At 43.3% G+C, this 121,896-nt stretch overlaps 2 protein-coding genes across 3 annotated transcripts; both read left to right on the forward strand.

Annotated features, from left to right (window-relative positions):
• Positions 1 to 10,575: 10,575 nt before the first annotated feature.
• Positions 10,576 to 100,796, forward strand: nos1 (nitric oxide synthase 1 (neuronal)). 2 transcript variants are annotated; one of them, XM_080208418.1, is made up of 28 exons: positions 10,576 to 10,675; positions 32,446 to 33,358; positions 41,778 to 41,889; positions 45,388 to 45,525; positions 46,458 to 46,603; positions 48,278 to 48,440; positions 49,687 to 49,778; positions 56,349 to 56,490; positions 56,607 to 56,746; positions 57,375 to 57,549; positions 63,969 to 64,070; positions 64,153 to 64,347; positions 68,400 to 68,485; positions 69,829 to 69,973; positions 73,352 to 73,456; positions 73,956 to 74,014; positions 75,581 to 75,697; positions 76,173 to 76,347; positions 78,010 to 78,148; positions 78,236 to 78,314; positions 81,646 to 81,839; positions 84,030 to 84,199; positions 85,215 to 85,425; positions 87,333 to 87,420; positions 88,716 to 88,837; positions 89,699 to 89,847; positions 91,609 to 91,803; positions 93,268 to 93,390. In XM_080208418.1, exons 2-28 carry the CDS (start codon positions 32,634 to 32,636, stop codon positions 93,388 to 93,390), a joined length of 4,287 nt encoding a protein of 1,428 aa, XP_080064544.1. In that variant the 5' UTR covers positions 10,576 to 10,675; positions 32,446 to 32,633. The 2 variants fall into 2 exon arrangements, with proteins under 2 accessions (XP_080064544.1, XP_080064543.1); XM_080208417.1 differs by lacking the exons at positions 10,576 to 10,675; positions 32,446 to 33,358; positions 41,778 to 41,889; positions 45,388 to 45,525; positions 46,458 to 46,603 and adding an exon at positions 95,449 to 100,796 and having other exon boundaries at positions 48,360 to 48,440; positions 93,268 to 93,386.
• Positions 100,797 to 110,012: 9,216 nt separating this feature from the next.
• Positions 110,013 to 120,955, forward strand: pebp1 (phosphatidylethanolamine binding protein 1). Its single transcript, XM_080208419.1, has 4 exons — positions 110,013 to 110,187; positions 111,218 to 111,327; positions 116,240 to 116,340; positions 120,591 to 120,955. Exons 1-4 carry the CDS (start codon positions 110,053 to 110,055, stop codon positions 120,806 to 120,808), a joined length of 564 nt encoding a protein of 187 aa, XP_080064545.1. The 5' UTR covers positions 110,013 to 110,052; the 3' UTR covers positions 120,809 to 120,955.
• The last annotated feature ends 941 nt before the right edge of the window (positions 120,956 to 121,896 follow it).

The following is a 121,896-nucleotide window of genomic DNA, read 5'->3' on the forward strand; positions in this document are numbered from 1 at the left end:
TAGACTAATACTTGGATTCCAAGAGTAAAATTACGAGGTAAGGTTACACAAACTGGGGTTTTATTCTGCAGAATTTAGGTGATTAAGGGGTGATTTGATAAAAGTTTTTAAGATACTAAGGGGAATTGTTAGGGCAATTAGAAAGGAGTTATTTTTGTTGGTTGGGGAGTCCAGACTAGGAGATAAAGCCTACAGCCAGAATGTTACCACCATTCATACTGGTGGGATTTTCCCATTCCGCTGCAATGAACGGAGATTTGGCTGGGCGCCAAATTCTCTGACTTGGCTGTAGGGGAACCATGGCGCCCTAGGCCTTTCAGGAATGATGTGAAGAAACACTTCTACATATAAAGTGAGGTACTAATCCCACAAGCAGCAGCTGATGCAACATCGATTGTTAATTTTAAATCTGAGATTGATAGATCGCTAGATTAACCAGGGGAATCAATGGACAAGAGGCAAAGGCAGGTATCTAGAGTTAGGTCACAGATCAGGCATGATCTCAGCAAACGACGGAACAGGCTCAATGGGCTGAATGCCGTATTCCTGCTGCTATGTCCCTATAAACCTCTGTCTTCCCCACCTTTCCTACTTTAAAATGAAAAAGCAAGTAAATGGGATCTATCAATGGAAAGGTGATAGATTTCCTCCATGTAATTTTCATTTCCTATTCTTAAACAATTCTCACCTTCCAAAATTTGAATGATGCACCAGAGGATGTAAAAACTAAATAAAAGCAAATTATTGCAGATGCTGGAATCTGAAACCAAAGGAGAAAATGCTGGAAAATCTCAGCAGCTCTGGCAGCATCTCTAAGGAGAGAAAAGAGCTGAAGTTTCGAGTCCAGACGACCCTTGGTTAAAGCTCTTCTGAAACCAAAAGAGAAAAGGGAGAAAAACTAAACGAGCTTGTGTGCAATCAGCTCTCTTTAATTGCTCAGTGAAGTTTATCTTGTACTAATCATATTTGTAGAGTAGGGAGGTGACAGTCACATCACAGTCCCTGTCCAGCTTTGTGCAGCTGGTGAACTTTTCTATACTGTTCCACCCAAAGTCCTAACATCCAGATTTCCAGAGATTGTATGGAACAGCAACATGAGAAGGGATAGTGTGATACAAGGGAACTTGTAAAGCACCCTTGACATTACGTAGATTTCCTAATTCCATCTCATATCTTTCACCTACCGTCGTCTGCAGCCCATCCAGAACTTTTCTCCCATTTGTCTCAAGCCGTAGAATCCCTACAGTGCAGAAGGAGGCCATTTGGTCCATCGAGTCTGCACTAGCCACAACCCCACCCAGCCCCTATCCCCGTAGCCCCGTGTATTTACCCTGCTAGTTCCCCTGACACTAAGGGCAATTTAGCAAGGCCAGCCCACCTAACCCGCATATCTTTGGACTGTGGGAGGAAACCAGAGCAACCTGAGAAAACCCACGCAGACATGGGGAGAATGTGCAAACTCCACACAGACAGTGACCCAAGGCCAAGAATCAAACCCAGGTCCCTGGTGTTGTTTCAGCAGTGCTAACCACTGTGCCATCGTGCCACTAGTTGCCCACCACCTGTCCACACTAGCCTACACTGGCTCCCAGTTGTACACTGTCTATGTGAATATAGCTTTGTGTTTATTTTATAAAAATAAAATGGTCATGATATCCTTGCTGCTTTCATCATTTCAGGAGGATTCTGATGTGCTCTTGCTACAGGCAAGTTATGACTTAACAAACCTTTTACAATGACTCAAGCTATTCCAACATTTCAAATTTAATTTGTTGTAACATGTTTTTATGCTGTTTAATTCTGATCGCATTGTTATTATTTGATTTTATAAATAGCTTACCGTGACTCAACATTGCAATATTTTGCATCTTGTTGCAAAACCAACCAAAAACTTTTGTTCTTCCTTGCTAAGGATACATGGAGTGGCGTGGAGAAACAAAAGAAAGTTGATCATAGAATCCCTGCAGTGTAGAGGAGGCCATTTGGCCCATTGAGCCTGCACTAACAACATTCCCATCCAGGCCCTATCCTCATGAACCCACGTATTTACCCTGTTAGTCCCCTAACACTAAGGGCAATTTAGCAGGTCCAATCAACCTAGCCAGCACATCATTGGACTTTGGGAGAAAGCGGAGCATCCACCTTCGCAGATACGGAGGGAACGTGCAAACTTCACACAGACAGTGACCCAAGTCCAGAATTCAACCTGGTTCCCTGGCATTGTGAGGCAGCAGTGCTAACCACTGTGCCACCATGTCACTTGCCACTACCTTATTTCATTCTGCATTTGATAACCCAAATGGTATATCTTTGCACTTACCTTCATACTATGGCACAGTAAGAAGTCTCACAACACCAAGTCAAAATCCAACAGGTTTATTTGGAATCACGAGTTTTCGGAGCACTGCTCCTTTATCAGGTGAGTGGAGGTAGGTTCACAAACACGGCATATTTGGCAAAAACACAATTGCAAGATAATTACAGATTGGAATGTGAAGAATGGTTGGAATACGAGTAATCAGGTGATCAAATCTTTACATCTTTACAGTGTGCATGGAGAGAGAGATAATCACAGATGAAAAAAGTGTAAGTTGTCTCAAGGCAGGACCGTTAGTAGGATTTTGCAAACCCAGGCAGTATGTTGGGGGTTACAAGTAATGTGACATGAGCCCAAGATCCCAGTTGAGGCCATCCTCATGCGGAACTTGGCTATCAGTTTCTGCTCAACAGTTCTGCGTTTTTGTGTGTCTTGAAGACCATCTTGGAGAACGCTTATCCAAAGATCGGAGGCTGAATGCCCGTGACCGCTGAAATGTTCCCCAACTGGAAGGGAACACTCATTGTTGGTTCATCTGTTGTCATAGCGTCTGCATGGTTTTGCCAATGTACCACGCCTCCTTTCCTGCAGCATATGAAGTAGACAATGTTGGCTGAGTCACATGAGTATGTGAGTACGTGCCATGATGGTGATATCCATGTTGATAATCCAAGATGTCTTGCAGAGGTTGCTGCCGCGGTATTGTGGTCACTGTTCTGAAGGCTGGACAGTTTGCTGGAAACAGTGGTCTGTTTGAGGGTGGCCAGTTTTTGAGGAGCCCTATGCACTGCTCCATTATTGAATGGGTGGCAACATGGGCCTCATTATATCAGGTCTCCGCATCAGTCTCGGGTCTCCGCATCAGTCTCAGGCCTCCGCTCAGGCATGAGCAGCCAAGTCTGAAGCCATGTCCCCCATGAGCCATCCCTGCACCCTGGGTTCTTCCTCAAAGACCTCCGGGATATCAGAACTCCTCGATATGAAGTCTCCCTGCACGCTGCCGGGGTGTCAGGCACAGACGTGCTTGCTGTCCAGCTCATGGTCACACACCAACTGCACGTCTATTGAGTGGAAGCCCTTTCTGTTCATGAATCTCCCTGGATTCCTCACCGGGGGGCCTCGAGGGCAACATGGGTGCCCCCTGCACATCTGGTATTCCTGCGATGGCCCAAATCCTGCAGCCCGGGCTTCCTGCTGGGCGGAGTCCAGGTCAAATTTAATATACTGGCCAGCCTGGGCATACGGGAACTTTGACACAATTGTAGATGGATGGCTGGGAATTTGCATAAAGGTCTCCACTGGCGGTCTGGAAAGACCCAGTGGCGTAAAAGATTAAGACGGCCGTCATTTTCACAGCCATAGGAGTGGGTGTCCCCCACCCACCTCCCCCCTCCCCCGCCACCACCCTGAGGTGCCAGGTCCTACAATAAATGGCACAGGTGTCCTTTCGGAGCCAGAGCCAATGTCTGTCAATTGCTCGAAGGACACCCATGTGCGGAACTGACGAGGTCTCCTTCGCCCCCTCCATTTCAGCCATAAAGATTGATCAGAGAAGTTTGGGCTGTTTTCATTGGTGAAGAAACGGTAGTGAGGATATCCGATCAAGATATTCAAAATCACGAGGGGGCTGGGCAGAGTGGACAGGAGAAACTGTTTCCATTGGTGGAGGAATGGAGAACCAGGAGGCACAGGGTTAAGGTCATTGGCAAAATAGTGACTTGAGTGATTAGAATCTGGGAGGCGCTGCCTGAGAGTGTGCTGGAGGTTCATTCAAAGTGGTCAAGAGGAAATTTGAATATTATCTGAAAAGAAAGAATGTGCAGTGGCGCAGGGGGGTGGGGGGAGGGGGGGTGGAGTGGCATTAGTTGAGTTGCCCCTTTGGAGAGCCAGTGCAGACAAGATGGGCCACATGGCCACTTCCTGTGCTGGAACAATTCTGAGATCTTGTGATTCTCCAATTCCACAGTGATTCTGGCAGGTAAATTTCAATATAGTATAAATCTATAAATGTAATTGTCTCTCATGCACAGACTGTTTAAATAAGACCAGAGTATCTGCATTGGGGAAACTCTTCACATGGCGCTGTTAGTCATCAACAATCCCACCACACTACATACCACAACAGTATCAGAACAAGAGTTACAGAGCTCCTCTCCAACTCTGATCAGAATCCCCTTCCAGTTTCATTCACTGCCAATTATCCCTTCCAACAACAATAAGAAACTTCACAAAACTCTTTGGCAAAGATTTTTAAATTCAGTCTCCAAACTCTATCCCAAATAATGGTGTCCTGGTCTAGGCAGCACACACTGGTTTCTGTGCTCCAACCGGACACTCCTGAGGGTCTTTAAAAATTCATTCCCCAGGCATTGCTGGCTGGCCAGAATTTATTGCCCATCCCTAGCTATCCTTGTTCAGAGGGCAGCTGAGACTTAACCGTATTGCTGTGGCTCAGGAGTCACAAGTTGGCCAGACCAGGAAAGAATGGCAGATTTCCTTCCCCAAAAGGATATTAGTTATCTTTCTCTTGTGGGACAGGCTCTGTATTGATAGAGGTGTATACACCTACCTGATGGAGGTGTATAAGATGTTGAAAGGTATTGATCAAATGGATTCTCAGAGGCTTTTTCCCAGGGCTGAAATGGTCACCACAAGAGGACACAGGTTTAAGGTGCTGGGGAGTAGCTACAGAGGAAATGTCAGGGGTAAGTTTTTCACCCAGAGGGTGGTGGGTGCGTGGAATCGGCTGCCAGCAGTGGTGGTGGAGGCGGATTCGATAGGATCTTTTAAGAGACTTTTGGATAAGTGCATGGAACTTAGTAAGATAGAGGGTTATAGGTAAGCCTCGTAGGTAGGGACATGTCAGCACAACTTGTGGGTCGAAGGGCCTGTTTGTGCTGTAGTTTTTCTATGGTTTCTATGTATTTAAGATCTGAAACATGAGGTAAATATATATTTCAGATATATATTTTTTTTTTCTTTACTTACTATCACAAGCAGGATTATAGTAACATCGCAATGAAGTTACTGTAAAAATCCACCAGTCGCCACACTCCGGTGCCTGTTCAGGTACACTGAGGGAGAATTTAGCATGGCTGTTGCACCTAACCAGCATGTCTTTCAGACTGTGGGAGGAAACTAGAGTACCCGGAGGAAACCCACACAGACATGGAGAGACCGTGCAGACTCCGTACAGTGATCCAATCCAGGAATTGAACCTGGATCCCTGGCACTGTGAGGTAGCAGTGCTAACTATTGTGCCACCACACCACCCTATATTTCTATCTATTTCTATAGCACCAGGCATAAGCACACACTAAGTTAGCAACACCTCCACCCAAGCCATTTGGTGAGTGGGACCTGGTGGATGTTCAATGATCAGCTCAGAAGAGTAAAGATTCACAGCTTCAAGCGGTGTTTACAAACATAGAACCCTGCAGTGCAGTAAAGGAAGTTTACTATGGCGAATCCTCCCCAAGTATATTGCAAGTTTTCTGGAAGCAAAAGGAATGACTGGGGTGGGGGAAATTGACAAGTGAACCCTATGCAGCTGCCAGCAGTACTAGGGAGTCCATTGCAAAAAGAAAAAGGGGACAGTACTTTAACCCTTGCTACATTCCTCCCTCTCTTTAGCTCTGGAGAAGAGAGTCATACAGACTGGAAACATTATCTATTGTCTCTCTCCACAGATGTTGCCAGACCTGCTGGGTTTATCCAGCATTTTTCTGTTTTTGTTTCAGATTCACAGAACCATTTTGTTTTTAGTTTAATCCTTTGTTTACTGGCTTCCTCTCAATGTTATCCTCTTGTTAGGTGTGGGAAGAGGTCCCCTCTTCCCATACCTTCTTGTAACCCAGTCATGATGCAGAAGTTAATACCCGTGGTAATGTATTGATTGCTAATAGCCACCACACACACACCTTCGCAACTTGACACTGGAACTGTGAAATCATTCTCCCGCCTCCCTGTGCCCCTTGAAACTCACCCTCCAGCAGGTTCCCATTCCAATCCACCCCATTTCTGCATTTATTTGTACACGGCTTCACTTAGACATCAGGCTTTGAGAGTCAGGATATAACCCTGAGATCGGGGGTTCATGCTCTCTGGAACCTGGCTGCCTGGTCTCTGTGGGTGTCATCCCATACTGTTGGACCAGTCCCAACTATGTTTAAATCATGTTTATTTGTCCCTGCTCCTTTAGCTGCTGTTATTGCAATCTGTTGGGGCGGGTGGGAGAGGAGGTGGGATGGGGGGGATGCAGTCAATGGTGTAAATTGGATCTTCTCAGATAGACTTCATAATGAGGTGGAGATGCTGGTGTTAGACTGGGGTGGGCAAAGTAAGAAGTTTGACAATACCAGATTTATTTGGGATCACGAGCTTTTGGAATGCTGCCCCTTCATCAGGTGAGTGGAGAGGTAGGGTCACAAACACAGCATATATAGGCAAAGCCACAACTGCAAGATAATACAGATTGGAATGTGAAGAATGGTTGAAATGTGAGTCTTTACAGGTAATCAAGCCTTCATGGGTACAAACAGTGTGTAAGGAGAGGGGTGATAACCACAGACTTCAGAATAATTTGGATTATTCTCTAAAAGGGAAAGATCTTGGGCATGTAGTGAGTTCATTGTAACTGAGGAGATTCCAAAGATGTGCAGATTAAATTGATTGGCCATGCTAAATTGCCCCTTAGTGTGTTTGGGGGGCTGAGGGGGATTATCAGGGTAAATATGTCTGGGGGATCGGGCCTGGGTGGGATTGCTGTGGGTGCTTAGGCTTGATGGGCGAATGGCCTCCTTCTGCACTGTAGGGGATTCTATGATTCATTCCAGGAAATTCTGATACTTGGGACCAGTTCTGGTTCAGGTTGCCCACTGGACTTTGGTAAGCGGGTTATTCTCCATGATTCGAACTGGACATCAACCCTAGGGGCAGGAGCATTGTGGCACCTTCCCCTGCAACCTGGGCTAGTTATCTTATTCTGATGTTCCCTCCCCACACACCTGGACCGTGCCACAATGAGAGAGTTCTCTCTCTCTCTGGCCAGCTGGGTGATATTTATTCTCAGAACTCAAACGTAACTCGAACCCACTCATGAAAACATGAAATTCCAACGCTTGCTGACTCTGTCAAGACAAATCATAAACCGAGTGGAAACGAGACCAAATTTACCGGCTTCCAAAGGGAAAAAAGAACAAAAATTTGAGTCCGGTAAAATAATATTTATAAAACAGCGATGGACCCACTCAATTGATTCTCTAACAATGGAGGTGGAGTCTACCTGCAATAATGGGACACCTCAGTCCCGGGGATAAAACCCAAGCTGGATTTGCCAGGGCAACCGCTGGGCTTGGCTGTTCATTGGTGAATCATTTCACACAGCGAAGCTGCGTGTGCATTAACCAGATTGCCCTGTTCTAATCCAACATGTTGTCTTCTCTCTCACTCTCTCTTAGTGTGTCCCCGTTATATCTTTCCACCGCCTCCCTGACACCCCATTTACTGCCCAGGTTCGCTCCGCTCTGCTCAGTTGGAGTGACTCCCCATCACTCTTGCACTGGGGTGTTCAGCATCAAGTTTCCTGGAAATGCCCAAGGTAACTGCACCTCTCCAAAACTGACCTTCCCTGTCAATCCCACAACTTCCCCCTTGTGCCCAGGCCTCTCTCTCTCTCCCTCTCTCAATACAACAAAAACAGAAGATGCATTTTCCTGTCTCTATAATCTCTGGCCTGAGTATACTCACTACAGAGCACCCACAACCCTCCCATGTAGGGAAATCCTAAAACACTCAGAATACATTCTCTCTTTTTGTTTCAGATTGCATCATCCACAGTGTTTTGCATTTACCCTGCCCTCTGCAACTGGGACCCAACGCTGCTTTCTGGGAATTGGCAGATTTTGAGTCTATATGGTGCCCTGTGTGGTTAAATGTAACATGATGATGTTAGCAATTACCAATAATTAAACCAATGAAGGCAGAGTGATTTTTTTGTTTCACTTCATAAAAAGGGACTGGAGAAGCTACAGCTCCCCTTAACCCTGCTCCATCTGCCAGATTTCCATAATCCCTGATTCCCTTTAGATTCCGGCCTGAATATAGTCACCTCTCAGCAGCCACAACATTCACGTGTGGAGGATCCCCAAAACATTCATAATCCTGAATGAAGTCATCTCTCCTCACCTCAGTCCTAAATGACCCACCTCTCATCCTGGGCGGCACAGTGGCACAGTGGTTAGCACTGCTGCCTCAGAGTGCCAGGAACCTGGGTCAGTTTCTGGCTTGAGTCACCCTCTGTGTGGAGTTTGCACATTCTCCCCATGTCTGCATGGGTTACGTCCGGTTTCCTCCCACAGTCTGAAAGATGTGCTGGTTAGATGCATTTACCTGAACAGGTGCCAGAGTGTGTGGCGACTAGAGGAATTTCACAGTAACTTCATTGCAGTGTTAATGTAAGCTTTACTTGTGACTGATAAATAAACTTTAACCTTATTTACTTTAAAAGAAAGGAGGTCATTTAACTGTAGCCAAAGAGAAAATGCTGGAAAATCTCAGCATCGGTAAAGAGAGAAAAGAGCTGATGTTTGGAGTCCAGATGACCTTTTGTCAAAGCTAAAAGACATAGAAAATGGGAGATATTTAGACTGCAGGGGGAGGGAATGAAAGGTGAGTCATAGCCAAAGATATAAGGGGAAAGGCTGCTAATAGCAGTCCATAGAGAGAATAAAGTGTGTGAATGGCCAAAGGGCAGAGAAGCTGAAATCAGAGGATAAGGTGTGATAGATGAAGATGTGGGGGAATGGGTGGGAGAGAGATAAAATTCAGAAAAAGGGAGAGAGGGGAAGCAAAGGGGGAGAAAATGCAGGGAAAGTGGGGGGTAAAGTAGGGGTATCAGAGTCCAGCATCTGCAGTAATTTGTTGTTATCATTTAACTGTAGGCTTTGCGAACAGAGGAAACAAACCTCTCGGTATCTCCCTTGTCAAGCCCTTTTAGAATCTGACATGATACAATCAGGCTATTCCGGCAAACTCTTGTAAAGAGAGTATGGACCTTTTCTGCTCAACCCGTCTCCTCATAGAATAACCCGCTCAAGTCAGGCGCCAATGCACAGAGCTCCTTCATTGCACGCTATCTGAAGCCAGTATCATCCTTTCCCAAGCGCAGGACCCCACACTGTACACAATCTTCCAGGTGCAGTCTCACCGAAACCCTCTACAATTAAGTGCAGCAAGATTCCCCTTCACTTGTACTCCAACCCACTTGCAACGGAGGCCAATGTACTATTTGCCTTGATTGCTGGCAGTGCACTGTTTGTGCTTTTGTGTACAGTGGGACCCAGATCCCTCTGAACGTCGGCATTTATTTTAAAATTCTGTTTCTCTATTCTTCCGAGCTGGTCGAATAACTTCACATCCCCACCACCGCAGCACCCCCCAACACCTCCCCCCCCCCACCCCCCATCACCACCTTATACACTCCAAACCTGCAATTTCCCTGGGCTGACTCCTCGTGTATCTCCTCCCCAGTTGCAGAGAATGGCACTGGAGCGAGATTCGCTAAAAATCGAGATCTGCAGAAATTGAGATTTGCTGAAATCGACACACGAGAAACAAAAATGCGCGTTATAGCGGTTTTAAACAAAACTTGAGTTTCAAAGCAGTTGGGCTTCACGCGAGGACTTTCGGTTTCAGACCAGCCTCGCAGTTGCAATAAGAAACAGTTACTTGGACCCACACACACACACAAAAATGACACATTACTGTATCCAACACGTTTGAAGTTGTGCAAACATTATGCTGTGGTTTTGGGAAATTTGAATTGGGGAAAAGGCACCGTTTGCCTCTGCCTCGGGGTTTTGATTTGTGTCCAACACGGAGCATCCTGTTGCAGAGGGGCATTTTCACATTATTTTTCAGCTCAGTGTTTCTTTGCACCGCGGCGTGTTGATGTAATCTTGTGCCATTTATAAACGTCGTCGGGCTGTCAACGATCCACGACTTTCTAACCGCGCCGCTTCCTTAATGAGGATCAGATTGTTTCCAAACCAGCCATAAAAGAAACTGGTTCGACGTCAAACTTTAATTCGTTCAGTGATGACAGGGGGGAGAGAGGCACATTAACTAATGCTTCCTCACGACCCTCGGCAGAGGGAGGAATTGCTGCATATTTATGCTGCTGTCAAGATCTCAGGGTAGTGAGAGAGAGAGAGAGAGGGAGGGAGAGGGAGGGAGGGAGCTTGGTGAGTGTCAACAGAGTTGGATGAGGGTGAAGGGATAGGTAAGTCGCTGCTGACTGGACCCACACATAGGGGGGCTGAGGCGGCTGGACATCAGGCAATATCACGGTGGATGCAGGTAAGTGGCTAATGCATACCTGCATCTGGCTGTTTAAAAGGAGACTTGTGCTGTTGCTTTTATTCCCAGTTTTCAGATTCCCCCTCTGGAGGGTCGAGGCGGATGTGCAGAGAGCCAATACTGAGAGAGGCCAGTATTGTCTCACCACAATAGACAAAAACACATTGACTTGCCGAATTCGGAATCCAATCTTTGGAGTGAAATAGAAAAGGAAGGGGCTAAAGTTGGTGCATTCGTTACCTTTGGTGCTACTTAACTCACCAGGAAGGAACGGATCACACATTATTACACTAGACAGCGAGGTTCTTGTCTTTGCAGCTGAATGCCCCCGAGAACCGAAAGCGGTATTAGATTCTATGTGTTACAGCGCTGGAATGTGGCACAGGGATCTGTCTTTTTTTGAGGGGAGGAATGGGGAGGGGGGGTTGGTGTTATCCATGTGCAAAGTTAAAATTTGAAAGGGTGGAATGCACTCCCCGCGGAAGAGTGGAGAGTCTGTGGAAAGATTCTACCCAAGTTTGCTCGCTCTGTTGTGGACCTTTCTTCCATCTCATGGTTCTCGGAAGAGAACATTGGCCATTAGTCAATGGCAGGTACTTTTTAGAAGGCTGAATTGCATGTTCCTGCTCCTAATTTCTGTGTTTCTACTTTCTGTTTCCATTTCTGCTCCTAATCACAAGCAAGTGCTTGCTGCACACAGAGATCATTTGGACTAACAAGTGTGGCGTTGTGTCTTTAGGTTTAGCCACGGCGCGGCTGAGTTTGTCCTCGCCATGAGAGAATCAGCTAACTTGTCCCTTTAGATGGTCATAGATCGGTGAAGATACATACTTTCACTGCCGGCGAGAGCCGTGGAGGAGGTGGGGGGAGCTGGCGGGGGTGGGGGGGGGAGCGGTGGTGTGGTTGGAGTGGTTCACCTTCCTAAACAAGATCAAGCTCCCTAATGCAAAGAGAATCCTGAAGTTAATTCTGATGTTATTTTTGCCTGGAAGACTTTCTTTCTTCCTGAGCCCCGCTGCTTCAGAAGCACTGACGGTTCGGCAATGATCTACTGGGCTGAATTCGTTCTGTCGTGTTGCAAACTTACTAAAAACTGCCTCAAAGAGGCAGGGTCTGAAACGAGGACCGGGACCTTTATTTATTCAGTCAGGTAACCCCAGAGAAGGCTCACTTTTTACTTGATAACATGTTGCATTGTTGTAGCGCCGTTAGCACGACATCTTCCCTCCCTCCCCCCATCCCCCCACCGCCCAAAGGAGCCTCATGTTATCACCCAGACAGGACATGGACCCCCCCCCCCCCAGAAGTATTAAGGCAGTTGAGCTAAAGTTTGGTCAGAGAGATCGATTTTAAGGAATACCTTAACGTGAGATGAGAGAGGGAGAGGGTGTCAGGAGCTGGTGGGGTGGAAGTTTCTAAAGCTTGGGGTCCAGTGTTGGGGACAGCGGACACCAGAGACCGGAGTGGGAGGGAGGCAAAGTTACAGAGGGGATCTTTAGATGATTGTGGAGCTGCTGGAGAAGACATGGATGGGGTAGGGGGAGGGCAGAGAAGCCATGGGTGTCAGCACTGCTGCCTCACAGCACCAGGGAGCCGGGTTCGATTCCCGGCTTGGGTCACCGTCTGTATGGAGATTGTCAATTCTCCCCGTGTCTGCTTGGGTTTCCTCCGAGTGCTCTGGTTTCCTCCCACAGTCCAAAGGGCTGATTGGTCATACTAAATTGCCCCTTAGTATGGGGGGGGGGTGGAATTTAGCAGGGTAAACGTTTGGAAATAGGGCCTGGGTGGGTACAGACGCGATGGGCCGAATGGCCTATTTCTGCACTGTAGGGATTCTATGATACACGAGGATGAGCATTTTAACTTCAAGGCGTCAAGTGAGAGCAAGATGCTGTCTGGGTTGAGGGGTGAGTGGGGTCTGGCAGGCTGCACTGAGTGATCTTACACCTCCGCAAAGGTATTTTATTTTCCAATTTACCCATTGATGGTCCCGTGTGCAAAGACTATCCTAAGCAGACTGGCTCTTGTCCGGTGATTCCCGGCACCGCAGGAAGGGCCCTGACTGCATGTGTTATTGGTGCGGCCAGATCACCTTCCATTGCCCTGTAAAACCAGTGGACTCAGTTCAGATCCAGCTTCCAAAGTAAAGCTGTAACTGAGTCCGGAGGTACAGCTTCACAACTGAAAAAGGCTGAATGAAGACCGGGGAACCAAGAGTTCGTCAGGCGCTTGTTTAAATGTGTGTGCGGAAAGGAGTCACATTTAATTCTGAAGATTAAAAAGACGGACCAGTTTTTAAGAACAGAAAACGTTCGCTTGCTCTGAACAGCCAACCCAACCATTCCCCAGTTGCATGTTTACCATCATACCTTTTTTTCTTCCCCCCCCCCCAGTACTTATATCACATTTGGTTACATTTGACTTATCTCTGTCTCACCAGGGACACAGTAAGGCAGGAACATCCCGTGCAGCGACAAGTTCAACTCCGCCAGCTGCCATTCAGCATGGTCCTCAGAATTAGGGGACATCATTCATAAAATAAAGTCACACATTGGCACGCACTGCCCTCATCCCTGGAGATTGTCAAGAATGTTCCTTACATTTAGGATTGCTTCTGTGAACGCCAAAGTTTGCGGATAGGAACCCCCTCCACCCCCCCCCCCCCCCCCCAAACCTCCACTCTCTTCCCCACTTCTCTGGTTCAAGGTTAGCGGATAAAATGACTAACGCGAATTCTCTTCATACTGGGTAAACGAATGGGGGAAAAACACAAAGAAATCCCACAACACCAGTTTTAAAGTCCAAAGACAAATGAATGGGGGAACAGTCGGATACGTAGCTCTCATGGTGGACAGAATTGTTTGCCCTCGCAGGGTAGCCGGCAGGTGCCCATTAGCAGCTGGTGACATTGTACACCTGCCCATTGGGATAGTTAGTGGCCAGCTTAGTCGAGTGAAGAGTCTGTGCGAAACTTTCTGGCATTTACTGGTGTGAAAGAGGGAGGTGGGTTCCTTCATGAGCAGACGCGGCTGTATAGTTAGAAGACCAATAAAGGATTGGAATGGCTTCACCTCCCCCCACCCCCCCCACCCCCCACTCACCGCGCTCCCCCCCCCCAAACAAAAAGTTTGTGTATTTATCAATTTTTTGAGAAAAATTTTGTTTTTCAATCAAAATCTACTGGGTGTCGAGTTAAAGATTTGGCACTCTTCACCTCTGACTACATTCCACACTGACATGGAAAGGGCGATTAAAGGGCAGATTGTCTGTTTTCTGAGATTAGGATGATTTAGGAGAAACGGATAATTCAGAAGTGATTTTTATTTCGGTCTTCGGTAAGAGCGCGCTCTTGTGGCGAGTGGAAGATGAGGGTATGGTCTTCACTGGGCACTTTCAGAGCGAGAGGAATGGAGAACTTGCAACAGGATGGAGGGTAAAAGCAAATTACTGCGGATGCTGGAATCTGAAATTAAAAGCAAAAATGCTGGAAAATCTCAGCAGGTTTGGCAGCATCTGTAAGGAGAGAAAAGAAACCTGACGTTTCGAGTCCAGATGACCCTTTGTCAAAGCTTTAGAACATAGAACAGGACAGTGCAGGTCCTTTGGCCCTCGATGTTGACAAAGCTCTCAGACCTCACAAAGCTATGACAAAGGTTCATCTGGACTGTTTGGTAAACAGGGAAATTTTGTTTTTGTTTCAGATGAACGCTTGACAATATTCATATGAGTGACAAAAGCTGTAGCTAATGCTGTTAGGCAGGCTCTGAGGAAAAGTGTTAATTATAAATTGATGCTAATTGTGGTAGTGTACATCCTTAACATTTCGAAAGATGTTTTCCTGACATGCCAGCAAGGTCGTTGACTCTTAAATGCCCAACAACCCATTCAGTTCAAAGGCAGTTAGGGATGGGAATAAATGCTGGCCCAGTGAAGCCCACACCCCAAGGAGAATAAAAATAAGAACGGAAGAAAAACTTGCATTTACATAGAGCACTTTTCATATTTTTAAGATGCCCCAAAAGTGGTTTGTAGTTAATGAAATACTTTAAAGAAGTATTGGGTGAAATTTTACCACTCTTCACATCTACGGCATCTTCTGGGCCAGCCAATGGCGCACCATCACCACAGATTTCCTAGTGGCTGGGGGTGGATTGAATAAGACATCCCATGGACAGTGGTGGGACCAGAGCATCCTGCCACTGACCGATCGCGGGCCGCGGCCCGCCACTGGGAAATACACCTTGAGGGCAGCTGGAGAATCTGACCCGTAGTCACTGTCGTAAGGTAGGAAGTGCAGCAGGCATTTTGTGCATAGCACAGATAGTAATAAGATAATGGTCAGGTAGTCAGTCCGTTTTTCTTCCAAGGTATGTTCATTGAGAGATATTAGCCAGGGCACCAAGAATAGCCACCTGCTTGTCTCCAAATAGCGTTATGTTAGTTTTTATCCCCACTTGAGAGGGCAAATGGAGCCTTAATTTAACATCATAGCTGAAACTGGAGCACTCCCTCAGTACTGCAACAATGTCAAGGCACTGCTTTGTTTCCAATGCTGCTCCCCCCACTCATCTCAGCAGAAGCAATGTTAAGATATTTTGGAGACAGTTATAAGGGACAGTTCATCCACAGCTATATTTGCATTATCTGTCTCTCACTGGCCACTCCTGGTGGTGAATATCCCTCTTAGGCTTGGGCTTTGCTGCTCTGCTTTTTTCTGACAGATAACTTTGACCCTAAGTTGCATTCTCACATGTTCAGATTTGGGTGAGGGAGGTGTGGCTGGGTTACTGTGGAACACCTAGGCTACACTCGTGTAGTGCCACAATAGATGTGAATTCTTGGGTCACAAATGTAATCAACAAATTCTTATTGAACAGTTCATTTTGGGTCTTTGCAACAAACTAACTATTGTAGTATTTACTAACTGATTTGCATGAGTAGGTTATATACTTTTCTGAAAACAGCTGTGAAATGTACTGGAAACTAACACGGAAGAGAAAATGGTTAATCAGTAGTGTAAATTAATTGCATCCCGTAGAGGAGAGGATGGCCTAGTGGTATTATCAATAGTCTATTAGTCCAGAAACTCAGCTAATGTTCTGGCGAACCAGGTTCGACTCCCACCAGAGCAGATAGTGGAATTTGAATCCAATAAAAAATGGAATTAAGAATTGACTGATGACCATGAAACTATTGTCAGTTGTCAGAAAAACCCATCCAGTTCACTAATGTCCTTTAGGGAAGGAAATCTGCTGTCCTTACCTGGTCTGGCCTACATGTGACTCCAGATGGAGTCACTCTCAGGCAACTAGGGATGGGCAATAAATGCTGACAAAGCCAGTGATGCCCATGTCCCACAGAAGAATAGTAAAAAGATTGTTTTGTGAAACATTTCAAAATTATTCCGCTTATAAAAGGGATTCAGGCTATAACCAATATAATAATTTTTAAAAAACTAACCCTGTTCTCAAATGTCATGAATACAGTGGGAGAGGAGAACAACCAGAAACAAGTTAATTGTCCCTGTTCTGACAATGAAGGATCATCGATCTGAAACATTGTTTCTTGCTCCACAGATGGTGCCTGACCTGCTGAGTGTTTCCACCATTGTCTCTTTTTCTTTCAGGTTTCCAGCATCCATGATCTTTTGCTTTTGTTTCATTGTTAGATTGGCAGGCACGTGTGTAACTTACCGCAAAGTCGGATGATGATCTGGGGAGTATGCCATTTGAAGAGATTACCTGAGTGAACCTTGCTAGACAAATACGTGAATGTTGCCATGTCACTAAATTTCAAACACAAAAGACTCAATCAGTTCCTTTGGCATCGAATGATGAGTGTAATGACCAATTAACAAAGTTTTTTTGTTGTTTCGGGAGGACAATTTCCTTCTTGACAGCAAAGTGTCTTTTTAAATCAGGTTGAAAAGGTATATGCAAGTTATCTAAGATGACAGGCTACGTGGAAGAGATGAGTGTGATGATAAAGGTGTGGTAAATAATACATTGTTGTGAGATTTGGATGGTAAAAACAGCCCTGCCAAATTGTGGTTACTTGTTTGACTTTTCTATAGAATGCCTAGGAGGAGGCCATTTGGCCCATTGAGTGTGCACCGATCACAATCCCACCCAGGCCGTATTTTCGTAACCCCACATATTTACCCCACTAATCTCCTGACACTAGGGTCAATTTAGCATAGCCAAACAGCACATTTTTGGATTGTGAGAGGAAACCGGAGCACCCGGAGGAAACCCACGCAGACATAGGGAGAACGTGCAAACTCCGCACAGACAATCACCCGAGGCAGAACTGAACCTGAATCTCCAGCGCTGTGAGGAAGTAGTGCTAACCACTGTGCCACCACGCCGCCCCAATGTTCCAGCACCTTATTTTGTCAGAGCAATACTGCAAGATTAACAGCCACGTAGCGATGTGCAGCAATCTACAGATAGAGCAAATTATAACCAAACCTAACCTTGCTATGGAATGCTTTTGTTTCAGGAGAGCTTTTAGGAGCAGGAACAAAGAGAGGACATCTAAAATGAATGGGTAAACGTCAAAAGGAGAACAGTAGGGATTTAGAGCTAAAGATTTGTCGAAGTACCTTTTTGGGCATGCAGGCTTTTCATTTTGAGGTCATCTTGCACCCTGTTCTGTTGAAGCAACACCACATGGAAACTTGGCACAGCCTCCTCAATTGGCTGACTGTAATACATAAAATGGATAAAACTTTACTTCAGTCTTTATATATATTATATATATATTTCAAAATTACAACCTCTCATAATCTAAAATAATGCACCGTACAAGTACTGAAAAATGGTGCAACTTGCCTTCCTCAGAACAAAGGCTTTTTAAACTGTTACCAAAATCCATTAACTAATTCAGAGGAAAGACTCCACTGCCTCCCTGCCACCGCCTGAAAAATTGTTAAATCCTGAACACGGTTTCTAGTCCAAGACCAACCTGACACAGGATGAATCATAATCTCTGCCAACAACCCAAATTCCAATCTTTACTGCCTTTGGTCAGAATTAATCTGCCTTTGACCCAATGTCTGGGTAGGATTTTCCTTCCTTCCCCCGCTCCCGCTTGTACGCTTTGCATCGGTGACCTGCCATTGGCCGGCGGTGGGATCTTCTTGCCCTGTCGCTGTCAACTGGGTTTCCTGTTGTTCGTGTCATCCACTGCCAGGGAACCCACGGCGAGGGGTTGCCATTGTCAGGACCAGAAGATCTCACCCCATGTTCCTATCACCTGGGAAGATCCCCACACGATGGCCCACACCACAGCTTTACCGACAAACAGAAGTTAAGTGAAGCATAATTAAAAAGGTCTAACAGAAATACAAGAGACCTAAAATCCCTTTAGTGAATCCACCCTTTAGTGGACAATTTTGTTGATGAACATAATGTAACTTCCTAATCTAATCCATTTGCCTTATTCCATTACTGCAGTAATATTTTCATCTGTTATTCTATTCCTATTTTTGTATTGATGATGTAGGTCTGACATCAGATATCCTACAATAAATAATTGTGTAACATCATGTACATCTGACATAATTGGTACATGAGGATGTATTTTGAAGCTAAGACCAATGTCCCATCAATGGCTATTGTCACCAATAGCTGGTATTTTTATCTTTGTTGTTCTTTTGTGGAAAGATATGAAAATGTTTGTCAGAAATGTGAACCTCTGTAACAGCTCTACAAGCTGTTCAGACAGTGGGGCTGAGTCATTCCCAAAATAGGCAACATGTTATGTAGCTTTTCATTCAAATCATTCCTTTTAGTAAAATTTACCTGCCCATGAGCAAGGATATGCAGTTTAACAAGTGAAGCTGAGAGAAAAACACAATGTGTCACCTGGAATGGGACAGTTCAGGTCCAATGTATTGTTATTTCCGCTATATGATTGTTACATAACATTCCCGCTTTCCTTTATATGCCACGTGTTGGGAATTTCTCTCCCTGAGTTACCAAGACCATGCAATTAGATCCTTCCTGATCCCAAGTAAAGCCACTGTACTGTGCTGTACTTTTAGTTACATGATACAGGCAAACAAATTGATCCCCTTTCTGTGCGCACCCAGACAAACCTGGAGCTACCCAAGTAATCCTGTCCACATGTGCCATGTAAGCAGGCTCTTGGTCATAGTGTGACACATGGCAATGAATTTCACCCCATGTGTTCCATTTGTAGTATAGGTTAAGGCTTTTCCCCTTCCTTTAGGATAGGATTATCTAGGACCAACCCTCACACGACCATGTTACTGTTCCCTAGACAGAGGACACTCCTGTTTCACTGGGTATACCTGCAGTTCACAGATTCCAGTTGTAGGTTGGTAAGTGGACATCGCTCATACTCCTCCCTCTTGGGATATCAGAGTGGCGATCGTGACCAGAAGCTGTCATGATCTAATTTACACACTCCTTTTTCTTCTTCCTTGCTGTTGGCGCTTCACAGATGGCACTTGCATCATTTACATTGTCACTACCATTACTATTATCACACCCCCCCCATTGTAGGATTGATAGCAGCTCCTCATGATCCCATACAATTGGCATGATTTGATCCGAATGCCTTAATAAAGTCTGAATGGTGAGGTATTTTGCTTTCGGACATTGCTAACTTCCTGTGGTTAACATGGAACCATTTTAACCACTTAGGCAACAATGCCGCATGTACCATTGGGTTAAACCTGTCTAGTTGGCCTTTAATACAGGGGTTCAAGCACTTGCACCCTTACATCATTTTGCGCTATCACCTTTGCATCATGTTTTACACAAAACAGCTGGCCAAATAGTCTCCTTTTACACTGGAGGGATACTGCTGATGGACTGCTTAAATATCCGTGGAGTCACAGTGCTGAACATTCATCAGCAAACGTCACCACCCCTGACCTTATGATGGAAGGAAGGCCATTGATGGAGCAGGTGAAGATGGTTGGGCCTAGGACATCACCCTGAGGAGCTCCTGCAGTGATGAGATGAATTACCTTAAAGAACCACAACTTTCTCCCTTCATGTTGGGTATGACTCCAATCAGAGTCTTTTCCTGATTCCCACTGACCTCAGTTTTGCCAGGGCTCCTTAATGCCACACCCAGTCAAATGCTATCTTGATGTCAAGGACAATTATTGTCATTTCACATCTGGGGTTCAGTTTGACTGTAATGAGGTCAGGAGCTGAGTGGTGTTGGCAAAACTCAAATTGAGTGTCAGTGACTAAGTTATTGTTAAGCAAATGTGGTTTGATAGGACTGTAGTTTATCTTTTGCAACACTTTACAGATTATTGAGAGTATGCTGATGGGGCTGTAATTGTCTTGTTGGAATTGTCTTGCTTTTTGTGTACAGGACATGCCTGGGCAACTTTCCACATTGCCAGTGTTATAGCTATTCTGGAACAGCTTGGTTAGGGGCATGGCAAGTTCTGTGGCACAAGACTTCAGTACTATTGCTGGAATATTGTAAGGGTCTATGGTCTTTGCAATATCCAGTGCCTTCAGCCGTTTCTTGACAGCATGTGGAGTGAATCAAATTGGCTGAAGATTGACATTTGTGATGCTGATGGCTTCTGGAGGAGGCCAAAATTAATAATAGCACTTCTGTTGCGAATGTTGCAGCCTTGCGTTTGCACTGATGTGCAGGGTACAGATAAAGATGGGAATATTTGTGGAGCCTCCTCCTCCAGTGAGTTGTTTAATTGTCCACCATCATTCACAACTGGATGTGGTCGGACTGCAGAATTTAGATCTGATCCATTGGTTGTGCAGTCTCTAAACGCTCTCTATTACTTGCTGCTTCCACTGTTTAGCACACAAGTAGTCATGTGTTGTAGCGTTACGAGGTTGACACCTCAGTTTCAGATGTGCCTGGTGCTGCTCTTGGCATGGCCCCCCCTGCATTCTTCATTGAAACTTCAAGGAAAACGGACAGCAGCATCTATGGAAGTGATGATGACGCAGAAGAAGAGCCATGAGTTCTTGATGGGACCTTGTTTTTAAATGACTGCTTTAAAAACCCATCATAATGGAAAAGTTATTGAACATGGCTGCTGAACATCAGATGTACATTTTTTTAATTGCCATGCTGATTACTGTAAATTGGAAAAAGACTTCTATAATATGATTAATATTTGCTATCAAATATATATTTGTTGTGGAGGGTTGATCCCTTGGCTAGGTGGTAATGGTAGAGTGGGGGATATGCCATGCCATGGGGCTACAGATTATCCTTAAGTACAATTCTGTTGCTCTTGATGATCCACAATGCTTCATGTTTGCCCATACTTGAGTTACTAGATCTGTTCAACATCTATCCCTTTTAGCACCTTAGTAGTGCCATGCAGCATGATAGAGGATATCCTCAATGTGAAGATGGGACTTTGCCTCCACAAGGGCTATGCATTGCCAATACTGTCATGGACAGATGAATCTGTGGTTATGGTCCAGGTCAGAAGCTCCAAAGTGTTTTATGAAGCCTGCCTGAATCAGAAGTTTTGCATTTTGAATTGGGCTAGGATAAGCATGAGATGCTTCACTTCAGGTATGACTCAAGTGACCCACTGAGGAGCTTTTATCAAATAAAGTTTATTTAAGAATATAGTTAACACGTATAATAAGAAAATTAGCAATAACTTTTATCAATTACAAAGAAGAAACGAACAATAATGTTAATGATAACCTTTAATGAATATGTACGAGCTGCCCCAATCAAAAGCAACCTTCATAGACAAAAGACCCTTTTCACAGGTTTAATACAGCATAGACTAATGCTCACTTGAGACTGTAGGGATTCTATCAATCTATAGAAAAGTTGATCAAGTATTCACAATCTGGCAGGACTGTTTTCATGCAGTTAATGCATGCACAAAAAATCTTCCTATTTAAGAGGGTAACAGAGGGCTGTAACTCTTTTACTTAGAAAACATGGAGGAACAGTGTCACATGACTGCCAATTAGTTTTTTTAACAAGAAAAAAACACTTATTAAACATAAATAGTTTGATAATAATATAATACTCCTCCACTTCCCCCTTGGTTTTACAAATATGTGCAGATTTCAAAGGTAACGCCCCTGTCTGAAATGAAATAGCCAATGCCACTCAATCGATTTTCTGTGGATTTCTCCTCAGATCCCCCAGATGTTTGTCACATGAGTGTTTCCGAGATCCAGGCTCAAAAACACATGTTTTGAAATCTTCTTCCTAAACCACTGCTTCTTCTCAGCTGTTTTCATCAAGAATCCATCTCCAGGATTTCCAACATTCCACCAGACAAATCTTCCTCTCCACTGTTTTAACAAGGATCAGCCATCTCTAGGTTTTCCAACTCTCCTCTCAGGATTCCTTCTTCCTGAAAGCGTTTACACAAACCAGATCCAGCCACAATTATTTCAACTAACATCTTACAAACTGTGGTAAAATATCACAAACCTTAGAACGACTTCCAATATCTTTCTGGCTTCTCACCAGCCAAAGCCTCCTCAATGCTATTGGTGAGTTCGCTGAACAATATCCTATTCTAGTTCTAGACTGTTCTGTTTCTTTAACTTCAGGCTCCCTGGAAACTCCTCTTCATTTCTCTAGTTTCCTTAATGAGCTGCCCTTCAGATTTTTAGCTCTTGCCTTCTTTGATTCTTCCTCCGTTGTATGGTTTTTCTTCTAGCAGCTCTGAGAGATGATCCCTCTCTCTTTGCAAAACTACACCTCTGGCTTCCAGATAAATATTAAACTCAAAAAGTTCTTCTCCCTAAAGGTAGTCCAGATTGTTAAGCAATATCTCTTTCATTCTCCAAGCTCTTATTTACTTTTCACACTGTTAACTCTCTCAGCACAATAGAAATAAGGCTTTAACTGAAGCTAAAACTCCTATACATGGAAATACCTTTGTCTAATGTGCATCTAACTATAGGTTTATCCTTCCTTACACAGCAGTACTAAATAAAGCCCATTTTAATCTATAAGACAAAGGCAAAACATGGCAAAGGCGAGATTCTGAAACAAAAAGAGAAAATGCTAGAAAATCTCAGTAGGTCTGACAGCATCTGACAGCACAAAGGGTCATCCAGACTCAAAACGTTGACTCGATTCTCTCTCTACAGATGATGCCAGACCTGCTGAGATTTTCTAGTATTTTCTATTTTTGTTGCAGATTCCAGCATCCGCAGTATTTTGCCTTTATCTTAGTGTTTAACTCACTGCTGCTTCTCTTCAAGCAACGCCTACACAGTTCAACTACTGCTCTTTCTCCAACAGAATTTCCGTCTCTCTCTCTCTCTTTTACCCTGAACAAGGGTCATCCAGATTCGAAACATTGGCTGTCAGACCTGCCGAGATTTTCCAGCATTTTCTGTTTTTTGTGTCATTTTAATCTATACCTTATTTCTAATAGTTAACAATACAAAAATAGATTTTAAAACTACCTCTGTTTTCCTGATACGCCAGCAAGGTGGTTGACTCTTAAATGCCCAACAACCCATTCAGTTCAAAGGCAATTAAGGACGGGAATAAATACTGGCCCAGTGACACCCACATCCCAAAAAGAAAAAGAGCAGAAGAAAAACTTGAATTTATATAGAGTACTTTTCATGTTTTTAGGATGCCACAAAAGTGGTTTGTAGCTAATGAAGCACTTTATAGAATTATTGGGTGGAATTTTACTACTCTTCACACCTATGGCATCTTCTGGGCCAGCCAACGGCGCACCACCATCATAGATTTCCCAGTGGCTGGGGGTGGATTGAATAAGACATCCCATGGACAGTGGTGGGACCAGAGCATCCCACCACTGACCGATCGCGGGCCACTGCCCGCCACTGGGAAATACACCTTGAGGGCAGCTGGAGAATCTGACCCGTAGTCACTGCCGTAAGGTAGGAGGTGCAGCAGGCGTTTTGTGCATAGCACAGATAGTAATAGGAGAATGATCAGGTAGTCAGTCTGTTTTTCTTCCAAGGGATGTTCATTGAGAGATATTAGCCAGGGCACCAGGAATAGCCACCTGCTTGTCTCCAAATAGTGTTATGTTAGTTTTTATCCCCACTTGAGAGGGCAAATGGAGCTTTAATTTAACATCATAGCTGAAACTGGAGCACTCCCTCAGTACTGCAACAATGTCAAGGCACTGCTTTGTTTCCAATGCTGCTCACCCCACTTATCTCAGCAGAAGCAATGTTAAGATATTTTGGAGACAGTTATAAGGAACAGTTCATCTCACATTTATACGTGCATTATCTGTCTCTCACTGGCCACTTCTGATGGTGAACATCCCTCTAAGCCTTGGCTTTAAGCTTGGGCTTTGCTGCTCTGCTTTTTTCTGACAGATAACTTTGGGACAGTCAACCCGAAGTTGCATTCTCACATGTTCAGATTTGGGTGAGGGAGGTGTGGCTGGGTTACTGTGAAACACCTAGGCTACACTCATGTAGTGCCACAATAGGTGTGAATCCTTAGGTCACAAATGTAATCAACAAATTCTTATTGAAGATAGTCATTTTGGCTCTCTGCAACAAACTAACTATTGTAGTATTTACAAACTGATTTGCATAAGTAGGTTATATACTTTTCTGAAAACAGCTGTGAAATGTACTGGAAACTAACACGGAAGAGAAAATCTTTAATCAGTAGTATAAATTGCATCCCACAGAGGAGAGGATGGCCTAGTAGTATTATCGCTAGTCTATAAGCCCAGAAGCTCAGCTAATGTTCTGGTAATCCAGGTTCAAGTCCTGCCACAGCAGATGGTGGAATTTAAATTCAATAAAAAATGGAATTCAGAATCTATTGATGACCATGAAACTATTGTCAGTTGTCAGAAAAACCCATCCAGTTCACTAATGCCCTTTAGGGAAGGAAATCTGCTGTCCTTACCTGGTCTGGCCTACATGTGACTCCAGATGCACGGCCATATGGTTGACTCTTGTGGTTAACTGCTCTCGGGCAACTAGGGATGGGCAATAAATGCTGACAAAGCCAGTGATGCCCATGTCCCACAGAAGAATAGTAAAAAGATTGTTATGTGAAACATTTCAAAATTATTCCGCTTATAAAAGGGATTCAGGCTATAACCAATATAATAATTTAAAAAAACTAACCCTGTTCTCAAACGTCATGAATACAGTGGAAGAGGAGAACAACAACCAGAAACAAGTTAATTGTCCCTGTTCTGACAATGAAGGATCATCGATCTGAAACATTGCTTCTTGCTCCATAGATGGTGCCTGACCTGCTGAGTGTTTCCACCATTGTCTCTTTTTATTTCAGGTTTCCAGCATCCATGACCTTTTGCTTTTGTTTCATTGTTAGATTGGCAGGCACGTGTGTAACTTACTGCAAAGTCGGATGATGATCTGGGGAGTATGCCATTTGAAGAGATTACCTGAGTGAACCTTGCTAGACAAATACGTGAATGTTGCCATGTCACTAAATTTCAAACACAAAAGACTCAATCAGTTCCTCTGGCATCAAATGATGAGTGTAATGACCATTCATGAGGGATAAGTCCTGCCTCACAAATTTGATTGAATTCTTTGAGGAGGTAACTAAGTGTGTGGACAAAGGTAGAGCAGTTGATGTCGTATACATGGATTTTAGTAAGGCGTTTGATAAGGTTCCCCATGAAGAAGATAAGGATGTGTGGGATAGAAGGAAATTTGGCTGATTGGATAAGTAACTGGCTGTCTTATAGAAGGCAGAGGGTGGTGGTGGAAGGAAAACTTTCAGACTGGAGGCCAGTTACCAGCGGTATTCCACAGGGTCAATGCTGAGTCCTCTGCTATTTGTGATTTTTATCAATGACTTGGAGGAGGGGGCTGAAGGGTGGGTTAGTAAATTTGCTGATGACACCAAGATTGGTGGAGTAGTGGGTGAGGTGGAGGGCTCTTGCAGGCTGCAAAGAGACATTGATAGGATGCAGAGCTCGGCAGAAAAGTGGCCCAGCTCTGGTAAGTGTGAGGTGATTCATTTTGGTAGGACAAACTTGAATGCAGATTCCAGGGTCAACGGCAGGGTTCTAAGGAATGTGGAGGAACAGAGAGGTCTTGGGGTTCATATCCACTGATCTCTGAAGGTTGCCACGCAAGTGGATAGAGCCGTGAAGAAGTCTTATAGTGTGTTACTGTTTATTAACAGGAGGTTTGAGTTTAAGAGCTGTGGGGTTATGCTGCAACAATACCAGACGTTGGTGAGACCACATTTGGAATATTGTGTTCAGTTCTGGTCACCTCACTATAAGAAGGATGTGGAAGCATTGGAGAGAGTGCAGAGGAGATTTACCAGGATGCTGCCTGGTTTGGAGGGTTGGTCTTATGAGGAAAGGATGAGGGAGCTGGGGCTTTTCTCTTTGGAGTGGAGGAGAATGAGAGGGGACTTAATAGAGGTTTATAAGATGATGAGAGGAATTCATAGAGTGGACATGCAGAGACTATTTCCTCAGGTGGATGTAACTGTTACTATGGGGCATAACTATAAGGTTCATGGTGGGAGATATAGGAGGGATGCCCGAGGTAGATTTTTCACTCAGAGAGTGGTTGGGCTGTGGAATAGACTGCCTGCTGTGATAGTGGAGTCGGAAACTTTCGGAACTTTCAAGCAGTTATTGGATAGGCACATGGAGCACACCAGAATTATAGGGAGTGTGATAGCTTGAGCTTGGGATTAGACATAGCTCGGCACAACATTTAGGGCTGAAAGGCCTGTACTGTGCTGTAATGTTCTATGTTATATGTTCAATTAACAAAGCTTTTTTGTTGTTTCGGAAGGACAATTTCCTTCTTGATGGCAAAGCATCTTTTTAAATCAGGTTAAAAAAGTATATGCAACTTATCTAAGATGACAGGCTACGTGGGAGACGAGATGAGTGTGATGATAACAGTGTGGCAAATTATACATTGCTGTGAAATTTGTATGGTAAAAAGGTTCTTTCCAAATATGAAAATTCTTATGTGACTACACATAATGTATCTTGACAATCCTGTTTTTAAAACAATGTTAACTTGTAACTTCAAAAATGCTGATGCCATTCTTTCTACTAGCTGTAACCTGTTCTCTGTATTGGTTCTAAAGTATTATTAATTTTGGCCTCCTCCAGAGGTCATCTTCAGCCAATTTGATTCACTCCACATGCTGTCAGGAAACGGCTGAAGGCACTGGATACTGCAAAGACTATAGACCCTCACAATATTCCAGCAATAGTACTGAAGAACTTGCCATGCCCCTAACCAAGCTGTTCCAGAATAGCTATAACACTGGCAATGTGGAAAGTTGCCCAGGCATGTCCTGTACACAAAAAGCAAGACAATTCCAACAAGACAATTACAGCCCCATTAGCATACTCTCAATAATCAGTAAAGTGTTGGAAAAGGTAAACAACAGTATTATCAAACCACATTCCAGAGTCAATGTTGAGGATGCCAAGGGCATGTCCTTCCCAACTGTATACCACTGTGCCACTACCTCTGCTGGAATCGTGATGACAGTGTCTGGGACATTATCTGTAACATATAATTCCTTGAACATGACAGTGTAGTGTTGTTGCTTGATATGGCAGAAGCTCCCAGATGTTACTGAGGGGATTTTGTAGGATCTACATAACTAAATTTTCAAATTCAAGTTCCACCATCTACTGCAGTGGGATTTGAACCCAGGTCCTCAGAGAATTACCTTAGGTCTTTGGATCACTAGTCCAGTGACAATACTACTATGCCACTGCTTCTCCTCAAAGTCCTCAAAAGAAGCCCATCCAGCAGAACTCATGTGTGACTTTGACCTTCAGCGAGTTAGCTCCTAGGCTCTGTTCCCTGCCCTGGCAGAGGGCTACTCGTAACTGGTATCTCGCCACAGACAAATCATGCATGTAAGCTATCCCTTAAAAGATATAAAGCATCAGTACTTGAATTAATAGCTACCAATGTGAGAGTGCATAGTGGTGGCTGAAATTTTACTATGCTGCCCGCCAACGGGAATCGGAGCAGGCAAGAGGCGGACAGTAGGAAGATCTGTTGATCTTGGGTGGGATTTTATGGTTTTGGGACAAGTGAGGCTATAAAATCCACGCACCCCGCCTCCCCCGGCCTTTCTATATCACCTGCCTCTTCCTTCTTTTCCACCACATGCTCTTCTACCCCTACCCAACCGAGTGGCAGTTCTTGGATATTTGAATGGAGAAAGGCACAAGGATAGGATTGCAGTAAAGGAACGCATGGGATGTGTGCTTACACCATCCATGACTTGTAACTCAGAAGAGTGTGTGATGAGAGAAAGGGAAATATGAGAAGGAGGATTATGTACAAGAATACAATCATCTTCGATGATTTCAACCTTGTCACTGTCCACAGTCTCATCCATGGTATCATCCACTGGGGTAAAGGCCTATAGTGGTGTCTGTACCCCATTGAGACAGGTGACTTGCATGCACCTTGTTCCATGAGAGAAAGAGATGTGTGTCATTGAAGATGGTGCAATGTGTTTGTGTAATGTGGGTTGTTTTAATTGAATTGCGGTCAGAGCGTAAAATTGTGAGATGTGGAGTGAGGATTGCATCACTGCAAGTGTGTGAAGCTATGAACATTATAAATAAGTTATGACTGATTGATATTGGTGGTGAGTTGATGATGGTGTTGTCTATTGAGCCGAGTGTGAGGCCAACGGTGCAGTTGACAAGATATGGTATTTCTTCCTCTTGCAGTCTCTTGGAGTGAGGAAGGCACTAGCCACAAAGTACAGCCAATAGCAAGAACCTGTGAGTCTTTTAACATGGGGAGGATGTTGCTGTGCATCTACTATATGGTTCTGGCTGATCAGGAGACGCATCCACTCTTACCATAGGCATATTGGAAGGATTTACAGGTTGATCATTTTTCTCCAGCCGCAATGCACCTCCCTTTAAGTAGTGCAGACCTCTTGCCCATTTGAGGCCTCTGATCAGGAATGCCACTATTCAGCTGTGCACCAAGCACTGCTACCTATACAGTATTCAAATTGGTAGGTGCCTTCATCAAAACGAACAGATACAGGTAATCCCACAATGTGATCCATCACCTAGTTTGAGGCCCTGTTTGATTTCATGACCTGAATGTCAAGGGAAAGGAATGATTGTGCAATTCTAATGACATTTTCCCCACACTATGTTTGTTGTTTCGGCCTATGATAACATGTTGCCCATTGGTACCCAGAGCAATTATCAGGTCAATCTCAGCCACCACTTTGCCAGTTTTGACCAACAATTGAAATTCCAAATGATCCTATTTCTTCTCTTTGCACAGAGGGATCTGCTAGGAACATCAATCATTTTGTATTTTTATTTCAGATTTACTATGTTTGCAGAGTTTTCCTTTCATCATGAGGAGTCTTCCAGTTATCAGTTTCTCCCATTGAAGGCTTTGGCTGTGAGTTCTATTGTTAATAGGGTTTGAATCTGTAGTTATTTATCTGCATTTATGAAGAGGGACACAAGGGAAAAAAATCTAATGAATATAAATGCTATATGGAAACGTAGATCCCCTGTGTAAAATAGTAATTATTGTGAGGAACAGAGCAAACAAACATCTGGTACAAGTTAATCAGTTTTGTTTTGAAGGAGAAAAATATAATGCTGGACACGTGCCTGGAGTTAGAAGTATCAAAAATATTTAGACAAAGCCTGTATAAAATATAGTTGAATAAACGTATAATCCATGTCCAACAACCTGCTCTGAAAACTCTGACAGCTGTGACAAAGTCTATACAATGGCTACGACAATCCACGATAATCTAAATTGATCAGAAACCATACGTTCACCCCTGACGGATGGTCGTCACAATTGCATACTCATACACACAAGCACACAATAAGAAGAAGGGAAAGAAAAGAGTTTTATAATTAAGAATTAAACTAAAAAAAGGAAACAAAGATAGAGGTGTTAATTTATGTGGAAGTTAGAGTCCATTGAGTGTTCCTTCACATAGGAGTTAAAGTTCAGGTAGTTTAGCTGACTATAGGAATTGCCAAATTCCTTCAATGTAGCAACATGAGGTTAGTATACAGAAACTTGGTCCACTCCACAGACAATGGCAGCAATTTTCATGGGATTTATACTTAAGGTACGCTTTGTTGTCAGGCTGGAGTGCTGCTTTGATGTTGACAGGCTAGATGTTAACAGCAGACTGCTCTGGAAATCCAGAAATGTAACTTTTCCAAGGCCAGAGGAGCTTTGGTTATGTGTCAGTTTCAGGCTAACAAGGTCGCTGATCAAAATCCATTCTTCACCTTAGGAGATAAATGCTGGCTTTTGGTTCTTCCATGGGTTCAATGAGTCATAGGGTTGCAGAGCACAGACAAACTTCAGCTCTCTTTCTTTGTTATAAGTCCAGACAGGCGTGTGGCGACTAGGGGATTTTCACAGTAACTTCATTGTGGCGTTAATGTAAGCCTATTTGTAACACTAATAAATACACTGGGGTGACAGACCATTTGCTGCTGCCCTTGTTCCATTGATTGTTTCATTAAATGGGCAGCATGGTGGCACAATGGTTAGCACTGCTGCCTCACAGCACCAGGGACCCGGGTTCGATTCCGGTCTTGGGTCACTGTCTGTGCAGAGTCGGTACATTCTCCCTGTGTCTGCGTGAGTTTCCTTCGGGTGCTCGGGTTTCCCCTCAGTCCGAAAGATGTGCTGGCTAGGTGTATTGACCATACTAAATTCTCCCTCAGTGTAGCCGAACAGGCGCTGGAGTGTGGCGAGTAAGGGATTTACTCAGTAACTTCATTGCAGTATTAATGTAAGCCTACTTGCGACACTGATAAATAAAAGCTTTAAACTTCTAAAACTTGAATGGGTCCACACAGTGGTAGATGTGAGATTTCACAAGGATGAGGGTTGAGCTTTGTCCTGTAATTCTAGTTGGACGTTTTCAGAACTTAGCCAATTTACAAATTAGGTGATCTATACCAGCCATGTTCCTGATCCAGAAAAAACAAGCAGAGATGGTAATTTACATGACCTGACATGCAAGCGTGAGGAGAAGGAGTGACCAGGCTACGATGCCCTATCCCTCCCACTCTAATCTGCATGAAACAAGCAGTGAAATAGCAGCTCGCTAAAGTCTCAGTCAGAATTGGCAGGAGAATCTACCCAAAGCATCTAGGACACGTAAGAAACATCTCACCTCGAGATTTTTAACCTTCCAAAAGCTCATCGCACTGTTTTCTTTTTCTCCTTATTCCAAATATATTATCGCCTTTTCAGCCATAAATATTGTTTCAATATTTGCTTTAATTGTTAGAATTTCATGTTGTTTGGTCACGCTTTCAATTTTTTGGGATCAATTGCTTAGCAATCTGCCACAAGTGAAAACAGGCTTTACGATTGTTATTTTAAATTTATATGTCTTGAAAAAAAAAACTACTGAAAAATATCTGACACAGTGTCTTCACTGTGTCTCCACAAACTGCTTTTTCAGAGATTTAGCCGAAGTTTATGATTCTCTGCAGATTTTGGACATTCTAATGGGTGGCACAGTGGCTAGCACTGCTGCTTCACAGCTCCAGGGAACTGGATTCAATTCCTGGCTTGGGTCACTGTCTGTGTGGAGTTTGAACATTCTCCTCGTGTCTGTATGAATTTCCTCCGGGTGCTCTGGTTTCCTCCCACAGTCCAAAGATGTGCGGGTTAGTTTGATTGGCGATGCTAAAATTGCCCCTTCGTGTCCTGAGATGCGTAGGTTAGAGTGATTAGCAGGTAAATATGTAGGGGTATGAGGGTAGGGCCTGGGTGGGATTGTGTTTGGTGCAGACTCGATGGGCCAAAAGGCCTCTTTCTGCACTGTAGGGTTCTATGATTCTATGAGATTTGAATTGAAATGAAAATTGTAAATTTACTTTGATCAACTCAAGAGCTCTGAGACAGTAGGGTACTAAATTTTGGGTTACATTCAACACTTTCTTGATCAGAAAAGAATGGACTTTTTAGAAAAAAGACCATTCACTAATTCACTCAATGATAGCAAATGCCATCAGAGAAACACTATTAATCTGGCAGTCAGTGTCTTTTACCAAAGCCACGCTAGATCCTTTTATCTAGCTCTTGTGTAAATTCCATGTGACGACTGCTAACTAACCATTCTATGTTGTTGGTACTGTGAATTTGCTTTGGGGGCTGGTCTGATGTGAATTCCGCACTTTTCCATTTTCACTGCATTCTTTGCCCTGTGAATGCACTGTGGCCAGGGCAGAATTAACAATAAAGAGTTATGGAGAACATAACAAAGTGATTCTTAGTCCCAAATGACTTCAAGGATTTGAACCAATAGTTAATTCACAGATGTGCTTTTCCATGGAGATAACCATTTTAGGTTTGCACAAATGTAATGGGGATGGAAAAATCTGGGCTGTTGAAGCTATTTTATGGATGTGCATTAGCTTATGGGCGGCACAGTGGTGCAGTGGTTAACACTCCTGCCTCACAGTGCCAGGGACCCAAGTTCAATTCCAGCCTCGGGTCACTGTCTGTGTGGAATTTCCACATTCCCCCTATGTCCGAGGGTTTCATCTGGGTGCAGCGGTTTCCTCCCACAATCCAAAGATACATGGGTTAGGTGGATTGGCCAAGTTAAATTGCCCCTTGGTGTCAGGGAATTAGCAGGGTTAAATATGTGGGATTATGGGAATAGCGCCTGGATGGGATTGCGGTCGGTGTAGACTCGATGGGCCGAATGGCCTCCTTCTGCACTGTAGGATTCTATGTTCACTGAACAGCATCTTTAATGAAAACATTCTCTTTTTATTGCAGCGAGGACAATTGCTCTTTGGGCCCCTTAACTAATTTTGTGGAGTGATTCTTTAAGTGACTGAGAAGTTTCATGAAATCTGAAAGAACGCAAGTGTCATCACAGGTTAAGTATGTCGGATGAAAGCTCCAGATACGTGGAGATTCAGTAAAGTCAAACAGTCGCTTAACTCCAGAGAAACGCGCAAGCCATGGAGGAGAACGAGTTCCATGTCCAGCAGTTGCAACCAAACATCATATCTGTCCGACTGTTTAAACGCAAGGTGGGCGGTCTTGGATTTCTAGTGAAACAGAGGGTGTGCAACCCCCCTGTGATCATCTCTGACATAATTCGCGGTGGTATAGCAGAGGAGAGTGGTTTGGTGCAGGTTGGAGATATCATTGTGGCTGCCAATGACAAGCCTCTGGTCAATGTCACTTATGAACATGCTCTGGAGATGCTGAAGAACATAACTCCAGAGACTTTTGTTGTGTTGATTTTAAGGGGTCCTGAAGGATTCTCCACCCACCTGGAGACCACCCTTACTAGCGACGGGACACCCAAAACAGTGCGTGTGACCAAGCCTTTGGTTCCTCATACCAAACCGAATGATTCGCCCATTCAAAGCATCCAAAGCAAAGACCACCTCAAAGCCGAAGATGGAAAGATGAGAGATACCTATAACCCCATGCCGGAGACACAGGGCAATGAAATTGCACAGGAACCCAATTCCCTCATTCAGACCAATCGAATGATGTCTCTAGATAAGGAAAATACGTTCAAGGAATCAGATGCTTGCTTTATCAACACAAACAACACAATGAATGATGGAGCAGCTGAGAATGATGAACTTCTTAAAGAAATTGAACCTGTGCTAAAGCTTCTGACGAACAGTAAAAAGGCAGAGAATTGTGATGCTGAGGTCCAAATGGACAGGTAGGCAAACATTAAAATTTGGCCCAATTATTTTCCCACTTTGTTGTTTATCCTGGAAATGGATATGATCCATGGCCTTTTGGGGGGATGGGGTGGGGATGTGCTGTGTCTGATTTTCATGAGCACCTTTATACAGAACATATTGACGATTTTCCTACAGTTAGCGCACAGAAGGAAGTTTCTCCAATTCAGCCCCAACACACCCATATGTGTTTTCCTACAGAACACAGGAAGGCTATTTAGCACCTCAAACCTGCTGTTCAATTAAAACAAGGCTAATCTGCATTCTAATTCCATCTAACCAATTTGCCTTCATATCTCAAAGTGCCCTTGGCCAGAATGAATATGTCAGCCTCAGATCTGGAAACTGCAACTGAGCCAACACCTATTGTTTGAAGAAATGGTTCTAATGTGTCTCCTGAAGGGAGTTGAGATTTCAACATTATGTGGAAATTCCAGAATGATTAGTTATTTTGTTTAAATCCCCCTCAGATATATGGGTGGTGCCAGAGGAGGGGAGAATTGCAAATGTTACATCCTTGTTCAAAAATAGAATTGGATAATTAACTGAAGAGAGAAGTTTGGAGGGCCCCAGGGAATGGATGTGGCAGAAGGGGTCTCACTATACTGCTCTCGCTGAGAGCGGGCATGGACACTATGGCCTAACCAATCTCTTCCATTTTGCAAGTCTACAATCCCATGTTACCCTGACTCCCTCACCAGGGAAAAAAGGGGATGAATTATTTTCAAAATTCAATAAACTTCAATTAAATCACTGCTTACCGTGGCAAATACAAGTCTAGTTTATGTGATGTCTCCCCATAATTCAACCTCTGGAACCCTGGTAACATTCTGGTGAATCTGCACTGCCCACTTTCCAAAGTCAATATATCCTTTCTAAGATGCGGATCCAGAACTGTACACATTAATCCAGATGCAATCTAACCAATATAGCCGTAGCAAAACTTCCATCGCATTATATTCTAGCTTCCTAATTATAAAGACTAACATTCCTTCTGCCATTTTGAATGTTTTTGTACCTGACTGCCACATTTTAATGATCTTTATAAGTAAACATATAAATCTCTTTGGTCCTCCACTGTTCCTAGCATTTCATCATTTTAAAAAAATCCTTGGATCCATCCTTGTTTTTAGTCCAAAACAGACGAACCTTATACATAGCTGCATTGACTACCACAGTTTTGTTCACTTACTTTATCTAGCAATGTATCTTCATACTGTCAAGTTCTTGATTACACTATTTACCCGAAGATACCCGAATCCAGCAATTTTTGTGTCATTGAATATATGGCTCTCCATTGTGTTACTTAGGCCATTAATAAATATAATGAATTGTTAAGTCTCTAGCACAGATACTTGCGGAATCTCATTAATTACTTCATTGGGCAAGTGGTATGTTGGTCTTCATAGCAAGAGGATTTGAGTACAGATGCAAGGATATCTTACTGCAGTTACACCTGGAATATTGTGCACAGTTTTGGTCTCCTCTCTGAAGAAGGATGTTCTTATTATGAAGGGAGTGCAGCAAAGGTTCACCAGACCAATTCCTGGGATGGCAGGACTGACATTTAAGGAGAGGTTGAGTCACTTAGGATTATTTTTGCTGGAGTCCAGAAGAATGAGGGGGAAATCTTATAGAAACCTATAAAATTCTAAAGGACTAGACAGGGTAGATGCAGGAAGGATGTTCCTGATGGCAGGGGAGTCCAGAACCAGAGGTCACAGTCTGCGGATACAGGATAGACAAAGATGAGAGAAATTTCTTCACCCAGAGAGCGATGAGCCTGTGGAATTCACTGCCACAGAGAGCTGTTGAAGCCAAAATATTGCATGTTTTCAGGGGAGTTAGATATAACTCTTGGAGTGAAAGGGATCAAAGGATATGGGGGAAAAGCGAGAACAAGTTACTGGGTTGGATGATCAGCCATGATTATAATGAATGGTGGTTCAGGCTCAAAGGACCGAATGGCCTAGTCCTACTCCTATTCTCAATGTTTCTATTTCGCTGGATTGCAAACCCATTATCACTGCTGTCTACTCTCTGCCTTCTAACCTACCTTGTAAGCAAGTCCTCCAATTCCATAATTTTAGTTAACAGTCTCTTATACAGAACATGATCTGGAAAATGCACTGTTCTACTTTGGTTGCTTAATACACTTGAACCAAATTCCTTTCCTGTTGTTTTAAGAGGGAGTTAATAACTCCAATAAAATACGGGACAGAGCAATTTAATAGAAGGTATGAAGCTTTGTGGTCAAAATACTGTTCAGGCTGTTTTGATTTTAAACATTGTTAAAAGACTGGCAACTGAAGAGAGCTTATACATTGACAGAAAGCATGGCAGCTATTGATACATGCCATCAGCATGATCAATTATAACTAGCAATACAACGTGAGACAGCAAAAATATAGATAATGTAACATAATTAAGAAATGCCTAATTTAATCTTTGAAAATATCCAAAAAATGCAATAAACATCCACTGTGTTTACATGATTCACAATCATAATATACAGCAGTATGTGTTATTTTCAGAAATGACTAGCTGCGACAAGTTAACGAAACATCTTTCCTATTTATTTAAGTGCTTATCCCATCAAGCACTTGAACACACAAGAGAAGGGGAGAGATACAAAAGTGTCCAGAGAGGCAGTTTTTTCACACAGAGGGTGGTGAGTGTCTGGAACAAGCTGTAGAGGTAGTAGTAGAGACGGGTACAATTTTGTCTTTCAAAAAGCATTTTGATAATTACACGGGTGAAGTGGGTACAGAGGGATATGGGTCAAATGAGGGCAATTGGGACTAGCTTCCGGGTTTAAAGAAAAAGGGCGGCATGGACAATTTGGGCCGAATAGCCTGTTTCCATGCTGTTAAATCTCTATGACTCTATGCTTTCGAATCCAGCTTTGTCTAAAGTCTGTGGTTTTAAATGATAGAACGTGATTTATTGAACTGGACTGTTAGGGTGGGATTTTTGCGGCCGCACTCACCCTCAGGCCGGAAATACCCACCTGAGGTCAACGGGCCTTTTCATGGTCCACCAAATTTTCTGTCCCGCCCACTACGATTCCTGTGGCGGGCAGGACGGGAAAATTTTGTTCTCACTTCTGCAACGTTGGTGCCAGTGCAGAGTGGACTGCTAATAAGAATCTTATATCAAACACATTTGCTATCCTGACACTGCCTCTGGCACAAGTGGGAACTGCCAGTGCCAACTTGTGTGCCGGGGGGGGCGGGGGCAGTGCCAGGTCAGACACTAATGGGAGCCTTATGGAGAGGTCATTTCTGTGTTGGGGGGGGGGGGGGGGAAGTGTCTTTTTTGTCCGTATTTAGCTTTGTTTTGAATACAGATGTCCTGCTTATTTTTTTTAGTGAGGGGAAAGCTTTTCTCATCACTTTTAATGTGGTTTTTATTGTTCAGATCGGGGCGCCCATTAAAAAGGTCGTCCTGCTCTAAGTGCAGCTGGCTTTTCCCGCTCTAAGAGTCTCCCGTGCCAGAGTGACTGTGACGACGCAAACCCCATCCACTCTTTTTCTGACTTTCAAAGTGTGAATATTCCAAGAGAAAAGCAGGCCAGCGAAGCTGGGGAGCTCCACACAGGTTTTCTCACCAGTACTGATGAGTTCTGGTAAGATTTCCCCCACAGTCACTCAGTCTCTCTCCCAGCCCTACACACACACACACACTCTTATTCACTTCATTCTCCTCAAGCCCACCTGGACTTAGGCAGACAAGTGTCTGGGACCTGACAATAGGGAGGTGGATTTGAGACCAGGAAGAGATTGGCCATGATCTGGTTGAATGGCAGAGCAGGCATGAAGAGTTGAATTGCCTACTCCTACTCCCATTTCCTATATTCCCATGACTTCGCTCTCCCCAAGCCCACTGAGGCTGGTCTTGTTCCAGACCACACCACATTTGAGATCAGTGGATGCAGAATTGTTTCTGGGTCCAATATCCCCCACCCTACCTCCCATCTGCCCATCACCCACTCATTCCAGTGCCAACTCCCCCACATTCACACCAGTCTCTCACCTGCTTGAGTCCTCCGTGACCTGCCAACTCCAACCCACCCGCTCCCAGTTAAACTCAACTGTCCACTTTGAGCTCCCCAACCGGAAACCATGATGTCGGAGCAACTGACGATGTGAGCTCATCCAATCGCAGGCTAGTTTCTCCACACATTGGCTGCTGATTGGCTCAGTAGTGCAATGCATGGGGAAACCAGCCTATGATTGGATGAGCAAGTCCAGAGTCTGAGCAAAAAATTCTCTCAGTGAGGCTTTGGAGGTGGGCAGTTGCCTACAAGACAGTGATGGGGTGGGCCATATCCAACCCATGGGCCAGGCCTCAGACAAGCCTGATATGACACATGCCTGGATGAACCTGATGTTATGCCTCTTCCACACATTGAGACTTTGTTTCAAATGTTTATGACTGTCTGACTTTCATCATATTATCAATAATCCTTTCACAGGTCTTGTTCTGTTGTCCCCCTGTCCTGGTATCCTGAAATATTATCATAGAATCCCTACAGTACAGAAAGAGGCCATTTGGCCCATCGAATCTGCACCAACCACAACCCCACCCGGACCCTATTCCCGTAACCCTTATTTACTTTGCTAGTCCCCCTGACACTAAGGGGCAATTTAGTACGGCCGATCCACCTAGCCCACACATCTTTGGGCTCTGGGAGGAAATCGGAGCACCCGGAGGAAACCCATGCAGACACGGGGAGAAAGTGCAAACTCCAGATAGACAATGAATGTGGGTCCCTGGCACTGTGAGGAAGCAGCGCAAACCATTGTGCCACTGTGCCACCCCAATGGAGCAAATGCATCACCGATGAGGGTGGATCTTTTAGAATCATTGAACCTTACTGCAGAGAAACAGATTATTCAGACTGTCATGTTACATTTTGAAAGAGCTGCCCAAATTAACCCCATACCCAATCCTTTTTTTGCTCTGGGCAAAATGGTTCTCTTCAAACACATTTCTAATTGCCTGCGATGGAATCTGACTTCATTGCCCTTTCAGGTAAGTACATTCCATATCTTAATTCTGTGTGAAAAAAAATCTATTAAATTGCCAATTATTTTAAATCTCTGGTAGCCAACTCACTTGCCAGAAGTAACAGGTTTCCCCTACTTGCTTCATCAAAAGCCCTTATAATTTTGAAAAAAGAAAGATTACATTTCCTCTTAACCTATTCTGCTGGATGAAAAACAATCCCTGCTTCTCCAGTCTCACTATATAACTGAAACTGCATATTCCCAATAAATCTCTTCTTTAGCCTCTTAAAGACCTTAATAACGTATATAAAATGTGTTGCCCAACATTGTACACATACACCAGCACCTTGAAATGGACTCTGGATAAACCTCATCTATTTATTATTTTTTATGATAGTTTTGGATCCCATATCTGATGCTTACTTTCAAAATTTCTCACAGTCTTGCCTCATATTCGATCCATTAATACAACACCATTCTTGTGACTATCCATAGAAAGTTCTTGATCATAATTTTGGGAGGCGATGGCCAAGGGGTATTATCATTAGATTATTAATCCAGGAACTCAGCTAATGTTCTGGGGACCTGGGTTCGAATCCTGCCATGGGATGGTGGAATTCGAATTCAATAAATTATCTGGAATTAAGAATCTACTGATGACCATGAAAGCATTGTCAGAAAAACCCATTTCGTTCATTAATGTACTTTAGGGAAGGAAATCTGTCATCTTTACTTGGTCTGGCCTACATGTGACTCTTGTTGTGTGGTTGACTCCCTACTGCCTTTGGGCAACTAGGGATGGGCAATAAATGCTGGCCCACCAATGGCGCCCATGTCCCATGACTGAATAAAAAAAAATTAGGGGTCAGATTCTCTGACCTTGCCCGCAGATGGGATTCTCCAGCATCGCTATAATGAACAGAGTTTTGGCTGAGCACCAAAGTCTCCATTCCTGCTGGCAGCTCTTTACAGTTTTTCCTTGTCAATAAATACCCTCTGTGTCCCTGATGAAGTCTGCAATGTGCATTATTAAATTGGCAACAAGGGTAAAATGGATTATGATGGCACAGCCAACCTGTGGCATCCAGTTATAACTGAAGTCTGAAGAAAATAGATATTCACCCAAAATGCCTGTTTTTGGCAAATAGACCCAGAGAGATGTTGAAATCTTGCCAGACGCTGAGTGATGGAAGCGGAATGGGCCTGGATTAGTCGACCCATCTGGTTCATTAATGTCCTTTAGGGAAGGAAATCTGCCGTCCTTACCTGGTCTGGCCCACATGTGACACCAGAGCCACAACAATGTGGTTGACTCTCAACTGCCCTTGGGCAATTAGGGATGGGCAATAAATGCTGGCCAGACAGTGACGCCCATGTCCCATAAAAAAAGCTGCTGACAGCTAAAAAAAAGTTGACAATCAGAAGCTTAGAAACATATAGAAAAACATGAGGAAAATATAGCTCTCAGAAGCAAAGGCTGTGACTTTCATTATTTTAAAAAATGGAAATTAATTTAAAAAGAAAAGACAAGGAGTTGCCGCAGAGGTTTCTTTTTAAAGAAAGGCGAGCACAGGGAGCAATGTTTAAAGTAAAAAGAAAAGCTGAGCAGGGAACTGCAGTATCTATTCCGGAAGTGTGGGAAAACGAGGAGGGGGAAACAGACAGGCTCCTGATTGCAGCAGTGCCTGCAGGTGATGGGGGGTTGGATTCTGCTTAAAAGAAAAAGTTGATAAGTTTTAAAAATGACTGTCTGGAATAGACAGCACTGGACCTGCGACTGCTTTTAAGGAAAGGAAGGAACGGGCATGTCACAAGAAGAAGAAAAGAAAGGGTCTGTCTCCAAGCAGCTAGAAGAAATAGTTTACAAAGACTGCTGAGAGAGTTTTCAGTCAGTAAAAAGGAGAAGTTTTGGAGGGTTGGAGGAGAAGATTAATGGTTTAAAAAAAGATTCAAAGGAGGACCTTGTGCCAATATGTCAAAAGTGCAGGAAAAACAGAGTGACAGAACAGGCAGCTGTGGCAGGAAAGGCGATGGCCTAGTGATATTATCACTAGAATATTAATCCAGAAACTCAGCTAATGTTCTGGGGACCTGGGTTCGAATCCCGCCAGGGCAGCTGGTGGAATTTGAATTCAATTAAAAAAAATCTGGAATTAAGAATCTGCTGATCATGAAACCATTGTCAGAGGAACCCATCTGGTTCATGAATGTCCTTTAGGGAAGGAAATTTGGCATCCTCACCTGGTCTGGTCTATGTGTGTCTCCAGAGCCACAGCAATGTGGTTGACTCTCAACTACCCTCGGGCAAATAGGAGTAGGCAATAAATGCTTGCCAGCTAGCGACGCCCATGTCCCATGAATAAAAAACTGCTGACAGTTTAAAAAAAGTTGACAGTCTTAAAGCAGTAATGTACTTATAGAGGCAAGGCATTTAAAGTGGTAATACACTTAATGCACCAACCACAAAAAGGAACAGAAGACAATGGACAGGAAAATTGGGGATGACCCTAAATTGGGCTACTCTCAAATAAGGTTCATAAGCAACAAAGACTTCAAGGTGGAGGCAATGCAAGACCTCAGAGGAGGCAATAAGACCTCAGGGAAAAGACAACATCTTACCTCAGAGAAGGTACCCATTATTTTTAGTTCTTGGTAATGTTCATTAGGTGGAAGCATCTCAGGCTACAGAATTAAACTGTTCTCCAAGAAACAGAAAAAACTCACTAAGACTTTTGATTTATAATTGCCCAATTCATGTGTGTACGTGTGCTACAGACCTCACCAGGGGTTACTTATTAACAAGAAGCCTCCCAGCTGCCTTGAAGAAGTCGATCAGGCTGCCCTGGACACTACATGTCTTCTAAGTGTCTTCAGACTGTCTTCTGCCTAAAAGACCTCGACCCATGGGGTGATGACATACTCTTAGTTCCAATTGATACCTTAAGTCAGGTGACCATCTTCTGCTGTGTTGTCATTAAAGGGACAATCACCAAATTTTCTTTTGAAGAATTTTGAGAGACTGCCCAGATTTACCTTGTCTACACTGTTTATTATGTTGTACACTTTTATAAGATCTCCATTTCAGAGCCACAGCAATGTGGTTGATTTGCAACTGCCCTCCAAGGGCAACTAGGGACGGGCAATAAATGCTGGCCAGCCAGCAACATCCATGTCCCACGGATAAATTTTAAAAATCAGTCGAAACCCCAAGGAAATGGTATAAAGTAGCATATATGCATACAAATGTACATAGACATATTCTAAAATAAGTTGTACTGAAGTGTAGTTTTAAATTTGAATTCACCTCTAAATCACGATGAATCAGAAAAAATGTAAAAGATTGTTTTAATATCAATGAAGTGTTAAAAATGATTTTCGCATACAGGGGTGAAGTGGAAAAAAGCCAACAGTGCTTGCAACTTCAAGCCAAGGATGGTCAGGATTCACGGAGAAAGGAAGATATGCCAATTGTTCTTCCTAATCCTTATTCTGAACAGGTAAGAGAGTTTACTGCCAACACTGATTGACATCAGAAGTACATTAAATGTGGATGATATGTCTGATATCGGAAATGGTATCAAGTAAATGGTTGGATCATTCCTGATTAATTATCATTTTATTAATATACTTTAAAAATATCCAATATTCAGAACTGAAACCATCAATTAGAATGTATTTGATCCACTTGATTGCAGCATGGAAAGAAGCTTTGAGGAAAAGTATTTAATTATTTTAAACCTCCCACCATTCATTTGATGGGTGAGTGCAATGAGTAACTGTCACACTATATTCTGCATCCTCTCCTTTCCTTGTCCCCTATGTACTCTATCAATGGTAGGTTTTGTTTGTACAGTGCGCAAGAAACAATACTTTTCACCTGTATATGTGCCAATAATAAATCAAATCAAATCAAATAACACAACCCAAATCAATGGATCTCAGCTGATGGGTATCGCAATTCTTTTTTGATATCCATGGACCAGAGAGGGAGAAAGTTATCTGCCAGAGCCTTTTCTGATCAATAACCAATGTCTGATGGTTGATGGTCAGTATGAGGTTATGATTGGAGCTGGGTGAGATTTGCAGGCGGGTAGGGCCTGTCACAGGCAGGAACAGAAAATTAACCAAAAGTCCATTGACTTTTGGCTGCAGTTAAGTCTGGAAAATCCCAGCTTTTGTGTCTCAACTCACAAATTTAAAATAGGTATTTGGGTGAGGTTGGGACGTGGCTAGTCTTCATTCAACCATAACTCAGTCATAATTCAAGAGAAGAGGAAAAGCCTAAAAGTATAAACCTGCCATGCATTTGAAGTCCTCCCAGCAGCACCGGATGTGGGAGTGGACTCTGTTTCAGCGGACAACAGGACACAGAGGCAAATTTTGGCTGGTGGCCAGCCCACTGACAAGAGCTGTCAGAGGACTGGCAGCTTAGCAGCCTCTCAGCTAACTGTGGCTGCCGCTGATCCTGCAGCGGTGAAGACAGAATGGTTCAGTGACTGAGGCACCCTTGAAGAGGAGTAAGTGGGGCTGGGGTTGCCAAGTAAGATGGGCATATGGCAAACACAGAGAATAAATGATGCCATTACCGTAGGGGGCAGCCATATCCACCAAGGGTCCTTCTGTCTGTCATGGAGTGTCCAGAAAAAAGGCCACCTCCACACTGGCCACCAAGTTTCACTGGATGGCTGTCCCAGTGGGACATCTAACATGATTACATTCGCTCAGAGACAGGAAAAAGCCCTAAATTGGCAAATTAAGTTGTTCAATTGCTCTCTGTGCAGTTGGCCTGTCTGCCAACCTCCTGCTACTGGCAAAATTACATGGTGTCAGGAAGACATTGGACATGAGTCTGATGCCATCATGTGACTGCCAGCCCTCTCGCCTCCCTGCCTGTTTTCCCAAGAGACTGCCAAGTGGAAGCCAAAGTGAGAAGTTAGATGATTTATTTTTGATTGCTCGTTGGTTTGCTGTCCGGCTATTAGTTAGACACTCTTAAAAACTTCACATAATCTGATCTGCAAGAGATTAGTGCTACTGTACTGTACAGCTAGCAATGTCCCTTCTCCACCAGACTAGTATCTCCACAAATGTTCCTGAGATTCAGTTGGACTTGTAGCATCAAATCAAAAACACCCCAAGATACTTCACAGGAGTATTATCAGACAAATGTGACCCCTGAACAACATTAGGACGGGCAACCAGCTTAGTCAAAGGGATAGATTTAATTGGAAGAGACAGAGGAAGGCAAGCAGGCAGACAGAGAGATTTCAGAATGAAATTCCAGAGCTGGGCTGAAGGCACAACTGCCTAATGGTGGAGCCATTTCATAGAAACTCATAAAATTCTAACAGGGTTAGGCAGGATAGGTTCGAAAGCATGTTCCAATAGTGAGGGAGTTCAGAACTAAGGGGTACAGATTGAGAATAAAGAGTAAACCTTTAGAACTGAATGAGCCAGAGAGTTGGTGAATCTGTGGAATTTAAAGAGAATTACATTGAGAAACTTACAGCTTTCATTTTCAACTTGTTATCCCAGTTCTGAATACCTGTGTAACCTAATAAATACAGTTGCAGCTTCTATCAATTACCTGTAAACTGTCTGCCAGCCTGATTGCCTGCCGGAATGTTTTCTTTTTGGTAGAAATTTGACATTTTATCGAAACAGATATTGACAGTAGAAAAATGTACCTAGCAGAGAATGGGACAAAGGATTGTATGACAGATTAAAATGTTTCTTGTTTGCTGTGTACTTGTATGTCTTCTTCACCATACCCCTAAATTTCATTATCCACTGTCTCCAAAATGGTGCATGATGGGAGTCACTGTATATGGTGCATGATGGGAGTCACTGTATATGGTGCATGATGGGAGTCACTGTATATGGTGCATGATGGGAGTCACTGTATATGGTGCATGATGGGGATCACTGTAAATGATGCATGATGGGAGTCACTGTAAATGATGCATGGTGGGAGTCACTGTAAATGATGCATGATGGGAGTCACTGTAAATGGTGCATGATGGGGATCACTGTAAATAATGCATGATGGGAGTCACTGTAAATGATGCATGGTGGGAGTCACTGTAAATGATGCATGATGGGGGTCACTGTAAATGGTGTATGATGGGGTCACTATAAATGGTGCATGATGGGGATCACTGTAAATGGTGCATGATGGGGATCTCTGTAAATGATGCATGATGGGAGTCATTGTAAATGATGCATGATGGGAGTCACTGTAAATAGTGCATGATGGGAATCACTGTAAATGGTGCATGATGGGGGTCACTGTAAATGGTGCATGATGGGCGTCACTGTAAATGGTGCATGATGGGGGTCACTGTAAATGGTGCATGATGGGGATCATTGTAAATGGTGCATGATGGGAGTCATTGTAAATGGTGCATGATGGGAGTCACTATAAATGGTGCATGATGGGGGTCACTGCAAATGGTGCATATGGAAGTCATTGTAAATGGTGCATAATGGGATCACTTTAAATGATGCATGATGGGAGTCACTATATGATGCATGATGGGAGTCACTGTAAATGGTGCATGATGGGAGTCACTGTAACTGGTGCATGATGGGAGTCACTGAAAATGCTAATTTCAGAAAGAATTGACTTATTCTGTCATACTGTGAATGGTCTAACTAAATCATAGTTTCATTTTTCCAATTTGCCAAACCATTTTGTAATGTTATCTGAAGAATCTTGGCACATTGACACCCTGGGTCTCAACTACTTACAGACCACCAGAACTGAAGCTTTTATTGCACCCACCCAACCTAGATTTGTACTATATCCCAGCATTGGAAAGTGCTGACTCATTTTAATAAACCACCCAGACCATCAGAGTTAAAGAATTTAATCTGTATATTGGTGTTGGCCCGTGTAGGGAAAACTCAGGTTCCTTTTTAACAAAATGATATTTGGTAACTTTGCTTTGTACTTACATGTATGGATCTCAACAAGTTTTTAAAATTTATTTCAGACAGTCCCATCCAAGCAAGTGTCACCTGTGAAAAGTTTGTCAAATGACAGCCCATCCAAATGTCCTCGCTTTATTAAGATAAAGAACTGGGAAACAGGTGCTGTTTTAACTGATACATTGCATCTGAACGCTGGAAAGGTAATGGTCAGCTTTTCAGATCTTCACATTGTGGTCTTTGCTGACAGCCATTGAGCAAAATGTGTGGTTTTGGTCTACTTATGTAAGGAAGGATGTAAATGTGCTGGAGGTGTTCAGAAGAGGTTTACTTGATTGATTATAATAGGCAGCTCGGTGGTTAGCACTGCTGCCTCACAGCACCAGGACCTGGATTCGATTCCTGACATGGGCCAGTGTCTGTGCGGAGTCTGCTCATTCTCCCTATGTCTGCGTGGGTTTCCTTCGCGTGCTCCAGCTTCCTCCCACAGTCCGAAAGACATGCTGGTTAAGTGCATTGGCCACGCTAAATTCTCCCTCAGTGTACCCAAACAGACGCCGGAGTATGGCAACTAGGGGATTTTCGCAGCATCATCACTGCAGTGTTAATGTAAACCTTACTTGTGACACTAATAAATAATAAACTTAAACCTGGAATAAGTGGGTTGTTTTCTGAGGATAGGTTGGACAGACTGGGCTTGTTTCATTAGAACTTTGAAGAGTGGTGGGGTGACTTGAAGTGTGCAAGATCCTGAATGGTATTGATAAGGTAGACACGGAAATAAAGTTCCCTCTTGTGGGTTAGTCCAGAACAAGGGGGCATTGTTTTAAAATTAAGGATCACCATTGTAGAACAGAGATGAGGAAAGTAATTTTTTTCTCTCGGGTGTTGGGGGGTTTGGAACTCTCTGCCTCAGAAGGTGGTGGAGGTGGGGTGTCATTGGGTATTTTTAAAGCAGAGGTAGATAGATTCTTGTTGAGCAAAGGAATCAAAATCTGGAGGTAGGTGGGAATGTAGAACTCAACGCAGACAGATCTGCCATGATCTTATTGAATGGGGATGCAGGCTTGGTGGGTTGGATGTTCATATTTTTAATGCAAAGAATTGCTTTACAATTCATGTTTTGTGCTTACAGGTTGCTGGGTGCACCGAGCAGATTTGCATGGGTTCAATTATGATGCCAAGCCATCAAGTTAGAAAACCAAATGAAGTGCAAAATAATGAGAAGCTACTTCCATTGGCAGCAGACTTTATTAACCAGTACTATACATCCATGAAAAGGCAATTATTTAAATTACATCTTTCTAGTTTATATTTTTAAATATTTAAAATTCCTATTTCTTATGTTCCAACATGATCTTAGTTGACTCAAATTTCGATAATTTGTTAATAAAATCCTCTTGAGAGGTCGCATGTTTATATATGATAGGCAACTCATTAGTCATTTATCCACAGGAAACTGGGCAGATCTGCTAATGGGTAAGATGACAAAGTGCCAGTTGGCAGTGCTGAAAAGAATAATGTAACCTGATACAGAACCAGTTTATATCCCTAAAGGGAAAAGAGTTCTACTTGCCAAAACAAAAGGGTCACTAAAGAGGTAAGGATCAAAATAAAATGGAAAGGAAAAAGCATGCAGAAGTGCAAATGGCAAAAAGAACTCCAAAGTCCAGGATGGGTAGGAAAACAGGAGAGCTTCTCGCCCGCTTTTTGGGTGAGTTCAAATCTGCAATCTTCTGTACTTGGACTAAAGAAAAGCAGATACTGAAACTTGCCTGTAGGGAGATGGGGAGGGACCTAAATTGCCCAAAAGCTGGCAGCTCGGATCGGAGGCTCGAAATGTGCACATGTGCAAAAAATTCAAAAATGTTAGCCCTCCTGCCAGCAACGCCAGCCACCACCCCCCCGCACCCTCCCACCCATCCTCTGCTCCCCCAGCCCACCGGCGTGGACACAACCTCCCCCTACCTTCCCCGAACATCGGACACCCCCCCCTACGATCTCAACTCCCTCATGGACCTCCCTCATGCCCGGCGCCCCATCCTCACACAGTCTCCCTCTCATCCCCCCTCCCCCGATCGCACCCCTTCTCATCCCCATGTCCCCGATGGGAGAGTGTCCCTCACCCCCTCTCCTGCCCCGCCCCCCCTTATCCTTGGCGGCAGTTTGGAACTCCCCCCTCCCCACCCTCCCGTTTGCAGTCTCCCTGTCATCAAACCCCCTACATCACCACAGTAGCACAGACCTCTCTCCACACCCACCTCCCACCCGCCCACCCCGCCCCACCCCTACCCAGCCTCAGCATTACAGGCTCCAACCAGCACTGCCTCACTGGACTCAGGGGAAGCAATGTTGCCACAATGTCGTTTCTTCCCCAAACTCCACCCTGCAGCATCAGTTCCATTGCAGATTGCTGGCAGCACTAGGACCCGAGGTCAGCACTGAGACCTGAGTTCAGATACCACCGGCAGTTTGCACCCCCGCCCCCCCGTCACACACGCAGGCCACCCCTGACCTGGAATGCAACACGGCGGTTTCCATTTTCTGCACACATTGCGACCTACCTCCCCGCTCACCCTCAGTGCCGCTGCGCCTACAGCAGACTTTTATAGAGCAGGTGTGTTACTCACCGGTTGCAAACAAGATCATTAAGGCAAGTGAGATAGAATGATTGCAAGTGAACCTCGCTAATTATATTGAGATGCATGGATAAATGAGCTAACTGACATTTCGCCCAATTTAGATGAGATCCAGATCACGCCCTTTTTATTGGTAAGATGGGAACGGGTGCAAAATTGGGTGCGATTCCCATTTGTCCACTCGCTCCCTATTTTCCAACCTCAACCTGCCGAGAAACAGGCACCATAAGGTTGTAAAATTGTCTCCCCAACTAAATATTCAGTTAAATTGGTTGCCATTTATAACAGGCATAAAGCTCTTTGCTTTGTCTCATAGGCTTGGGTCCAAGGCCCACCTTCAAAGGATCGAAGAAGTGACCAAGGAAATTGAAACAACTGGCACCTACCAGCTTAAAGACACTGAGCTAATTTACGGGGCCAAGCACGCCTGGAGAAATGCTGCCCGCTGCGTTGGGAGGATCCAGTGGTCTAAATTACAGGTACTTGCCAGGGATCGTACTTATATGGTGTCATCACAAATGAAGGTGTATTGCATAGCTAGAGTTAAGGGGCAGAGAACAGGTACAAAAAAAGTGACAGTTTACTTTGCAATCTTTAAGAGGTTGTAATTGTCAAACTATAAATGTACATTGAGGTCAGTGTCCGTTAATTACTTAAATACACAGTCTCTTCTTCATCAGGACTTAAATCTGTGTGTAAATCATGAAAATAATGGCCGTGCAATGAACAGTTCTAAGTTCATTAGAAACAGACCTACAAGGTTTAACATGAATTCTCCAATCAAAGATCTATTCTGACAAGTTTCATAGTATTCCTACAGTGCTGAAGGAGGCCATTCAGCCCATCAAGCCTGCACCAACTCTCTACAGGGCCACCCTGCCCTATCCCATAACCTCACACTTTTACCCTGCTAGTCCCCCGAACTTACACATCTTGGGACACTAAGGGACAATTTAGCATGGCCAATCCCCTTGACCTGCGCATCTTTGAACTGTGGGAGGAAATTGGAGCACCCAAAGGAAACCCACACAAACACAGGGAGAACATGCAGACTGTACAGACAGTCACCCCAGGCTGGAATTGAATGCGGGTCCCTGGCACTGTGAGGCAGCGGTGCTAACCACTGTGCCTCCATGTCACCTTGAGTCCATCCTGATTGATAAATACATCTCAATTACCAAGAGGAAAATTAAAATTATATGATTACATTATTAGAGTTGCTGAGGATATGTGCGAATAATGTTAACTTAAAAAAGCACATAATCCACAATGGAACGTCCAGCATCTGAAAGAGAAAGATTTTTATGTGAAATTCTTCAAAGTTTCTGGTTGGCGGCCCTATATAAGATCTACCTTTCTCTTACAAATGCTCGTAGCCTGATAGAGGTTATTTCAGAAAACTCGTCAACAGGTGGGAATGGGTAACTTTGGTGCCACAAAATCTTTTCCTTGCAGAATTTAATCAGCATCACTGTAAGATTCTGAAATTGCACTGAAAGTCATTAGTGGGACTTCTCTATGGTACAGAAACATCCTACAGCTGTGTGTTTTCATAGTACTTTGTGTTATGCACCAGATATTATATTGGTGAAGTAATTCTGAGTAACATTATAGAAGAAAGGAGATGAATTGTGAAACAATAGAGCACAAAACTTGAAAATAAAATAATTGCATCTGATAGTTTGCCTTTTTATAAGTGTGTTAACTTTGGTGTAATATTTGCAGGTTTTTGATGCACGTGACTGTACCACTGCTCATGGAATGTTCAACTATATTTGCAATCACATCAAATATGCAACCAACAAGGGGAATCTCAGGTCGGTGCCAAGGCAGTTCATTTTATTGACCAACTTTACTTGCTGATCCATGCATAGGTAGAAAATTAGTCAGAGTCATGACTATAGGAAAAGAACTTATGTTGTACAACAGCACCGTGCACATTGACACACTTGTATGATGTAACTTTGTCGACGGTTTAACAAGGGCCTTCACCATTTCAAATAAGCAGTATTATTTCTGGCTGGGTAATTTTTAACCCTGCAGTGACTGGTCTGATCGCCTGAAGATATCACATCACACTACAGTGGAAGATTTCATTCTTCAGAACAGGCATGCTTCATTTTCCAAGATGATATTTCACTCTCCAATGTAGTATCACATGTGTGAGCCTCGATCGTTGACCGGGGAACTGAACCACCATACAACGTAATTGGACAAAGATTGGAGAAGTAGGAATTCTTTTCAACATACAGTATCATGCTAAGTTGCCCCTTAGTGTCCAAAGATGTATGGACTAGATGGATTAGCCATGGTAAATGTGCTGAGTTGCAGTGGCACTGTAGTTAGCACTGCTGCCTCACAACGCCAGAGACCTGGGGTTCAATTCCCGGCTTGGGTCACTGTCTGTGCAGAGTTGGCAAGTTTTCCCTGGGTTTCCTCCGGGTGCTCTGGTTTCCTCCCACAGCCTGAAAGACATGCTGGTTTGGTGCATTGACCCGAACAGGCTCCGGATGTGGCGACTAGGGAAATTTCACAATAACTTCATTGAAGTGTTAATGTAAGTCTTACTTGTGACTAAAAAATAAATAAGCTTGAGTTAAGGGGGATAGGGCGGGGTGTGGAAGTGGATAAAATCTCTTTCAGAGAGTTGGTGCAGACACAATGGGCCAAATTGCCTCCTTCTGCACTGTAGTTCTATTTCTATTTGACCTCTCCATTAATTTAGCCATGTGAGTAGCATGTCAGATACTGATCCCCATTCCTATTACTTCAAGAAAAGTACGGAGCATCAGGAACTGTGCAAAGTCCATACAGTCTCCTGATCTCTCCAAGATCCTGAAACAGTATTCATTCTATCTATCTGTGAAAGCTGAAAGGCTGAATTAACTCCTTTGTACTCCATGTCTTCTGCTTCAACACCCAGCCAACTGAGCAGGAGGGCTTCAAGAAGCATTACGCCACTCTCCAGTTTAGACAACTTTTCATTTTAGAATATATCTCTGCATTTTGCCAATTTCTGAGAGAAATCCAAGTTTAGTGAAAGCTGTAAGCTAGGATTTTTAAAAAGGGGTAAATTTTCTGGTCCTGCCCACCACCGGTGGGATAATTTGACAGACCATTGAAAGATTTGTTGACCTCCACTGGGAATCTCCGGTCTTGGGGTGGATGGGACTGGAATATCCCACCCAAAATCTTTTAAAATTGCTAAGTCTTACATGAGTAAATGTCAGGCCACATCACAGCATCATAGAATTGCTACAGCGCAGAAGGAAGCCTTTACCCCATAGTCCTGTACATTGCTTCAATTCAAGTAATTATCTAATGCTGCCTTGAATGTCTCGATTGAATCTGTCACCACCACAATTCCAGGTAGTGCATTCCAGATTCAAGCCACTCGTTGTGTGAAAAAGTTTGTTAATCACTTTTTTATTATTTATTTTACGGGATGTGGGCCTCACTAGGCTAGCACTTATACCTCATCCCTAGTTGTCCTTCAGAAGGTGGTGGTGACCTGTCTTCCTGAACCACCTGAGGTTTGGGTACCTCCATGAAGCTGTTAGAGAGGGAGTTCCAGGATTTAGACCCAGCAACAAGTCAGGATGGTGAGTGACTTGGAGGGGAACCTCCAGGTGGTGGTGTTCCCAGCTATCTGCTGCTCTTGTCCTTCTAGATGGTAGTGGTTGTGATTTGGAAGGTGCTGCCTAAGGAACCTTGGTGAATTCCTGCAGTGCACCTTGTAGATGGTACACATGGCTGCCATGTTCATCAGTGGTGGAGGGATAGAACATAAGAACATAAGAAATAGGAGCAGGAGTAGGCCATCTAGCCCTTCGAGCCTGCCCCGCCATTCAATAAGATCATGGCTGATCTGTCGTGGCTCAGTTCCACTTTCCCGCCCTCTCCCCATAACCCTTAATCCCCTCTCTTATCAAAAACCCATCAACCCGCGTCTTAAAAATATTTAGCGAGGCAGCCTCCACCACTTCAACGGGCAGAGAATTCCAGAGATTCACCACCCTTTGAGTGAAGAAGTTCCTCCTCAACTCCGTTCTAAACCGCCCCCCCCTTTATCTTGAAGCTGTGCCCCCTAGTCCTACTGTCTTTTTTGAGCCGGAAGAGTCTCTCCACCTCTATCCTATCCATCCCATTCATCATCTTATACGTCTCAATGAGATCTCCCCTCATTCTTCTAAACTCTAACGAGTACAAGCCTAGTTTATTCAGCCTCTCCTCATAGCTCAACCCCCTCAACTCCGGTATCAGCCTAGTAAACCTCCTCTGCACTCCCTCCAAGGCCAAAATATCTTTGCGCAGGTGCGGCACCCAAAACTGCACACAGTACTCCAGCTGCGGCCTCACCAATGCCCTATACAGCTGCAGCAAGACCTCCCTACTTTTATATTCAATGCCCCTCGCTATGAAGGCCAGCATCCCATTTGCCTTCCTGACCACCTGCTGCACCTGCAAGCTGGGTTTTTGTGACTCATGCACAAGGACCCCGAGGTCCCTCTGCACCGTCGCCTGCTGCAGTTTTTCGCCACGTTAAGTAATAATCCTTCCTACCATTATTCCTACCAAAGTGGACCACCTCACACTTGCCAACATTAAATTCCATTTGCCATTTCCTGGCCCATTTGCCCAGCCTATCTAGATCCTTCTGCAGACTCTCCACACCCTCCGCACAATTTGCCGTTCCCCCAATCTTGGTGTCATCAGCAAATTTCGACACCCTACACTCGGTTCCCTCCTCCAGATCATCTATATAAATGGTAAAAAGCTGAGGCCCCAGCACCGACCCCTGGGGCACTCCACTAGTCACCATCCGCCAATCCGAATAGCACCCGTTGACCCCCACTCTCTGCCTCCTATTTGACAACCAATCCTCTATCCACGCTAACACCCTACCCCCAACTCCATGTCCCCCGACCTTCTGCAATAACCTCTTGTGAGGTACTTTGTCAAACGCCTTCTGAAAATCCAGAAAGACCACATCCACCGGCTCTCCTCTATCCACCGCCCTAGACACATCCTCATAGAACTCCAGTAAATTTGTCAGACACGACTTCCCTTTAATGAAACCGTGCTGCATCTGCTCTATCAAGCAATTCCCTTCAAGATGCCTCGCAATTTCCTCCTTAATGACGGATTCTAACATTTTACCTACCACAGACGTTAAACTAACCGGCCTATAATTCCCCGCCTTTTGCCTGGCACCCTTCTTAAACAATGGTGTAACATTAGCCGTTTTCCAATCATCCGGCACTTCCCCGGAATCCAGCGACGTCTGGAAAATAACCACCAAGGCATCCACTATCACCTCCGCCATTTCTTTCAGAACCCTCGGATGCATTCCATCCGGTCCTGGGGACTTGTCCACAATCAGCCCCTCCAGTCTGTCGAGCACCGCCTCTCTAGTAACAGTAATGTCATTAAGACCCTCCAGTCCTACCACCTTTCCATCGCTAACACCCGGCAAATTATTCACGTCCTCCTCCGTGAAGACAGAAACAAATGTTATTCAAGATCTTAGCCATATCCCCATCCCCTACCACTAGGTCCCCTTTCTCATCCTCTAAAGGACCAACGTTCACCCTAGCCAGCCTCTTCCTTTTTATATATTTATAAAAATGTTTTATAACATGTTTGTGGAAGGGGTAGCAATCAAGAAGGTTGCTTTGTGCTAGGTGGCGTTGAGCTTCTTGAGTGTTGTTGGAGCTGCACTCACCCAGGCGAGTAGAGAGCATTCCATTATACACCTGGCCTGCATCTTGTAGATGGTGGACAGCCTTTGAGGGGGTCAGGAGGTGAGTTACTCACTGCAGGATTCTTAGCCCTTGCCCTGCTCTTGCAGCCACTGTATTTTTATGGCTAGTCTGGTTCAGTTTCTGGTCAATGATAACCTCCAGAATATTGATAGTGTGGTAATGGTAATGCCATTGAATCAGGGAGATGGTTAAATCCTGTCTTGTTGGAGATGGTCATTGCCGAGCACTTGTGTGGCATGAACATTACATCAAAGTTACTTTGTTTGTAAATCACTTTAAATCTGTGCCCTCTCATTCTTGATCCTTTTATGAGCGGGAACAGTTTCTCCCCATTGACTCTGTCCAGCTTTGTCATGAGACTTTCATTAAATACACTGGCCAAGAACACGATCTTTAAACCTTATTCTGTGGTTAATTGAATAATAAGAATATTTCCCTTCCTGGTTCATAGAATCATGGAACATAAAATTCCTCAGTGTAGAAGGAGACCATTCATACCATTGAGTCTGCACTGACAACAATTTCACCTTATCCTCATAACCCCACATATTTACCCTGCTAATCCCCCTGACACGAAGAGACAATTTAGCATGTTCAATCCATCTAACCCACACTTTGGACTGTGGGAGGAAGCATTGGCATCACTTATCTCCTTTGCTAATCTCTGTGACCATACTCTCCCCAACATCTCCTTTTGAGGCTTGGGGGTCACATTTTGTTTCATAATGCCTCTGTGAAGCAGCTTGGGATGTTTTATTATGTAATGCTCAGTTGGTTAGGATTAAATTTACTGGAGTTCTATGAGGATGTGTCTAGGGCGGTGGATAGAGGAGAGCCGGTGGATGTGGTCTTTCTGGATTTTCAGAAGGCGTTTGATAAGGTACCTCACAAGAGGTTACTGCAGAAGGTCAGAGGACATGGAGTTGGGGGTAGGGTGTTAGCGTGGATAGAGGATTGGTTGTCAAATAGGAGGCAGAGAGTGGGGGTCAATGGGTGCTATTCGGATTGGCGGTTGGTGACTAGTGGGGTGCCCCAGGGGTCGGTGCTGGGGCCTCAGCTATTTACCATTTATATAGATGATCTGGAGGAGGGAACCGAGTGTAGGGTGTCGAAATTTGCTGATGACACCAAGATTGGGGGAAAGGCAAATTGTGCGGAGGGTGTGGAGAGTCTGCAGAAGGATCTAGATAGGCTGGGCGAATGGGCCAGGAAATGGCAAATGGAATTTAATGTTGGCAAGTGTGAGGTGGTCCACTTTGGTAGGAAGAATGGTAGGAAGGACTATTACTTACGTGGCGAAAAACTGCAGCAGGCGACGGTGCAGAGGGACCTCGGGGTCCTTGTGCATGAGTCGCAAAAACCCAGCCTGCAGGTGCAGCAGGTGGTCAGGAAGGCGAATGGGATGCTGGCCTTCATAGCGAGGGGGATTGAATATAAAAGTAGGGAGGTCTTGCTGCAGCTGTATAGGGCATTGGTGAGGCCGCAGCTGGAGTACTGTGTGCAGTTTTGGGCGCCGCACCTGCGCAAGGATATTTTGGCCTTGGAGGGAGTGCAGAGGAGGTTTACTAGGCTGATACCGGAGTTGAGGGGGTTGAGCTATGAGGAGAGGCTGAATAAACTAGGCTTGTACTCGTTAGAGTTTAGAAGAATGAGGGGAGATCTCATTGAGACGTATAAGATGATGAATGGGATGGATAGGATAGAGGTGGAAAGACTCTTCCCGCTCAAAAAAGACAGTAGGACTAGGGGGCACAGCCTCAAGATAAAGGGGGGGCGGTTCAGAACGGAGTTGAGGAGGAACTTCTTCACTCAAAGGGTGGTGAATCTCTGGAATTCTCTGCCCGTTGAAGTGGTGGAGGCTACCTCGCTAAATATTTTTAAGAAGCGGGTTGATGGGTTTTTGATAAGAGAGGGGATTAAGGGTTATGGGGAGAGGGCGGGAAAGTGGAACTTAGCCACGACAGATCAGCCATGATCTTATTGAATGGTGGGGCAGGCTCGAAGGGCCAGATGGCCTACTCCTGCTCCTATTTCTTATGTAAATTCATTGGAGTTTAGAAGAGTGAGAGGGGATCTCATCGAAATTTATAAAATTCTAACAGAATTAGATGGCAGATTCAGAAAGAACGTTCCTGATGGTGGGAGAGTCCAGAACAAGGCGTCATACTTTGAGGATTAGGGGTAAATCTTTTAGGACAGTGGTAAAGAGAGATTTCTTCACTCAGAGAATGGTGAATGTGTGGAATTCACTACCACAGAAAGTAGTTGAGGCCAAAAGGTTGTGTGATTTCAGAAAGAAATTAGATATAGCTCCTGGGGCTAAATGATCAAGGGATATGAAGGGAGACAAGATCAGGATATTGGACTTGATGATCAGCGATGATCAGAATGAATAGTGGAGCAGGCTTGAAGGGCCGAATGGCCTACTCCTGCTTCTGCGTTTCTGTATTTTTGTGTAACTCAATACAAGTCACTGTCCCAACTTTGTTTCAATGAAAATCCTTAGATTTAAGTAAGAATTTAGAAGTGACTTTATTTCAGAAAAAAAGCTTCATTTTCAATTAACATCAACGGGTGTCAGTTTAACATCTGTCAACAGTTATCAGATTGATGGTTTTACAGGTCTGCTATCACAATATTCCCACAACGAACAGATGGCAAGCATGATTTCAGAATCTGGAACAGCCAGCTGATCAGATATGCTGGATACAAGCAACCCGATGGCTCAGTCATTGGAGACCCTGCCTCTGTGGAGCTAACTGAGGTAGAGTATATCAAATAACTGCTGGGTCCAACCCCCAGCATTCAGTTTTACTGATGGCTGTTTCCATATTGCTTATCTGAATGTTATATGTTCTTTGCAAATTATGGTTGATGCAGATTTGTATGCAACAAGGTTGGAAAGGACCAAAAGAGCGCTTTGACATCCTCCCACTTTTGCTTCAAGCTAATGGAAATGACCCTGAACTATTTGAGATTCCCCCAGAACTAATCCTGGAAGTATCTTTCAAACACCCTAAGTACGTACAGCTTTGTTGAGAACATTTGATCATTTACAATTCAGTGATTGTTTTAGCTTTCATTATGAGACAGGTTAAAGTATATATGTTGGTAAACGTTCCAAATGAACATTTTTGATGCATGGTCCAGTTAATTCCAGTCCATGCAGTTTTTTTTTGCCAGGAGTATTGCTTTCACTCCAATTCATATTCCAAAGTGGCCAGAGTTGTTTATTTAGCTGCAGTTTTTCTCCCCCTTGCTTTGGCCATTAGGTTTGCTGGTTCTAGATGGAAACCCAAATAAGGTGCAGTTGCCCATGCGGAACAGGACATCAAGTGTGGCATTGGTTGCCATGTCTCTCAGCAAGTGGAAGGGAGAAGTGATGGGCAGAGTCAATAGTCTCCGCTGGTTCTGTCTATCGAACTGCAGGCATCTTCCGTTCTGAGAGTTAGCTACATTCCTGACCCTTAGTCCGGGCAGCAAGAATGTGGGTGAAGAAAGGGGTTGATAAATGTGAAACAGGGGGACATTTACTCAAGATAAAATGATGATAATAATCTAGAATCATAACACAACAGTTAGAAATTGCTGGAGTCTTGCACCTTATGGTGTTGTTCGCATTTCTGTAACCTTTGGAATGTCCTGTAGGTTTGAATGGTTTAAAGATCTGAACTTGAAGTGGTATGGCCTGCCAGCTGTTTCAAACATGCTTCTAGATATCGGAGGCCTCGAGTTTACAGCCTGCCCTTTCAATGGATGGTACATGGGAACGGAAATCGGAGTCCGTGACTTCTGCGATACAGCCCGGTATTGTGTTCTAGAGGTAACTTCTATTTCCTCTTTAGAACAGCATAGACATGTTTCCCTGATCCTTTATCACAGGGTGAAATGAATGACTTTTAAGCAAATAAAGCATACAACAGTGGATAAAAGAAGAAAGAACTTGCATCTCTCTTGGCCTCAGGACACCCCACAGCGCTTCACTTAAAACCTATCTCTTTGACCAGGTAGAATTCACTTGACATGCCGGCTACCTCTGCTTTACCCAGCATGCCATCCCATGTAGTTGCATGAGGATTTTCCTCCAGTTCTGATCATTGCCATCTGTGAGCCAAATCCCCCTGCATGTGTTGCTCCTGGGAACAAGTAGCTTCAATATTGGAGGCAGTGAGGATTCAAATCCGGTCAGTACAATTAATGGAGTAGATTTCACTAAGATCAATGGGGAGATCATTCAGAGTGCCTCTCAGATGGCTGATCAGCAAAGGAGAGTTTACTATCCCGCAGGGAGTATTAAAGCCTTTAAGTAGGAGGTGCTGGAGAGGAGCTCCAGTAGCATTACACCCCTGGGAAAACCCACAGTGCTGTTAGGAAGGGAGTTTCAAGATTTTTCATGGAATCACAACAGTACAGAAGGAGGCCATTCGGCCCATCCAGCTTGCATCGACAACAATCTCATCCAGGTATTTACCCTGCTAATATCCCTGACACTAAGGGGCAATTTAGCATGGCCAGTCAACCCTACACTGGACTGTGGGAGGAAACCAGAGCACCCAGAGGAAACCCAGAGACAGTGAAGAAACGGATTTCTTTTATTGATTTATTTTTGTTGTAATAAGTCTTTAATGGGTGTCATCAATTTAAGGGAAGTGTATTGTGTGATCCAGCCTCAGTGTCACTTTGGCCTGGAGCAGAACACAGGCACACAGCTCTGCGACTGTGAGCTCCTCAAGCTTTCCATCCACGTATTTATGTTCATGTGTGCCTGTTGATAACAAGTGAAGCCACAGTGTGTTTTCCCTTCTGAATGATTGGTGCCTTTTATTTCATTGCAACATATACAACAATTTGATGAGAATTGTCTTAAGATAAACACTGGATAGATTTACCTGTAAATGCAACTCTCAAATGTCTTTCACTCATCATAAGAAGTTCTTTCCTATTGTTTGTGTGTGAGCAACAATGGGAGAAGCCAAAGTCTAATTGGTTCTGACAGCTCCCGTTCCACCATCCAACTGATCTAATTGTGTCTGACAGTCAATGGTTCCGTCTTTCAACTGATATAATGGAGAAAAAAGACAACCTTCAACTCTGCCGAAGATAGTTGATTGTTCTTAAAGAAAAAACTTGAACAAACTGACACATGAGTTGAAATGCTGACTGTCAGTTTAAGGCACAGGCAGTTGGTAAATCTGGAAGTGACAACTACCAGTTTGGTACACAATCTGTTATACCGCAAACATGATTTGTCTGCTTGGGTGTTCACAGGGCCATATCCCCGACTGCCATTCACTGCTAAAGACCTACTTAAAAATCAATGAAGCTGACGTAGCAATCAATGGTGTGTTCTGTAAGTTTTTCTAACTGTTTTATCACAAACAGTTGAATTAACTTACATCATCCTGGTCTGAAACCTACCTAGGGATGGCATGGTGGTACAGTAGTTAGCACTGCTGCCTTACAGCGCCAGTGACCCAGGTTCAATTCTGGCCTTGGGTCACTGTCTGTGTGAAGTTTGCACATTCTCCCCGTGTCTGCGTGGGTTTCCTCCAGGTGTTCCATTTTCCCCCGCAGTCCAAGGATGTGCGGGTTGGGTTGATTGGCCATATTAAATTGCCCCTTGGTGTTAGGGGGATTAGCAGGGTAAGTTTGAGGGGTTATGGAAAAAGGGCCTGGGTGGGATTGCAGTCAGTGAAGACTTGATAGGCCTCCTTCTACACTGTAGGGATTCTATGATTCTACTTGGTCTGCAAGCATCATCACTTCTATATATATTTTCATTCCCTGTGGTGCCTCGGATATTTACTTCAGTATACTCAGAAAACTAATTCCTCTGCATTCACACTTTTTGTGTTATTGGGGATGCATGGTATTCCTGAAAAATTTGTTTGACCAATAGAAAACACCTACAATAAGCCCTCGATCGCTGTTGAATTGGATTGAAGGAGTGGTTTAGATTTGGTAAGGAGACAAGATTGCATTGGTACTGGAAATAGGAATGAACCTTGCACTAAACAAGTAATATTGAAAGAACCTGCTTTTGTGGCAAGATTTGAAACAATCTCAGATTTGCTGATGATATTGACCTTACAGCGGCATTGAAGGGGCTAACTGATAAGGTGTGCATGGAGAATGAGAAAAGCTGTGATGTTCTGGGTAGATTTCCATTATATAATCAGTTGGAATATCTTCCTGGGTCTGTGCACAGAGGTAAATAGAAGAGGCTACAGAAGGCTGAGAAAGTGCTGGGCAGACAGGTTTTTATCATGGGATTTAAAGGTCACTGGCTAGGCCAGCATTTATTGCCCATCCCCAGTTGTCCTTGAAAAGGTGGTGGTGAACTGCCTTCTGAAACCACTGTACCCAGGTACACGCAGATTGCTGGTAATGGAGTGAGTTCCAGGATTTTGACCCAGTATCAGTGAAGGAAGTGTGGTACAGTTCTAATTCAGGATGATGTGAGGCTTGGAGAAGCTTAGTGAATGACTTGTCGTGAGTGAAAAGGTTCTAGATGACTAAAGCGGCCAGATTCTCTCTCTCCCTTCACAGATCCTGAACCAAAAACAGAAAATGCTGCAAAATCTCAGCAGGTCGGACAGCATCTGTGAAGAGAGAATCGAGACTGTATTCTCCAGCATCTTCTGTTTTTGTCTCAGATTCCAGCATCCACAGTATTTTGCCTTTATCCTCACAGATCCTGCCTCACCTGCTGAGCACTTTCAGTTTTTCCTGTTTATATTGCAGATTTGTAGCATCTGCTGTTTTTGCTTTTGCATCCTGTAAGGTTCCCTGTCAGCTAAGTTGGATAAGGATGTGGCTAGTAGAATTTGGATGAACACTGGTGTATGGGAAATGGTACATGGGAAGCTTGGGCAGAAGAACATATGAAACACTCACATATAAAACCATGTGTATAGAATAGGAATGCCGTGACAGTGTTTTCGTAAAGTTAGCTGATTGTGCACTGCAGAAACTCCCATTATCTTTATAGGGTAGGGCTTGATATGCCACTAAAATATGCTGGACGTAAAGTTTAGTTGGAATGACAGTGCCCCAATCACGAATAGACTTCAGAAACTATAACTTTTTATGTATTTTCCAAATATCTCTTTCAGTGGCATGACAGTGGTTTACACTGCTGCCACACAGCGCCAGGGACCAGGACCCGGGTTTAATTCCCAATTTGGGTCACTGTCTGTGTAGAGCTTGCATGTTCTCCCCATGTTTGTGTGGGTTTTCTCCGGGTGCTCTGGAGGTCCAAAAGGCGTGCTGGTTAGGTACACTGATCATGCTAAATTTTCCCTCAGTGTACTCGAACAGGAATGTGGCAACTAGGGGATTTTCACAGTAACTTCACTGCAGTGTTAATGCAAGCTTACATGTGACTAATAAATGAACTTTAAACTTTAAAAAACCCTTCTCTTTTAACTGTCTCCTGCTGCAGTTGAATCCCAAAGCATAAACCACCTTCCTTATTGGAGCAGAAAATCTTCATGACTAAATCAAGAGTTGGTTCAATTATGGATGTGTCAAAACCAAACACGTTCCAGTCCTCACCAGTGTCCATACAAGCACAGTTTAAACAAGAAGATTCAGATGGCAATTGGGCCCAGGATGAAAATTGATTTTCACCCCATCTCTTCCAGTCTGAGACCCAGACAAACTATGATATTTTTCTTGTTGCCCTGCTTGAATTCAATGGACTTAGCACAGACTGACTCTGAGACTCTTCTGATCCACATGACCTGGGATTTCACACTCTCTGATGTTCATACCAACTGAGACATCAACAAGTTGCACTCTCTCTACAGTGTGAACTAACCACAAAAAGAATTGGAAACAAGGAATCTTTCTCTGGTCCTCACTCATATATACAGAAAAACAGATCCAAGATTATCCTATAGCACAGATGAATTACTGGACCTATTATCTGTTGTTAGTCCTTGTTCTCTCAGTTTTTCAGATTTTTTCCTTTACTGCTCCTCATCTGCCAACTTGTCTTACTTTCTGTGGTTTGTTTTCTTTGTGTGGTTTGGCTTCTCTTGTTTCTCTGTGACTTCCTGTTCCATGACCAGACACTAAACTCCACCCTGTACAATGTTCAACAAATGGCCAAGATTTTTCAAGCAGCCACCTTAGATATTTTAAAAAAGTTTCTGGTAATCCTGGCGCCCATAATGGAAGTCTGGCCATGATTAAAATTCTATGGTCTCCATGGGAGATCATTGCCACACACGGATTTCAATTTGCTCTCATGGAATATCAACCAAAACTCTCCGGTCTCATGCATCCACTATTGCTGCCAATGAGTACGGAGAATTTGGCACTTAGCCAAATCTCCATTCATTGCAACGGGACTGGAAAATCCCAGCCGCAGGCAAGGTTGAAGAATTCTGGCCATCGAAACCAAATCAGTTATGGGATTTACTCTGGACTAATATTTGACCGAGCTCTCTAAAATAATTTTATTATTCATTTATTTAGCATGTGCATAGTCATAGAGCCAGTCATTAGCCTTGCCAGTTGACAGGTGGAGTTGTTGAACCCATTTTCAAGTTTAGAACCATAGAACATTACAGTACAGAAACAGACCTTTTGGCCCTTCTTGGCTGTGCCCAACCATTTTTCTGCCTAGTCCCACTGACCTGCACCTGGACCATATCCCTTCACACCCCTCTCATCCATATACCTGTTCAAGTTTTTGGTAAAAGTGATCCTGCATTTACCACTTCATCTGGCAGCTCATTCCACACTCCCACCACTCTCTGTGTGAAGAAACTCCCCACTCCAATATTCCTTTTAAACATTTCCCCCTACACCCTTAACCCATGTCCTCTAGTTTTTTTCTCCCCTAACCTCAGTGGAAAAAGCCTGCTTGCATTCACTGTATCTGTACCCATCATAATTTTATACACCTCTATCAAATCTCCCCTCATTCTCCTATGCTCCGGGGAATAAAGTCCTAACCTATTCAACCTTTATCTGTAACTCAGTTTCTCAAGTCCCGGCAACATCCTTGTAAATCTTCTCTGTACTCTTTCAATCTTTTTAATATCCTTCCTGTAATTAGATGACCAAAACTGCACACAATACTCTAAATTCGGCCTCACCAATGTCTTATACAACCTCACCATAACTTTCCAACTCTTATACTCAATACTTTGATTTATAAAGGCCAATGTTCCAAAAGCACTCTTTACAACCCTATCTATCTGTGGCGCCACTTTTCGGGAATTATGTATCTGTATTCCCAGATTCCTCTGTTCTACTACACTCTTCAGTGTCCTACCATTTACCTTGTACGTTCTACCTCGCTTTGTCCTTCCAAAGTGCAATACCTCACACTTGTCTGCATTAAACCCCATCTGCCATTTTTCAGCCCATTTTTCTAGCTGGTCCAAATACCGTTGCAAGCTTTGAAAACCTTCCTGACCGTCCACTACACCTCCAATCTTTGTATCATCAGCAAATTTGCTGATCCAATTTACCACATTATCATCCAGATCATTGAAATTTAGTCAGTGGACACTTCTCAACAGTTATTGTTTGCACTGCATCTGCAGCCTTGATGGTCTTGGTGACCCTGTTGACATTGGGTGGCTGCACAGAAGCCTTGGCCAGTCCAAAACCAGTTTAAAAGGTCTGATCCACCTTGGATACCAAATTCAACAAATCTGCACTTGAGGTACCCTGGTATCACAGAATCAAAAACTGTCAGCAATGTGAAAATAATTTCATTGAATGTTTATTTATAAATATACTGAAAGGTGAAAAAAGGACATCAGGCAATTTTTATCTCATCAATTCAGCAGTGAAACCTAATACACTACCTGTCCAATTCCAATTCTCTTCACACACCCAGTGGTGAACTTTGGCAGACATTTGTCTGTTTCTGCAGCTAGCAATTCCTCAAACACATCACTATTCTGTCACCAGGGACTTGCAGCTTGAGGGGTGCCACTCCACGTCAAGTGTAGCTGACCAGGGGTCTCTCCCAGCTATTCTTACTGCCAGCCATTATTTGGAAGAACTTGCAGATTGACAATAAACCTGTTTGACCGAGTTATAAGCGGACCTTCTTTGGCCATCCAGTTCTGAGGTGGGACTCGAACCCGGAGGTCCTGGCTCAGAGGCAGGGACACTACCCACTGCGCTACAAGACCTCGCTGCCCAATTATTGATGTTTAATTTGATGTTAACAGGAAGGGGTTCTTAAATTATTTGCATGTGATCATGTTGCAGAAAGTAGCAAAGCAAATGGGACTTGACACCAGAAAGACATCCTCCCTTTGGAAAGATCAAGCATTAGTTGAAATAAATATTGCTGTCCTCTACAGCTTTCAGGTAAGTACAAGCTTCATATAATGTCATTTCTTTCCAAACAAATACGAAGATATGTTTGTTGAAGGTTTTTCTCCCTATTTAGTCTGATAAAGTGACAATTGTGGACCATCATTCTGCTACGGAATCCTTCATGAAACACATGGAAAACGAGTATAGGTGTCGAGGAGGGTGCCCTGCAGACTGGGTGTGGATTGTTCCCCCAATGTCAGGAAGCATCACCCCTGTGTTCCATCAAGAGATGCTAAACTATCATCTGAGCCCATCATTTGAGTACCAGGTAAGCTCTTAAAAACAATATTGTTTCCTTCGCCCATCTTTTCCAGTTTGGCCTTTAACCAATTAATTAAACTTATTTGGTTCTTAGCACCTTATCAGCAATTTTTGATGCTTTGTGGTTTGAGCATGTATTATTTAAGATGAATGCATTCCATATGACATGGAAACCAAAGGAGAATCATTGTACTACTGTCAAGATAGGTAAGCCTCAAGTGCTGAACATTCTCTTACTAAATACAACGATCTTCCATCTTCAATTCTCAGGGTAAGTGACGCAAATCTCATGTGTATGAATTGAGCAGACATCTGCTAGTAAGTTTTGCAGATGTGATTCCAGGGATACGCTCTGTACAAATCTGGGAAACTGATGAAGACATGTTGGACTTGAAAGTACTAACCACAATGAATGGAACTTATCAGAAGATTTTCAGTTTCGATTGCTAGATCACGTTGGAAAAAAAGAGGCTGACATACTTGGAAGAGAAGTACAATGAATAGATTTCATGTTGATGGTGTTGCTGGGCTGATTTAGGGTTAATTGGTGCTCAGAGGCTGTGCCCTCTTGATAGCCACGTTTTGCAATTTGTACACTACAACTCAGGCATAAAAGGCACTTGCTACAAAGTCCTGCAATAATTTGTACCATTGAATTTAAATGATTTGAGGAGTCTATAATAGCATAAATCAGTTAACAGCCAAGGCTACGTGATCTGGGTGGCTTTGTCTGAAACAGGACTTTGTCCAAGCAGGATTGCACAAATTGCAAAGCTACGTCTATTGTTGAATAATTTTTCTTTTAAAACTTGGTTTGACTTTTTTTAAAATGGGATAATGTGAGGAACAAATTGAGTTTTACATTGAACTTTTCATGTCCTAAAATGCCAATGAAATACATTTTATTTTTAAATGCAGTCACTCTTATTATGTAGATGAATGTATTACTCGACTATTAATTTAAACATCCTCCAAGCATTCCAGTTTACCGAGACAAACAATAACAGAAGCCGACTCTTTAATTTACTTAACAACCTCCCTTATTTAACACTTTAGGTACTAACTCAAACTCAAACAGTTGCAATACTTTTACTAAACGTTAACTCTTATCTGAACATTTAACTGAATTATTTAACTGAAAATAGAAACTACTGGTTTTAGGAAAATCCTGGCCAGGACTATTCCCAATGTAGAATCTATCCTCGTGGTCTTCTCTGAAGAAGTTTCTTCAGGGCACATTTCTTACGATGGTATATAAAGTTGTCATTAGAAATGAAGGACTTTTGCTTGCTTCCAGAAGATCCTCTATTATCCAGCCAATTGTGTAACTGGAAACTGATCACATGGCTCGAACAGCCAATGAAATTACTTTTAAACGATGCCACTGTGCTTAGTTCAGATGATGTGTCTCCCACATAAAGGCAATAAAATTCAATGACATCCAGTCTACTCCAAAGTAAACAACTTCCCATATTTGGTCAACACAGGAAGCCTAAGATCACAGTTCCCAATCCAGGTCCTGACTCAGAGTGACTTTACGACCAACATCTGGTTTTAATTTTAAGTTGACCAAAAATCCCAGCATGTTTAACTCAGCCAGAGTAGCCATTTTAAAGCCACTATTGCCATTATTGTTATTAAAATCGTTGTCACAGTTGTACTGTCCCCATCTACAAATGCAATGGCTATCATGCATGGTGAGGTCAAACAATGATGCATTAAATGAGCAGTTAATCTGTTTTTGGTGGTGTTAGTTAAAGATACTGATAAACCTCCGAAACAAGAGGTTATAATCTGCAATGGGAAAGTACAGCAGGAAACTTTTCTGCACCTATATCCTCTCACTATTTAACAAAACAGTTTGAGTTATAGCCTTGGCAACGTACCAGTTTGCAACTGCTGTAGATCATTAGCCCAGTGCACAGGCAGAGAGGAAGAAATTTGGGCAGATGTGGAATGTGATAAGACACCCCAATGTATTAATCGTGAGGATTTTCACTTTCCGGAGTTTGGAAGAATGGAAACCACCTCAATGAGGCAGTCAGCGATGGCTTTCTCAAGCAATCTGTGAAACAAGTTGCTCCAGCTGATGCTGTTGAAGTTTTTGCTCAGAAATATCATAAAATCAAGATTACTATTTAATAGTAAAGGGTCAATTTCTTGAATGTTTTATAAAAGAAAACTGACATTACAGTTTGTTTTTTGATTTACCAATGTGGTTCCAAACTTATATGAACAGCTGAGAACATCCTTATCATTGTTAAATTTGATTAATATGTGCCCTTATCTATTTCCATTCTTTTAATTAATCTCAGCCCACACATTAAATTTAATTTTCCTTCCCATAACAACGTTGTCCAAATATTTCTCTCAGATTTTGGTTTTCAGGTATCTGGCAAATGTATTCAAATGTGCCCAATTTTAAGTTTATTTATTTTAAGTTTAGTTATTATTGTCACAAGTGGGCTTACATTAACACTGCAATGAAGTTACTGTGAAAATCTCCTAGTCACCACACTCCAGTGCCTGTTCGGATACACTGAGGGAGAATTTGGCATGGCCAGTGCACCTAACCAGCACGTCTTTTGGACTGTGGGAGGAAACTGGAGCACCCGGATGAAACCCACACAGACGCGCGGAGAATTTGCAGATTCGGCATAGACAGTAAACCAAGCTGGGAACTGAACCCAGGTCCCTAGCAGTGTGAGGCCGCAGTGCCAACCAATGTGCCACCGTGCCACCCATATTGCATGATAGCATTCAAAATAAAGCACTGATTCTAAAGTCTTGGAATTTGCTTTTCTTTAAAATGTATTGGCCTTACAGTCACCCTGAACTGTATTCCCTTAAGAAGTAGCCCTGACTTTCTGTCCTTTTGATTTCTAATAAGTTAGTAATGTTATTTAACGTTTGTTTAACTCACATATCGGACGTCTATATTTTGGCACCATTACATGTCCTCAGTGCTTTAATTCAAGCACATATTGTCCAAAGGGCCCTCTATCTGATTTGATTGGATTTGATTTAATTTATTATTGTCACATATATTATATTCAGCGAAAAGTATTGTTTCTTGCCCACTATATGGACAAAGCATACCGTTCATAGAGAAGGAAAGGAGAGAGTGCAGAATGTAGTGTCACAGTCATAGCTAGGGTGTAGCGAAAGATAAACTAAATACGAGGTAAGTCCATTCTCCCCTGGTCAATAAGGTTTATATGGTTATCACAAATTTACTGCCTCATAAAGCACTGGGGGGGGGGTGGGTCTGGGGGATTGGGGTGGGAAGTGGTATTCAATGTACTGAAAGCATTGGTGATGATCTATAAAAACTTCATGTTTATGAAAACAAATAACTTCACATTTGACAAATCCTGTCATATTAACACCTAAATTGTTTCAGTGAAGTTTTGAGTGGATTTGATATCATCTTGCATCATGCAAGAGCAAAAATGCACTATTTTAAATGTCATTCCAGACCAACATAGTCATAGAATCCCTACATCAATTATGCACCGACAAGAATATCTATCACAGGCCCTATCCCTGTAACCCTACATATTTACCCTGACATTAAGCGGCAATTTAGCATGGTCTGTCACCCTAACCTGCACATCTTTTGGACTGTGGGAAGAAGCCAGAGCAGCTGAAGGAAAGCCACGCAGGCATAGGGAGAATGTACAGACTCCACTCAGGTGACCACCCGAGGCGGGAATTGAATCTGGGTCCGTAGCACTGTGAGGCAGCAGTGCTGACCACTGTGCCACTGTGCTGTCCATAAACATTATACATAAGAAATAATGTCACCTCAAGTGTATATTTTCCACAGTAACCTGATTGAAAATGGAATGGACATTACCAATTAGCAATGCCAGTAGAAATTTTCTCCTGTCAAAGTGAAAACTAATTAAGGTTTTCTTTGCAAAGTTAAAACATGCTGATTGTGAATTCTCGCCCTGTGCATTAATCTCAGAATCGAGATCCCCATGTTCCTGCCTGTAATGGATGCATCATTTCATATTTGAGACATCAACTGCATTAACTATTGTTTCCGTGCAGGCAGATCCTTGGCTGAGTCATGTGTGGAAAGGAATTAATGGAACTCCTACCAAAAAGCGGACTATTGGATTTAAAAAGCTAGCAAAGTAAGTTTATTGTATTCAATACACAGTAGTTTATAGCAGCTGTATACTGTTGCATGATAGTTGGATTTGATACTTCTGTTTGTCAGTATGTGCTATCTATTTGTGACCGTGAAACTTATGTCTTGTTTTTTTAAAGGCACACTCATTAATCCATTCTTGTGTGAATTGAACTAGTGGCAGCCAGAATCCTGGTCCAAGATTGAATCATGACATGATTTACACGTTCATTAGCTGCAGTTTTGAGAGAGGCATAATTCAGACTTAAACAATGGTGGAGGATGACAGATCTCCCTTCCAAATTTCAATGGATGATTGTTCAAATCCCAGTCCAGGAAACTCTTCCTGGGAAATAAATAAGAAAGGGGAAATTCCTTGAAACATATCTGAGAAGGAAGCAGTGTGATTGAAATGTCTCGCATAAGAAAATAAATTGGTTTGAAACTTGTAAGAGAATGTTTATGTTAATGCTCACAGAAAGTACCAGAAGAAACAAGTTAGTTAAAAAAGAATAGTTTCCTTTTTTTTGCTTCTGATCCCTTTATTATTTTTCCATTTAACGTGTGAGGTGCGAATATATAATTGTTATAAAAACAGAAAATGCTGGAAAATCTCATAGATCATAGATAAGGGTCATGGGTGGAGGGGGGACTGGTAATGTTAAAATGGTGGCGTGGGCTCATTGGGCCGAAGGGCCTGTTTCCTGGGCTGTTTTGTTCTTTGTCTGACAGCAGCTATGGAGAGTGAATAGAGTCAACATTAACCCTAAATTTTTATATGCTTGGCTGTTTTTAAATTTAAAACTAGAGGTATTAACTCCTGCCCTATAGTTAAAACAGAAGAAAGTGGTTTTACTGTATTAAAAACTTTTAGTAGCATGTTAATGTAATTTGACTGCGGATTTGAAGAAGTTATAATCTTTTCTTCATGTGATAACCAATTTTGCTGATACACATCACTCTAAAGATTCATAAGATATTGCTTTGGCATCACTTTCAATATGTTTTACACCATTAATACTCCAAGCACCATTGGGAAGCAAGCCACTGGAGCTAGGCATTGCTGGCTCCCATCTATTTCCCTAGATAAAACAAGACTGGTCTTTTCCAAATTACAATCACAATAGCAAAAGTTAAGTCATGCCAGCTGGCTCCTTGATACTTGACAGAATTGAATTACTGTCATCAGAACTTTCCGGGACTCACATCTGAATTTATTGTTGAAAGAAATGGGTGGGGTACATGTGTCTAAGGACCCTCCTCCCAATGACCTGTTAGAGTGTGCTGTCATTTATTTGCACACTGAAGTCACCCAGTCCTAAAACTCTGGCATTTTTGTTTGAAAAGAGCGGTGAAATTCTCTACTAAGTTGATGGGACATGCAATGGCCAAAAGAGTCAAAGCCACCATCTTGTATGCCACAGAAACTGGAAAGTCCCACGCCTACGCAAGAACATTATGTGAAATTTTCAAACATGCCTTCGACGCCAAGGTGAGAAACAAATTTGTCTTAATTCTTTGGAGTTATTTCACCATGATATGTCCCAATAATTGAATGCCTCACGGTATCGGGGAGGTTTCCTCGACCGTGTTTGGATTCAGCAGTGCAGTGAACATTGAAGAATGGCACTGGCTGAAACTCAAAGAAGTCTGTTGATTGTCCTCAATTTAAATGAGCAGGAGAAAACCAGGGCGATTGTCTTCACTGGTTTGCTCTTCTAACTATCCAATTTTCTATCAATCTCAATGCTCTATTCAATGAGTTGAATATCATCTCCCTTTCAGGAATGATAAACATATCCACGCGCTGTGTTTATTCCATGGTGATGGAAATACAATATGAGAAAAGTACCTGCTTTTGAGTGGTGCAAGTGGGCAATACCGGATTCAAACCGATTCACTTGCACACAACCCTCTACCCACAGGGAAGCAGAGTCCTGAGCTAGCTATCCATTCCAATGGATAGCTTTGTTTTAGCAACATCTCATTGCCAGTGACACTTCTAATGCTTGAGAAAGCCCCTTTGGGACATTTGATCCTTGGCTGATGTTACTAACGTTCTTTTAAGATCAAAGTAAAATGTCACCAGATGTTGTTAAACGATACAGGGCTAATGGGGTATTAGTTTACGTTCTCAGTACTTGTGGTTATCCTGCCATTCTTACATGGATGGCAAAGAAGCACAAATGGCTGTGGTTTGTTGGGAGGGTGGTGGTTTGTTGGGAGGGTGGAGAGGGGGTAATGCATGATGGTGGGATTTTTAACTTTGGTTGATGGTGCAAAATAAGTAATAGTGAGCCAGTGTCCTGTTGTATGACCTTTTGTATCCATTGAAGTCAATATAATGAATAATCAATGGAAAATGGGCTGTCAACTCACGAACACCCATTTCACATTACCATTCAAAATCTTGATTTCCCACAAAGTGTGTAATGTAAATGCAGGATTATTGGGAAATCCTTAAACTAAGAATATTATAACTAACTATGGTGAAAATAAGAGTGTAAATGTGCCACAGCTATCTATTAATCAGTGAAACACATCACCCTGCATTGTCAGGAAATAAAACATTTGATAGTCATGGTGGCATGGTGGCACAGTGGTTAGCACTGCTGCCTCACAGTGCCAGGGACCCTGATTTGGTTCCTGGCTTGGATCACTGTCAGTGCACTTTCTCCCCATGTCTGTGTGGGTTTCCTCCAGGTGCTCCAGTTTCCTCCCACAGTTCGAAAGACCTACTGATTAGGTGCGTAGGCCATGCTAAATTCTCTCTTAGTGTACCCGAACAGGAGCTGGAGTGTGGTGACTACAGGATTTCCACTAGGGTAACTCCATCGCAGTGTTAATGTTAGCCTACTTGTGACAATCATAGAATCATATAGTGCAGAAGAGGCCCTTCGGTCCATCGAGTCCACACCAACAGATTAGAAATACCTGAACTCCCACCTAATCCCATCTGCCAGCACTTGGCCCATATAGTCCTGAATGTTATGACATGCCAAGTGCCCATTCAGATATCTTTTAAAGGATGTGAAGCAACCCGCCTCTACCACCCAATCCATCACGCAAACCAGCCTTCCATCCATTGACTCTGTCTATACTTCCCGCTGCCTCAAAAAAGCAGCCAGTGTAATTATGGACCCCACGCACCCCCCACATTCTCTCTTGACCTTCTCGCATTAGGTAAAAGATACAAAAGGTCACGAACCAGCTGACCCAAAAACAGCTTCTTCCCTGCTGCCATCAGACTTTTGAACGGACCTACCTCACATTAAGTTGATCTTTCTCTACACCCTAGCTATAACTGTAACACTACATTCTGTATTCTCTCATTTCCTTCTCTATGAATGGCATGCTTTGTCTGTGTAGCAGGCAAAAAAACAATACTTTCCACTGTATGATAATACACGTGACAATAACAAATCAAATCAAACCAAAATCACCCTCCCAGGCAGCACATTCCATACCATCACACCTTCTGGGTGAAAACGTTTTTCCTCACATCCCCTCTCAAATTTCTGCCCCTCACCTTGAACCTGTCCCCTCATGATTGACTCTTCAACTAAGGAGAACAGTTGCTCCTTAACCACTCTGACCATGTCCCTCATAATCTTGTACACCTTGATCAAGTCAATCTTCAGTCTTTTCTGTTTCAATAAAAACAACCCAAGCCCACCCAACCTCTCTTCATAAGTTAAATATTCCATCCCAGGCAGCATCCTAGTGAACCTCCTCTGCACCCTCTCCAATGCAATCAATCTTTCCTATAATGTGACAATCAGAACTGCACACAGTACTTTAGCTGTGGCTGTACCAAAGGTCTATACAACCCCAACATGACTTCCCTGCTTTTGTTACCTATGCCTCAATTGATAAAGGCAAATGTCCCACATGCCTTTTCCACCATCCTACTAACATGCTCTTTTGACTTCAGAGATCTGTGGACAAACACGCCAAGGTCCCTTTGTTCCACAGAACTTCCTAGTGTCCTATCTTTCGCTGAGTACTTCCTTGTCAAATTATTCCTTCCGTAGTGTATCAACTCTCACTTTTCAGTGTTAAATTTCTTCTGGCACTTATCTACCCATTTGACAATTCCATCTATATCTTCTTGTAGCCCAAGATCCTCCGCCTCACTATTAACCACCCATACAATCTTCGTGTCATCCTCAAATTTACTAATCTTACCCCAACATAGACATCTATGTCATTTATATAAATGACAAATAAAAGTGGGCCCAACAGATCCCTGTGGTACAACATTGCACACTGGCTTCCAGTCACTAAAGCAGCCTTCTGTCATCACTCTTCTTAATGAAAGATTCTTAACTTATGAAGATTGCTTACTGTTACCTATGTGTTTAACTTACAAATCATTTGATTAATGCACAGTGGAAGAGGCAGCAATGAAAATTTGTGGTATTATTAAATAACAATGCTGCCTGACTGAACTAACACCCCCTACTCTTGTATGGGATAAGTTTAAGTTTATTTAATAGTGTCACAAGTAGGCTTACATTAACACTGTAATGAAGTTACTGTGAAAATCCCCGAGTCACCACACTCCGGCACCTGTTCGGGTACACTGAGGAGAATTTAGCATGGCCAATGCACCTAACTTGCACGTCTTTCAGATTGTGGGAGAAATGGGAGCACCCAGAGAAAACTGATGCAGACACATGAGAGGGTGCAGATTCCAGCGCAGACAGTGACCCATGCCAGGAATCGAACCCTGGTCCCTGGCTCTGTTCAGCAGCAGTGCTAACCACTATGCCACCATGCCACCCCGCGTTGAGATAATGTAATTCAATCTGAAAAAGAATGGAGTTAAAGTTTGCTGTGACTGCCTGAATTCCATTTGTCTTTGCAGGCTATGTCCATGGATGAATATGACATTGTGCATCTCGAGCACGAAGCACTGGTGCTGGTGGTTACAAGCACCTTCGGCAATGGTGACCCTCCTGAGAATGGAGAAGTATGAAAATAAATGAAAGTTACTTGAGCGTGTTTCCAAAAGACTGGGGGAGAGGCGCAGAATTCTCTGACCTCGCATGCGAGCGAGAATGGAGAATTAGGTGCTCAGCCAAACAAAACTCCATTCATGGCAGCAGGAACAGAGGTCTACCTCCCACCACCGAGACACATGCCACTGAGAGGCCGGAGAATTTCACCAGAATCTGAAATCGATCGCACCCGTTTTATGGGCCTAAAATTAGACACCTTAGATAGCCGACATATTGATAGATTTACATAGCCAGTCTATTAAATAGATTCAAATTCAAATTTGGCCATGTTTCTGGGGCTTATATAACCTCTTAAGATCATTCTCTTCATAATGCAGAAGTGACACGATGAGGCATACTGATGCAATTGTTGTATTGTGTCCTTGTAAATAAATGCAGTTTTAAACGAATGGTTCTTTAAAATGAAAGTTTAACTTTATCTCATTCTTGAACTTCATCTCATTCTTCTAGAAATTTGGATCTGCCCTGATGGAAATTAGACATCCTAATTCAAATTCACCTGAAAGGAAGTGAGTGAAATTAAAACATCATTGCTGAATAATTACCCAATATATTACTAAACTGAGGCAATCTCTCACCTGAGCCAATATCGAGCTTGTTTATATTTTTGACCTCAATTAAGGCGTTCCTAGGTAACAGTGATCATAACATGATGGAATTTCACATTTAGTTTGAGGGAGAGAGGAGATCTAAGATAAATGTTTTAAACTTAAAAGGGCAATTATGAGGACATGAAGGCAAATCTGGCCACAGTGAACTGGGAAATTAAGTTAAGGGACAAGTCAGTAGAGACGTGGTGGCAGACATTTTGGGCGATATTTCAGAATACTCAGGAAAGGTACGTTCCAGTGAGAAAAAAAGACACTAAGGGAAGGAGAATCAAATTGGAAGAAAATGCAAAGACAAGTGGCTGATCAGAAGATTTGACAAAATATAAAGAACAGCAAAGACTGACTCAAAGATTAATCAGGAGAGAGACATTAGAGTACAAGAAACAGCTAGCTAGAAATATAAGAGATGAGAGCTTTTACAGATATTTAAAAATGAAAGGAGTTAGTACAGTCAGCATTAGTCCTCTAGAGAGTGTTAATAATGGAAAGTAAGGAAATAACAGATGAATTGAATAGATTTGTTTTTGTCTCTTCACTGTAGAAGATACAAATAACATTGCCAAAATAATTGTGAAAGGGAGGGGATCTGGCAAAGGGGTTGTGCAGGGATGGATTATGTAGATAGTCATGTTAAGGGGGGGCATTTTGGGCTCATGATGGGTGAATGTTGGAGGTCATGATAGGGGGATTTTAGGGGTCATGATGGGGGATGTCAAAGGATATGATGGGGGATGTCAGGGGTCAGGCAGGGAGACCCATTGTGAGGGTCCCAATGCCCCAGTGAAGGTAACCCATGTCGGGGAGGGGGTAGGGGAACATGCTGCCAATGAGGGAAGTCCCGATGTCTGTGAGGGGAGGGAGAGGGTCTCCCAGTGCACTGAGATCGAAGAAGGAAAATGGGTGTTGTTGTTTATTGCTGGGGAATAGAAAATATAAAAAGAGATCTTTAGTTCCAGATATAAAGGGTGTTGGTGAGACCACATCTGCAATACTGTACACAAGTGTGGATTTCTTATTTAAGAAAGGGGAGGGTGGGGGAGATTATCTGATGGGAAAAGGTTGGACAAGTTGAGTTTTGAAGAACATGAGGAGATTGTACTGAAACATAAATCATCCTGCAGGAACGTGATAGGGTGGATGCTGAAAGGACATTTCTCCTTGTGAGGGAGAATAAAATTAGGATATAAAAATAACAGCATCCTATCATGATGGAGATGAAGAGTTGGAGAGCAGTGGCGGTAAGGTCATTGAATATTATAAGCAAAGGTTGATCGATTCTTGACTAACAGGGGAGTCAAAGGTTATTGGGACTAAGTAGAATTTGGAGGTGGGGTTACATTCAGATCAGCCATGACCTTATTGAACGGCGGAGCAGGCTCGAGGGGCAAAATGACCTACCCCTGCTCCTAATTCACATGTTTATATTGTATGTAAAACAAACGTATCTTTCGACTCTCTATCCAGAAGCTACAAAGTTCGCTTCAACAGTGTGTCCTCATGGTCAGATACCCGTAAATCTTCAAGCGATGAACCAGAACACAAAGATACTTTTGAGAGTACCGGGCCTTTAGCTAATGTCAGGTAAGTGCGTTCCAAACTCATTCAACTTGCACTTATTTTACAGCCCTGCAAAATAAGCAGCATTGTAAAATAGATTTCAGCAGCGCAGAGGCCCAACTTAAAGGATGGCTCAACCCCTAGCACTGGGGAAAAAGACCCGCCATTGGCAAACACAATGACCACTGCAGATTATACAGGTGCTCACGACTGTAGTATTTTGTTAATAGATCATTTAAGATAAAACAGTTGACAAATTTTCTTAATCAATGCACTGGAAATAGAAGAAAGGAAGTTACATCCTACAATGTTTTTTTTAATCGCATGTGACACCCTGGATTTTAAATTCTGCTGGAAATGTCATTGAAAAAAGCAAGCACTTTGAGAAAAGCCATCAGACTGGTTGAGAGTTTTTTTGTCTGAAGTATTGGTAAACTGTAAGTAGCATAAAGAAAGTGAGCATGTGTGAATATGGAGTTTGAACGTATTACTTTTGCAGATTTTCGGTCTTTGGTCTTGGCTCTCGAGCCTATCCACATTTCTGTGCATTTGCCCGAGCTGTTGACACTCTCCTGGAGGAACTTGGAGGAGAACGGATTATGAGGATGGGAGAAGGGGATGAACTCTGTGGGCAAGAGGAGTCATTCAGGACTTGGGCTAAAAAAGTTTTTAAGGTGATTTACTTCTAACTTCTTCATATTAATTGGGGCTCGCGTTGCGACTTCTCAGATTCTTTGGGGGTCATTTTCAGTTTGGCCATGAACGTAAATCAGGCAAAATGAGAATCTAATGGAGATGGATACCTGGGGAGGTATATAATGGTATCATCTAGTTCGCATTATTGGCAATGTCAAAGTTACCCTCATTGCTTCTTTTTCAAGCATTCTCATGAAGCTGAAGTATTTTGAAAAGTATCGATTACAATGCGGCCAAAGTGTGTCAAAATATTAGCAAAGCATACAGAAGCATCAGAATATTTAAAATTCTCAGTTAGAATATGAAAAAATAATATAAAAGTAACAACAGGGTATTGAAACGTATTAAGAGAGTATAGGAGCAAGTGTGGTGTAGCTCACCACTGCCTTCTCAAGGGCAGTTTGGAGAGGACAGCAAATGCTGGCCTTGCCAGTAAGGTTCATGTCCCATGAACAAATAAAAGGAAATCGTTAATATAGCGTTGTGACACATGTTGAAAGTGACAAAAAAGGCATTGTAGAAGAATGGGCAGCACAACAGTTCTGGACGTTCATTTGAATCATACCAATGATCAGGATGTATGGCAGCAAAGAGGATACCTTTTGTGATTCCTCTAACTCCTCTCCCCCACCCAGGAATTCCAGTTTTAGTCGAATGCCACATCAGGATTAGAGAGAAAGTGCTCAGTGCGATGCACAGCGAAAAAGGGAAAGGTCAAAAGACAGGGTTATTCAGAGCCACTCATGTTCTCCCTAAGATCTGGGGGATTCTCCAGCCGTACTCACCTCAAAACTAAAGAATCCCACCCAAGGTCAATGGAGCACACACCCCTCTAACCCCCCGCAACACACACACACACACACACACACACACACACACCACCCGCTACAACTCCCATGGCAGGCAAGAGTGGAGAATTCTGGCCCTGGAATTTTGTGTGAGGTTATGTCAAAACATAAAATAATTTGTTTTAAAAAAAAGAAAAATTGCATTTGTATTGAAGAAATGTCACAAGCCCTAATATTCCCCCAATTAAACACTCACGACCTGCATTTATATAATGCCATTGACATGGTAAAATGCCCCAGTGTTCTTCACAGGATCTTTATCAAACAAAAATTTGACCTAAGCCACACACAACATATTAGTAAAGATGTCAAAAGTTTGGGTAAAGACTTGGGTATTTAGGAGTGTTTTAAAGAAGGAGAAAGTTTTAAGTTTATTTATTAGTTCACAAGCAGGCTTACATTAACACTGCAATGAAGCTACTGTGAAAATCCCCTGTCACCACATTCTGGCGCCTGTTTGGGTACACTGAGGGAGAATTTAGCATGGCCAATGCACCTAACCAGCACGTCTTTCAGACTGGGGGGAGGAAACCGGAGCACTGGAAGGAAACACATGCAGACACGGGGAGAATGTGCAGACCCCACACAGACAGTGACCCAAGTTAGGAATTGAACCCAGGTGCCTGGCGCTGTGAGGCAGCAGTGCTAATCACTGTGCTACCCAAGAGAGGCGGAGAGGTTCAGGAAAGCAAATAACCACCATTAACCTTTTGCCTAAAACTCCAGTTAATCACCAGTTGCCAGGGTTTCTCTGCGCTTAGTCTATTAACCTATAACTGCTCTGATTTTTAGGCAGCCTGTGATGTATTCTGTGTGGGGGATGACGTGAACATTGAAAAAGCCAACAACTCCTTAATAAGTAATGATCGCAGCTGGAAGAGAACAAAATTTCGCCTGGCCTACCAGACTATGGCACCCGATCTCACGGGAGGTGTGTGTTAATATAAGTAACAAGCTTATTTAAGAATTTTTTGATTATTGTAAGTAATTTTTGGTGTTTTTCTTTCTTCTGGTAAAGCTCTCTACAGCATTCACAAAAAGAAAGTTTATGCTGCAAGATTGTTATCGCGACACAACTTGCAAAATCCAAAATCCAGGTAGAAAATGTTTTGCTTCACTATCATAACTTTCAGAGGGAGAACAACTTCAGTGGAATGATGTGTTTCATGTTGAAATGTTAAGTAATTGTTGCCTTGTTGCTCCATTGTTCGTATGGATTTTAGTTTTGATACAGAGGGCTATTTAGATACAGAGGGAGATATTTTCCAGCCACACTCGCCCCAAGATCAGAAGTTCCCACCCCAGGTCAATGGACCTTTGCGTGGTCCACTGAATTTTCTGTCCTGCCCACCAAAATTCCCGTGGCAGGCAGAACAGGACGGGATGGGAAAATTCCACCTAGTTTCCAGTGTTAAATGTAAGAAGAGTTTGGCATTTACATAGCGCCTTTCATGACCTCAAGAATTCCCTAAGTGCTCTGCAGTCATTTAAGTACTTTTAAAGTGTAATCACTGTTGTAACTTAGGAAATCTGGCAGCCAAAGTTCAGCAACAATGGAGTGCAGGAGGACATGCCAGAAGCAGCACCAGGCATAACTAAAAATGAGGTGACAAACTGATAAAGCTACAACACAGGACTGTGTGTGTGTGCCAAACAGTGGATGCAGCAAGTAACAGACAGTGATAAGCAATCCCACAACCAACAAATCAGATCTAAGTTCTGCAGTCCTGCCACCTCCCGTCTTGAATGTTCGTGGACAATTAACCAACTCACTGGAGGAGAAAGACCTATGAATATCCCCATCCTTAATGATGGGCAAGTCAAGCACATCAGTACAAAAGATTAGGCTGAAGCATTTGCCGCCATCTTCAGCCAGAAGTTACAAATGGGTGCTCCCTCGCAGCATCCTCTTGAGGTCCCCAGCAGCACAGATTCCAGTCTTCAGCCTAGTCGGTTTATTCCATGTGATGCCTGGATTCTGCAATGCCTATGAATCCTGAAAACGTGACGGCTACAGTAGTGAGGAATTGCGCTCCAGAATGTGCCATGCCCCTAGCCAAGCGGTTCCAGTGAAACTACAATACTGTTATCTACCCAGTAATGTAGAAAATTGTCCAGTCCTGTCCACAAAAAGCAGGAGAAATCCATCAGGCTAATTACTGCCCCATCAGTCTACTCGCGATCATCAGCAAAGTGATGGAAAGTGTCATCTTGGTATTATCAAGCAACACTTACACAGCAATAACCTGATCACTGATGCTCAGTTTGGGTTCCACCAGGGATACTTGGCTCCTGACCTCATTGCAACCTTACCCCATCCACAAGCCACTCAGTTCAAGGGCAATTAGAGATGGGCAGCTGGACAAATACCCACATGCCATGAAAGAATAAAAAAAGGCACTTGCACCTAGCGTCTTGACTCCTTTGTCCGTGTGTATGGACCAAGGTTGTAATGAGGTCAGGAGCCAAGTGGGCAGTTAAGGCTCAACCACATTGGTAAGTCTGGAGTCATATTTAGGTCAGACCAGTAAATTTCCTACCCCAGGATGCAATGGATGCCGGATCATTGGGCGGGATTTTCCTCCCCCTCCGCGGCATGTTTTGTGGTGACGGAAGACAGTGCATCGTTTGCTGGTAGCAGAATCTTTTCGTCCCACCATTGTCAATGGGGTTTCCTGTTGAACGCACCCCTCACTGCTAGGAAATCTGCAGCAGGAGTGCGCTGTCAGCAGAACCGTAAGATCCCATTGGCATAAACAGCAGCAAGATTTCAGCGATTGAGTAAATTTAAGTTTTAAGTTTAAAGTTTTATTTATTAGTGTTACAAGTCGGCTTACATTAACACTGCAATGGAGTTACTGTGAAAATCCCCAAGTCACCATACCCTGGCATCTATTCAGGTACATTACGGGAGAATTTAGCATGGCCAATGCACCTAATCAGCGCGTCTTTCAGACTGTGTGAGGAAACTGGAGCACCCAGGGAAGAAACACACACAGATTTGGGGAGAACGTGGAGATTCCGCACAGACAATGACCCAAGCTGGGAATCGAACCTGTACAACTTACACCCAAATCTTGTCAGAGAGTTCTTCGCAGTTAGCACATGAATGTTTAAGTACTGACACTAAATTGATACCTTCATCCATAAAAGTTTCAAAACCCTCAATGATTAATCGAGGGGTGGGAAAGGATGAATCCTGCCATCCATCCTCACCCAGTCATAACTGAGTTAGAATGAATTTATCACCAGTGACTGGATTAAGTACTCCCCTCATTTTGCTGGCTACAGGATATAAAATAAAATGATTATAGCTAATCTCACTCCAGGCTCCACACAGACAGTGACCCAGGCTGGGAATCGAACCCGGGTCCCTGGTGCTGAAAGGTGCTGAGGAGGAAATGGGCAGATTTTTAATTAGTAATAGGTTAACAGTTATGGGGAACTGGCAGGAAAGTGGAGTTGAGGCTGAGACAAGATCAGCCATGATCATATTGAGTGGCGGAGCAGGTTTGAAGGATTTAACTGCCCACTCCTGCTATGAGTTCTTATATTCTTACGTTCTCTGTCAACTCATTACGTGACCTGGTGCTAAATTTTCCAGTTGCTGCACTGTGCCACTATTCCTTATTAACACTGTATGTTACAACAGTCCTTATTTTGGATTACTTCGCTCTGCAGTTCCTTCGATGACCTGTGTGAATGCAGTCCCCACCATGGGTCCTGAGAGAAATGGATGGGTGGTCCGGGGTTCTCCTGTTTAGTGGCCTTAGAGTAAGGAAACTTGGAAAAATCTGTCAGACTCCCAGCACTTTGTCATTATAGAGTGATGCTGGTTGGAAATTAAGCATGCATAGGTAGATAATCGGGAAGGGCGGGGCTGGGCTTTACTCTATCCTCTTTTATGGCCAAATAGCCTGATGATGACCCCATTTCAGGATGACAGACTTTTTTCAAGGATGTTCATTAGTCACAAGTAGGTTTACATTAACATTGCAATGAAGTTACTGTGAAAATCCTCCAGTTGCCACAGTCCAGTGCCTGTTTGGGTATACTGAGGGAGAATTTAGCATGGCCAATGCACCTAACCAGCACGTCTTTTAGACAGTGGGGGGTATTTGGAGCACCCGGTAGAAACCCACACAGACACGGGGAGAATGTGCAGACTCCACACAGACACCCAAGCCAGGAATCAAACCCAGGTCCCTGGCACTGTGAGGCAGCAGTGCTAACCACTGTGCCATTGTGCCGCCCACTGGAAGAGGCATTGATTGGTGGCCATGGAATCATGTCTGAACAAGGGTCACAATTGTCATGAGGTCCTGGAAAATGTTTTGAGGGCAAAGTGCAATGAGCAAGAAAAGGAGCGTAGGTTTTGTGACATCTTCAACCTGAATGCTTGAAGCACCATTTTGTCTTTCCCTCTAGCCGTTCCACAATTTTACTCCGGATGCACACAGACAAGCAGAACGAGTTACAGTACCAGCCTGGCGACCACCTCGGGGTCTTTCCTGGTAACCATGAAGATTTGGTCAATGCTTTGATTGTCCGGTTAGAGGATGCACCTCCTGTGAATCAAATCATGAAAGTTGAGTTTTTGGAGGAGAGAAGCACAGCTTTAGGTAATTATTGAACGTATATTTTGGACTTTCAGAGAAAAGTACCTGCCCACCTCTCTGAAGCTCTCAGGCGCACCAGTCTTCTCATTGTCAAGCATAGAGTCACTTGAAATTTATTCAAGGCAAAATTTGAGATTTCCATATCTAATTGTCTTAATAACTGCCGCTATTTAGGTTAATATTTTACTGGTATGATACCCCAACAGTTAGTACCATACTGAATGGGAGGAGCTGATTTCCCCATTCCCTCCTGATGGACACATAAACATTGACTTCACTGACAGAAGTCGTGGGCCAGATGAGCCTGTTCTTGCACCTGAGACTATTGCTGGAATTTTGCTGCCTCCCACGCCTGAGGATCATAAGATCCCGCCCAAGGCCATTAGGGAATACTGTTCTGCGAATCTCGCCCGTCCAGGATGGGCATAGCAAACACAGCAAGTATCAAACAGGAAGGAGCACACCTAGACAATGTGCCCATCCACGCTGATCTCAACAGTGTTCCACTAGGCATATAGGATCAGTTTTGGAGGATGTGTGCAGGTTGACAGAAATTGAAGGGAACAATCTTCCATTCACTGGGCTCAACAATGGGGTTTAGGCCAGAAACTCAATAGTCAGAGTCAGGGTCTGTGGCCTACTCTATCACTGACTAGGCACTCTTAATTAGATCTACTGATCAAAGATTTGTTCCCACACAGCTGTCTTTGGTATTTTCAATAGACAAGCTGTGTACCGGGACAGTGAAGCAAGAAAATTGCCTCTCCTAGCTGTACTTCACCTCCATCTATGAGAAGAGCTTTGCTGCCAAGTAGATGTGTTGCTAGCTTGGGATTCTCCCATTGAGGTGGCAGTGGAGATTTTTGTCCATCCTGTAGATACTCCTTAATTGTGGGAGCATGTGCCTGAAATCTCGGTGTGTGCTCCCTGGCAGGTCCAGGAACAGTTGTGGATATAGAATCCCTACAGTGCAGAAGCAAGCCATTTGACCCATCAAGTCTGCACCAATCCCATCCAGGCCCTATCCCTGTAACCACACAGATCAACTCTACTAATCCCCCTGATACTAAGGGACAATTTACCATGGCCAATGAACCCAACCCGCACATCTTTGGAGTGTGAGAGGAAACCAGAGTACATGGAGGAAACCTATACAGACAAGGGGAGAATGTGCAAACTCCACACAGACAAACCGGGAATCGAACCCAGGTCCCTGGTGCTGTGAGGCAGCAGTACTAACCACTCTGCAACCCTGTCTCCCTTAGTTGCGATTTTTTGTATGCCATTTAAAACAACTGAGTGAATGCCAACTCTAAACATTAATGTGGAGACTTTCTTGCTGATCCTGAGAAATGTTCAGTTTCCAGATTCAGGGAAGCAGAAACTGGGGCACAAATGCTTTGCAATTAGTCATCCAGCCCTGAGATTTGTAAGGACTTCTGTATTTCTGAAGGACGTGCAGAGCCAGTGTAACACTGCAGATGAATTGGGAAGTAACTTGCTCGGACCTCCAGACTAGCCCTTTGCTGACTGGATCCAAAAGTGTGCAGAGAGATTGCCTGAAAACATTGATGATGAATCTTTACACTGTAGAATGGGGTCATTGGATTAACCCAAGGATGAAGGATAGTAAAGGTTAAAAAATAATGTACCATGGGTGCAAATGGTGATGTGGGTGTAAAATCTCACGGGATTCTCACTGGCCAAGATCTCGTAGCAAGATTGCCCGATTGGCGAGATTTACAACAGGTCTGGAGCAATGTGAACCAGGTGAAGAGACCAGGGCAGGGGTGCACAGATAAGTACAGCCCCCAGGGAAAAGAGGGACATACCGGGTGGGGCGGGGGCAGTGGGGGGGGAGGAGGATGGGGTTACATTCCTCTGGGGGGGGTGGGGTCCCCAAAGGAGGTTTGTGTGTGTGTATGTGTGTGTGTGTGTGTGCAAGTGTGTGTGTATGTGTGTGTGTATGTATGCGTGTGTGTGTGTGTGTGTAAGTGTCGAATGCCAGGCCCCTCAGCTTTGCGGCAACACTCCTGTTTTCCAACTCCTTCATCCTTAATCCAATCCTAGTGCTGGGCTTTGCTGGGAAATCTGCACAGGTTTCCCTGATGTACATGGCCCAGAAGGTAAACTGGCCGATATATGTCCCTGTATTTGAAGTTGCAGTTTGTGCAATCTCCTCTGTCCTCTCAGGCGTTATCAGCAACTGGAGTGATGAGAATCGAATTCCACCTTGCACCATCTTTCAAGCGTTTAAGTACTATTTGGACATCACAACTGCCCCAAGCCCACTCTTACTGCAGCAGTTTGCTCTCCTGGCTAAAAATGAGCAACAGAAGAAAAGGCTTGAAGTTCTCAGCAAGGTGAGTGTCTTGTCACTGCGTTTCTGTTTCAAGTCATGGGCGGATTTTACGGCCTTGCTCATCCCAAAACCATAAATTCCCGCCCAAGGTCAATGCACCTTTCCATGTTCCGCCCCTCGATTCCCATGGCAGACGGTACGGTAAAATTCCAGCCACTAAATTATTTCAGCTAGCTTTATATTTTGAGAAGCAAGAGTGTGAGTCTCTTGCCAGCTATGATGTCCACTTCCGATAAATCCACCCCCTCCCCGTAAAGAATAGCATGTCTCACAATCAAAATGTACCTTAAACATAAATATCAACTCTAAAATGACAAGCAGCTGGTTCCCTGCAATGCGCCACACTTGTAAATTCTCATAGACAAGAAAATATCTTTTGCACAACAAAATAATTTTGTATGTTTAAGAAAAATACTTCCCGATTGAACATGTTGAAAGCAACATTGAAGGGATTGCGTCAAACCCTGCACAGGTACACAGTACTTGACCCCGAATGCCTTCAAAATTGGCTAAGGGATTCATCCATAGTTTCACTGGTGTTGCATTCACATTGGCTGGAGCTGCAACAGCTTACTAAAACTCTACATGGTATTATGTCAGTTTAGTCAGCAGCTTGCAAGATCAGTATTTGTCAAGGAAGATCTATCTGTAGGCATATTGTCCAACTAGTGATCACTGTACTCTAAAGCATTAATCTCTGGGTCTTTGCTATTTCTCCTCTTGGAGTTAGAAATAATATTGATTCTTGTTTGTTCCAGTAACAAGCTCTTCATGAGGAATTTTCCAGTCCCGCCCGCCACGGAATTGTAGCAGGCGGGGACAAACCATGCAAATGTCCATTGACCTCTTTCCAGTCTTGGAGCGAGCGTGGCTGGAAAATCTTGTCCTTTACCTCCCAACACCAGAAATGTTTGCTTTATACCTGTTCTCTGTAGCGTGAGAAAGATGCATCTTTGGGATATTTCTTATTATGCTTGAGGTGCTGGTTTAATAAAGACTATGAATTCTATTGGTAGGGATTGCAGGAGTACGAGGAATGGAAGTGGTACAATAACCCGACCGTTGTGGAAGTGCTGGAGGAGTTCCCTTCCATTCAGGTTCCAACGACCCTGCTACTTACCCAGCTTCCTCTGCTTCAGCCTCGATACTACTCCATCAGCTCATCTCCTGACATGTGCCCGGATGAGATTCACCTTACAGTGGCTGTTGTTTCTTATCGAACAAGAGGTACAAGCTTCAATAGTGTGAGACATGCTTATCGCTCCTATTGTTGTTGGGTGTTTTTTTTAGGATGGATTTCTATTTATGAATGGCAGTAAAATTATGCCCAAGACTAAGTGTGAAGAACTGAAGTTATGTTATTGGCTTTGAGACGCTATCTGGTGTATGAATTCAAACCTTTTCCAGTCAGCATGTTGGCAAGTTGTGATGATTGTCTCTTTGAGGGCAACACAGCAGAGTAAGGGTCACATGACCAGACAGGACTCAGAGGGGGGAATTTTACCATGCTGCCCACCATTGGAATCGTAGCTGCGTAGCGCTGACCATGCAAAGGTCCATTGACCTTCGGTGGGATTTTGAGGCAAGCGTGGCCAGAAAATCCCACCCAGAGTGCGGAATCACCCCAAGGTGACAGTGGTCCCTAGGCAGAGACATTTTGGGAGCTGGCTACAGACTTCAGGATGCTGTACAATTCTTATTCATAAATACCTTTTGTATTTATCAATGAAACCTGTGAAAGTGCATCATCACACAAATACAAGCTTCACCTCATGCATTTGACCGCTCTGAAACATAGAAGAACATATGAGAAATGATGGACACAGAAAGATTTTCTGATCTTTCCCAATAGTGTGTCCTACATAATTCCTGTACCCTCCGATATGAAGTCTCTGCACCCCACCCAAGACCATGTGAGCTCCTTGGGAAAGGTAATAAAATAAACCAATTGGGAGAAAGAAAACCATTGGGAAATTCCTCTCTGACTCACTTAGACATTTCAAATGAATCTGAAGCATCACTTTGACCCAGGAATTCACTGCTGTATCTATCTTCCATACAAGGTGATTTCTGCCCCAACTGGGAAAAGCCCCAGTCCCACCCTAATGTTTGCTTGAAGGTTCAAAGTCTATTATTCAGGGCACCATGGATGTTGAAAAGAACAAAAGAGCCAACAAGGATAAATCAAACTGGATTGATTGGGTGGCGCCTCACAAATTATAGATAAAGACCAAAGAGGGTACAAAGTTCCCCAGTTTTGCAGTCTCGAGGAAGAATAAGTTAAACAGATTTTGGTGCAATGAGTCCTAATTCCAACATAGCAAGAAAGTATGAAAGAGGAAGGGTGAATAGGATGGTATATTTAGAGCTCAGGAGGATCTCTGGGAAAAAGTTTAGAGGAAGTTCACCAACAGATAGCACTGACATGCAAAACCATGATTCTTATATATTTGAAAGCACTGCATAATTGCTTTAAAAGGCCATCACATTGATTTGATAATGATGCCATTAGGGTGCTTGCACAGTATTTTATTTATAGTTTGTGCTCTGCACATGCAAGAGGTCCTGGAATAAATATGTTGTTGTTCTTAATGCGCACCACAACTTTTTCCTTTTGTTAAAACCCACAACTTCTAAAATTGTAGGACATTACAATGACTGAATATAAAATGTACTCATTTGTCTAAGTATGCAACTATAAATGTTGGAACAGAACATAAGGAAAGGGTAAATTAAAATGGCTGGGATTGCAACATACTAGTCAGCTATTAGAAGATGAAAGTTGGTGGAAGAAGATTATTGATATTTTAAGGAGTGTGATCTAATTTATGTTGCTTGGTACTTGTTTTATGTTAAGTGTTGCACATTGTGGCTTGGTAACAATGCACCTTGCATTCTATTCAATGGCAGTACGTGGTCAATTTCACTATTTCACAGGATATTTCAGAGGATATTTTAGTGATGACCACTCCCTGCTCCACTCTAGTGACCAGTTATGGAGGCTGGAGAGCTTGGCTTGAGTGATGGAATGTTGAGTGATTAGGGTGGATGAAAACTAAGAGAGCGGAGGTTAACCAGCAATTTAAGTGAACTATGTTGCGGTTGTCTTTGACAATGGGCTGATGTGTTTACAGGTGGTGAAGGGCCGCTACACCACGGAGTATGCTCATCCTGGCTTAACAGAATCGACACAGATGAAACGGTGCCATGCTTTGTCAGAGGGTAATCTGTTTTTTTCTTGCAAGTATGATGTTTAAAGCTGTCTGGCCTGGGGTTTTCCAACCTCAACACCTGCAGGCAGCTGTTGAAAGTTAATGACTCTCAAACTTTTCATTTACCCAGAAATTAGAAGTTTTAATTCTTTGAACTTTTTCTGGGTACCTTTTGCTGCAAGACAGTTGTAACTGTCTCAAGTTTGTGATTTAAATCACATTATGTAATGGTTCCCAAACCATTTGAGGTTTGAATTTGTCAGACCATTGCTGCGAAATCCTTATATTGGGACTTCTGGGCATGGGGGAGTGAGGTAGGGTGGGGGGGAGGTGTGGCAGGGGGAAGGTAGGAGGTTCCCCAGCGCAGATGAGTTGGGAAGTAACATGCACGGTCCTCCAGGCTAGCCTTCTGCTGACTGGACCCAAACATGTGCAGAGGGATTGCCTGAAAACACTGATGATGAGTCTTTCATTGGGAATGCAGAATGCACAAACATCCCCCACGTACAACACCCAGGAGAACAGAACTTATGGGTCAATGTACAAATCTACTTGCAAGGCTTCTGTGAGTCTGTCATACAAATGGAAATATGGCCATTTAATATCTTCTGAGGACATACTGAGCTCTCCTTTCAGCATGAAACTAACACATTTTCATAGAATTGCTTAATCTGCACCTCACTGCTAAAGGACATTATTGTTTGATACATTTGGGAGGATACATTACTGTTCTGGTTGTCTTCCTGCAAGTCTGCTCTCACTGGGCCAAGCGTCTCACAGGACTGAGAACATGAGCCACACAGCTCACTCTCTGCACTCTGCCCACGCTGGTTCCAGGGAGACTCAGAAATGGCATTTCATCTGATTTTCTCTCATTTTAACTGCCGAAGGTATCACAAGAAACTAACCAGCAGCATTTCAACAATTGCTGAAGCTTCCAAGAATTTGATGGGAGCGGCAGTTGTACTTGATGTGCGGGTCAGGTTGGTTGGCTGTGCTAAATTGCCCCTTAGTGTCAGGGGGACTAGTAGGGTAAATACGTGGTACAGGGGGTGGGGGGGGAATTGTGGTCAGTGCTGACTCAATGGGCCGAATGGCCTCCTTCTGCACTGTAGGATTCTGTTCTATGATTCCAGAAGAATATTCTGCAGTTTCAATCTGTGACCTAAGCTGTTGGCTTCTTGAAATGACCAAAACTGTAGAAATACAATATTACAGATTTCAAGTTTCTTAAAGTTTAGCAATCGTAGTATCTAGTGACAGAGAATTATTTCCATTTGTTTTTCTTTCCCCACTTGGATGCAGAGCACCTTTGTTCCGACTGCCAAAAGATCCAAATGTTCCTTGCATTTTAATCGGACCGGGAACAGGAATCGCACCCTTCAGAAGCTTCTGGCAGCAGCGTCTGCACGATATTGGCCAGAAAGGTAAGTCATCAATACAAACACAATAAAAAGCAAAAGCGCACCAATAGTTACAAAGTGGTCCATCCCAACGGGACTAAGCATGAATGTCATGTGGAAAAAAAATGATGACATATTTTGCCTAAGACTGCTTAACTGGATGAAGACGTTGGAATGAAGGAGGAAAGGGTATGAGAAAAGATAGATTCCTTAGAGGCACTTTTTCCCAGTTCATGTCAATGATCCCCTGCAAACATGTTGTACAGTAAGTAGTCTCACAACACCAGGTTAAAATCCAACAGGTTTATTTGGTATCACCTGATGAAGGAGCAGTGCTCCAAAAGCTCGTGCTACCAAATAAACCTGTTGGACTTTAACCTGGTGTTGTGCGACTACTTACCGTGCCCACCCCAGTCCAATGCCGGCAACTCCACATCATGCCTACCACAAACATTTTGTCCCACTTTTTGGGTGGAATTTTACCGGCATGTCGCCCATGTTTTGTACGATACTGCCCGAGGCCAACGGACAATGCTGATTTCGGAGCCTCGCTCACTCCTGGAATCGGGGCAGGCGTGCCGGTAAAATTCCAGCCACTGTTGCAAATTTAGCTCTACATTAATCAAATTCTTTCTGAGGTTGCATCCTCAGTGTGCTTCAGTCTGTGCAGTGCCGAAATTGCCTCCATGGCCTTCAGTGGCAGGGACACCTTTCTTCTTTCAATTATCTGGAAGCGCGGAGAACGCTATTTGTCGGTGGCACAAAAATGTTTTGAGCAAATCGCATTCACACCCTATTTTCCATTGAAATCAGGATATCTGCCTCTCAAGTCTTATTTAATCACATTACCTCTTGAAGTTCTGTTACCTTGCTTCTATATCTTAGGTGTAAAACCATGTCCCATGACACTTGTATTTGGCTGTCGACAATCAAAAATCGACCACATCTATAAAGAGGAGACTATTGAAGTGAAAAGTAAAGGTGTCTTTCAGGAACTCTATACAGCTTACTCCCGCGAACCAGCAAAACCAAAGGTATTTAGACAATCTATCATTTGTGGTAGGTTTTGTGCACTTTGCTAATCATAGAATTCCTACAGTGGAGAAAGAAGCCATTTGGCCCATCGAGTCTGCATCAACTCATACCCAGGTTTAATCCGTAACCCCATGTATTTACCTTGCTAATGTCCCTTATCTGCACATCTTGGGATACTGATGGACAGTTAGCATTGCCAATCAGCCTAAACCTCACATTTTTGGACCGTGGGAGGAAACGGGAGAACCCAGAGAAAACCCATGCAGACATAGGGAGAATGTGCAAACTCCGTGCAGTGACCCAAGCTGGGAATCGAACCCAGGCTCCTGGAGCTGTGGGGCAGTGGTGCTATCTGCTGTGCCACTGTGCCGCCCCATGATTGAATGTTTTGTGTTAAAATATTTTACTTAATTACATTTTTGTTATTTTTAAATTTTTTTTAGAAATTATGAATGGGATTTTCCCGAGCAAACTCCAAGTGTCGAATTCACGTTAAAAACTGGAGTAAATCCCGCTGGGTTTTTCCGCAGGATTTTGGAAATGAATCTCCCACACTCTGTGCATCACAGAGACCCCAGCATGAAGCTCATTAAAAAGCTGTGGGCAGTGCCTATTCCAGCTGGAGAGTCTGGCAGCATAGCGCTGAATGGGCCATTGTACATGTGCTGATCTGTCAGAGTAGGGATCAACGCCTGCGTAGTAGCCCTGCACTGCTGGCCTCCCAATCGTAGACCAGACCCATGACCCTGCATCACTGCTCCTCCGACCCCCACATACACCAATCGCTGGCCCCCTGGATGTGTCCAGACCAGCCTCGACACCCTCCCCGCCCCTCCTCCTGGCAGTCTTGATCCCCGCCCCCCGCCACCCACTGGCAACCTTGACACACCCCCCCCAGTAGGCCCCACCCCCTTGGCTCCACCTGATGCCCGGTGGGCAGTGCCACGGCTAAAGCAGCTCAGCGGGCTGGGAGAATCGCCCCCAATATCTATTTGTTTAAAAATAAAAGCCATTCTCGTAAATCAGCTTTGGGGACACTGGAAACTTTTAATGATTTAAATAGCAAATCTCTGTTAATCAAAATGCTGGGTCTATTTGTAAGAAGTTTTTTGGTCACATGTATGGTTTACATTAACACTGCAATGAAGTGACTGTGAAATTGCCCTAATCGCCACAGTCCGCCGCCTTTTCGGGTCAGTGCACCTAACCAGTACGTCTTTCACGATGTGGAAGAAACTGGAGCATCTGGAGGAAACCCACGCAGACACGAGGAGAATGTGCAGACTCCACACAGACAGTGACCTAAGCTGGGAATCGAACCTGGGTCCCTGGCGCGTGAGGCAGCAGTGCTAACCACTGCATGACCATGCCATCCCAGAAGTCGGTTTTTAATTTAAATCCCCATCTATAGGGGATTTCTGGCATGCAGACTGAGTTTGTGGAGACTCCAAAGAGTCTGCTGTGCATCTGCATTAGCCATTGAGAATGTTTAAAATTTGGTAAATGTGATATTAGCTGCAGCAGAGGCTTTGGGTGAGGGGGTTTATTTTAGGGCATTTTAAATTAAACTTTTGAAATATATTCGTTCACTGAGCTGCAACCAGTCAAGTAAATGCCCATTTGCCTTTATGTGTGTGAAGTCACCATTGACAAGGTTTCCAGATACCCTGAGGCTGTACCATTAAATGCTGTTTCCAACTTGAAATTTCAAAAAATGATTTATTGGCAATCAACATGCTAAAGTATCTGTCTGGTTTCAGAAATACGTGCAAGATATTTTACGCGAGCAGCTTTCTGACCAAATATTCAAACTGCTATACGAGCAAGGTGGACACATCTATGTTTGTGGCGATGTTACCATGGCAGGTGATGTGCTGAAGACCATTCAGCACATCTTGAAGAAGCAGGGGCAGATCTCATTAGAAGATGCTGGGGTCTTCATCAGCAAGCTAAGAGTAAGCATTTATATAGAGCCCCTGGCGTACCTGTTCAGGGAAGCTGAACATGTTCCTCAGCTAATCAATTACTCTTAAAATGTGGATCATATGTAAAAAAAAGTAATAAATCCCAGTTTGTGTTTCGAGCCTAATTTTGGGTGTAGATGAAGAATCTGGTTACAAATTATGCAGAATTGCCAGAAGGAAAACAAAACGAATGCAAAGCACTTTACACAAGAATCAGATAGCTCAGAACCCACAAGTATATTTCAGTATTTTGCTGACTCGTGCCGGCAGAGCACCCCACCCATGGGTTTCCCGCCAGCATGGAGTGACATCAATGGGAATTCCACCGCTGGCAAACAACCCGCTACCTCCCCCTGGCAGGAAACACACGGCTGGGAGGCCGGTGAGTCTCATCCCGTATATTCTAACATGTTACATGTACAATTCAAAACTTAGAACATGGAGGTACATTTGACGTATCAAGGGTCCAAGTGTAGTACAAAATAATCATTGAAGTAAGAAGTTTCATTAACAAGAACGTACCTTTCGCTTAATAATGCTTGTTCCTTAGTACAAAATAGTAAGTGGAGCTTTTTTTTAGACAATATTAAGTATTAATGGGGCGAAAAGCTGCAGCATGCTACGGTGCAGAGGGACCTGGGGGTCCTTGTGCATGAGTTGCAAAAACCCAGCCTACAGGTGCAGCAGGTGGTCAGGAAGGCAAATGGGATGCTGGCCTTCATAGTGAGGGGGATTGAATATAAAAGTAGGGAGGTCTTGCTGCAACTGTACAGGGCACTGGTGAGGCCGCAGCTGGAGTACTGTGTGCAGTTTTGGTTGCCGCACTTGCGCAAGGATATTTTGGCCTTGGAGGGAGTGCAGAGGAGGTTCAGTAGGCTGATACCAGAGTTGAGGGGGTTGAGCTATGATGAGAGGCTGAATAGACTGGGCTTGTACTCGTTAGAGTTTAGAAGGATGAGGGGGGATCTTATTGAGACGTATAAGATGATGAAAGGGATGGATAGGGTAGAGGTGGAGAGGTTCTTCCCGCTCAGAAAGGACAGCAGGACTAGAGGGCACAGCCTCAAGATAAGGGGGGGGCAGTTTAGAACAGAGTTGAGGAGGAACTTCTTCACTCAAAGGGTGGTGAATCTCTGGAATTCTCTGCCGTTGAAGTGGTGGAGGCTACCTCGCTAAATATATTTAAGACACAGGTAGATAGGTTTTTGGTAGGCAAGGGGATTAAGGGTTATGGGGAGAAAGCGGGAAAGTGGAACTGAGCCACTTCAGATCAGCCATGATCTTATTGAATGGCGGGGCAGGCTCGAAGGGCTAGATGGCCTATTCCTGCTCCTATTTCTTATGTTCTTATGTAATGTGAGGATGATTCCCCACCTCGCACCCCTCCTCACAAACCAGTCACACCCTCTGGCTGGCTGAGTGAATATCTTATCAATGCCTTCTTTAATATTTCAGGATGAAAACCGTTATCACGAAGACATATTTGGCGTTACTCTCCGTACGTATGAAGTTACAAACCGCCTTCGATCTGAATCCATTGCTTTTATTGAAGAAAGCAAGAAAGACGCAGATGAGTAAGTATGCCGATAAAGAAGTAAGAAATTGCTGAAAGCGCAGCAGAAGTAATTTTGTGTTGTTTGTAGAATCTCTTGGGGTATTCGGCATTGTAGTTTAAAACATCCAGGAGCTGGTTTTAAGTCAAAAGTTTATTTCATCTTCCTTTGAAAGGAAATAGGATTTAGATAATTAAAATATAGAACTGGGGAGTATACAGCATAGAACTAGCAAATTAGATCAATAAAATAAAGCTCATGAGAATGAGATTGAAATGGATTCATAAACTTCAAAGTATCATATGGGTAGAAGTTAATATCAAAAGGAAAACATTGATTGGTGCTGGTTGAGCTTGGTATAACAGTAACTGCAAAGTTAGTAATGAATGGACTAATGTTGCAGAACAGTTTCTAATCCATCAGGCACCAAAGTCAGAATTGCGCTCTCTAATTTCAACTGTCCTATTTATATTTGTGATGCACAGAATCATTGCTTGATTACATGTACAGTGGACCTGGTTTTATCATCAAATTGTGCCCGTTTTCAGATGCGAAAACATGGTGAAGTCGGGCGTGAGGCGAGTAGTACACCCGCAACCGCCTCTGCGTCTAATCCCTCTTTACCAAGAGCCTAAAATGGCTACGGTCGGGACCACACCCGAAATGGGTGCGATGGCACATTTAAATGCATTTGCCTGTATTTAAATGGACTTAATGGGCCGCACGCCCAAACTTACCGGCATTTCCCCCCGTTACCACCACATTCGCCCATCCAGGTTCGGTGCTAAACAGACAAGCTCCAGTTTGGGCTCTCCGGCTTCTGGGGGTAAGTTCAGAGCATCCGTTGGCTCTGTGACTCAGATTGGTGGGGGGGGCAGGGAAGTGGGGGGTGGTCAGATAGATCTCTAGTTGGGGGGTGGGGGGGGGGAGGTGTTGGGAGGGAGGCAGGTCGGATGGCTTTCTGGTGGGGGGGGAGGGAGGAGTGGTCAGATTGATCTCTGATGCAGGAGAGGGGGGAGGGGTAGATCGGTCTCTGATGGGGGGGGTGGCAGGTTAGATCGTTGTCTGGTGGGGAGGGGAGGGAGGTGGGTCAGATGGCTCCCCAGTGGGGAGGGGAGGGAGGTGGGTCAGATGGCTCCCCAGTGGGGGTGAGGGAGGTGGGTCAGATGGCTCTCTGGTGGGGTGGGGAAGGGGAGGTCTGCTGCCACTCTGCGTGCAATCGGTGGGGAGGAGGAAGGGGGCAGGGGGCTGCTATCGGTCTGAGTAGCGGGGAAGTGGGGGCGATAAGAAGGACAGTTACGTTCCAGGATGGGGCAGCGTCTGGGGGGGGCCTGGGGGGAGGCATTATCCGGCCCGGGAGGGATGAGGCAGAGGAGCTTTTTTTTATTTTTTTTTTCTTTTTTTTTACTGCACACGCGCATTGGAGTTGCTGATAGGAGCTGCGGTGTTTCAGGGACGATAAGCCCCATCCACAGGCTTTTGCAGCACGATTCAGAATTGTTGCTTTTTCTCAGGCAGAGTGTGTATGGGGGCGCCTGAGAATGGGTCTAAAAGTCAGATCTGAAACATTCCCAGTTTCAGCTCTTAGAATCAAAATGGTAAAACTGGGCCCAGTGTATGTGAACGAAGACTACGGGGTAGATTGTGGATCAGACTGTTTCTGGAAAGCAGCACTGCCTGATCTACAGCACCTGTTTTGTGCCCCCACTGGGCTAATTAAAAACCTACCTCAAAGTGTGAGAGCTACAAAGAAATGTTCAACATTGATGGTCGCTCCCAACACTCATCAAATAAAAGGCATAGAGGATTCCATCACATTTCAATGCCAAGTTTAAAAGAACACATTGTAGAATACCCCAGTTATATCTTCTTTATAATGTTTGCCACTGGACATTCAAGGTAAATTATGTTTTATTGTTTAGAATGTTTAAAGATTCAGCAAAGGCTGTGAAAAGTACGTAACCCGACAATCTTTTACACTAAAAGGTGCACTAAAAATCTTGCAGTTAAATTAAATCCACTACGCTATTCTTCTAGTTTTACTAATGCTACGATCTTCCCCTGTTCATCTCATCTGCCACAGCGTGTTCTGTGCTTGATTCAGAAGTTCACGTCAACAAAACCCTTGATCACGGCCTTTAGAAGAAGATTCTTTCAATTCTGAAGACTTCATCGAGCATCACAGTCTACACGAGTGCAGATGCTGGTGACGGGATATAGGGAAAGCCTACTTAATCTTTTATATTTTTACACAAGGGAGATTGTTCTGTAATTTATTACATGGTGTCGCTATTGTTGTGTCAATTTTTCGCCGACGCGCTGCTTTTAAGTAAGTGCAACGCCTGCTGCAAAGAGAGAGGCTTCTCTTCAGACAAAACGAAAGTTATTGCATGAAATAAAAGCAACTTCCTTTGAAAATATTAAGAGTTTGGCATCCACAGGCTCCATTCTATAATGCCAATGTATTAATTCAGTGAAGATATATTTGAAAGGTCCACAGGAGTTACCTCCTTGATGTTTCAAAAAATGAATGGCAGATGCAGACCGCTAACTTGCTTTGTGCATCTCTTCCAAGTTAGCAACAGGCATAACAAACAATTACGTGTTTCTTCTTTGTGAAAGTGCAGTCCTGTTGTTTGCATGCTTTGAAGATATCAGATGTGATAATTCCCATATTACATGGCAAGTGGAGGATGGCTAAATTGAATCTGTGTAAGAATGCAGCAACGCGCAAGCATTTATTCAGGAGGGCGAGCTATCAGCTGGTGCAGTATAATGGTGTTATTATGTTCTGTGTCTTGATGGGGTCCCCCCCACAGTTCCATTAATAGAGAGGTTACAGTTTCAGCCAGAAGCCAGAATTTCATTGACTCGGGCTGGGTCGGGAGGCTCCCAAGACCTGGATTCCTGCCCCCCTTCCTGTTTCTGGCGATATTTACCAGATCAAGAAAAGGATACAGATAGCCAGCTTGCATGTAGCTCTCCTACCCTTGCAGGCTCCATTAAAGGGTCAGGAATTTCACCCCCTGCACCTCCTCCTCACCAATAATTTTGATTGAGCAGGGCCCATTCTGTTAATCACGATACCTCAGAGGAGTCGTGAATCAAGAGGGAGAATTAGTCCTGAGTTTGGAACCCCAAAAGTGTCATTCAGCATTCTCTTTGAAATACCTTTCTCCTCTTATATTCTCACATAGATCTTAATCCATCATAGTATCAATGACAAAGCTTTCATCCACTTCACATCTCTTAATCACGTGTACATGGGCATTGTTAAAAAAATTCTTAAAAGAATGATCAGGTTATTACAAGGTAATAAGTACGTCAATCAAACAATGCTATCATCTCCTGCAAGCTGTGTCAACATTGCCAACAGAGCTGAGATGAATAGATATTTTTGGAGCTGAGTCAAGAATTCATAAAGAGACCATCTGGCAACTATCAACAAAGCAGGCTGAATAGTTATCCCATCTGCTTTGCACAAATCCAGCCCAGTGTCAAATATAGCAAATTAAGACAATCTATTGCTGGGACTAATGGAATTTCTAGCAAAATATGGGAATATGACTCAAATAGAATTCACTCTCAGTGACCAGCTCAAGAGGGGCAAGCTAGGCTCAGAGCTAGGGACAGTGAAGATGAAAGGGGAAAATACATTTGAAGGAACAAGGATATGATTTCTAATTAACATTCAGAGTAGAAATAAATCTGAGTTTGATATTCAGATAAAGCCAGGATTTAGCTAGTTCCGGAATACAATGCTAACATTGTGCCGATGAATTTTTGGTTACATTATTAACCCTTTAAATACTAAATATACTCTACAACAGCTGCAACGAGTGTTGTCTTGTGATACCTTTTAATGTCAAACATGATCATACGAAATTGAAGAAATATGGGAAATCTTTCTCCAAATCAAATGAGTTATGTAGATTAATCGTAATTAGTGAGGTATTTTATCAACACGAGGTCTCAAACATAGAACACAGAAGATTACAGCAAAGTACAGGCCCTTCGGCCCTCAATGTTGTGCCGAGCTATGCCCAATTCCAAGATCAAGCTATCCCACTCCCTGTCATTCTGCTGTGCTCCATGTGCCTATCCAATAACCGCTTGAAAGTTCCTAAAGTGTCCGACTCCACTATCACAGCAGGCAATCTATTCCACACCCCAACCACTCTCTGAGTGAAGAATCTATCTCAGACATCCCTCCTATATCTCCCACCATGAACCTTATAGTTATGCCTCCTAGTAACAGCTACATCCACCCGAGGAAATAGTCTCTGCACGTCCACTCTATCAATCCCTCTCATCATCTTATAAACCTCTATTAAGTCCCCTCTCATCCTCCTCTGCTCCAAAGAGAAAAGCCCCAGCTCCCTCAACCTTTCCTCATAAGACCTACTCTCCAAACTGGACAGCATCCTGGTAAATCTCCTCTGCACTCGCTCCAACGGTTCCACATCCTTCTTATAGTGAGGTGACCAGAACTGAACACAATATTTCAAATGCGGTCTCATCAACATCCGGTATAATTGCAGCATAACCCCACAGCTCTTAAACTCAAATCCCCTGTTAATAAATGCTAACACACTATAAGCCTTCTTCATAGCTCTATCCACTTGAATTGCAATCTTCAGAGATCTGTGGATATGAACCCCGAGATCTCTCTGATCCTCTACATTCCTTAGAACCCTGCTGTGGACCCTGTAATCTGCATTCAAGTTTGTCCTACCAAAATGAATCACCTCACACTTACCAGGGTTAAACTCCATCTGCCACTTTTCTGCCCAGCTCTGCATCCTATCAATGTCCCTTTCCAGCCTGCAAGAGCCCTCCACCTCATCCACTACTCCACCAATCTTGGTGTCATCAGCAAATTTACTAACCCACCCTTCAGCCCCCTCTTCCAAGTCATTGATAAAAATCACAAATAGCAGAGGACCCAGCAGTGACCCCTGTGGTACACCGCTGGTAACTTTCCTCCAGTCTTAAAATTCTCCTTCCACCACCACCCTCTGTCCTCTATGAGACAGCCAGTTACTTATCCAATCAACCAAATTTCCTTCTATCCCACACATCCTTATCTTCTTCATGAGCCTACCATGGGGAACCTTATCAAACGCCTTACTAAAATCCATATATACGAGATCAACTGCTCTACCTTCGTCCACACACTTAGTTACCTCCATAAAGAATTCAGTCAAATTTGTGAGGCAGGACTTACCCCTCATGAAACCGTGCTGACTATCCCGGATTAAACTGAATATTTCCAAATGGTCAAACAATTATGCTTTTTGTTATGAACATGATGTGATCAATAACCAGTCAATACTAATGGAAATTCAAGCTTCCTGTCCTTCTCTCATTATTTTACATCCACCTACAGCCTGCAATGTTCTGCTTCTTTTAGACAGAACTAGATTGCATTTAATAAATGAATTTACTTCAACAACAGTAGGTGAATTGAAGAAAATAGTTTTTCCTACAAATTGGGGAAAAGATGGCCCAGCACTGGACTATTAATCCAGATACCCATGGTGGGATTTGAAACAGGTTCAAATCCCACCATGGCAGATGGTGGAGTTTGAATTCAATATCAAATATTTGGAATTAAGTCTATTGATGACAATGAAAGCATTGTCAACTGTGGGAAAAACCCATCTGGTTCACAAATGAGCCTTAGGGAAGGAAATCTGCCATTCTTACCTGGTCTGGCCGACACGAGACTCCAGGACCACTGCCCTATGGTTGACTCTCAACTGTCCTTGCGCAACTAGGGATGGACAATAAATGTTGGTCAGCCAGCAATGTCCATGTCCCATGAATGAATATAAAAAAAGCCAGTGACTTTTAGTGAAATTGATGCTGACAAAAAACTATAAAATAATTGTTTTAAGCAATCTGCCATTTATACGGCAGGATGTAACCAGACAAATCCCTATTAAGGAGCCTCAATGGCATTATACACCACAAAAGCAAAGTTTTGTACCTCCGATCCACAGTATTTTCTATATAATTCCTATACAAAGGGTCACCTGGACTCAAAACATCAGCTCTTTTCTCTCCTTACAGATGCTACCAGACCTGCTGATATTTTCCAGTATTTTCTCTTTTCAGATTCCAGCATCCGCAGTAATTTGCTTTCATCCTCACATCCAGTTGTATTTGGAACAGTGTCACTGATTTATCTGTAACCTGAGACCTGATAATTGTCTCCATTTCATCTGTGATATTGATGTACCAATTGTGACAAAGACACTTCATTAAGGTGTTTTTTCTTTCCATGGTCATCTGGTAGTATGTTTAGCGTCAAGATTTTACAGCAATGTATTTTGATGAAAATAAAGACAGGTAGCAAATTTAGCAAAATGTTTTTTAAAAAGGGTCAGGGCTGAGAGAAGGGCCATTCAGCCCATCATGATTAATCTTCTAGTACCTTGAATTACCTAACCATAGTTTTAACAAATTCAATTTTTTCTAATGATACTCTTGTCCTAAAAGATTGCACTTTTGAATAAAGAAGGCCTCCTGACATCTTTTTTTAAACAATTCAGTTTCCATTAATTTCGACTGAAGAAATTCCATCTGGTCCTCCTTTTTTGACATACCATTTAATGTTTTAATAAGACCCTCCCTCAGCTGCTTCCTTTTAAATTATAACATTTAAACTTCTCTAATCTCCCCTCCAAACATGTTTTCAGGTGGGTAATGAGGCAAATCCTGTCATGCTCCTTTTTATTTAAAAGGGCGCTGTCTTGGTGAAAAGCTCCTGCGTTTCCCAATTATTACCAAATAATGTATTCCTAGGAGAAGTGGGTAATTAGAGTGCTTTAAACTGACTATTGAACTATGACTACGAATGACATTGCATGTTAAAGTGCGTACTTTGCTGGGGTGAGCTATATTGAATGACATGAATATAATTATGTAACTTGTTGAGCTTCATGACATTAGTGCTTCAGTAAAACCTTTTAAGAAGTTGCTTTCCTGTATATTCGCCAAAATGTTTTTTGTCTTTCCAGTGTGACCAAGTTGTTCATTTTCTTGTCATTTAAGGTATCTTAAAAATAATTCTGGGCCTTTTACTGATCACAAGAACTTTGTGAATGTATCCTTTTTTCTGCATTATCAATTCTGCATTATATATAATCCATTTACGCTCAATGTACACTGCTCAACGAATAATGAAAACTGATGTTTAAAGACATGGGGCGGAATTTTCTGGCGGCACTTTCCCCGAAACCGGGAAGTCCTGCCCGAGGTCAAGGGGCCTTTTCACGGTCGCACTCGCCCACTCCAATTCCCGTGGTGGGTGGGACGGGAAAATTCGTCCCATTGTAAAGGATAGATCTGAGGTTCATTGAAACTGTGTCATTGAGAAGTTACTTTTTTTCGGTTTATATATGGTTTGATCAATAACTCACCACTGCAGGAATTGTTGTGAATAATTTCACAAACCTGTTCTATGATCTGCTTTATATAATCAATAAATACTGCTTATGCAAAACTTAATCATTCCATATTGAGTTTGGTTCTTTCTTTAAGCAGCGCACAGGGATGGAAGTATTTTATGCCACTAAGGCAGTACGTGTACATCATAAGGCTCCAATAAATCTTAGAGATGTGGGCGTACGTATAAAGTTTTTTTTAAGTTTATTAAGTTTTTTTTAAGTCACAAGTAGGCTTACGTTACCACTGCAATAAAGGTACTGTGAAAATCCCCTAGTTGTCACACTCTGGTGCCTGTTCGGGTACACTGAGGGAGAATTTAGCATGGCCAATACATCTAACCAGTGTATCTTTTGAACTGTGGGAAGAAACTGGAGCACTTGGAGGAGACTCACACAGACATGGGGAGAATGTGCAGACTCACAGACTGTGACCCAAGCTGGGAATTGAACCTGGGTTCCTGGCACTGTGAGGCAGTGGTGCTAACCATTGCGCTAACATGCCACATTTACATTAATTTCTTTATGGATTGGCATGAGCTCAAAGTGAACGCAATGGAAACAGAAAAATATTAATTTGTCACACCATGGCTTTTTTTTGACCATCTTCACATCTGGTACATCTCTTCCAAAATTATTTGTGGGAGGAATAGTGGTCATTCACACCTTCAGAATGTGATCTTCTTCTGTGCTCTCCCTCAGTCAGTTCATATCATTTGCATCTTTCTGGGATTATTTTCCGCTTTAGTTAATGAAGATCTACGTAATTTACTAGATTCACAAATACTTATTAGTTTAAATATGAATCTTTATTTTAAATATGTAATATATTTCTTTTATATACTTTACAACAAATATTTTGAAGTTTGTGGGGTTTTTTTTAGTAGTATTCCATCAGTTGATTTTCTGCAATTTTCTCATGTTTATGGGTGGCATTTTATGCCCAGTGCTCACCTCTGGAAGGTAGGGGGCATAAAATCAGGTGGTATGGTGGGATTACCATGCTATTTGTTTCCCTGCCATCATTGAAATGTCGGGCTGCCCACCCTTTGGCCAATCGAGGCCTTAAGTAGTCAATTAATGACCATATAATGCCCCCTTTCACTCCTGCTGATAGCTTACCAACAGTACGAGCCAGGGTAGCCATATCTTGTGGCAATGAGTCCTTGGGGACGGAGGGGGGTAATAAGAACATAAGAACATAAGAAATAGGAGCAGGAGTAGGTCAACTAGCCCTTCGAGCCTGCCCCGCCATTCAATAAGATCATGGCTGATCTGTCGTGGCTCAGTTCCACTTTCCCGCCTTCTCCCCATAACCCTTAATCCCCTCTCTCATCAAAAACCCATCAACCCGCGTTTAAAAAATATTTAGCGAGGCAGCCTCCACCACCTCAACGGGCAGAGAATTCCAGAGATTCACCACCCTTTGAGTGAAGAAGTTCCTCCTCAACTCCGTTCTAAACCGCACCCCCATTACCTTGAGGCTATGCCCCCTAGTCCTACTGTCCTTTCTGAGCGGGAAGAGTCTCTCCACCTCTATCCTATCCATCCCATTCATCATCTTATACGTCTCAATGAGATCTCCCCTCATTCTTCTAAACTCTAACGAGTACAAGCCTAATCTATTCAGCCTCTCCTCATAGCTCAACCCCCTCAACTCTGGCATCAGCCTAGTAAACCTCCTCTGCACTCCCTCCAAGGCTAAAATATCCTTGCGTAAGTACGGCGCCCAAAACTGCACACAGTACTCCAGCTGCGGCCTCACCAATACCCTATACAGCCGCAGCAAGACCTCCCTACTTTTATATTCAATCCCCCTCGCGATGAAGGCCAGCATCCCATTCGCCTTCCTGACCACCTGCTGCACCTGCAAGCTGGGTTTTTGCGACTCATGCACAAGGACCCCGAGGTCCCTCTGCACCGTCGCCTGCTGCAGTTTTTCTCCACGTAAGTAATAATCCTTCCTACCATTATTCCTACCAAAGTGGACCACCTCGCACTTGCCAACATTAAATTCCATTTGCCATTTCCTGGCCCATTCGCCCAGCCTATCTAGATCCTTCTGTAGACTCTCCCCACCCTCCGCACAATTTGTCTTTCCACCAATTTTGGTGTCATCAGCAAATTTCGACACCCTACACTCGGTTCCCTCCTCCAGATCATCTATATAAATGGTAAATAGCTGAGGCCCCAGCACCGACCCCTGGGGCACTCCACTAGTCACCATCCGCCAATCCGAATACCACCCGTTGACCCCCACTCTCTACCTCCTATTTGACAACCAGTCCTCTATCCACGCTAACATCCTATCAATCCCTCCTATTCAGGCACTCTGTGCTCAATAAAGGCCCCACCATGGTAAAACCTGTACCCAAATATGGGATACAAAATTGGCTCTTGACAGAAGCCAGAGTGGTTGTAGAGAGTTGTTTTTCAAACTGGAGGCCTGTGACCAGCGGTGTGCCTCACGTACCAGTGCTGGGCCCACTGTTATTTGTCATTTATATTAATAATTTAGATGAGAATATAGGGGGGCATGGTTAGTAAATTTGCAGATGACATCAAGATTGGTGGCATGGTGGACAGCGAGGAAGGTTATCTCCAATTGCAGTGTAATCCTGATCAATTGGGCCAGTTAATGGTAGGGCGTGGGGAGAGTTACAGAACAAAGTGATCTAAAGGTACATGCTCATAATTCCTTGAAAGTGGAGTCACAAGCTGGAGTATTTTGCCGGTTCTGTGCTCCAGAGCTTAAGCAGGCCTTACAGAAGGTGTAGTGGAAATTTAATAGAATGGTGGCACAGTAGTTAGTACTGTTCCTCACAGCGCCAAGGACCCCAATTCAATTCCAGCCTCGGGTCACTGTCTGTGTGGAGTTTGCACTTTCTCCCCATTCGGTGTGGGTTTCCTCGGGTGCTCTGGTTTCCCCCCACAATCCAAAGATGTGCAGGTTAGATTGATTGGCCATGCTAAAATTGACCCTTAGTGTGAGGGGGATTAGAATAGATCATAGAATCCTACAGTGCAGATAGAGGCCCTTTGGCCCATCAAGTCTCCACCGACCACAATTCCACCCAGGCCCTATCCCCATATCCCTACATATTTTACCCGCTAATCCCTCTAACCTATGCATCTCAGGACACTAAGGGGCAATTTTAGCATGGTCAATCAACCTAACCTGCACATCTTTGGACAGTGGGAGGAAACTGGAGCACCCGGAGGAAACCCACGCAGACACGAGGAGAATATGCAAACTCCACACAGACAGTGACCCAAGCCGGGAATCGAACCCAGGTCCCGAGAGCTGTGAAGCAGCAGTGCTAACCACTGTGCTACTGTGCTGCCCAGGATAGCAGGGTAAATATGTGGGGCTATGGGAATTGGACCTGGGTGGGGTTGTGGTTGGCACAGACTCAATGGGCTGAATGGCCTCCTTCTGTACTGTAGGGATTCTATGGCTTCAGTTACATGAAGAGTAGAGAAATTGGGCTTGTTCTCCATAGAGAAATGAAGGTTCAGGGGAGATTTGATAAAGCTGTTCTCAATTTTGAAGATTTTTTGATTGAGTAAATAAGGATTGACATGAGGATCATTAACCAGAGGGTGGAGATTTAGGGTAAGTGGCAACACAACCAGAGGAAGAAAAACATTTTTACACAGTGAGACATTCTGATCTGCAATGCCCCGCCTGATAGGGTGGTGGAAATTGATTTAACAATTTTAACAAAATGGATAAATACTTGAAATGGTAGGGGAACATCATCACCTCTGATAATGACGCTTTGGTTCAATTAGTAATGTTTCCTTTTGACTTTTTATTTCAGTGACAGTTTTGAGAAAACAGAAGTAGTTTTAAGTAATCTAAGTTTGTATTTGTGGACATTAGAAACAAAGGGTGGAATTTCACCCCCACACCCCCACCCCAGATGAGGGAGACAGGAAACCCCAGAACAAGGGAGACAACTAAACCACAAGATGTTTGTCGACCCTTACAATGCAATGAAATGCATAAGCCAAAGAGTTTCGTACAGAGCAAACGAACACCAGCCAAAAAGCTCAAAAGTAGAGTTTCCTGAAAATGCTGACACAGTATCCAAACTGCAACAGCAGATGGCAGTGTGGACTACACAGATGGTGCGAATGAAGGAAAGCCATCTGAGGAAACTTAAAAGAAGGATAATGTATAACAAATAAATGAAGCTGTTCTACAGGAGAACACTCATATCAGAGCTGATCTGGGAGATCAAGATTCAAGCCGTGTCAATGAAACAATGCACAGATGCCCAGCACAGGTTGTCAAGAGGCCAACAAGAAAATAATCAATTGAAAGAACAGTTGACCATTCTTCAAGATCAAATGCAAAAGGAATGTGTGACCATTCAGCAACATGAAGGATTGAAGACCGTCCTAAACAGCGGAGTTGAAGCGCAGCAGAAGAAACTTGAGGAGATTGATGAATTACAGGAAAGCGCAAGATGAAGCAAGTGAACTTTGCGAAGAAAAGGAAAACCTGTGAAAAAAAAGCTTTCAGACACATTGAGAATCCCTGAGGGCGAAGTTTATTCCATTGGAAAATTGCAGAAAGAAGCAAAATGAATTTAACTTCACTCTGAACAAACTTGAGGAGCCAGTTGGCAGAAAAGACTCAGCAAAGTTCCATACTCAAGGACAAAGCCCAAAGCTACAGGAAACAGACTGGAGAACGAAAGAAGCAGCTGAATGGCAGAGACATTGAAAGGAAAAGCGGTAGAACTTTCCAAGCTGCAGACAGAGAAAGAGAAAACAGAGATGAGATCAGAAAATGCAAATCCAACCCTGAAGCGAAAGTTGCTAGATGAAGATAAAAGCACTGGCTGAGAACCATTGAGTTGAATGAAAAGATTCCTAAGCTGGCAAAATGAATAAAATATCAAACAAATGTTTGATTGAAATTGTAAAATGAGTGGAAATGAAAATTCCATTTGCGAAACATCAATGTCCAGCAAGAACATGGTGGACAGCACAGGAAAAGAAAGCTTGCGTCTACTCTGGGAATGAAGAGAGTGCATATTCCCTTTGGAAAGAATGGAGCAAACACACAATGTCTTAAAAATAAAGAGAAACAGGACCTGAAGGAGCACAATACGTGAAAGCAAGATAGCCGAGTACCAGAGACATAGAGCGCTTCTCCCATTCTTTCAAATGTGACAGACGAACATGTGGAAGAACTGTCAAGCCTCAAGACAGGCAGAATTCTTAAAGTCAGAGATCTGAGGTAGGGGATGAAGGGATAGCAAGTAAAGATTTGTAAAACTCCGTTGGAAGAGAGGAAAGTTTTCTATGGAGAAGAAAGAGCGATGTACTGTATGCTTGCGTGCCATTGTAATGTAAAACGACTTGGCAGAACAAGGCTTAATGTGGGACTGGAATAGAATCACCCACAGTATGATGTGCAGAGTCACATGCTAATAGACCCAGAGAGGTCACTCTGGAAGCAGTCTGCATGGAGAAACAGTACCATGCATGACAATACAGGCAACCTGCATAATTAATGATTAACAATTATCAGTACACGTTTAAACATACCAGTCTCAAGATCCACCTTTGAGACATCTAAGTACCCATCTTACCACTAAACACATCCCCCCTTTCTCTTTATCATTCGGAAAGGCCCACTTCTCCATGACGCCCTGATCACTCCTCAATCACTCCCACAAAGCCCTCTCCTTACCACAGCAACTTCCCATAGAAATGCAGAAGGTGCAGCATCCGCCTTTTCACTCCTCCTATCTTATTGTTCGGGGCTCAAACACTGCTTCGAAGTATAACATTGATATATCTGCACTTCTTTCAATTTAGTAAATTGTATTTGCTGCTCACGATGCAATCTCCCCTGCACTGAATGAATGATTGCTTTTCTCTACACCTCAATTTAGCTTGCTAGTGTGATTTCTGAGCTCCTGCTCCCCTGTCCACCCCACTCTCACGCTGACCTCCCTGTACTGGCCTCCAAGATTGTTCTAATGGAAGTTCAAGCAAAGCTCAGAGAATAAAGCCCATGATTCAATTGGACACTCATCCAAATTCGACATTGAGTGCAATTATTTCAGATCTTCTATCTTGTTTCTGGTAATTGTTCAGTTGTTGCCATGTTAAACTCCTCTAGGCTCACCTTTCATTTCCATACTTGTGTCATGACCATCCCCTTGTGCCTTACACCGTTGTCCCTTCTGTTACTTAGAGGGCAATTCTGCTGGTCCGCTGCACTATGTGAGTAGTGCACCAGGCCAGGAGACATCAGCGTCTGGCTGGTACTGAGTCTCCCAGGCCATGTTTTTGAACACGATCCACCTCACGCTGGAAATCGGCACAAGGCTGTTTACTATAATGAAATTTCAATTTCAATATGATTAGCGAGTCCAGGACAGTAGTTTCTGGGCTCGCTAGTGTCTCCCCCTCCTGCCAGGACAGGTTACCACTGGCGGGGATTAAAACTGGGGACCAGGCGTGATTACCCCACTGGTGGGGACAGAGGCCATTGAGGCCTCCCTCGGAGGTTGAGGGCAGGGGTGTGCCATTTAGGACCCTGACACTGCTCACCGGGCACTGGGCAGCGCCAAGGGGTTGAGGCCAAGGGGGGGGGGGGGGGGGGGGGGCAGACCCTACTAGAGGGTTGATTGGTGGCGGTGTTGGAGGGGACCCACTGCAATGGAATCAGTGTGAGAGGGAGGGAGGAGGGGATCGGCGCTGCGCATAGTGGGAGGAGATAGGGTTGCACACGTGGGGAAGAATCCCAGGTTGCCGATGAGGGGTAAGATCGAGGCTAGCCGTGAGTGGGTGGGGAGGGGGAATGGAGTGCAGTCAGGCTCACCATGGGGCTAGTGTTTGAAGCTGGCCAAAAGGGGGAGAGGGGTATTAGGCTGGCAATCAGGTTGGGGGGGCAGGGGGTTGGTCAAGTAGGCCGGCAATTGGGTTGTGATGGGGGGAGTTGGGAAGCTGGTGATCAGGAGAAGGGACCAGCGACTGGGAGAAGGAAGCTGGCGACGGGAAGGCTACTGTGCATGTGCTGATCTCCCCACTGACAGATCGTGGTGGCAGCCTGCTCAGCACATAATTCTGGCCTCTCCAGTGAGATGAGGCCATGCCCCCTACTTACCGGTGTGAATCCCCCTGAGGCAGTCTGTGGAGCAAGAATGCCTGAGATTCATGAAAGTAAGTACGCCCAAAAGATGGGCGGGAAAATCTCCCATCTCCCCACCTGTTGGACACTCAAGTTTGTTTGGGGAGAATCCCGACCTTAGTCTCTCCTTCCTTCCACCCTATCATGCACCTATTATTCTTTCCTACTATGTCCCTTTCCTTGCCTCTGTGCTTGGCCAACAACCTGTTACATTGGTAATATTTCCCAGTTCTGACAAGGAGTCAGCAACCAGAGACATCAGCTCCACAGTGATACAGCCTGACCCACTGAGAATTTGCAGCTATTTCTGTCTACAGCAAAATTTAGTACCAAAATGGAAACTTTCTTTTATTGGTACTTCAGAACCCTCTCTGAAACGCTGCTCGCACTGGGGCAGGCTGTTAAGCTGACACTACCCTTCAGCCAGTATCATCTCTGATCACTGACTGGCAGGGGAACACTTTTCCTTATTTATGGCTGCATTGTAAATAGATTGGATCTGATTTTAGATTGATCCCTTTGGAGGTCAGGCCACTCAGCAGTTTCCCTGGAATGTGTAATTTGATGCTGCACGCAGTCCAGTAATTCTGGGTCTCAGCAATGTGTTTTAATCCAGTCACTGCCACAGGCAGGCACATTACTAACACTACTGCTATCAGAGAACACATACACAGAGCTAACACTGCCAGATTAGATGCATTCACACTGCCTTGTTTGAAGACTGCACAGTGCTCCCCATATGGATTTCTGGAAACACGCCTTATCCTACCAAAAGTTTATTTATTAGTCACAAGTAGGCTTACATTCACTCTACAATGAAGTTACTGTGAAAATCTCCTACTTGCCACACTCCGGCACCTCTTCAGGTACACTAAGGAAGAATTTAGCATGGCCAATGCACCTAACCAACATATCTTTCCGACTGTAAGAGGGAAACGGAGCACCCAGAGGAAACCCACGCAGACACAGAGAGAAAGTGCAAGCTCCATATAGTGACCTAAGCTGAGAATCGAACCCAGGTCCCTGGCACTGTGAGGCAACAATGCTAACTACTGCGCCACTGTGCTGCCCTCAAGGTTCAGAGCTTCAAGTTTTTAGGTGCCCAGATCACCAACAACCTGCCCTGGTCCCTCCATGTGGGCATTATAATTAAGAAAGTTTACCAACGCCTCTACTTTCTCAGGAGACTAAGGAAATTTGGCATGTCTGCTGCATGTCTCACCAACTTCTACAGGTACAGCATAGAAAGCATTATTTCTGATTGTATCACAGCTTGGTATGGCTCCTGTTCTGTGAGAGACCACAAGAAATTACAGAGGGCTAGGAATGTAGCCACCACACTACCAGCCTCCCATCCATTCACACTGTCTACACTTCCCACTGCCTCGGAAAAGCAGCCAGCATAATCAAGGACCCCATGTACCCTGGGCATTCTCTCTTCCACCTTCTGGCATCGGAATAGACAACAAGAGTCTAAGGTCACTTACCAACCGAGTCACGAACAGCTTCTTCCCTGTTGCTGTTAGATTTTTTGAATGCTCCAACCGTACATTGAGTTAATCTTTCCCTACACCCTACCGGTGACTGTAACACCATATTCTGCACACTCTCCTTCCCTGCTCCCCTATGTACTCTATGAATGGTATGCTTTCCTTGCAGGTGTGGAAGAAACATTACTTTTCACTGTATACTAACACATGTGACAATAATAAGTCAAATCAAAAATCGTATCAAAAAAGTAGCCAATAAGAATGGGGCAACTGAAAGCAGCCAATAGGAATTGAGAGCGGAGCACAGACGCGCGCTCTCCGGAACGGGGCGGGGATCCGACTGCAGCGCGGCGCAGGCGCAGTGTCGGCAGCAGCATAGCGCAGGCGCAGTAGCAGTATCAGCAGCAGCGCGGCGCCAGCGCAATAGCAGTAACGGTATCAGCATTTGCAGCAGTGCGGCGCAGGCGCAGTAGCAGTAACGGTGTCAGCATCTGCAGCAATGCGGCGCAGGCGCAGTAGCAGCAACGGTGTCAGTATCAGCAGCAGCGGCGCAGGCGCAGTAGCAGTGTCAGCAGCAGCGGAGCGCGATGCCGGTGGAGCTGAGCGGGTGGTCCGGGGGTCTGGCTCTCACTGAGGTGGAGGAGAAGCCGGCGCACCCCCTCCAAGTTAGCTATGGCGCGGTGGAGATAGACGAACTGGGCAAGGTGCTGACCCCCACCCAGGTACAGAGTGAAGATGGAGCGTGTGCTGAAGGGTTGAGTGGGAACGAAGTCAGTGAAGCTTCTGGAAATGGGGGTGGGGTCAGTCCCTCACACACTGGGGGCTGCTGGGTGCAGTATAAACACTGGAAAACAATCCTTATCTCTGTGACTGGCTTCAGGACGAGCTGCCGTTATGTTGCTGCTTCTTCTGGATAATTCCCCCTCTCTCCGCGAACTTCACACTTGGTGATTACATATTAACAAACCCCCTCGGGAAATGTAATAATTCAGAAAGAATGGTCTTTCCTTGACCTTGGCTGATGTTCAGTTCTGCCTACATTTAGCAACATGCTGCTTGTGGGATAAATTATTGTTTTTATATTATGATGAAAGGCAAGGGGTGGGGCACAATTCCTCTGGACATTTGCTCCATCCCACTTTAATTTTTGAGCGAATTAGGTTGCAGCCTTTTAAATGCCCATGGCACCAGCACAGTCTGGACTGGTTTAGTGCTGACCAAATGCCATCCTCAGGTCCTCCCACAAGATCAGGATGTTTGCAGTTATTGTCCCCCGCGCTTTCACCCACCCACACAGGGCATTCCACCATTGCAGGGGATTTTACTTTTCACAATACTGTCTGTAAGTCCATCCCATGTGTTGGCCCACTCCTTTGTGTGGGGCTCAGATGTTTTCCTTTTAACTTGGCTTGAGCCCGAGTTCTGTCTTCGCAGTTAAATTGAATGCAATTTACTTCCCCAGACTCCTGATTGTTTCGGAGATCTGTGTCACCTGCCTTCTTCCAAGGCTGTCCTTAAAAGCACTTTCGAATTACTGCAGACTGAACAGAGCGCCAGAGATTTTGTCGACACACTTCTCTGCAGACAGACCTGGCTGCGGGCAGTGAACATTTTTACTGAACACAGCAGTGCAGAAGGCAGATTTTACCAGTTTTGGTTTGTTCATTTGAACGTATTGCCTGTTTTTAATTCTTAAATATTTTGTAATACAAATAAGGTTTATTAAAAAAAACACTAAATTTGTACTTGCAGGTGCAGAACCGCCCAGTCAGCATTAATTGGCCTGGATGTGATCCAGACAAGCTTTATACTCTGATTCTAACTGATCCAGATGCTCCAAGTAGGAAGTCACCAAAGTTTAGGTGGGTATTGAAAAGGATATTCTTGATTGTTATTCTTGCCTATAATGAAAGGGCTGGGGGTGGAATGTTTTAACAATCCATCTTAATTGACAATGAAAAGAAGGTTCACTACTTGTATGTTAAATTCCCAAAGATGTCAAATTTGAAAATGTGGTTTTTGCTTATGGATTGAATTAAGGATGCATTCCAGCAGGCAGATGTTTTTTTGGGTACAGTAGAGTATACATATTCTGCTCGAACAATGTGCTTTAAATTTCACCTCAAAGATAAATCCTAATCTGGACAACTGCTTCATCCAGCTCATTCTTCCATTAAAATGTACAATCCATTGACTGTCATCCCTATTGCAGTAACTAATTTGGATGTGAATGATCTGGGTTTCAATCTCCAGTATTCGACCTGTATGTAAATGTGCTTCCTGACATCAGTCTTGAACTTAATTTTAACTGAAACAGAAAATGCTGGAAAATCTCTCAGCAAGTCTGACAGCATCTGAGGCATGAGAACAGAGTCAACATTTTGAGCCCTTTGTAAAAGACTTGAAATGTTGTATCTATTCTCTCTTCACAAAAAGACCGGCTAAGATTTTCCAGCATTTTCTGTTTGTTTTTAGATTCCAGCATCTGCTGTATTTTGCTTTTAACCACTTTATTTCTAAACCCCTTTGTCGTACAGTTGAAAGTCCTAGGGTTAACCTTTTCTATACCTTTTGGTACCTCCATATTTTGGGGAAACCTTGATTGAATTTTTTTCCATTTGTCGTATTAACTGTACCTGAAATTCCTCAAATGAGTTGTTGAATTTTACATTGTGTTTCCACTTGTGAAAATTTTCTGCAGAGAAATTGAAATCTTACTGGATCTGTGCAACAAAATGTATTATTAGATGGTGGGAATGGGAGAGAAATGAGTTGTGGTTTGGAATGGCTTTTGAGCATATTCTGGCTCTTTATTAAAATGACTGAGCCAGCACTTGAATGTAACATTGTGTTTATATAGGTTGCACCTCACTGTACAGTGATTGTATTTACATAGTTTAATATCAATGTTACAGTTTTCAGACTCAATAATGTCCATTAATCTAGCTTTCCCCACAGGGAGGGGGATGTCGGGTCACCCAAATAGCAGGGAGCATATGGGGGATGGAAAATCACCAATGCTATCAAAAATACGTATCAACTTTTGATGAACATCAAATCTTAAACATGTATCCTTGTTTCGCATGTCCCTTTTTATAACCAAGAACAAATCGTGAGCCAGCTGGTCTTCCCAGCAAGGTTGGAGCTTTACCGCTTATCTTGGATGTTCTTAGATTCTGTACATATTTAAACTTTTGATATATTAGATTTTAAAATATTGTAGCAATATAATGTTTTCAATTTTTCTCATTGTTAAGGGGAAGACCAAAAGAGAACTTAACCTTCAATCTGTTGTAGATTTGTAGTGTTATTGCTATTCTAGATGGTTATGAATTTGCTGACCCAAGGACTTGTGGCTGCAATCATTATAAATTGTTATTTAGCATGCAAAGAATTTAATGCTTAGAGTACTGGAGTCAACTTCAGATCAATTTGAAATGGTTGCAACTCCTGTTTCCCACACCCCCTTCCCCCAGTAGAAAGCTTAAGGTGTACATCTCCTATAAATGCATTGGAAGCAGTTCAGAAGTCTATTAGACTGATACCTGGAATGGGTGGGTTGTCCTGAGGAAAGGTTTGACAGGCTGGGCTTGTATTCACTGGAGTGTAGAAGGGTAAGAGACAACTTGATTGAAATGTATAAGATCCTGAGGGGTTTTGATAGGGTGGATCTGGAAAGGATGTTCCCTCTTGTGGAAGAATCTAGTGAAGAGGTCACTGTTTAAAAATAAGAGGTTGCCTGGGAGGCTGAAAGGTGATCTTGTCGAGGTCTATAAATGAGAGGCGTAGACAAGGTAGATAGTCATTATCTTTTTCCAAAGGTAGGGGAGTCTAAAACTAGAGGGCATAGGTTTAAGTTGAGAGGGGAGAGATACAAAAGTGTCCAGAGGGGGCAATTTTTTCAGAGGGTGGAGAGCGTCTGGAACGAGCTGCCAGTGGTAGTAGTAGAGGCGGGTACCATTTTATCTTTTAAAAAGCATTTAGATAGTTATATGGGTACAATGGGTGTACAGGGATATAGGCCAAATGCAGGCAATTGGGATTAGCATAGGGGCTTTAAAAAAGAAAGGACGGCATGCACAAGTTGGGCCAAAGAGCCTGTTTCTAAGATGTAAACCTGAATGACACTTTCATGAAGTGAAATGTTTTCTCTGAATTCAGAGTCTTTGGAACTCTTCCCTTAAGTGGTGGAAGCAGTCTTTGAATATTTTTAAGGCAGAGGTGGATAGAAAATAACTTATCACTCCCCCTTATCAGTGGTAGGTGGGAAGCAGATTTGAGGTTATGGTCAGATCAGCCATGATCTTATTGAATGGTGGAGCTTGCTTGAGAGGATGAGTGGCCTACTGCTCCTTATTCTTATGTACATATGTTGATAGGTTACAATGTTCCTAAGGCTTTACTCTTGTATTTAATTAATTATCTATAATAAAATTCTTTTAATGGAGTGGATTTTTTTATTTTAATTATATAACTACTTTTCTCAAGCTTTTTGCTGCACAGTTAATTTTTATAAACTGCAGGTTGCATGTTGTAAGGCTTTCAAATATAAGGAAAACAAAAATGCAAATGCTTACTAGAAACATATTGTACAAGCTGTTAACTTTCTACAGTGTTCTGTTGAAGTAGAGTTTTAATACTTGTAAAGTAGCAGTGGAATGCTTTGGGCATCCCGTTTGCCTATTGCTGCATTTGGGGTTTTGATTTAGAGATAGAGCTGGCCTGAAGTGCTCCTCCCCATCCCAGTTTTAGCGATTTAATTGTCCCTTGTGCAGAAACATGAAAGGCTGCTTTCATATTTCCATCAGGGAACTCTGCACAATGGTTATAGATCTTGAATTGAATAATTTATTGAAAATGTGTTCTTCATTGCTGCTGCAAAATTGCATTTGATTTACATCAACTCCAACATCACACCTAGTATTTGAAGAATGGAATCATTTTAGGAACCTGATTGCACAACCCTGTTCACCTTCAGCCCACTAATAGAACATTACAGCGCAGTATAGGCCCTTCGGCCCTTGATGTTGCACCGACCAGTGGAACGAATCTAATGACCCTCTAACCTAAACTATTCCAGTGTTATCCATATGCCTATCCACTGACCATTTGAACGCCCTTAAAGTTGGCGAGTCCACAACTGCTGCAGGCAGGGCATTCCACGCCCTTACCACCCTCTGAATAAAGAACCTACCTCTGACATCCATCCTATGATTACCACCCCTCAATTTAAAGCCACGTCCCCTCGTGTTAGCCATCACCATCCAAGGAAAAAGGCTCTCACTGTCCACCCTATCCAACCCTCTGATCATGTATGCCTCAATTAGGTCACCTCTTAACCTTCTCTCTAACGAAAATAACCTCAAGTCCCTCAGTCTTTCCACATAAGACCTTCCCACCATACCAGGCAACATCCTGGTAAACCTCCTCTGCACCCTTTCCAATGCTTCCACATCTTTCTTAGAATGCGGCAACCAGAACTGTACGCAATACTCCCAAGTGCAGCTGCACCAGACTTTTGTACAGTTGCAACATGATCTCATGGCTCTGAAATTCAATCCCTCTTCCAATAAAAGCTAACACAGCGTACGCCTTCTTAACAACCTTAACCTGGGTGCCAACTTTCAGGGATCTGTGCACATGTACACCGAGATCTCTCTGCTCGTCGACACTACCAAGAGTCCTTCTACTAGCCCTATATTCTGTACTCCTGTTAATCTTACCAAAGTGAATCACCTCACACTTTTCTGCATTAAATTCCATTTGCCACCTTTCAGCCCAGCTCTGCAGCTTATCTATGTCCCTCTGCAAACTGTAACATCCATCCTCGCTGTCTACAACTCCTCCGACTTTGGTGTCATCTGTAAATTTACTAACCCATCATTCTACACCCTTATCTAGGTCATTTATAAAAATGACAAACAGCAGTGGCCCCAAAACAGATCCCTGAGGCACACCACTAGTAACTGAACTCCAGGTTGAATATTTCCCATCAACCATCACCCTCCATCTTCTATCAGCTAGCCAATTCCTGATCCAAACTGCTAAATCACCCTCAATCCCATGCATCTGCATTTTCTGCAGTAGCCTACCATGGCAACCTTATCAAATGCTTTGCTAAAATCCATATACAGCATGTCAACTGCCTTACCCTTATCCACCTCTTTGGTCACCTTTTCAAAGAACTCAATAAGGTTTGTGAGGCACAACCTACCCTTCACAAAACAGTGTTGACTATCCCTAATCAATTTATTTCTCTCTAGATGATTATAAATCCCATCTCTTATAATTCTTTCCAAAACTTTGCCCACAACAGAAGTAAGGCTCACTAATCTATAATTCCCAGGATGGTCTCTACTCCCCTTCTTGAACAAGGGGACAACATTTGTTATCCTCCAGTCTTCTGGCACTATACCTGTAACCAATGACGACATGAAGATCAAAGCCAAAGGCTCTGCAATCTCCTCCCTAGCCTCCCAGAGAATCCTAGGATAAATCCCATCCAGCCCAGGGGACTTAGCCATTCATAAGTATGAAAATAGATAACACCTCCTCCTTATGTACCTCAATCCCGTCTAGTCTAAAAGACTGCATCTCAGTATTCTCCTCAACTACATTGACTAATTGTCCAAGTCTCTGAACTGTACCACTTGAAAGTTACATTTATAGTTTTTAACTCTGCTTCAATTTTAAATATTTCTTGTTTTAGTACATTACCAAAATTCTCCAATATAGTATATTGTCCAATCATTAATCTTGTTCTTTGTTGATTAGGGAATGGCATCACTTCATTGTAATCAACATGAAAGGAAATAAAATTGATAGCGGAGAGATTCAATCTGACTATGTTGGCTCAGGTCCTCCTAAAGGAACTGGTGAGTCTATAATTTAACAATATAAATGAGATATGATTAATAATCCACATTAATTTTAGTTATGATGCTTTGAGTTTTTGTGGCATATTTCAATCAAACGGTTCTCAAACATTTCAGATATGTTTTCAATGCATCCTGGACACTTTTTAAAAAAACTCTGATTTAAGTAAACACACCACATGGTATTTGAAAACTGGTGAGGCAGTCTTGGCACATTGCATTTTTCATCTTTGGAACTTTGATTCAAAGCCAGCTCTGATTTAATGGGCAAAGTTCATTCTATCTCTGACTGTGCTCTCTCTGACTAGAGAGTAAAGTGATAACTTGCAACACCTTTGTCATGAAACTTTACTGGAGCATTATAAAGCAAAATTTGACACATAACCACAAGGTCAGATGTGCTGGTTAGGTAGATTGGCTATGCTAAATTCTCCCTTAATGTACCCAAACAGGTGCCAGAGTATGGTGACTAGGGGATTTTTACAGTAATTATTGCAGTGTTAATGTACACTTGTGACACTAATAAGATTTTAATGATCAGAAAGGCAGATTAAAGTGATCTTCAAGGATGAAATTGAGGTCTGAGGAAGGAATTAGTTTAGTGAGCAGTTAAAGTGGGGCATGCTCTAAGGTCACAGCAAGAAGAGCTCAGATATCAGAGGTTTATGGGGCTGCAGGGGATTACACAAATAGGGAGGAGAGAAGGGATGGAGGGAATTGAAAACAAGGTTGAGAATTTTAAAATCAAGGCATTGACCAGGAGCTAAAGTGCGTCAGCAAGGGGTGAAAGGGATTAAGCAGGGTTTGTTGGCATGAAACATTAAGTTCTGGGAAATATGGGAATTCATTTTGGGAGATGGCAACATGTTTAAGGACTTTGGAGAGGAATGGGAAGTTAGGTCAGTAGCTTGCAAGGATCATGGAGCTAAAGTTTGTTTTTGAGAGAGGGTGATGGCAGATTTAAAGGAGAGAGAGATAACACCTGAAGAGAGATGTTTACAGCATTGGTTAACATTGGAACCAAATGGTTGGGTGATCTGCATTTTTGTGGGAATAGGATTGAGGGAACAAGGGGATGGGTCTCATGGTCACAATGAGCTCAGAGGGCATGAGGGGAGAAAGGAAAAAAAACTGGAAAAAGATGCAAATTCAGAGCCAGAACAGGGGGAAGCATTTGACCTGGTGAATTGATGCAAGGGAGGGATGTGGCAGAGGCAGCTGATCAGATGGTCTTAATTACCCTAAGAAATCAGTGAGCTCTTTGCACTTATTGTCAGGGGCGAGAGACAGAGTTAAGGTGATTTGCAATAGAGAAGAAAATATTCTTATATTTCAGCTTGTATTTCAGGGTAATCCTGGAATTGTAAACTTTGAGCAGATGCAAGTGGGAGCCGATAGTATTTTCTGTGGACCAGCCTGATCTGGCAGTACTGGATGATATTATCGATGCTTTCAATAAGAATAAACAATTAAACAGAATCAAGGAAATGGACTTAATGTTAATAAACAATGCCATGATTTTTGTCTCAATTCATAGTTCCATTGTCTAAATTTGAGTAGGTTGGTTTTATTGGGGTTATCCCATATAGGGAGCCCTTTTACATCAAACTCTCACTTTTGAATGTACACATTTAACTCCTTGCTTGAAGTTTCTGTAATTTTTTTGTGAAAATAACATTGGGGCTAAAATTTGCTGTCAGCATAACAGTTAAGGTTATATGTTTTGTTTTAAAGTCCATTGTGATCAGAAAAATTTATTCTAAACTGTAGTATTCTAGTATCCACAGTCACTAGCAGCAGCTGGCATTAGGAACGCTGGCTATCAGTTTATCTGTTTGCTATCTCTAGCCTGGACTTCAGAATTCAGATCTGGCTCTATTTCTGAGTGCTACAACATATTTACCTCCAATGAAAATTGAGACATCTTAACTGGTGTTCCCAGTTTGGATAAATCAAAAACTGAGGGACAAATTAAAGAGGCAGCCCCTAAATTGATACTGTCTGACATAAAATGCAAGTCACAAATGAAATTTAAGACAATAAATCAAAACATGATTAAGTGGGTCGATGAGGTCCTTGTGATGCCCACCAGGCATGGAAGGCCTTGATGGTGCCAATAGACACTGTCTGCTCTCTCTATAGGGACACTGAGTCACGGTAAAGGGGTGGACAGTCAGGATCTTCACTGGTATTGAAGTTTTCTCTGCTATGTCCATTTTGGATTTAGAAATACTGAGTTATTGGAAACAGCTGGAGTCCAGCAGTTAGTACTGAATCAGTAGTGGTTATCCCTGCTGCTGAAAGTGCCTCCCGTGTGCCACCCTCTGTAAACTTCTGCTCATCCAAATCTCTGTTGCCCTAATCCTTTTTTTTGCACCAATTCCTCCTCACCAGTCATGCTATTCTGGCTGATCTACATTGGCTCCCTATCTCCCAATGCCTCCAATTTAAAATTCCCATTTGTACTTTTAAATCTGTTCATTGCCTCACCTTCCTTTATTGCCTCCAGCTTATACCCTACACAATTCAAAAACTCATTTCCTCTGAATCTGGCCTCCTGTGCTTTCCTCTCCTTTCATCTTACCATTGGTGGCTATGTTTTCAGTTGTTTCTAAACCATGCTCTGGAATTCCCTTTTCCACCCGAGTTTTTTGTCACTCCTAATAACTCCTCCTTTGACCCAGTGTTCTGTTTTTTCTTTTGCCTTTCTCAATATTAAAGCTGTTACTTGTTTGCAAATTGTCCTGATCAGCATGATCTAGTTTGAGAATGGTGGAACAGGCTTGAAGGCTGAATGGCCTAACCCATTCTGAATGGGAGGGGGACCCCACTATTGTGCTGGGGAATCCCTCATAAATTCCAACTTAGGGGTTTACCCAGCAATCGCCTAAGCTACCATGCCTGAAGTCTCTAGTCTAGAACAACATTTTACCACAAACTGGAGAATAGTTTTGACAATTCTGAAATATAAAAGCCTTTTCTTATATTTCACCAAATATGGCTCCCTATTGATTAGGCCCAGTAATTTACTGTGGGTGAATAATTAAGTGGCAAAGTGATCTTCATTCTCTTTTTAAGTGAGTTATTTATAAATACCAGGTGGTATTTAAGATCAGTAAAGCTTTAAGTTTCTGTAATTGTCAACATTTGCAGCCATGAGTAAAACATTTTTTGTATGGGTTTACTATTTCTGCAAACCTGTTACTCTTTAAGTCCTAAAGTTTATTAGCATTTTTCTTGGAATTGCTAAAAGCTGTTTTGTGAATGTCTCTACCCTAATTCTGTAAACTAACAATGTTTTAGCCTGGGTTGTATTTGTCTTAGAGCAATTCAACGTCTATTTACAGAAAATATGTAGTGAGCTGGAGATTTTTCAGGCTTAAAGTTTAGTAACAGAATTTAGTGCAGATTTCTTTACACTGGGACCTGTTCTGTCATTATGGAGGCATTAATGATAATTGGGCAGTCCTGAAAGTTCACTGTTGCCTACTTTGAATTTTGATTACATTTGCCTCTTTCTGCATGCTTTTCTGTCCTGCATTGATGTGCAAAATGGTGACTCGAGGTTTGTGACTCTGGCAAACAGATCTGTAAACCAGAAGGACATCCAGAATACCAAAAGTTAATTATTTGAGGATGGACAACAACTGCTGGGCCTTGTCAGTGATGCTTACATCTCCAGAAATGTTGTTGTAATGTCCAGCAGTCCATTTGGTTCTCCATTTGAATGCCACTATGTTAATGAGTATTGTTTACTGCACCAGCTGTTTCTAGTTTGAGGAAGCTTTAAACACTTCATCTCTATATTGACGGTTAAACATAGGCCATTCAGCTCTTTAAGCCTGCTCTGCCATTCAATATGATCATGACTATTCCTCTGCCATATTTCCTAGTTTAGGACAGTCCTGCCAACCCAGGTATCAGCCTTGGGAACTTCTGCTGTGCTCCCCCAGAGCAAATAAATCCTTTGAGGTAGGGAAACTAAAACTGCTTGCAATATTCAAGATGTGGTCTCACCAAAGTCACAGCTTCACTTACAAATGTAGCATTTTTAGGAAAGCACGTCAATCAGTCCAATGGTAAAAGGTTTTGGCTAAGTAGATGTAGGTGCCTTGGGCTGACGTAAACCATTGCAACACAGATAGGAATGGAAAAGCATTCCATGATGATTCAGTGAAACTTTGTGGATGGTGTTAATTATGTTGCCACTTTCTCCATGTTGCTTTATTTTAATAAACTGTTTATTACAGGCCTTCACCGCTATGTCTGGCTGGTTTATGAACAATCCAAGCCACTGAAATGTGATGAACAGCGGTTGACCAACCGTTCAGGTGATAAGCGTGGGACATTCAATACTGCAACATTCCGTAAGAAGTACAACTTGGGTGCGCCAGTTGCAGGGACGTGCTACCAGGCGGAATGGGATAACTATGTTCCCAAACTCTATGAACAGTTAGCAGGAAAGTAATAAGATGTAAAATCCTAACTATGATTTGTCTTTAAAAAAGTGTGCATGTCATAGCAACACTGTTTCAGGCTCTGCTCAGCCATCAAACTAATGTCAATGATGCATAGTGACTTTTGTTTCCATAAATAAATATCAGTTTCAAATGTTGAGTTTGTGTTTTCCTTGTACTTAATAAAGTGTAGGTGGCAGGTTGATTTTAAACTTGCAATAAATTATCTAAATCATGAAAAATATGGTAATATTTCTGTTGCATTTAGTCAAAGTAAGATGATATAGTTGCAATTTTTTTGTTTTGAAAGATGCACATTTACCTGTCAAAGTTATGTTCATAACTTTTTGACAGAATAAAGCCTGTACAATGTATGCTATTTTAATTTCTAAATGTTCTACAGATTACCACTAAAGGCTATAAATGTCTAGATCGAGTTCCCAGAAACTTTCACCAGGACGCTTCATCTGAAATTGATCGAGAAGGAATAAAGGATTTTGGAATTTTTTAAGTACAATTTACATCCAACACAAACTAAGTTTTCAAGATCGTAAAACACTGCTGAAAGCTAGATTCAGCCATTTAAACTAGCAATGTCCCTTGATTGAAATAGGGGAGACTTTATATCAATTGTGCCCCTGTAAGTAGACGCTTCAAAATTAAACTTTATGGCACAAACAGTAAGTTTGATATTTAATTGTTAGAGCTGACTAATGTAGACCTGTTACTTTGGAATCTGTAATGGGGAGATGCCAGCTTTGGACTGGGGTAAACATAGTCAGAAGTCTCACAACACCAGGTTAAAGTCCAACAGGTTTATTTGGGAGTAAACACCACTCGCTTTTGGAGTGCTGGTCCTTTGTCAGGTGAGTTGGGAGTACTGATCAGGAAGAGGGATTGATAGAGTGGACATGCAGATATTATTTCCTCGGGTGGATGTAGCTGTTTACTAGGGGGCATAAATATAAGGTTCATGATGGGAGATGTAGGAGGGATGTTTGAGGTAGATTCTTCACCCAGCGTGTGGTTGGGGTATGGAATAGACTGCCTGCTGGGATAGTGGAGTCAGACACTTTAGGAAGTTTCAAGTGGTTATTGG

The sequence above is a fragment of the Carcharhinus amblyrhynchos genome, chromosome 20, assembly GCF_965287045.1.
Source record: "Carcharhinus amblyrhynchos chromosome 20, sCarAmb.v2.hapA, whole genome shotgun sequence".
NCBI classification, from domain to species: Eukaryota; Metazoa; Chordata; class Chondrichthyes; order Carcharhiniformes; family Carcharhinidae; genus Carcharhinus; species Carcharhinus amblyrhynchos.

Coding starts and splice junctions, on each gene's coding strand:
- nos1 (XM_080208418.1), top strand. CDS start 32,634: ATGGAGGAGAACGAGTTCCATGTCCAGCAGTTGCAACCAAACATCATA. Junction 46,604..48,277: donor TACTATACATCCATGAAAAG/GCAATTATTTAA, acceptor TTTGTCTCATAG/GCTTGGGTCCAAGGCCCACC. Junction 88,838..89,698: donor GCACGATATTGGCCAGAAAG/GTAAGTCATCAA, acceptor TCTATATCTTAG/GTGTAAAACCATGTCCCATG.
- pebp1 (XM_080208419.1), top strand. CDS start 110,053: ATGCCGGTGGAGCTGAGCGGGTGGTCCGGGGGTCTGGCTCTCACTGAG. Junction 111,328..116,239: donor AGGAAGTCACCAAAGTTTAG/GTGGGTATTGAA, acceptor TTTGTTGATTAG/GGAATGGCATCACTTCATTG. Junction 116,341..120,590: donor AGGTCCTCCTAAAGGAACTG/GTGAGTCTATAA, acceptor TGTTTATTACAG/GCCTTCACCGCTATGTCTGG.